Source organism: Sander vitreus, chromosome 15 (genome assembly GCF_031162955.1).
Source record: "Sander vitreus isolate 19-12246 chromosome 15, sanVit1, whole genome shotgun sequence".
Taxonomy (NCBI): domain Eukaryota; kingdom Metazoa; phylum Chordata; class Actinopteri; order Perciformes; family Percidae; genus Sander; species Sander vitreus.
The window spans coordinates 9,221,978-9,366,156 of NC_135869.1; the positions used below are offsets into that span (position 1 = coordinate 9,221,978).

General features: G+C 40.6%; 1 protein-coding gene across 2 annotated transcripts; it reads right to left on the reverse strand.

Moving 5' to 3' along the window:
• Positions 1-22,434: 22,434 nt before the first annotated feature.
• shisa6a (shisa family member 6a) lies at positions 22,435-114,350 on the reverse strand. 2 transcript variants are annotated; one of them, XM_078269417.1, is made up of 7 exons: positions 113,794-114,350; positions 108,132-108,289; positions 101,407-101,502; positions 100,930-100,998; positions 33,839-33,901; positions 31,238-31,366; positions 22,435-23,054 (listed from the first exon to the last, which is right to left on the reverse strand). In XM_078269417.1, the coding sequence occupies exons 1-7, from the start codon at positions 114,348-114,350 to the stop codon at positions 22,435-22,437; spliced, it is 1,692 nt and encodes a 563-aa protein (XP_078125543.1). The 2 variants fall into 2 exon arrangements, with proteins under 2 accessions (XP_078125543.1, XP_078125544.1); XM_078269418.1 differs by lacking the exon at positions 31,238-31,366 and adding an exon at positions 24,284-24,295 and having other exon boundaries at positions 33,830-33,901.
• Between the last annotated feature and the right edge of the window lie 29,829 nt (positions 114,351-144,179).

Consider the following 144,179-nt stretch of genomic DNA (forward strand, 5'->3'; position numbering starts at 1 on the left):
TTCCGACACGGTGTCTTGTTCAGGAGTGGCTTGACACAAGGAATGCGACAGCTGAAACCCATGTCTTGATACGTCTGTGCGTGGTGGTTCTTGAAGCACTGACTCCAGCTGCAGTCCACTCTTTGTGAATCTCCCCCACATTTTTGAATGGGTTTTGTTTCACAATCCTCTCCAGCGTGTGGTTATCCCTATTGCTTGTACACTTTTTTTCCACCACATCTTTTCCTTCGCCTCTCTATTAATGTGCTTGGACACAGAGCTCTGTGAACAGCCAGCCTCTTTAGCAATGACCTTTTGTGTCTTGCCCTCCTTGTGCAAGGTGTCAATGGTCATCTTTTGGACAGCTGTCAAGTCAGCAGTCTTCCCCATGATTGTGTAGCCTACAGAACTAGACTGAGGGACCATTTAAAGGCCTTTGCTGGTGTTTTGAGTTAATTATCTGATTAGAGTGTGGCACCAGGTGTCTTCAATATTGAACCTTGTCACAATATTCTAATTTTCTGAGATACTGAATTTGAGGTTTTCATCAGTTGTCAGTTATAATCATCAAAAGTAAAAGAAATAAACACTTGAAATATATCAGTCTGTGTGAAATGAATGTATACATTATACAAGTTTCACTTTTTGAATGGAATTACTGAAATAAATCAACTTTTTCATGATATTCTAATTATATGACCAGCACCTGTACACCATGTTCAGAAAACATATAGTTCATCTACATAATGTTTAAGTACATCATTTATTTTTGGTCTAAAACAGGAAACCAGGGCTTTGAGTCCTAGTTGTCTCTGCTGCACTTGCAGCAGTAGCTGTCAGGGAAACTCCATCCGTTTAGTGTAACACCCCACCTCTCACCACCAAGAAATAGAAATAAAAACATTTTCTGTGGATCTTTATGCTATATTATTTATTCCAAACTGCACATTTTGCTGAAAGGGGATGGGTGTGCAGGTTGCATGTGGTTTTTAGATATTTGACATGTGAAATGTAACCTAAAACATCTCACATGTAAAAACATACTATTCACATGTGCTTTCTAGTAAGTTACAAATACATAATTAATAGTAATTGCACATGTAATACATTGTACAAGTGATAACTTCAAACAAAGCTAGGCGTTATATGTGAATTCAGATTAGAAAAGTGATGAAAACTCATAACATTGATGATTTCACATTTGAAATGTCTGTAAACAGAAAGACAATTAAAGTTTGTATCGTTTCCCCTTTGTTAAAAAAAGGCCATCACTATTCCACTATTTGAAAAGACTGTGGAATAAGCTCCTATTTTCTATTAGGATCAGCTGAGAAACTCACACATGCACATTGCTTTATAAGTTTAATGCCAAACATTCCTGTGATTTACTACAGATTGCACCTCAAAGAAACCTTTGACATGGACTATGCAGCCTACGACTACAACTACAGTGATATGCACAATGCACACAGTATGAAAAACTGTGTCCTTAAAAGGAATACAAAAGCCGGGTTTAGTTTTATAAGCATCTTAGCACCCAAGATGGACATTTCCTTGGTGAAAGATAATGTTCTGATGTTGCTGTTTATCACTGAGGGTTTATCTTATACTGTACATATCAGGGATCACGTTATCCTAATTTTTCAAAGCCATGGCGTAAAATCCCCATTTGTTGGTGCGACCACAGGGACGAGCTATCACAAACACTCAGCATGACGAGCTGCTCCGGCCTCTTGTGCCTTTATGAGGCCATTTCATTACTTTCTCCCTCAGTGTGGAGATGGCACAGTGTTACATTAAGTTAAACCTCCTGTTCAACTCGGTCTGTTCATGTGTCAGTCTGAGGAATGCATGAATTGCTTTTATGCACGTTTACTGATTGTGTTGTCATCTCTGTATTGCTTGTTATGCAGGGTAACATTTGGACGAAGCAAGGAGAAATATTTGTGAGTTTGTCTAACCCTCTCTTTTCCAGAAAGATTGTAAAACAGAAAACAATCTCATTCACTATAAACTGTTAATCAGGCAGATTATCAGAATCTAATTATAATACCGGTCATGGATCATAAAGGGACGTGTTTATGAGATTTATGTGAGCAGCGGTTTGCATTCAATGTTAGTAAAGGACAAATGTATGGATACAATGTTATGATGGCTTCTGAATGTTCATTCTTGACCTTAGATATCACAGTTAAAAAAAACAACCTTTTAAAAAAAATAAACACTCAAATTCAGTTTCGCTTTAGTTTCCAACAGAATAGTGAAACATAAAACTGATTAAAGAGTAAATAATAGACTATTTAGAAAGACACATCAGCTGTTTTTATCCTGTGAAATCCAAAAGGCTTTTCAGCTTAATAGTTGTGAATGGCTTGTTACAAATGGCACAGAGGAAGAAGATATACCAGGCTGTTTGTTAGTCGGATCAACTCATTGTTGGTTTGGGATTTGTAGAAAATAATAACAATAAAGAATAGCAGTCAACTTTAACATTTGTGTCCTGATGTTTAAATTGCTTAACAAGAAACCTTCATTTGATTTTTGTCCATTTCTTAACCAACCAGAGCATGTGGTAGATCTTTGAACATGAAGTTGGAAAGTGACATCACTGTCAAGCTAATCAATGTTTGGATGATGCAATTTGTTGATGGAATTCCTCTCTGATGATAGAAATCTCACTTCCTCTTCGCTGTTTGAGCTTTAAAGATTTCATTCAGGTTTAAAGATTTCATTCAGCCCTTCTCTGACAAGCTGAGGAACACTAACTGCCTCGGATTATGTCCAAACAATTGATTTCTCCCCCTTCATTTTCATCTCTCTATCGAGACAGCTATTGATTTCTTTTACTTCATTTCAAAAGAGGAAGAGGAAAAATAATTACAGCAGCTCCTCAGTGTCTGAAGTTTCAAAACAAACCATTTTCCCCCTGAAATGGTTGCTTGTCTGAAAACTTTTATCATGCCAAGTTACTCAAAGTGTATATCCGATTGTATTTGTCACCATGTTCACGCTTGATACATTGTCAGTATCAACACGTTCATGGCAGATTTATTTACTTACAGTCATAATTCTTTTAAAGTGGTGTTTGCTGAGAGACTATATAACACTTTGAATTATTCATGAGTGTTTGTGAGTCTTTTTCTCCCGAATCTGTTTTTGTTTGCTCCAAACGGTCATGCCGCATTTTAATTATTCCGCTGCCTCCCCAGACTTATAGAGGGAACACAATGAGGTTTGACCTTAACGGGGCAATCTTTTTACCATTTCAGATCAAAACATGTATGAGTTTCTTTATTTTGTCTTTAGCAGATTACTCGCAGTGGCTGGCAGGACAGTTTAAGGCCAGATAAATGGAATTCACAAAAATCGACTGCTCAGTTTCTCACTGTTTCTTTCTCCCTACAGTTAAGGTCAACAGTTTTCAGGCTGGCCCATAAACCACTGAGAGGCACATATTTAAGAATTTCTTGATGTTATTCCTGCACTCTCGTACACTCAAATCAATACTTGTCACTGAAGGATTCTCCCAAAGCGAGAAACCAAAGACTCAAACTTGTGATAGCATCAGCTATAGTGAGCCTGGAGCCAGCCCATAGACATTGAAGACAGTGATTTAGAAAAGATGGTGGAGTTGAGTGGTGGTGGAGCTTCCAGGGTTAGTTTCTGCCGATATAAGAGTACAGCTGACAATGCAATTTAAGAATGAAGCAGAAGAAGTAAAACCTGAACACACAAAACAATGGGGTCACAATGTCTTACATTCATTTTCCATGTGGCAGCTTGAGATTTTATATGGACCTGATGCTTTAAATGTAATTAAAGGTGGGGCACATTAAATCACAATATATTGTGATAGTCTATGTTGTATTGTGCTGTTAAGCCTTCCTTTAATTGGAACTAAGGGGGCTAACCCAAACCATGGAATGTGTCCACATACTTGACCTCAGACAGTCTCAATGTATGTAGATTAAGAATGTGTAGGATTGTTGTTCTGGCCTGGATTACATGCTACAGATGTTTCTGTTATTTTGTCCACCACCTTGAAGCCAAATTATCTCAATTGAACCTCATACTACCAAAACTACTGCCTATGGGTCTCTGAAAGTCTTTGCACTCTGAACTGTATAAAGTTGAATGTCAAACAATCTTTTAAAGCCTCATGTGCTCATCGGATTTTTCTTGGATTTTAAAAAGCAAACTTTACATTCATAAAATGGACTCTTATCTCCAACTTGCTTCTTCTTAGAAAAAGCACTGGGCATTATTGGAGCATGTCAATAAACACACAGCAGTTACTTCATAGCAAGCTAAGACTTTTTCTAGGCTTTAGGTAGCTTGTGCATTGCTGGGTGAAATTAGCACTCTCTGATTTGGCAAATCACAGGAGGGAAGCCACGTTAATTAGGTTAGCGGTTAGCCTGGTTTCCACATCCAAGGAACCGAATGTGGCACTTTTCATTTAGCAATTCATGGAGTGTGGTTGTGCCCCTCTCTGAATTGATTTAACACAGTTTTTATGGCATGTGACCTCATTTTTAGGTCCCAAAATTCTGATGACCCCAGCTGGAGAGATTTATAAAGGCGCCCAGCGGCACAGCAGGGGAGTGTTGTGAAAAGCTCCACTTTATGCAAATGTCGTCCAACACAATTTGAGCAGATACAGCCTGGCCAGCTCGGGCACCATTGTTGTTTTAAAACAGTTTCAACAACGTGCACCACGTTGCAGAGAAACTATTCTGTAGCCTACATGAGAAACTAAAGCCTCTAAATAACTGGGATTACCTTGTTACTAGATCCCCTTTCTCACATGAACTGCAACCCCGAACTTATCTAGACATCACCCAGAGGAGCTGTATGTAAACGGCAAGGTTAACAATAATCAAAAGTGGCCAGTTTAACCCACCAAATTTTTTATCATAATGATGAATGTAAAATATTAACTATTATAAAAATGATGTGTGGTTGGCTTTCTTGATTCAATGTAATTGGCAAGCAAAGAAAAACATTTTTCACACAAACCCCCCCACCTCTGGGTGAGACTTGGTTGCGCCCAACCCTTCTCCGTGTTTTTCAAGCACTCAGCACAGCGGTTGAGCTTTGTGAGTTTATTCAGTATGCAGAGAAGTGTAAAAGACTAGTCCACAGTTTGAGGTACAGTGGCACCACATTGTCTTAATATGGGCCTGATCCCAGTTCCCATTCACACATAACCCCATGCAGGAGATGTTAAGACTGTATGTGTGAAAGGGGCTTTACTGTACATTACAAGACATTTACTATGTCAGAACACAACTGTTCAGTCTGCAACGTAAGCGTTTATACAGCTGAGATTCATTAGGATCCAGGCTGAACCCTTAGATCCTTCATTTAATCTTACACATACAATTAACACAGTGTTATTTCACAGAATCCAACATGTGTACTGTCAAATTCACTCCTCCGTCACCAGCCTCTTGAACTCAATCACACTGCTCAAACGCAAGGTGCAGCTTTTCCTTTAGGCTTAAGGAAATAAATCAGTGCTCTGTAGGTTTCTCTCCTGTAGAAATCAAGGTCATACATTGTCTTTTAAATCTAGGACAGTCCTCCTCATGAGAAAAGTTGTTCATCTACCTCATATTACCGGGGTGGCACAGCAACCGGCTCTATGGAGGCACACACAACTGCACCACAAGAACAGATGTCAGTGAACAGCTGGGCCGGTTTATTGAAATTTAACTGTATAACTACCCCCAAAATAAGTCGATCTAATGATATACTTGAATCCTTTGTACTCATGCAAATGCACATGTGTCTGCACTAACAGGACCTGGTGATCCATGGGCATCATGTTGTGCACTCTGCAGCGTCAGTGCTGTTGATTGATGAATTTGTGATGTGAGCAGCCAGCCTGCTAGAAGCCTCTCAGAGCTGTTTACTGCTGAGAAATGTATAAACCGTGGCAAGTATTTTCTTTTCTTCTGTGTGCTTACTCTTTGCCCCTCCAGTAAATTCCTCTGAGAGACTTCAGCCTAGTTGCCCAGATTAAATATCTCTGCCTGTAAATGGTTGGTCGGTTTGAGCCGGCATACAACTTTTAGCGAAGTAGAAAAGTGAGTTTGCCTTACTGCAACTAAAAATATTCAGGCAGTATAAACCCCTCGCTTAAAGTCTGAAAACTTGAACAATAGGAAATTAATTGTGAAAAACACACCCTGACACGCTCGTACAGCGGAATGAGCACAGCAAACACATGCGCCCAAACACACACAAACGTCTCTGTAAACCAGCGCTGGTCTTTGTTGGTGGCTCCCTCTGTCAGATAGTTCTCAGCAGGATGCAGTCTGATCAGCAGCATCTTGTTGAAGGCTTGCGAACATCCTCGTTTCATCATGTTCGAACAGTAGGAGGCCTCACGCCTCACCTCAGCCTCCTCCTCACACAGAGGAAACGGGAGGTCCCACATCATATTCCTGTGTTGCCACTAGAAACCAGACCTAGACCAGCATATGTAACATTAAGTCAATGTAAAGATATACCCCATGAAACGTGTGGTTTTACTCAAGTGTCATGAGGTTTCATTATATTCCTCACATTATATATGCTATCTAAACACAATGTCAACCCTGTCTCCTAAAATATATCTGACTGCATACCAAATGTTTTTTATAATGTAATTGCTGCCTGGATTTAGTTCACAGCCATGTTTTTTTTAGTCCTGGAAGTCTACATTCTTGCACCACACAGTTGGGTTTGGGGGAATGGTGGGTGAACCAAACCATAGGACTATTGAGGTTGTATATTTCTACCCTTTAATACGACCCATAGGAGTGGTTTATAAATTAGCGCCCCCTAGTGGTGGCAAGAAATATGACCCAAAGTAGCGTTTTCCATCCTCGTATCTAAATCAGAGAACGTAACAATCGCGGTTTTGAATCATCTCAGTCCCAGTCCACCAGATGATTGGAAGTCCAATATTCACTCTCCTTTTAGCTGCGGTTTGTACCAGCTGCTGAGAAAATATTTGTCTCTTTAGCTGCTAGCTACCACTGACTTCACCTGCTAGTGTCTAACTGTGTCTGTCTGCCGGAGCTTGTCCTGCTGTGTCTGCAAACTGGGATTTGAGTGCTGAGACTGAACCAAATATATATATATATATATATATATATATATATATATATATATATATATATATATATATATATATATTCTGCTTGCATTTGATCAAATGAACATGAGGGTCTGATCTCTTGCGTGCTGCACATTGATCGGGTCTGTACCCTGAACCCGTCTGAAGTCTGGAATCTCTGCTCGGTTTCATGACTTCCAAGTCCAGACCTGGGAGAAAAAAAACTCAGAGTGACATTGACCAGAAAAACTCAAGATGAAGAGAGGAAGGAGGCTGGGAATGACAGAGAGGAGAAAGAAACCAGTGTGTGGAGAATTTAGCTTACCGCTGCCATTGTTATCTTGGTAGCAGATGGAGACTGAATTGGGTGTATGTTCTGTGATTAATGAAGGTGCTTGTCAATAAGGCAATGCAGGCAGGATATTAATTCATCAGTCTGGCAGGAGGCTCAGCATATAATTGAAGAATGTTTTCTCTGGATGTCAAGCACATTGAAATAGGACTTTTTTTTATAGCTGGAAATATCTGAGAGTTGTGTTCAATGTCATAATGTAACACAGAACAATTTATTTGACATAAGAATCTCACCTCAAGGTCCATTTAGCAGCTTTCTGTCCTACATAGTGTTCAGCTGTAAAAGGTATCCCAGTTGACATGGAAGTGTACAGATTTTCATTTTCTGATCGTCAACCTACAAACCCCAATTCCAATGAAGTTGGGACGTTGTGTAAAAACGTGAATAAAAACAGAATACAATGATTTGCAAATTCTTTCAACATATATTCAATTGAATACGCTACAAAGACAAGATATGTAATTTTCAAACTGATAAACTTTCTTTTTTTTGTTGCAAATATTCACTCATTTTGAATTTCATGCCTGAAACACGTTCCAAAAAAGCTGGGATGGTTACGTCCCAACTTCACTGGAATTTGGGTTTGTAATCTAAAGTCGGTCCTTTTTTGTGTTAACAGCTGCCTGTGTTTAAATTGTGAAATGTGAAAAATATGAAATATAAGTCTTAGATCATTTAACGAGAATCTTGAAGTCGTTTATACATTGCATTCATTTGGCAAAATGCTTATAGCATGGCAATGTCATGGTAAGTCGGACAATCCTAGGTGTCTATACAATATCTTCATTCATCTAACATTCATAGTTCCCACACAACATATTCAACTGACGTGATACTTTGACTTTTACTCTAGCGTCAGCATGAGGTTGACATTTTTGGTTCTGAGTAAAATATTTTAAAAGTATTGGAATGATTGTCGTAACATTTGGTATAAACATTCACATTACCCACAGCAGCCCTATCTCCTAAGAATTATGTTCCCATACAACAAAACTGCATTCTCAATTACGTTTCGAGGGAAACCTGATTACGTTTGTTTTAGACGTATCACAAATACTTTTCTAATCAAAGTCCATGAAAGTTTTCATGGAAAAGTCAAACAAACGAAGGACTTTCTTCCAGGAGACCTCTGTTTGTGTCCTGTCAACATTAACTTGTTTATGTACATCACGTATGTAAGGTACTTAACATAACTGACGTACGTACATACATGAAACGCAGGCTGCTTATTGTTAACACAAACCATGATCTTTTTCTAAACCTAACCAAGTAGTTTTGTTTCAATTCACAACGTTAACCACGTTTGCAGTCCCACAATCAATAAGAGAGTCTTCATCATATCTCTAATGCAAAAAAATGGCTAGTCACAACCCAAAGATGTCCACATTGATCCAACTGATATTTTTTATTTTAATTTTATATGTCTGGTTCATATAGGCTATAGATTTATTTAACTATGTTGATGTTTTTTAAACTACAATGAAATGTGATTTTAGGTGTTGTCAAGACAAGAATGTAATGTGATTTTATCTAGTGCACATGTATTTATATATTTATTTTTAATGTTAGGGTTAGGGGTTCTCATGTTAGGATGCCTGTCATTGCTTTTTAGGGAGCATATTGTAACATATGGCCAGGGACTGCAGTTGAAAACTAGCCTTTTGGCTAATTGTGGCATAGTTACAGAAATGTTTATTAATATGCACTGTCCCATGTAAAATAAAGATTAAATTAAAGTTAAAACAGCGACCGTTTCACAATGTGCGCCGGTTGCTGGAAAATACGTTGCCCTCGAAACTTAATTGCAAATGCAGTTTTGTTGTATGGGAACGTAATTTTGTAGGAGACAAGGTTGCCCACAGAGTTAATGATTTTGGTGGAAATTCAAAACCAATAACATTCCCATCACCTCGGCTGTTCTTTGTGTTTAGTGGTAATTAGCAAATGTCAGCATGCCAATATGCTAAACTTAGATGGTATACATTGTACCTGCAAAAAATCTGCATTTTAAATTGTCATTGTGAGCATAGTCTAATATTCTTCGCGTTCCGGCATTGCTCCGGTGCTGCAGAAAATTCCGCCAGATGCATGTATTTTCCGTTTCCTTCCGCTTTCTTTGTGTTGGAATTTTAAATTCGGTGGATTTATGAGGACTATGGTTAACTGCTCCTCAGATCTCTACAGGGTAAATTGAGACAGCTAGCTAGACTATCTGTCCAATCTGAGTTTTCTCTCGCACGACTATTTTGCAGCGGCTCTGTGTGGAGTTTAACACCGCCCATGACGATTCTGATTGGTTTAAAGAAATGCCATTAAACCAGAGCACGTTTTCCTCCCATCCCCGAATGCTGTGTGTAGCCAGACCTTCCTTCAGCGCGCTTTGGAGGAGGGTCTGGCAAAGCGAGACTATTGAGCATAATAGCATACTGAAAATAGCATTTAGCTCAAAGCACTGCTGTGTCTAAGTACAGTGTGACAGACCTGCTAGCTTAGGGCGTACTCACACTTGGCCCAGCTGCCTTGAACCGTGCTCGAGCATGATTGTCCCCCCTCCCCACTCCCCCGCTGACCTGCGCTCACACTGCAAAAAACATTCAAGTCCAGAGCACGCTTACGTCATTACATTGTGGGACTCGCCGACAACAATTCCCGTAACATGCGTAACATGCCCAAGTCCAACTGAACCATTTAGCATGTGGAGCAAACACACTAGTCAAACAAACCGGACTTTGGGGTCAAACCTGCTCGGCCCCGGTTTATCTGAGCCAAGTGTTAGTACGCCCTTAATCTTGTTCCTTTTTTAACAAAATAAAACAGCTGAGGGAGTTTGTTCCCAAAATTTTAATTTGCTTTTACTTTTTTACTTATTTGTTCACATTGCAAATACATTTTTCCAAGGAATTTTTCTTTTTTTGCTTTCTTGGCTCCAGTGTAACAATTCACCTTATTCCGGACACTGAGACTAGCTCGACTGAATGCTCTTTCTGTGCTCAACTTCTTTTGAACGCAGTGTCCATAATGAGGATATGTCCATGATATTTGAGGAGGGATTTAATAATGAATCCCATAATTGTTGTGATTGCAATTATGATGGTAATCATCATCATCATTTCCTGGACAGAGTCCTCGTCCCTGATGCTTTGCATGGCTCAGCGGGCCAGTAACTCCAACGGTGGGTAAAACTGAGGTGATAGGACCGAGGTGATGAAGCCTGAGCCCATTCAGCCAATCATCTGTGGTGCTTTGCCAAGCCTCATTAAGAAATTGCTCAAATAATTTCCAAGTTATGGATTATTACATACAGGTAGCCACTTCATCAATCATTAACATCCTAATTCGTAATGGATCTGGGTTATAAAAACAGTGTTAATGTGAGGACACAGCCTCAGCAATTAGCCATTTTAAAAGGAGTATACTGTGAATAATATATGTGAAGTTTTCCCCTCTCTATCAGTGATTGCTGCCCCCAAACATCCAGCATCTGGTGGGGTATTCACTGGTTTGGAGGTGGTGAGTTTAATGTTTCCAGTTTGAATAAAGTACAGATCTGAATGGCAGCTCATCAAGACCGACAGCAAGAAAAGAAATAAAAAACAAAAAGCCATTCAGTCATTAAGATTGTCAGCGTTTGCAGAATAGAAACAGCAAATCAAGGTTTGTGGATTTTCCTCTTTAGGCTGTAGTTACACAATTTCCCTCTTTAAAAATAAAAATCTTTCCTTCCTCCCTCATTCAACAACTATCCATTCCACTGCAGACACTCAGGGCCATCTCGGAGACAGCTCTGCTATTGACTGCTCTCATTTAAGCAGTGGTGAAGCAGTAAGTCGGAGGGATCGATACCAGCAGCATATACGTATGTGTGTGTGTGTGTGTGTGTGTGTGTGTGTGTGTGTGTGTGTGGTGCAATGAGAACTGCCTCGGCCTATTAGCTAAATTCATCATCACACTCCCATGGTGGTATGTATGGTCACCGGTGAATGCAGTGGTGTTTACACACTCACACTCCTTAAGCACCCCGCTCTATTAACTCTCTGCATTTACATGATGCCTGCATCCATTCGGTTCTCCCTGGAGGTGAGGAGCTCGAGCTGTGGACCATAAATACCATGAATTGTTCAATTTCTGCTCGGGTTGGACGCCGTTGGTATAAGTTCAGCTCAGATAATGGTTTATATTTCTGTCCAAGTGGTTGGTCCGCAGTGGAAAGTAACCAAGTACATTTACTATTTGAGAATTTCCCTTTTTATGCGGAAATTGTTCTATGTTCAGTCCACTGCATTTATCTGAAAACCATAGGTAAAATGTTATGACCCAGCTTCTAGACCACAACAAATAGATGCTTCTGCACAAAATCTACGCCGTGGCTACGTACGTAGGTACGTGGAGACACAGACCTACGCCGAACCTGACCTCTCAAAATATGTAACTACACGTCGCGGCGACGCACGTCGCTCGGCCGTGGCTTGGTAGCGTTGCATTTCCCCCTACTCATTTCCTGGTTCTCCTTCTCCATAAACAACATGAAATCAAGGAGAGGGTTAACTTTTCCTGCTACAGATTTCCCACTGTGGTCAGAAAGCACAGGGGAGACACTATGCCTCTAGAGTCGGTACTAGCTCTGAAGCTAATCACCGTCACTCTCTCACTCGCTCTACCACACACTCCCCACAAACACACATATGCCAGCCCTGCTATTCTCTTAAAGAGATCGATGCACACACAAGTAAAAACTTCAGGCACTTAAGTAGGCTATGGTGAAAGCTCTGTGTGGAGCCTCCGCACAACCATAAATCACGCTTTAGTGTGCATGTGTGAGTGTAATCTGGGAACACTCAGGTGTTCCAGGTTAACCTAACGAGCACCTGCAGCGTCAGCAGAGACACAGGTGAATCAATAAATACTGCAGGGGTCATCGTTTAGAGTTTACATACAATATATGAGGTATGTTTAATATGATGCGTTGTTGTAGATTAAACTTGCAGGTGTTTAGGAACTAATTAATGGGAAAATTAAATAAAAACATGAGAAGATGGATTTAAGTTAGAGAAAACTGAATGGAAGTTTGATGATATTGAATAAAAGAATCCCTTAAATATTAAGCTATGTTGACAGATATAGAGAATAAAAGTATAGGAATATTGCATGCAAGTATGAGAATATGGGATGAATGAGTTTGTATTAACCATGTTGCAAGAAAATGGGAGAATGTACATACAGAGTCAATTTTGTCTATGTAAATGTGTGTGTATTTCAATGGCGTGTTAACCATGAAGTAAGCAATAATGAAGATAATAAATAAAGATATTGATATTTGGCTTTATAATCAATGTATTTTATTTGCATAAAGTTGTATTAGGTGTTTGTTGGCCACACAGGGGAGAAGATCAAGTTGTAAACACAACATTGAAATATTGTCTCGTCATGAATAGCTAACGTCTTATCTTGCCTAGATAGCAGCTGGTCTCCTAAAAAATATGTTCAACTAAACTGCATTCTCAATTACGTTTTGAGGGAAACCTATTTTCTCCCGGATTACATTTGTTTCAATACCTCGGTACCAGCCGCAAGTGCACCTTGCCAAATGGTTGCAGTTTTCACGGGCTTAACGTTCATTGAATAAAAACTACTTGGTAAAGTTTAGGAAAAGATCATGGTTTGAGTTTAAATTAGTATGTTTGTTACATAATAATAGTAACGTATGTACGTTACTTATGTGACACAAGTAAAATAAAGTATGTTGTACGTGACATAAGTTAAGTACCTTTCGTAAAATGACCCATCCGTCCACCCCGACCTCCTTTCGACTTAGTTTAGAAGCGTTTTTGTGATATGTCAAAAACAAACATAATCCGGTTCCCATGGAACGTATTTGAGAATGCAGTTTAGTTATATGGGAACGTTTTTAGGAGACAGGGCTGCTAGCAGACAGAGTACCATTACAGAGTGCTCTTTTTTGGTCTATACCAACTCCTGAGGGAATTATCTGTCTCTTTAGCTGGTAAATGCTCCACTATGTTTACCAGCGTGTCTCTAATGTTGTTTGCTGCTGAGCAGGTAGTGTACAGTGGGTTTCTTTTAATGAATAGCCTACTATGAGAGCGGTGAGAGTGAACCATAACTGCAAATGTGTTGGTTGTGATACCGAAATAATGAGTTGAAAGACACATAAAGCTCCTGAGGGGAACTGCATAGTTGGGTGATATTTCTCTGTGTGTTCATTAAATGGGAAGTTAGGGTTAGGGTTTATACTTGAGACCATGCAGCTACTTCCTGATGCTGGACGATGCTGCGTCGTCACGCTTTAGGTTACACACTTGTGGACTTTGCAGGTCGTGGGAGCAACTCGTGCCGGGGAGGCTTGAACCCCATCATAACTGCTTGCAGTTCTAGTTACAATTGACTCCTTTTCACATTATCACCATAGTCATTTGAGCCTTTCTTAACATGACATTATTGGTTAGTGCAGCTTTAAATGATCTCAACAACCCCTGTTGGTCAGATGTTTGTTTGGGTTGTATTGTGTACAGCTCTGTTCCCCCTGGCTTGCTTCTGTCCTGCTATCCTTTGTTAGGCACATCAATCACTCGGAGCAGAGCTTGTCCCTCATTGTGCTGATCGGATCAGGTCGGCGGTGATATATAAGGTCAACCGCAGCCTTTTGACAACCTTCACTCTGCCAGTCAACTCGGCAAACAAATTTCAAAAATAATAAAATAAAGTGAAATAAAGGCAGAAAGTTCAGACTTCATCCTAGAAGCTGGCATTTGTTTTCTTCCATACAAAATGAAAAGGTCATCCCATCAGAGCAAGAATTCAGTGATACACAATGACTGAGATTTATGGGCTAATGTGGGTATTTTACATTGTTGGCAGTGGCATTTGGTTTTAATAGACAGTAGTTTTCCTATAGGCACAGACCAACTCTACTGATGGTCGCATCACTCATAATAATCTGAATGCATGTTACAATATAAACAACATCACGTTTTTGGTAGGTGAATAGATGTCAATAGGCGTTTCTGATGATTCAGTGAACTGAATTAATTTACCTGAGAAGGACACCCAGAAAACATAATTAAATTGTTTAATGGTCAAATGTTTGACCATTGCTCCTCCATTTGGGCCACAGTTGTCCAAATAACCTTGTTGCTTTTTCCATCTAAATGCAAATAGTAGGGTATTGCTAGTGGAAGTGGTTTCCCACTTTCAAAAAGGATTCAGACAGCCCAGGAAGTGATGGGAACAGTAGGTATTAATAGAACATTACATTAACAGAAATGTAATACGAGTCTCAATACTTTTTGTTGATGGTGTCAGTGACCAGATGTACAACACACGTTTGAGTTTGTGTGGCAAAGGCAGGTTGGAACATGTTTTTGATGCAGTTTTTGTGCAGTTTTAAACATATTTTTGTATTTCTAGAAAACAAATGCATGTGGTGGTAGGAAAAAAAGAAAGAGAAAAAAAAAATATATATATATATATATATATATGTATATATATATAGTTATTTCTCACTAATTAAGGTAGGCAGCACTGAAGAAACCTGTTTTGAACTTTTTAACAAAAATATTGCTTCCAGCATCAAGAAAATGTATTGTATTTAAAATAAAAAAATATCCTATAAAAGTGAGTGCATATCTCCACCAAGTGTGTTTCCCTCTTCCCACCCAAAGATGGGGAGGTGGGTAACAAAAACTGGGATTTATTAATTTCGTATTGTGCCTACCTTTAGTGGATCATAACATATCGGGTATGGAATTAAGCTGCAGATGCTCCTGTTCAAAATGAGACCAAACTTTTCTATGTCAGTTTTTGAGCCACGAGAAGTCTTAGTTTGATGGGTCCAGTAGTATGCGAGATTAACTGTGGACAGAAAGAAACACACACACACACAAACACACACACACACACACACACACACACACACACACACACACACACACACACACACACACACACACGTCATGCTCACAGTCGGTCTAAAAACTGTTAGAAGCCTTTCTCTCCAAGGAAACTTGGGAAAGCATTCTCCACAATGTCACAAGTATTGACTTGCATTTTTGGATATAATCACAGATGGAGGTGTGTGTGTGTGTGTGTGTGTGTGTGTGTGTGTGTGTGTGTGTGTGCGCGCAAGCGCGCGCGCGCGCGTGTGTGTGTGTGTGTGTGTGTGTGTGTGTGTGTGTGTGTGTGTGTGTGGGGAACAACAACAAACCAAATGAAAATAACCACCACATCTTTTAACCTACTAGAAGATAAACTAGACTAGAGATAAAACCTTATAAAGACTGTCATTAAGTAAATGGTTGTTCAATCACAGTCTGGGATTGCTTGTCAGTCTTTTGATATTGTGAGATCTGAAAACACCACTTCTCAAGTGCCCCATTCGATTACATTTTTTCAGTTTATGGTTGCTTAAACCTGAGAGCAACGCTAAAAACTAGGCTATTCCTTCTGCTTTCTTTTTGCTCTGTGTTACTGGGCATGATTGTGAATAATTGACTGCTGTGCATCGTTACAGTAAAGTGCCTTTAAAAGGCAAATGGGTGGAACCACTGTGCCTTCTTCAGTCAAAGGCAAAAGGGAACCTGGGATGGAAGAGGCAAAGCAACAGAAATAGTTCAAAAAGACTGAGAATACAGGGAACTCAAGTCTCCTGTCCACAAGCCAAGGGAGTTAAAACCCTCATAAACTCATTTTATAGGTTCAGTACCATGAACAAATAAGAGAAGTGCAACTGGAACTTTAGGGTTCTGTTCCAGAGGTAAGAAAACCTCATTCAAGTTAAGTAGAGTGAACAGTAAAATATCATTGTGCAAGTGATTGAGTACTTCTACCCAGTTTCATCTTACTGATGAAATGTTCAAATTCAGAAAGATATGTTGCAACATTTCTATATTTCCTTCAGCACGTTGCCATTTTAACACATCAGTATTAAATGGAACAAAGATAATGAGTACATGCCAGCTGAGAAAATGAGGTCTTACCTCATGAAACTAGGTCTTTAGTCAGCTTGTTTAAAAAAAACAGAACAGGACCTCTTCTGGGTCATTAACTTTTCTGTGTTTTAAGAACAATTTTAGTCTATTGTTACTATTAATTATGCTGTTAACAGCAATTTCTGATAGCCTCTAATATAGTTTAATCTGATTTTAGCTTTCTTACGTTCAAGTGGCACTATCACATACCTTACCTAGGCTAATAGTTACCTTTTTTGTGTAGTTTTGTGAACTCATGTGAACTCCAGACAATGTGCGAACAAGTCAGGTCCGGACATTGTCTGAAGTTGCTGTTTCACACATGTAGCACACAACAGGAGATTGTGCGTGTCAGACGCGTTCTTACTCACTGAAAATACTCCCTTTGGTTTAGGCGAGGGGTGGCACCTTGGTAGTGCGTGTAGGCGACAGGACACAACGTGGTTTACACCTCGGGCCACATTGTCAGTTCGTAATTTGGTCATAAACAACAAAGTCTCTTGCGTTCCTTGAATTTTTTCGATTACAGCATCGGCCCTTAGCGACAGAAGTTCCCTAATCTCATCGCCTCTCCAGTTAGACATTTTCGTTGCCATCTTTGTGTTTTACTGACAATGAGCTGCTCTATTCACACATTGGCTCAATCGGACATTACACTGACTTTGTATGAGGGAGCTGGCAGTTTAAAGTCTGTTTACTGTCCAGTCCAACTGATTTGGACATTTGTGCTCTCACATATAGCTGAAGTTAAGGGTTGCAGTGCATGTGTGAAAGGGGCTTTAGCAAGCTAGTTATTTAGACTGACTTTTTAGGCAAACACACAGGTGTAAATGATTGTGAAAAGGTGTGTTAGCTGAGCCACAGGAATGGTAACAAATCTATGCTCAAACCCGTAAAAACCGCCTCCTTAGCTTTGCTACGAATATCACCTGCTGTTATCTTAAAGGTGCTGTAGGTAGGATTGTGAAGATCCAGGACTTTGTGCCAGGAAATTTGAACATCAACAACTTCTTAGTCCTTCCCCCTTTCTGCTAAAGCCCAAAACATTCTCCTAAGCCCCTCCCCCCACAAGGGAGAATGAATGCGCGTGTATGAGCAGTGACTGACACACAGTTAGACACCCCCCTTGCCATGATTGGTGCATTTGAACAGGGAGCTGTAGATGTTTGCAAATCATACTACAGGCTGTAGGTGGTGCCAGAGGAGCCAGGTTTTTTTTTAAATTACCTGCTTCATGTAGTTCTACTCGAACATAGGGTCAGTTATACTTAATATGACAGAAAGTTAGTTTTATAAGTCTTACCTACTGCACCTTTAGCACAAATCCCCATAATGAGTTTCACAGTCACAGTGATCACTATCATTAACAAACTGAAGTCATCACATTCAAATTTGTGTGTGAATGGCTTAAAACAACCACTCATTTCATAGATATGAAAATGATTAAATCGATGTATACAACACACATGATGTGCTTTAATAGTTTGTAAACAAACAGAAAATGCACAAGAACAGTCATATTTTGTTGTTATGAAGCCTTTAAATTAGTCTCATGTTATTTGTGCAATTACACAGACATAGTCATTCATACCACATTTAGCTGTATGATAATAAATAAAAAAAACTCCTCTTTGACTATAAAAGACATCAGCCCTAAATGAAAAGAACAACAATGCATTCATGGCAGCAAATGAACCTCACAACATTTTAAAAGTGGCTATAGAGTTATGGTGCATGAATAGGAAATATTGCACATAGATAAAAGGCTCTTGGGATGACATCATTATTAATTAAGTGAAAAGAAGTTTGTGAAGATTAGTTGAGCGTTGGGGAAGGTTACATATATCTGTCTGAAGCAGTCTACTGAACAATTAACACCCCCCCCCACCCATAGCTATCAAATTTTCTTCATTACCTGCAAGCACTCTCCAAGAAAAGGAAAAAAGAAAATCATATCATATATACAAAGACAATTTTGAAAAAACACAATCTCTAATTGACATCCTTTAATAGAGCACATACATTTTGAAATAAGTTAAATAAATTAATTTGTTGAATTAATTTGGCCAACTTTCCACATCCCTACAAGGTAATCAATCATTAAAAAAAACACGACAGTCAACTTCAGAAAAAAATGTGTTTTTCAACATAATCATGGATTTACAATGAGACATTGCTTTCCTACCATTGAAAAAAGATATATATCACAAATAACATCATATTCAAGCGTACATCTCAAATATCTGAACATAGAAACAACAATGTTCCTGACGTTTTACTTCTACAATAAGGTCAATCTGATTGTTATGTGTAAAAGATACCCACAAATGTCATAATTCCGTGCAGCATACACAAAGATTTTTATACTGCAGACACTCCAGCTGTTTGACAATAAACATACATATTGGCAAAGCCTTTGGACTCATCAGTAGAAATCTTCATGGATCAGTTTTGGACACAATTGGAAATGTGTCTATGGAAAATCTACCTAAACCAGAACACTATATATATATATATATATATATATATATATATATATATATATATATATATATATATATATATTAGGGCTGTCAATCGATTAAAAATCTAATCTAATTAATTACATACTCTGTGATTAATTAATCGAAATTAATCGCATACATAATTAACGGTGCCTGAACCGATACTTTTTAAGAAAGTAAAAAAAGAAAAGAAAAAAAAGGGTACTAAACAACAGTTGGTGACATTAAAGAATGACTTGTTTATTGCTAAGGCCATATGGTCAAAATTAAATGTTTAATAATAATGTATAACAATAACAATAACTTATTTCACTAGTAAATTGCTGTTGAACGACAAAAACAACCACCAGATGGTAAAGGACATTTACAATAACTTCAAATGCACCACGAGACTGTAGTTTACCAGCTTCATTGAACGCACCGTCTGTGTTGTTTCTCCGACGGCAGCTGCAGATTGTTACATCCCGGTGTTGAATCCTCTACAGAGAAACACAGTCACACTTTACACCGTTTAGCGTTAGCTGTCAGCATTGTAACCGTTTTTAATCCAGCTACTAGCTAGCGGTAGGCTAACGTTAGCTGCTGTTGAGTATAGTGTTAACTAGCTAGCGGTAGGCTAACGTTAGCTGCCGTCGAGTACAGTGTTAACTAGCGTCACGTGCAGCGGTGTTTGTGTTGCTGGTATCGTCTGTTTCAGAGCATCAGAGAGAAGCGCAGACATATCAGTGGCACCAGATTTAGATTTCGGTAGCCAGGGTTGGCAGGAAGAAGATTTGTATAAGTACATTTTCCAATTAATGATCCAGGCAGCACATTCTCATCTCCCTCCTTCATTTTACAGTCCAATGGTGGCTAGAACGGCTCCGGGTCAATATGGAATGGATTAATCTGCGTTATTTTTTTTAACGCGTTATTTTTTCTCAGATTAATTAATCGAAATTAACATGTTATTTTGACAGCCCTAATAAATATATATATATATATATATATATATATATATATATATATATATATATAAAATGGGTCTTCATTGTCTTAACTTGGGATATAATTGTCTGCACATGGGACTTTATTTCCATAATTTGGGACTTTGGAATATCGTCTTGATTTGGGACTTAAATCAGGACCTACCTAGCCAAGACTTGAGATTAACTTGTAACTTTCAAAACATTTGCACAATGTTTCACCAATTCACTCACAGTTGCGGTTAAGAAAGAGCAGTGATAGGCCTATGTGTCATTTTTCCTGCACTTTATAATTCACACTATCCATCTGCCTTGAAAAAAATGTGTTTTTCTCCTGCAATGAATATAAGCCACCGTTGGATCAGAGCTGAGAGAGTCCATTTGGATGCATTCCGGTGTTAGGCATTGTGACTAACAGGCCCGACGAGACCCAGCTGATTATACAAAATATAATTTCAGGACCCAGTCCAACTCTGGTCCTGTTTGTGCCTTGATCAGTAGGAACCAAGTGAACCTTAGCCTGGCATTGCCAGACTTATTTGCAAATGCGAATTAGTCTGGAACCTCTCAGTTCATTTTTCGATTTCCAAGGGGCATTCAACTGTGCAGACTAAAATGCTTCTAAAATGGACTCAATTGAATAGACCTACATCCAATTAGAGCTTAAAATGTATTAATGTAGCACTGATTAACATGCAAGTTAGGGTGGTGCGTGGTCCATTTTTAAGTAGGACAAAAATGGCGGCTGGGTTACAAACTTTTTCAAATGACAGCTAAACAGTACACTAAAATGTGTTTCTGAAAACATTAAGGTGGGGGGGGGGGGTATACAATAACAGAATCTTGATTCATATTTGATCAGCACTCCCTAGTTTGACAGTTTGATCTGAGTTTCGTGAGCCTGGTGCATTCACTGTAAGGACGGTGACTTTCCTCTGTCATCTTCTTAAACCCGCCCCATATGAGATACACGGTTCTGATTGAAATCTGTCTAAATGGGATGGGAGTCTGGCTCCCAGGCTAAGTGAACACATGAAGACCTCTACTCTCCAGTTCATCTGACTGAACAGCTGACAACAAAAGCACTGTATGCCCAACTAATTCAGTTAATGGGATTAGTGTAATACATTTTAGAAAAAACCTTCTAGTATGTACTGATTTAGGTTTGAGACTCATTTAATTGAATTTAGTCTTTTTGAGGTAACATACTGCATCATCTATTACTGTTCAAGTGTTTACTGCTGGTTCTGCTGGTAAACTATAATCAATAACATAGCACAAATGAGACGTGTGACAAAAGCATGATCGTTCAATTAAGAGCACGGGATTCCATACAATAAGGCATTGTTATAATGAAAACATCTGGACAAAACAGGTCACAGTTTTAATTAATGCTTGATTGACTAGCGACTATGACGTCCTCTTCGGTACTGATTGTTTCAGTCAAAACTATGACTTGACCTATGAGCTCCTCAGTTCCTCCACAACGAGTACCTGATATGTAGAGATGGAAGCAGCTGGCCAATCACAAACCCAGCAGAGTGGGCGGGGGAGGGTCAGCCTCATGGATGACAAAGCAAAGGAAATGATGTGTGAACAAAAATGAAGCTAATTCAAACAACCATCAGGCTCTATTGTCACCTGTGGATTCACGTCTGCAGACTGAAGCTGCTTGTCGACCGTGGTAAAAGGTTGTTTCATACACAATCATTCTATCCTACAAGCACACCTACAAAAGAAATAAATACTCCCCATGTACATATTACATCCACATATTTTGCAGACATCTGTGGAAATAATATTCATTTGGGATCTTTGCCTTATCTAAAATTAAAATTATTAATTGGGAATATAGATTCCAGGTGGGAGAAAACCAAACAATAATGCCAAAGGGCCAGCTTTTCTTGTTTTAATGCTGCTAATATAGCCTATTTACAATCATCGTATGCAACAGAAATAGCCTCTGTTTTCACTAATAAGCTGATATGTCCTGGCCGTTTACCAAAGAAGAAGAGTAAAATAAACCAAACAAAAAAAGGGAATTCATTAATTGTGCTTTTTAACCCACAAATCCACTTCGTTGAAATGGGACAATTTTAAGAGGCACCACTTGAAGTGCTTCAATCAGTCAATGAGAATCTCTAAAGCTATAACAAGGACTGAAAATACAAATAGTAAATATCAGTATATTTATATATTTAGAAAGTTAATACAATTCCCTTTCCAGTCCCATGTCCAGTTTAAAAAATATTTTCTTCAGGCTGTCAAACATCCATCTGACATGAAGGCTCCTTCTTTGTGTCAACGCGCAAAGCCCTTATGGTGCTCTGAGAGAGAGATGTCTTTGCCGGGGTTGATTCTGGATGACACAGGAGGCTTGTGCTAAAAAGCAGGAAGAGATTTTTTGTTTTTTTTTAAATGGAGGAGGTTGTTTTAATAAGAAGACAGAACACCTCTGCTGAGGAGACTTGCTGATTTTCGAGATTTCTGTCGACGTCCGTGGCGTGTCTCAGGAATCCTTCAGCTAACCGCTCTGCGGCTAAACAGTTACCTCGTTCTTACTGGCAGTGCGGTATGTGTGGTGGTGGCCCGGAATGTACTGTAGGTGGTCCACCGTGTGTGTCCGTCGGGAGGCAAACGCCTGCCTCTTAGACGTGCTCACTTGGTTGTTGACCGTCAGCGTGTTGTAGGAGTCGTTAGAGGCAGTGGGTTGAGAGTGCATCTTGGTCATCTTGTGGCGGTCCATGACGGGCGTGATGGGCATTAGCATGTCGGCGTGCGACATCGCCCGAGCCATCGCCTTCTCCCGGAACTTGTCACGCCTCATCGCCGGGGACAGCAAGGGATCCTGGGAGTGGAGGCGCTCTGCCGACAGCAGCTGCTCCTCTGAGAGGTGTCGGCTGCTGCTGTACGCGGCCGCCGCCATGACGCCGTACGAAGACAAGCCGTAGTCCCCGCGACGTGGCGTCCGGGGAGGAGACAGGACGTGGTCCTGGGACATGGCCCTCTGGACTCGGCGGGGACGCTGCCGCTGCTGGTGCTGCTGGTGCTGGTGGTGCTGCTGGGGATCTGCGTTCAGCTTCACCATGTGGGTCGGCCCCCGGCCGCCGAAGTCAGGATGATGATGCTTCCTCGCGTAGTAGTCATCTACGTCCTCACCTGAGAAGCAGAACACAAAGAGAAATAACAGTATCAAGACTACTGACCTTTGCCTTGGAAAAAGACACCCTTGGATACCTGTACTTGTACTGTAATATGGAGTTTGATTTAGCATATCAAATTTGTTATTTTGTAATGATGTTTTTAGCTGTAACAAATGTATTTTAGTACATTCTACTCTACTGTAGTTAGTGATTCCCAGATTTCCTAGAATGCCATTCAAGAACACTCACAGCGTCAGTGCATTAAAAACAAAACTATACTTACAGAATATATAGTATAGTACACACTGATTTTTTTCTCACAGTGGGGCAGCAAGACCACAACGTATTTGAACCGAACCACATTTACAACATGCAGGTTGCAATTTGCAGCATGAGATAATTTCCTGTTGTTTATTTCGACACATTTCATTAATCAAAACAAACATAATGATTGCAACCAATGCATGAGCATGCAAGAGCCCTGTATGATTTGCCAAGTTATCTGCAATTTGCAAGCACTGATAATTTGTGATGCTGCCACTATTTGAAATCTGCATGCAAGGGGTGCTCACAAATCACTTTTGTGAAATGCGGCCCTAGGACCATAAGGGACACGAGTGGTTGAAAAGTATTGACACATTAGTCTCCATTATGTTTGTCATACACCAAATCTGTTGATGAATGAATATATGTTTGTGTCTCTACAGATTTAGGGAGTCTAAGCAGCTGTATGATAAGGGAATGTTTTGTTTTTTTCCTTTTGGAGGTCGATGGAAACAGGCTAAAGGGCCTGACACACTTTAGCATACTTCCCAGAGAGAGATAGAGTCAACTAGGTTTTAGGTGAGTAACTTTTGTTTTGGCGCCATCAATATCTTGGCATAACAAACTTGACAGCTGATCGAGAGATATATGCATCTGGGGGAGACAGAGGAACCTCAGAGTTGGAGACGGCACTATGCGATAACACATCGTGGTTAAACTGTACGGTCTGCCTTAATTTCTCCTCAATCAAGTTCAATAAATGCTTCTGTATAAGTCATCAAAGTCTCCGGAACCTTCATGTATCCAGAAGTCAAGCTGCAAGTGTTTCTATACCAGAGGTGATAATGGTAATCGACAAAGTAGTTAGAGAGTCTGATTCAAACTGTTTTGAATAGTTCTGTCCTTTTTCTTAATGAAAAACAGAACAGTGGACTCATCAGTGTAGTTGTCCTTCAGCGTGGAGAGGGCTCATCAGCATACCACAATACTCAACTGATCATGAGCTGGTCGTGCCTGAGCAGGCAGCCAGTTGTTCAATTCCTCTGCCAGAAAGCAGGTCGGTCTCTCCACTGAGGGGTCCTAATGGTAAAATCATTTATGGCTGCATTAGGCTGCAATCAGCTCTCAGCAGACTTTTATCTACCTGTTTTTGGCAGCGATGGCACACAGGGGGACGCTACCACAGAAGCTCTCTGATTAACTGTAGCGGCTAGGAGTCGTTACCTCTGCAGTAGGTAATTATTGCAGAACAGAGAGGTCGAATGGCCGTTTTAGGACCGTAGCACCGAGTCATGGAGGAAAGGGATGATGGGAATTGTTTGTCTGGATGCTCGGCTGTCTGGGAGAGATGTCATGCCTGGATACAGAAGGTCACCTTATTGTCCCTCCATGAGGGGTTTCATGTCCACTGCTCTGTGCATTCCTAATGAAGGAGACTCAACTTCGGCCTGTGGCGATGTGCTGCAGCATTTTTCCCTGAAGGCTTGGTTTAGATGTGACATTATGGCAGAAAATGTCAACCAAACTCAACCAGAGGCTACACGTATACAGACAATCGAAAAGCGGTGGCCCATAGCTCCATTAATAGGTCACACTCCAGTCACTGTGAGAGATCTGTAGCGATTATACACTCACATGTTAATGTGGCAGGAATGTATTATGTCCCGCTATGACAAGAAAAAAAAGACATATATCATGAATTCTCAACTAAAAGGTGAGTCTCCGATAATAGCCAGGGGCATGGCTGACACCAACCAATGAAGACCAAGTAAAAAACAATGGCCAGGTGGGTCATGTCATACTGATTGACACTTTGACTGTCTTTTTTAAACTCAAATACTGTTTTCATTCACTAGGTATTTGCTTCGATTATATTTTCCCCAAAGATTTTAAATTACCATCAATAAAACTCCAACCTTTGTAAAAAAAAATCTAATTAAAAACTTAGATGGTGTGCACATCCACTGTAAGTTGGGTAAAGTTGCATAAAGAAAATAAGAGGCATGCTGCTTTTTGTTCACATGGGTGTTTGGCCAATGTATCTAGTAGTATGTAGTATGATGCATGTGAAAGACAATTTTTGAGAGACAACCTTTCCATTTCTTTCAAAGTAAAAGCTTACCAGGAATGGGAGGCATTATTGTTATCATATTTCTGCAAGGCTTTTAATGTCAAAATTCCACAGTCACTATGGTGAACACTGAAAACCAGTCCGTAGTGTCAGGATCAATCCCTGTGCAATAACACTCTATTACCAAGCATCCAGCTTTTCAAGTAAATTATATATTTTTTATAAATGTAATAAATGTATAAATGTGTTAAATACATAATGTAAATATCCGTCAAACATACACTGTATACTGTCATATCCTCCTACCTTCTTATTTATCATTCTATATGTATTCCAGCACTCCCCATTGCACTATTGTCTTACTGTTTATACAATCTTCATAAGGCTTTTGTTTACATTTACGTGTATGTGCATACATATTTATATATCAAATGTGTAAGTTTACCTTTGTTCAGCTTGCTGTCCTTGTTGTAGCCCTATTCTGTGCAGGTACATTGAAGCCAACATAAAACCTGAGTGCAATTCCTTGTGTGTGTACACGTACTTGGCCATTAAAGCTGATTCTAATTCCCATCTGATTTTGATTAATGGCAACTTAACAGCGGTTAAAAAGCAGAAGCAACTGTAGATAATTAGTGAATGAAAAGGTATTTCTGTTTAAAAAAGGAGCCAAAAAGGGGTGAGTAGGACATGATTGTTTTTTGTAGTGATAAAATTTGCTCTGTGGAAATATTCTGAATATACTATGACAACAAGTAAACATGGAGACAGTGTTGATTTTGCAGTAATTAACAGCAAATGAAAACAGGCAGACTAAAATATAATAAAATAAACTTAAATCCGGAGGAATCCAACCTCTCTCTACCTTTGAGGTAGATAAACAGTACACAAAACTATTTGAGAATTCACTGTAATATTAATTTCAGTAGAAGGTTTATTGGCTACCTCACACTACAAATTGCACGTCCTCTTCCTTTAAAGCTGCCTTTTTCCGCCACTTAATTTAAGATTGATTGTACACACGTTACACTGTTTACACTTTAAGTGAGTGAAATGATTTAAGAGGGTCGATGCCCATTGCTTCTTTTCATCTCTGCACTGTGGATAACATGCAGCACTTTACAATTAACACGATTGCGAGAGGCTAAAAGGGTGCCAAACATGGGGCGGAGCTGCAAACACATGGAATAGCTAACAACGGCTAATTAAAGCCCAGCTCCCACTCTGCTAGATTAGATACACTATAAGCAGTATATTTACGTTTCAGCTATTGATCACCGAAGACTGTAATTGTATAATGCACCAACACTCGTGAAACTGGTGCAACATCAATTATAAACTGATCTCTAGAGAGGTTTGGAGCAGGAGCGGTAAAATCAAAAGGAGGGAAATGCAGCAATTTCATTTCATTTTTTCTTTTTGGGAGGATCTTTTTGGGATTTTTTTGGTTTTGTTAAAATGTGTTTTAATCCATTTTAGGGTGATTAAGGTGATAAACAGAGCCAAACAAGATTTTTTTTACTCCTCTTTTCTGCAGCCCTCCTTGGAAGAGCTGATTGGGTTACTTTAGAGCAGCGTCCTCAATCTCTGCCTTGTTGACATCACTGAAGGACGGGCGGGATGGAAGACCAGTCACACACACACACACACACACACACACCATTTAAAATAGCAAATAAACCGTACTAATTTAATTTAGTCATCATCATCATCTCTCCAGATGGTTTAATTAAAATCGCAACTAATTATATTATTTTTAAGCTTGTTTCCAAAGACCTCACTCATGCTTGAACCCACAAATTAAGTGTTTCAGAGTGGAAGGGCTTTTCTTCAAGGGACGACTTTGCTTGCTCGTTTGACAAATTCCGCAGGGCTCCTGTCTCAAATTTGAAAAGCCTGTTTGTAGTTCAACGTGATTCATCTCTGTGATTTTCTGTGTGTGTACAAGGCTCCGGCGAGATAAGAACAAAGCCCACAGTTGATAAGGGAGAGAGAGAGAGAGAGAGAGAGAGAGAGAGAGAGAGAGAGAGAGAAGACAAACGTATAAAAGACAAATGTTGAATGTGTTTAAAACGAGATTGCGCGGAAGCATGTTTTCATATCACACAACCAAAGACCCATTTAAATGGCTTTCTCTCAGTGTGTAATGTCTCTTAAGATTCAAGGTTGCTTGACGAGCTGCTTGCTTGGTCTCAAACAGAGCAGCACCAGGCCAAAAATGTTATTATGCTGAATGAGACGAATAATAAGTACTCAAGCAGTAAGCTGATGAAGATCAGCCTCTTTCCTCAGCAGTGGCGATATTTGCATGGCAATCCTGCTGGGGCCACACAATATTCATACAAGAAAATTCGATTATGGAATCCAAAACATACCACAGAGATATATTGTATTATATTGAATCATATGGGCACGACCAATAAACTGTGCAAGAGTGAAACTGCGATTGCTGTAGTCTATATCCACGACGTTCCACTTCCGGGATAGCTCCGGTGCCTCCGGAAATTCTGTCGGCTGTCCTTCTTTTCGGCTGGATGTCCGTTACCTTCCACTTTCTTTGTGTTGGAATTTTAAACTATGAGTACTATGGTTAACTGCTCCTCAGATCTCTGCAGGGTAAATCCAGACAACTAGCTGAACAAGTTCCTTCCCGAGGCTATTTTACAGAGGAACCCGGGGCTCTGTCCGGCGCTTAGCGCCACCCAAGTCGACTGTGATTGGTTTAAAGAAATGCCAATAAACCAGAGCACGTTTTTCTCCCATCCTGGAATACTGTGTGGACTAGCCAGACCCTCCTCCGCAGCGCTGTGACCCATGGATCACCAATACCAGTGATGACAACATTCCAGCCGAATAATGCCATCTAAAATCACACAAACATTGAAGATCCGAGTGACGACTATCTTACCACACCAACATTAGGACTCCCAAATGACTTTTTGAGTTTTAAAGATCTCTCAACATCAAATAGCCTACTCACAACCCGGAACAACACCAGAATGAGGACAATAAAAACGCAATGCAAAACTCATGCACTGGACGCTCACTGCTAATACATGTCAGTCAATAATGTTTCAGCAGTCAATACTTGAGTATACACTAATGCGCAACAGTGACCGCTCAATGGCTCTGGTTTCCAGAAGTGATTTTCACAATTCACTATCTCCACTGACGTTTCATTAAATGATTATATAGAGAGTTGTATGCCTGGAACCAAGCCAACCAGCTACAAGATGAATCGTGTCCATAAAACATTTGATTCGGCGCAAAATAACATTTTGAAAACGCCAAAAAAAGGCAAAGTTACAACACTGTGTACAGAAACAATCATAGACTTCAATGGTAGCAGCTCGCTGTAGCTGTTCATGGGTTCGCAGGTGTGGTAAACATTTCATTGGTAACAGCAAGCTTTACAAATCAGAGACGCTGTGACGTTTAGGATTGTGGGTAGTGTACTACTTATCCATGATATCACTAATAAAACAAGATTAATATCATACGGACTTCTGGCTTCTACGGGAGCATAAATCTTCGTTTCACAATCTAATAATCAAAAGCCTTAAGTGCCTACACATGATCCGTGGTATAACTGCTCTGCTCTGGTCATTTCATTGTTTACCTATGGGAGAGAACGGTGCCACCCAACTTGGCACAGCGCTACCCTTGGCGTCCCGCAGCGCTCAGAATTGCCGCCGATCATTGCGCTCAAAGTTCAAATTATTTCAACTTTGACCTTGTTGCAGCTGACCTTTCAAGGTGCAACCAATTCCAGAATGTTCCTGCACTGCACTTTGCCTCTCTGGCAGCCGGCTTCATGAAAAACAAAGAATAGTGCATTCAAGTGTGTCTAGTACAACTGCATACGCAATTTGAATATCTGATATGCATTGAATTCATTCCTGCAAATAATGCCTTAAAGAAAAAGTAAGGCACAAGTTGTGCTCTGCAGTGTTTTCACAGACAAATCACTGTGAACACAGAATAGCTCACTAAGTCTAAAGGAAATGTTTGTAAGAAAAGATTTACTGGCAACAAATCGGTTAAATGTGATAACTCACAACATAATACACTAGCAAGCATACAGTGTGTTTTCACGGTTGTGCTTGCATCAATGGACTGACAAAAAGGAAACTTGATGGCACACTTAGAGAAGAAGCACATATTCCATGTCTGCTTACTTGAGTGTATTAAAAGAAGTCTGAAGGTAAAAGCTGTGATAAGAAAATGTGCCGTTCCATGAGTTAAATGGAGTTTTCATTCTCAGACGAGAGCAGCTGCAACCGCATCGTTCCCCCTTCGATGATCTCATCGCTCTAATTCAAAATGTTTAGCTCATCTGAAAACGGTTCATCTAAAAAACTGACGCATGGAAAAATAGATGGTCTCAAGTGGAGGATCTGAAGTAGAAGTAGTCAACTCAAAATGGTAGACTTTATAAAATATTTTTGTTCCTGGTGCTTTTCAAAGGTTCAGTTTGAACCATGTTTGCAAAATCCTCTAGAGCTCTGCATCAGTTTGAAACAGAAAAGAGATAAATGCATCCAGAATTCTGCCTTTTATGCACCTTGGTATTATCTAAACAGAACATACGGATTAAAGAAATTAGTTACACTATCTGTATAACACATTTTCACTCCACTATATTACAAACCAGGATACAACAGAACATCAGGCCCACTGCATCTGTTACCCATCTCCAAGCTGCCTTTTACAAACTTCAGTTACCAATTAAATCTAACCTTGAACACCCCCCAAAAACTAATTTACAACCAACTAAATCCCATTCTGTAGACCTGTCAAAAAACCTAATTTTTTAGTTTGATAGTTACTGTGTGGTCGCTACGCTTCACTCAATTTTTAATGAGGAACTTAACCTTAAGGCCATTATTGGCGAATCTACTTCCACAAAATGCTTTCTCCTGCTTCAAACAGCTATCAGACCAAAAGTTAGACATGAATAATCTTTAATGTCCCAGGAGTCTGTTCTGAAAACTATTAAATACCACTCTGGGTTTGGAATCATTCACAAGATAAACTTACATTGGAAACTTCCTTCCAATCAGGCATTCAAAGGCCACATTCAAAACATGTTTCATGAAGAATGACAACAGTCAAGCCTTCTTTCATTCATTATGTCCTATCTTACTGTGTTACTGTTGTGAAAAAGAAATGGGAAATTTGTTGTGCTGGCTAGGTTTGTTTGATAGAAGAGAAAATATATCTCAAGACACTCCCTGGTTTAATGAAAAGATAAGTAAAAGAAAATCGAGATCGACATAGGAAACATGTAACAAATGTAAAGAATACTGAGCATGCACTGGTCATTAGGTTGCATCCACGTAATCATTCAGCTGAAGATAAATGAACTGTAGCATTGCTGGAACATTAAAGTGCCATCTTGTTGCTGTATAGATGCCATTCAGCTAAACAGTTAAAAAAATAAAATAAACGTAATATGTCATCAAGAGACATTAGCAACATGACATAAGCTGCAGATGGAGCCAAATTACACGCCAATTAGATGTCAGTGGATGGGCTGATACATGAGTCAATGGGAATGGTTATGGAGGCTGCAGAGCAATGTCATGCATTTTATTTCCCTAAAAGGTGAAAAAGTGAGCGGATTATCTGCATGATGAGCCACCAAACATCTGGAGATACTTATCATGATGCATGTCTCTGTAATGGACATTTCAGATATTTCATCAGGCCAGACACAGTGAATGTGGCAACCCTTTAATGCACAGGGCATGAGGGTGATGTCATTCCCTGTCGTTGCTTTAGTGCATCAGGCAATAAACACGGGGATGAAGGACGAATGAAGGACCACCTACTTAATCTGTGGAGAGAGGAGGAGTATTTACTTAAGTCAGACTTGAGGACCACCTCGTAGGAGGGCGGCAGATGGCTGAGGTTCTGGAAGGATCTGGACAGGGACACGTCGTAGGGCTCCGTGGCTGAGGTCAGGATGTTGTTCATCCGCTGGGGTCTCTCTACAGGGGACACGGAAGGAAGCGGTGCGGTGCAGTCAGAGAACAGTTATTACTGTTATACACTGGGAGTCTTTACTGGAGAAGAGAAAGGGAGGCATGTGAAGGGAATTTTTGCCTCACTTTATTTGAGCACTAGAATTTCCTTGCACTTTGTGTTTATTTGGTACAAACAGCCAATGCACTGACACAACAGATGCTAGCTGTAGCTGGGAGTGACTCTGTACATTATGTGCTATGACTAATTTAAATACTTGAAAGAAATCTTGTTTTTTTCTGTTATTTTACTTCAGACACAGCCCTTTTACTATTGTTTGTACATTTATGAAATTGAGTCATCTGCAAAATGGAGCCATGTCATCAACAGCACTGGGATCCCAGCCTTACACTAGTCATATTGCCGTTCTATTGTCAAGCAAATTTTAAGCAAACTTTTGAAATGTGGTAAAAAAGAAATGCAAATTAGGTGCATTTCCATAAACTGGTTTGGAGCGAATAAAATAGGCAACAGCGTAGTTTTATCAGAAGTTGGCGCTATAGTCTATGGATGGCTTTAATCCACCAGTAAACGGAGTAGAAGAAGTAGAGGTTCCTAACTGGAAACAAAACGAGTGGCCCTGGCCATCTAACATATCTACGCTGTCTGGAGAAGAAGACACGTTACAGGAATATCCGGAAGGACGTCAACAGCGGAAACAGCTAATCACTCATGTGAGTCAAATGTTCGCTATGTCAGAACCTATGCAGCAATGGTGTTTCCATATCCCATCTAGAGCATCAACTCTTTTTCCACAAAGGCAAAAACAAAACATTTTTTCATTTTATGAAATTTTACCATTTCCATTCAGCTTTTCTAATGAAATACTTTAAAATGTGCATGAAAATATGTGAAAAGGAAACAGGGCTACTGACAGTTTTTTGGTGGGGGTACACTACTCTATGGACCATTTACTAAAATGTAGAATGCAGCAATGCATGCAGGCTCCTTGTAATGCACGAAGCTCCTGTGGCTTCGGTATTTGGGACGCCAGATCATGGGTCAGGAGGCGCAGCGCGTGGGGGGGGTGGGGTTGGTGGGGGCTGGGATACGGGCAGGGACTCTGGTGCAGGATTTAAAAATAGGACTGATTGACTACTGCAGCAAGGAGGACAGGGACGGACAATACCAAAGAACATATGGTGTAGAGGGGAGATATTCACTGAGTTGTGTGCAGACTTTTTAGTGAAGATCAAGTCGGTTAGGTGAAGTGAAAGAGCCGGTTAGGTGAAGTGAAAGAGTAAAGATAATGTGTGAAGAAGAGATTTTGAGATCCGATTAAAAGGTCATGGACTGTAATGCAGCGGCGTGAAATTTTTGTGACTGCAAAAAATACACAAGCATTTAGGAGAATAAAAAGGAGAAATGACCCCCAGTGTGCAGGTATACAAATTTTGATCTTTACGTGATAAAGAAAAGGTGAAGAAAAAATACACATAAACACCATGTGTATGTGTATTACTTACCGTGTCTCATTTGTCTGTGGGCTAACAAGTGAGAAAGAAAGCATCAATAACAATCAATGTAAAAAAAATATGTTTCAACCAAACCTCCCCAGAGGTTGCCCTTGTTCAAAGCCAGTATTGCAAGAATGTTGCCAACACAAAGAATTGGAATTATGCATAACAGCTCCCATCCCTCATCAGAAGCTAAATAGACTTCAAAAAGCACTGTTTGAAGAGTTTTATTTGGTGCTGAAAGTACTTTTGCAACCCATTCTCCCAGCAAAAAAAAGGCTGCCCTGTTCAAGAGGCAGAAAAGCACCTGCAGAATGGGGACTGCAGCGCTTCATTAATGGTGGAAAAGTTTGTATAATAACTCACCGACACTGACACAGAATGTCGGCCTCTGCAGTTTATAGAATATCATAGAGGGACATTTTTTTTAATAACTTGTAAGGCCGGATTCCCTCTTTAATTACACAGTTTCATTTCATTGCCGTTTAGATGCAGGATCATTCAGTAACTCTACACTAAAAGCTGCTCTCCTTTCACAGAAAATCACATTTAAAGAAATAGATAGGATGCAATAACAGTAATTGCATTTTCAATAACTGCAGCAACTGCACAGATGATCCTTTGATTATCAAACACTTTATGCTTCTCATTTTCTTCAGAGGACTTCTTTATCAGTTCCTCAGATTTTAATTTCCTTGTGAAAGATATACTTCTGTCCATGAAATTGAAAAATAGTCCATCAGAAGAATTGTTTGGCTTACTTTCCTTTAGAGACGGATAATAATGCATATCATTTGGGAAAGTCAAGTCGGGTCAATCACCACATTAAAAAGATACAGCATGATGAGATTTTGTGAGTGACATTTCTAGCATACATTCCAAATGGATTTTGATGGATTTTAATGATAGGTGCACACAGTGACTTTTTACAGTACATGTAATAATGTCACATCATCCAGTTACAGTAAGGACTTTTCTTACCCAGTTTAGGTGTTAGCGCAGTGAGATCCAGGTGGCTGTGCTGGTAGTCATGGTGGTGGTTTCCTATTGTGAGAAAAAGAGTTAACACTTAACTTCAACATTTTAGGTTCAATTGACAAGAAGAAAATCAAACATGTCATCAGACTTTGCCCTTAGTCCTTACTAGTGTTGTCATAAATATAAGTTTTACATATGGATTCTGAACATTTGAAATGGTTTCAATTCTCATTTTCCATACCCCCTCATCTCTCCATCGTCGAGTTGAAACACACACACACACACACACACACCCACACGCACACACACGAGCGCGCACACACACACATACACACATAGCGACTGGTTTTGGTTGGCAAAAAAACCCAGCAGGAATGCTGTTTTGAAATACTTTGAAAGGAAAGGCAAAGGATACAAGCACATATATTATCCCCGTGGTATAGATATAAATGATGAATGTATATCAATATTTTTCAAGGTAGTGTGTGGACTTTAGAAATTCCAGTATCGTAACATCACAAGTCCTTACCCTTGACATCAAAGCGTCAGTTCACTCAAATTGAAAAAATAACACATATTTCCCTCTTGACCTTTGTGGTATGTAACCATGTGTCTTTGAGATTTCTTTTGCAACCCCACTAAGAGTCTAGAGTCTACTTATTTAATACATTATGCAAACCCTTTGAATTGAACATGTGTAGGTATTGTAGTGCGCTATATAAATAACATTGTCTTGCCTTAATAATCCTCACACCTTGTGGATGATCTAGATACTGTGTCACCATGGGCAAGTGGGTGAAAATATGTTCTCGTGGTGGTGGCACTTAATGTGTTAAAAATGCCAATGGAAAGCCAATAAGGATCTTTTGTTGTGGTGTCACACATATGCCCTGGTTCAAAGTAGCCCTGTGTCAAAGTCGGGTGAGGTATAAAGAGCGACAAAGTCCGTGTTGGGAGGATGTGGGGGTGGATCCCCCAGGAGCTCGCTGATTGCTGTTCGTGTAAAACCAAAAGTGACTGACCAAAACTCAATGTTGACTTTTTTTATACATAAGTTACATACGTAAGTTAAAATACCTAACATACTTAACCCTAACCCTACTTAAATCATGTTGCCTACATAATGTACGTGGTATGTAACTTACTTATTTTTTACTTTATCGTACCGACTGGTTTTCGCTCTGCCTCGCTCTGCAAAGTACGTCACCCGGATCGTTGGGCTGATTGGTTGAAGGACTATCCAATTGCGTACAGAGTCATTTGAACTATGCCCGTTGATCACGCCTCTTGTGCAGTAGAAAATACAGAGCAGACTCCCCAGACTAATGTTCAATCTTAAAAAATTGAGCTTGGTCTGGTGATAGCCAGACTAATCCAAACCCCAATCCTTTCCTAACCTAACCAACTAGTTTTGTTGCCTAAACCTAAATTGTTTCTGCGCCACCGCCACGTAATGCGGTGTTAAGAGGTTGTGGTAATTTCACATATTTCTGTGAGATCAGGTTGTTAAAGAATGCCTCTCTCCGTGAGTTTAGCTCGACAGGCAGTCTGACAAATGTTATCCTCCTGGTTGAGAGTATCGGTGTGATCCAGTCTAGTCATATACTTTTTCCCAAGATATGAGAGCTTTGATTGGTTCAGTGTGTCTCAAGTGAGCGATAAATTGTTACGGCTCACTTATGGGAATGTCTGTGGGAGTGTTTCTTCCATTTGATGGAATCCACAGTGTACCGCTGCTTTGCCAAAATGATTGATTACAGCGTCTTTATGCGGGAACATGGAAGCAGCTACACCTCATGGTGATCCATCTTCACTGTAAGTGAATCATTTGATGTTGCACTAATATCGTTATGTGTTGTTTGAGTGGTTAAAGAACAAAGCAACATCATCTGAGACCTCCATCGTTGAGCGGCTATGGGAGTTTAAATAATTTCAGAGAGTGAAAATATTGCCTTTATTCAACAAGCTTTGTGTTTCTGAACAGCAGAACAAACAAAACATGGATATGTGATAGTTGTACCCTCTTTGCATTTAAATATGTTCATCTATCATTCTATAAGAGTGCTAAAGACAATAAAAACAACTCTGATAGCTTAAACCTACACATATGAGCTCTTTAGCAAGCTTTGAACAGAAAACAGGGGGGTGGTGTTCGGCTTTTATTAAAGATCATTGCCTGTACCTCAATGATAATGCTTTTCCCGGTGGGTGCATGTGACATTGCTGACAATTGTTATTTGGCTTTTGCTAAGATCTAAGCCAGTGTTAAGATTAATCTTTCTTGTTTGAATGTGATGTTGGAATGTCTTGCTTATCTCAACTGAAATTGATATTCAGTTCAGGAAAAGAAGGAATATAAAGACTCTGGTTAAATGGCTATTAAGCTGTATACCATAATCATAAAGCAAGTCTTTGTTCTCTTCTCCCTGCAGCTGTACTCTGCTTTTCTAATCGCACAGGTTTGATCGAGGGACCAATTATAGCGGATACAGAGAGCTCAGCTAAATTTCCCCTTTATGAACTTAAAACGAAAGCAGTTTTGCACCAAATAAATAACAACCTCCTACTATCTGAGTAATTGCAGAAACAGTTTTTTTGTCCTCACAGCAGAGAAAACCAACTGTCACATACAATTCACACATTAAAATGTACAACGAGTGTTTAACTATGGTTCAAACGTTTATCACCCAAAGGGGACAGTTTTGAGGTAATCTCTGGTTTTGCTTTATAGGAGCTATTTGACTTATTCATTTATTTATAGCTTTTGCTACTATTGTGCAACAACTCTGCTGCAAAACTGAGCACACATTGTAAAAACTATTATATAATTTGTTTATGAGGAGGGTGGATTTCACGGAGAAGTCTGGTTAGAGCACTCGATAGATGTAGCCGAGAATGAATCAGCCCTGGAGAAGTGAGCGACACGACACAAAGCAGTCAGAGAAACACATTCACGCTAAATGCAGTAATTTGTGAGACTGGAGTGTTTGATGCTTTAGTGCAGTTTGGTCAGTGGAGAACAATAGGTGCGTTTAGACACAGGTTCTGGGGTCTTTTTAAGTCCCCAGAACTATTTCGATGGAACTAGAAGGTTCTTTCAGTCCATTGCTGTGTATTTCCACAGCGGGCCAAAGACCCGTGAAGATTAGGAAAATTAGTCCGTTGACTATAACATGATAGGGATGAGGGCTGCTGGTGGTCAGCAGGGGTGAACACACTCTGCAGCCTGCAGTTCAGTGTCCCCACTGGCTTGTGCAAATCTCTTTCTTTCAATGTCTTTTTTAAAATGAGTCGGGAGGCCGACAGCAAAGCCTAACTTCTATTGCGTTTTCAAACACAGAGAAATGTTCTCCCATAATGGTCATAAATCGATATGAGAGTACTTCCTCGTTTTATGAACTAAGCGGTCGGCGAGTTAAGGCAACCGTGCTGTGTGTGTTTGACCAATTAGTGACGGTCATCCCTGCAAACCCCCACCACAAAGGTTCCTGAAAGTACTACCTTTCAATCAGGGTCTTTTTTAGGAAATAAATCCCCCCAAAAACGTAATTTTAAACTCTGGTCCCTGCGGTCGAAACACAATGAGTTGCTCAGAAGGTTCCCAGTTCCCGGGAAAGTTCCTGCGAATGACCCCCAATGCTATCTGAAAACTACAGCAAGATGCCTGAAAAAGTGAGTCCGTGTCCTCAAGTAACCTGAACAACTAAACCGTCTTCCACCAAAATGAAATTCAGTACACTGCTGTTGCAATAACCTACAGTCTGTTGCAACAGGCGCAATGGATGGTTTCTCTTTCCATTTGCACTTTCTACAAAGACTTGACACATGCAGATATTCTGATGTTTAGAGCACACAGTATGTAACTTTACTGTTTACTTAATTGAAACAGTGAAGACACGAAAGATCCATGACATGAAAAGCTGGTATAGGAACATAATTAACTATAATGTACTGTATGTAGAAAAGTATGTGGACACCGGAAGATCATATGTGGTTATTAAACATGTAGTTTGATGGGCAATAATATGCTGCTTTAACAGCCTCCATTCTATTAGTTTCATTTGTTTCACCAGATGTTTGAACCTGGCTGCAGGCATTTGCTCCCATTCAGCCACAAGAGCATGAGTGAAGTCCAGCACTGATGGTGGGTGATATCGCCTGGCTCTCAGTCGGCGTTCCAGTTCATCTCAGAGGTGTTGGATGGGGTTGAAGTGAGGGCTCTGTACAGGCCAATCATGTTCGAAGTTGGAAAACCATTTATTTTTTACTTCTTAAGAATATTTTTTTGGGACTTTTACCTTTTTTGGATAGTTGACAGTAGAGAGGCAGACAGGAACAGGGGAGGGAGGAGGGCATGACATGCAACCAGGGAAAAACACTTCTCTATGGACCTTTCTTTGTGCACAGGGGCATCACCAAAGGAAATGGTCTTCACCAAGTTTAAAGCACATTATTGTCAAAATAACATTGTATACTGTGGCATTAAAATATGCCTTAAATGGAACCAAGGGGCCTATATAGTATAGTCCAAACCATTGAAAAGAGCTACATCACTAACAATATTTCAAGACAATGTAAACATAGAATACATTACATGTTAACAGGAGGAAATAGTGCATTTGTTGGGGATGAATTCACATTTGGTGCTCCAGCAGTCTGGATCAACGGAAGTACATTTCCAGGATAATTGCTTGTAAGGTGCTGGGTGGCAAGCTACACACTGAAATGGCAAATTTTGAAGACAATTTGCATCGTGCAATAAGACAAGCCTGCTTGGTTCTTTCGGGGAATGATTGTAAAGATTTACAAATAATATGTTTACTGCATTTACTCTCTAACTGGGACGTTTAGGGACCAATTGGGGGGGATTGCTGTGGACAAAGTACACACGGCGATACACTGGTAAGAGGAAACTATGTTAAACCATGTATCAAGCTAATTTAAATAGCTCACGTTACTGTGTAGTGTGAACACTTTATTTAATATTTTATGCGGCGTTTTCTTTGCGGGGTGCAAATTTTCCACAAAAACAAGTTCCTTCCAGAGACTATTCACTATTCTGTGAATGTATGTGTGGTGTAGCCAGACCTTACTCCACAGTGCTGTGGAGATAAGTCTTACAATAAGAAAGTAGTGTTCCAGTGAGTATTTGGGGCAGCAGGACATTGTACGTGGGCTGGAGTTCTTCAAATGATCTCAATAGAAAACTGTGATGGCAATACTGAGCAGAATACTCTTACCATTGTGCAGCCTGAATATGAATGTAATGTGTTGACACATCTGGAGCCAAAGCCCCTCATTTTCTTTACAGATTATGTTTAAACTGTTGCTGCTGCAGTAATACCACAGCTGACTGAGAAAGTGGAGCAAATGTCAGGGGATTTCTTCTAAATATTGATTTTATCATTCACACTGAATCCAGCTGACAGAGCTCAGGACTATGTGAAGTGTATAGAAGAGAACATACCTGCTCAGTGTTAATACATAATGCAGCAGCTCTTGCTGCCATTTAAGTGTGTCACATGGATTGGCTGTAGTAATTCAGGTGGCTCTGTCACAAATAAATTGAATGCTTCCAGGTTCCAGAGGGTGGACAGAGGGGATCCCACTGTGACCCAGATCCATTTTAAACGGCTCGCTCTGGGGAAACTGATGGACAGACGCTGGCTGCGGAGAGAGCCCATGCTATGTCATTATGCTGGCAGAGTGTGGAGGACCATGTGGACCTGGTGGGACAGATCACCTCGTTTTGCCCTTGTGCATATGAATGTGTGTGTGTGATGGAGAGTCAGAGTGACACGAGAGAGAGAGCAAGATGGGAGCTTACATTTCAAGCGTCTTTACCTTCTACCTCCTACTCAGGACTTTAACCTGTAATGGGCCTATGATGGGCAACAAACCACAATGGAGAAATTTGAAATCTGAAGCTACAGTAGAATAAGGAAAGAATCGGCAGTTAATTCTGTCCAAATGTAGTGCTGTTGGCAACAGCTACAATTTATCATCATCACTTTGAAGTGAACCTTCAGCCAAAACCCCTTTTAGAAAGCCTACTTGAACAAATAGTCAATGAAACCGCCCCAGGGACTAACCAGTCAGGGCCTATTAGGGAAATTTAAGTTCCTTCGATGTATTTGTTTTTGAACTCCCACTGCTTCTGCACAACGGCGAATATTAGACTGATCTGAACTAATTAAAATGTACAGTATTGTTTGAGGTCTCATTATCGCATGTGACAAGACAAAACAGGCATTGTGTTGTTCTCTGATGTTGGAAAGAAGGAGGTTATAGTAGCTTGGTCCCACATTTTTATATTATTATGTATCATATTATTTATGTCTTCTAATAATTATATGACTACAGTATTACAGTGAATTACACATCTGAAAAATCAAAGTACTTCACCACATTGATATGGAAATTCTGTAAATCCAAGATCCATGTTTGTTTCATATATTCATTTGGAGCGAGGGGGATGAAGTTGTTCCCTTCCTCACAGATCTGATGTTTCCGTCTCTTCGGTGGATGGTTACGTCATGTGTATTGTGTACGTCATCATTCGTCAAGTCTGTTTTGTCGCATTTTGTTTTTATCAATACAAAAACGTTGGCCAAGTGCAAAACCTTTTTTGTGATATTTAATTTTGGAGTTTACAATCAGATGTTTTTCTGCACAAATTGTAGAATTGCAAAATGTGCATTAAGCTGGGCTGCGGAACTTTAGTCTTTGCCTTCTGGCAGTGAGAGAAACACTGTAAAAAAGTGACGTATGCCTGCAGGAGAGCCAGGAGCGCTTTTTTAAACTAAATAAACTCCAAGTTGCTCTCTGAAATGACCAAAGTCTCCCGTCACGTCTAGATTTTCTAAAGCCTCGAAACAGAGCCAAGAGGAGGTGCACACGTCTAGTTTTCTGTCAGACCACTTGAATTACAATTTGCTGAAAGATTATCATGGAACTTTTGCCCAACAATGCCAAAAATATAGTGCCTACCACAGCTTTAATCAGTATTGTGTGCGTTTGGCAAGGGCTTGAATGTAACAGACATTCATTTATATGTAAAAGCACTCCAGCTTTAAACAATATGTGTGTGGAATGGAAATGCACTTAATGATTAAAATAAAGTTGTCATCCAAAGGGCTAATATTTAATACAAGCAACAAAAAGGCATAAGTGGAATTTGTTGTGGATTTCTTTTCTTTTAGAAATCAAGTGTCTTACTGCTGAAGCAAAGTGAAGAGAAATTAATGCATGTCGTGCATGCAGCTCATGCCTTAATTTATTGGCTGTAACTCATCATTAATGACATGTTGGCATCTTGTTTACACCACATCTGCCACCTTTTAATCAACGAAACACCCCACAGCCTTTTAATTGTACATCTGAGTATACTGGGTACCGGTATATAAAATGTCCACTTTCCCACTAGCATTTTTTACTTTGTGCACTTAACTCAATTATGGAATTTTTCTCTGCGCATGAATGAATCTTAATTCTGTCTTCAAGTGAACTCCTCGATATCATGACATCTTGTAAAGACTGGGCTTTTTTTTTCCAGCAACATACTTTGCTGACAACAAATCAGTTAATTTTCCATCTCACAAGCAGCAGCTGTGAAAGAGACAGTGAGCTTATTTCACTGCTGCCAAAGCATTTTCTTCCATTAGCACAAACACAAAAGTCTCTCAGCCTTACCCACACAGCATCATGAGCTGGACCGACGGCGTCTCAGGGAGTCTGTGAATTACTAACAAGGATAAGCACAGATTTATCTGATGTCTTCTCCGATATGTCAGAAGTAACATCATACAAAGCTGCCGTTATTCTTGCCGTGGAATATAGGACTCCATGAAGTAAGAGGATGGGGAAAAAAAGAGGCAACTGCAGGATCCACGTTGACAGCTGATGCTGGAATGATGTCTGGGTCTTGAGAGAAAAACCTGCAGATTCTAAAAAACACAACACTATATGGCAAAAGTATGGGGACACTGCATTAAGGGAAATCTTTATGCTAAAACATGCAATGCTAAATGTATTTTTAACTTTTGTCATGTTGAAATGGGAAAGGGACAAACACAAAGTCCCCCGTGCACAAAGCCAGTTACAGAAATTGGTTTTCTGGTAAGAAGTGGACTGGCCTACACAGGGTCCAACAGCTTTGGGATGAACTGGAACACCGACTGTGAGCCACGCTTTTCTGGGCGCTCAGTCCAAAAGCAGCACTGCATTAAAGTCGAGGTGCTGTGCCAGGATGTTGCTTCAGGAACTGGAAATGTATTGAAATGACGTGCTCATGTCAATCTGAACCAGCCCAGTATCCCTAAATCCAACAATATTTTGCCAACCTTAACCAAGTTCTTCTTCTTTAGTTGCCTAACCCTAACAATAGTTTCCTGTCTACAATTGTAAAATTTCTTGAACTTCAACTGTCTAGTAATTGCCATGCGAATATACTGTAGAAAGAAATACAGTTTTGAATCATCCAATATTGACGCTCTGGTCTGGTGAACCAGTCGGTTGTTTCCAACTCTCCCAACACTGAATAACAAAATGTTCCACCTCATTTAAACTATAGGACATGAAAGAAATCCACTGTTTCGGGTGCTCTTTGAAGTAATTAAAGAGAACTTCTTGTTCCTTTTCTCTTTGTTGAACTAATTTGGCAAAGAGTGAAATTAGTTTTTAGCTTGCATCGGTACATAGAGAACATCTACAGAATGGAGCTCTTGTTGGAAAAAGTTTCATATTGAAACTTTGATGACTCACAGCTAAATAAGCTGAATGAAATAAGACTCATGGCGCAAAACACAAGACAATGTATTTCAGAAGTGATTAAGTGAAGACACACCGAGCATTTTCAGACTTTCTTATCAGGTTCGGTGGGAAGGAAAGGAAGCAGAGTATTCAAAAAATGAATTATCCACTAAGTTATTTTCCATAATTACGCTCCATGTTTTCCTGTAATTAGGTTGGTAGTTTGGCACAAAGCAACTGTTGATAAGCAGGATGATGAAATGATTAAATGAAGGAGGAAAGGCAGGCTTTGTGAAGACACCACAAACTGGAAAATTACAACAGAGATCTTTTAATGACTTTGCAATTATAAGCCGAGGATGGATGCTCGCTGGCAGAAGAGTGCGCGGAATCCTAAATCTAAATGTTTACATGAATTTAGGAACGTGTTTCAGTTGAGACGCGGCTAATTTGGGTTGACGTGAGTTTACCCTTCGATCAGACACGATTGCGCAGTCATGCACCATGTGAGTGATCTAGAAAGTCACCCTGAACAAATGACTGAAGTTGTTGTTTAGCTTTCGATGTGTACTTCACCTACAACACCTCAGAACTGCAGGAGAGAGGAGGCTGTTTCCATTCCATGAGTTCCTACTTGAGAGTCTGTCACCATGTCTATTCAGTCCCATCTACAGTATAATACTGACAAGTGTGTGTGTGTGTGTGTGCATGTGTGTGTTTCAGCCCTCCCTCCTCTCCAAAAAGAACAGAGACAGGAGAACCGAGGCAACCGGCTAGGCATTACACAAGACGGCTTCCTACCATGGGCCCCTGGGGCCGAGGATCTTTGTTTCTCCGTTATTGATTAGGGATTGTGTGTCGCAGCTCCTGGGTGCATCATGCGCTCCTGACATGCCTTTTCCAGTCAAGAGAAGGCTGACCTTGTGTGACTCCTTAACAGAAGTACGAAATGCCTGCATACAAACTCTTGAGCTCTCCAGAGCCTGAAGGCCACAGGATATGGATGAGCAAGAAAAGAAAGCCAGGATGTGTTTTTCAAATACACACTGTGAAAAATCTCCATCTTATCCAGAACTGTAGTTACCATAGAGGAGACAGGTCATGTTTCTTTGTATTTTGTAATGTATGGGTTTTGGTAAGTAGTTTTAGGACACGGATACTCAATTCACTTTGTTTGATAAAGAAGCTCAATTTTTATGCTTTTTTTTAATGCACTTTGGCACCATTATTTACATTTAAAGTACAAAAATAAATCCCAGTGTGAATCAATTTATTGTAATGTGAATTAGAAAATAATTGGCGGGCCACTCTCTCGCGAGGCTGTAAGTTGAGGAACACTGTTTTAGCACAACAAAATAATAGTAAAAGGTTTCAGTATCTCTCCCCGTGCATTTTATTCCTGGCAGTTTGAGAAGTTCTTACATATTGTGGTCAAGTTTTCTGAGAAGTGTCAGACACTGTTTAGAATTGAATCCTATAACTATTAATTGGGCAACAGGAAAAAAAATGCCAGCGTAGTAAGAATATGTCAAACTGTCTCCAATAGAAATCAACTTAATCCAATGTTGAAGCAGGATTGAATAAGGACCACAAAAAAACTACACTTAAGACAAGTCGAAAAAACAGGACTGCAGAAATGCTCACGTGATTATTTTCTCTGTATATTTCATTTGTCTCACATTGTTTTTGTTTTTTTTGACAAATGGAAATTCACACAAAATGTTAAAGATACTTTCAAAAAATAACAAAATAAGTCTTAATAACACCAAATGTAATGTGCGTCTGCCAACTGGTTTTAAGAAAATTGAGTCTAAAGGCCTCAAATTACAGACAAAAAGACTTGGTGGGGCGGTGTCTTTGCAGTGCATGAAGATCGGTGACATGGGTGGATGAGAAAAGAATGGAAACACGATATTAGAAGCTGCAGCCAAGTCTGTGAGTATTATGAAATCCTAGCAGGAGATTTTCTCTGCAGATGTGTTAGCTTTTTTTTTCCAAAGCAGGCTTACCTAACCTTGGTGATGCTGGTGGAAAACAAAAAAGAAATAGCATCTGTGGCTCGCTGTTTAGTGACTTCTCAGAGAATCCTTTACCGGGAGGCTTTTGAGTAAGTGGGTGTTTATTTTTTAGCCCTTTCCATCAGTGGAGCATTTCTTGGCTCGGTGCTGAATGCCTTTGAATGGCTTTGTCTCCTTCTGCCACTTTCACAGAATCTAAGCAACAAGCGCCCTTCTCTACCCTGCCTCATGAGTAATGTGTGATGATTAGAACAGATAATTACATCTATTTACATATAAATGTGATTGATACTTGTCCTACAGAGTTAAGCTTGCTTAAGCCGCTGCAGGAGCTGTTTGCCACTGATCTTGTGATAATACATCCATAATATTTGGATCCTCCATCTGAACTTCCCTAATTAAATGATCACTCGCCACGAGTAAACAATCAGGGATAATGATGCTAATTAACGATGGCTGAACACTGTGAGGCGGTACGTGTTGAGAGACACCACTAGTGCATTTTAATGGTGTTCATTATTCTTAAGACTTAAGATTAACACAATTTCATAAAGAGACGGAGTAAGGTCGTTTTTTTCCAGGAGCAGAGATGGAGCGACAGCAGCGTCGCACAGTATCTGAAGGGCCACGGGTGTAATTGATTAGCTGCTGTCATCCACAATACCCACGGCCTTCATAAGAATCTCAAATGAACACTCCAGTGATAATGCCAGCACTTAAAATGGGAGCGCAGTGGGACCTTTTTGGAAATGTCAATACAAACCCAAATGGTTTCCAAAACAAGAGGACCTTTTTAAATAGATACCACAAATTCCATTATTATAACAGCTAGCAACAAGGTCTTGATTGTGTATTCATACATTTAAGATACAATCAAGTGTCTGTTCCTTCTCCCTGCTGTGCTTTTTAATTTTTTTATTGGCCCTGCCTGCCTGAAGCCCCTTGGTGAAGGTTTTAAGAACATTTGCTCACCCTGTGTAGCCCGGTTTCAAACATGCCCTCTATTCAGGTTGCGCCTCAACAGGTACAGGCTGCTTATTAAAACGTTGGCTTCAGGCCCAAATAGCCTCTGGGTTCTTTTGAACTGGTAACGGGCCTGCAGCTTGCCGGTGGACTGTAGGTGCAAAGTGTTTGCCAAAAGGTGTCTGGCTGGAGGTTTGAGGTTTGCCCCCCTCCGGGTCACACTGAGCCTCCGTCTCCTTTGACATGCTGTAATAATCCGGACACACTTGGGGACTTTCACTCGTACTGCATGCCTCAAGTGGCACTGTGACGTTTCAAGTCATGCCACATGTCACGGTGCAAAGGCTGAGTTCCAAATCGCATACTTTTTCTTTTCTTTTTACTTTTAGTATGTACTGCAGCTGCCCTTACAAAGTACGTAATGTAGCATGCATACAATTGTGACATAATACTGCACCTTAAACTTTGACCTGTTGCTCATATATGCAAAGGATTGTGGGTCAGAGTAGCCAGAAAAGCATGCTGGCTTGCATACTGCAAAATCTGACCAGATGCAGTAGGACATCCTGGTATTTCTGCATTTTACATACTATATATTGGGAGATACTAAATATTTCTCTGGCATACTAAATAGTATGGTAGTATGGGTATTGGAACACGGACCGTCTCCTAGACATTATGGGTATATACTAAAATGTTTTCCCAAATATGATGTGTAAAGAAATGTAATCATCACCTGGATTTTGTTCAGAGACATTGTGACGCTGCTCGCCAATAAAATATATGTTTTAAGGTTTTAAACCAATGCTGTCATTTTTCTGAGGGCAAGCGAAACTTATTGGGACTAAACATCTGAAAAAAAGAACAGACGCTGTCCTAGTTTAAGCAGTAATGACCTTCTCCTCACTTGTGATGAACTGGCTTGGATGTCATCCTACAGTGGTTCCAGTAACACTGCTCTAACAGGACGTGGACACCTGCTGTCCCCCAGAGGTCAGTCCTTCGCCCCATGCTGTTTTCAGCGTTCATATGCTTTCCCCTAGTCTAATTGCATCCACAGTAGCTTCACTGCTGCGCTGGTGACACTTTCTGTGTGCAAGTCAAATCAGTCTTATAAGTAAACTGCAAGTCAAGATGCATTCCCAGTACTAGACCATACAAAACTGTTTTGTTCTGTTCAGTTATTTTCCTTTTGAAGCATAAAAAGGACTTAAACTTGCATTTTGTTGTGCACCTGTGTTGTAGAATGACAATACATGAACCTTGAAGTCTTTCAGGTCTGTAAATTTTGATCTTTGAAATGAAATGAGCAGTTTTCCTCCAAAGTGTGTTTACAGTCCTTTCAAATGCTAACTAATTAAATCATCAAGGTAGCAAAGCAATGCAAGGCCTTTTTGTCACCATGTTTAGTTGTTATTCATCTGGGATTGTAAGAGTCAAAACTTGAGACTAGTAAGTAAATCAAGTTTCGCCAAGTCACATCTCAGGTCCACATTTTCGTGAGTTGAACCCAAACAAAACTTTTCACAATTTAAATGTTTTGTGGATCAATATAACAGAAGCCTTACGGCAACACACACCGGCAGCGTATGAGTGGCGTAAACTCTCATTACGATGCCATTACCTACGTGCCTTTTTTCCACCAGTGTTTGTACACCAACACCCTTGTTATCTTCCCACTACTAAAGGTGACAGATATACAGTATACAATTAACAACAACCCTAACATTCGCAGTGAAAAGAAACGACACAGCAGTTCTTTTCAGAAGCGAGTTAATTGACTCGCTTCTCAGCGAGGTCTTTTTGCACTCGCTGTGTAGCCACAGTTTGGTTGTCTCCCCGGAGCTCCCATGGTCCTGACTGCGGACAGACCACTAATTATACAACAGCAGGGAAGAGTATTGTTAAAAGGCAACTTACCTGCTACGACATGGAGAATTTACTGTTAAAAATACTTTTTCTCCTGCACAATCTTCTGCTTGAAAAAAAAGGTTGACTTAAGGCAGGTGTGTGTTGAAGATATGAAAGAAATGAAGCCTGATCTGATGCTGTGTTGTTTCATTTAGTGAGGGGAGATCAGATTATCACGACAGGAGAAAAGGATTTATTTCGATCAAAAACAAGTGAGAAAATATTTTGGGGACATTATGTATGTGAATGTATCTATGTGTATATATATTTATGTGTGTATGTATCTGTGTGTGTATGTATCTATGTATGAATGTATGTATGTATATGTGTATGTGTATGTATGTATCTATGTGTGTATGTATCTATGTATGTATGTATGTGTGTATGTACTTATGTGTGTATGTATGTACAGTATGCATGTATGTATGTGTGTGTGTGTGTGTGTGTATGTTACTATGTGTGTATGTATGTACAGTATGTATGTATGTATGCATGTATGTTTCTATGTATGTATGTACTGTATGTACAGTATCTCACAAAAGTGAGTACACCCCTCACATTTTAGTAAATATTTCATTATATCTTTTAATGGGACAACACTGAAGAAATTACACTTTGCTACAATGTAAAGTATGAAGTGTACAGCTTGTATAACAGTGTAAATGTGCTGTCTACTCAAAATAACTCAACACACAGCCATTAATGTCTAAACCGCTGGCAACACAAGTAAGTACACCCCTATGTTAAATTCCCATAGAGGCAGGCAGATTTTTATTGTTAAAGGCCAGGTATTTCATGGATCCAGGATACTATGCATCCTGATAAAGTTCCCTTGGCCTTTGGAATTAACATAGCCCCACATCATCACATGCCCTTCACCATACCTAGAGATTGGCATGGTTTTAATGTCGGTTAGCCTAATAGCTGGTTTGATTTGCATTGAGAGATGATTTTATGGAAAGTACCCTATGATGATGATGATGATGATGATGAGAAGACTGAAAGAGAATGAATGTGTATGAAACAGTGAAGGGATTGTGGGGCGTTTGTATGGCAGCTTTTGAAGAGCTGTCTGGTTTGTACAAAAGGAAGAGGTCAGTGAACAGATAAGGGTAGAATAGGTGGTGTGTCACACGCACAGGTGAAGAAATCCCACACTGCCAAACAAAGAGAAGGAGAAACACAGGCGATAGTAGAGGATGGATGCAACCCTCCCAAGGGATGCAAGGCATTTTCCGACCTAAGCAACATCAAAGAGGGGACGATGATGAACGACAAGAAAGAGTGAAACCGTAAACCTGTTCCATAATAGAGATGTTTCGAAAAAAGCCACATCTTATATCCTAAACCTACATGTTGACACTTAAACAATAGGCGCAGTGGGATAGGAGTTAAAGCCACTACATGTAGTTGTTATCTAAATATAGTATCTTTCTGGTTATTTGGATAGAATACAATTTTTTTAACATTCAGGCTAAAGCCCATTGGTTCCTACTGAAGATGTAAATCACATGTTAAAAAAACATATATCAACACAAAAATCAAGTATTTTCCTAAAATAGCTGTTCACTGAAACATTACTCAAAAAGGAGAAAATCTTGCATTTGTTGGGGACTATTTTCCATGGTGGAATAGTCCAAGTTTGATGCTCTGGTGGGTCTTTCTGGCAGCAGGATGGTTTATGTGGGATTGAGAAAAAATAAATGACATTGTGTTTGTTCACAGACAATACTGGGATAATACTGTTTTATATTGCAGTGTTCTTTCATCATTAGGTAGCCTTTTCTTTTTCCTGGTACACACGCGTTTTTCAGAAATGCTGTACATTTCTTTAAATGTGTAAAGTCTCTTTTTAAGTATTTCCTCTCTTCCACCTCACAAAACAAACTACCTGGTGAATGGGAGCAGACTTAAAACAGGCTTTTACAGACCTCTAGCCACTGTGTCAGATAGTCAATTATATCAGTTCCACGTTGACATAGCTCAGAACCATTAAACCTCAGTCTTGGAGTTTGCACAGTTGTCTTGTAGATTGATGGAGCAGTTGAAAGCTAGTAAGTGGACCTTGAGTTGAGATTGAGTGAAACTACTATTTTCAAGATAAAAAATGAACTTTCATGCCTAATGATGTCGACAAATTATCATTGACAAATGTGTTAAGCATTATTTTTTTGGGGCTCATAGATTAGCCAAAAAAGTTGAGTCTTAGTGAAACAATGTGTCCCAGAGCACAATGTGACATTTTCAAATTGATTATCTGTCCTACCAACCGTCCAAAACTTAAAGATATTCAAATAACATGAAAAAAAGAAAAGCAGCAAATACTCAAAGCTGAGAAGCTAGAGGCAATACATGTTAAGCATTGTTTCCCGATGAATGAGATTAATTGATTATCAAACGTCCACCTTTTCACCTCAGAAGGAAGCATTACCTTAATGTAGACTGCTTTGGATTTTTCTGTCCTTAGACAAAATTGCTGAACATGAAAACAAAACTATGGTTCCCATTTCCATTTTTAGCTCCAACATTTACACCTCCTGCTGTGCTGACATTTGTAAACACCATTACTAACCCCTATTTTCCACCCGGTACGTCTGCGCTGTGTTCCGGAGGCGCCCGCGACCCCCGCAAGCAATCGCTGCCATTTAAGTCAATGCTTGATGTTCCACCAGCCGCGCCACGGCTAGTCCCAGAAGCCCTGCAGCCGGGCAGGAAGTGAAACAGCGAGAGCATCCAGTCAATTTATTTATGTGTCCTCTACGACATCACAGATCTTTTTTTATTAAGGACAACACCAGAAAAGAGAAGGCATGGAGTTTAATTGTAGGAGTAGATAATAGCTTAATAAACACGTGATTGTTCAGTAAAGTACTAGAGACAATCAAATCTGCGAGTCTGCAGACAAGGCGCTCCACTTCTGTGACGCTCCCTGTGTGGTATTGCGCGTGGCGGACAGAACAAAACCGGAACGCAGCCGGAACGCAGCACAGAAGCGCCCAGTGGAGAATTGAAGTAAGTCATGCTACCTTTACTCCTCTAGCCTTAGAAATGCTGCTTTCTTTTTCTCATTGAAGTACCCAATGTGTGTGCAGTCAACGGCAAAGTTTCAGCCTTAAAAATCCAGAGGAACACTCTTGATAGATCCTGCTATTAACGCATGGGATCAGGCATCCTGCAGGTATCGAAAAAAGCCTCACATCTTAACAAAAGAGAGAAAAAAGTGAAAAAGAAAAGAAAAGAAAACAGCTACTTGTGATTTGCATTCCTCTGTGTGTAGAGAATGTACACTGGGATACCTTAGGGTGTTAATTTACAGTTGGAGATGAAGAGGAGAAATCAAACAACAACTTGTGAGATTGATTTGTTCAGAGACGCGTTGTGCCTTCAAGTGTCTCACACGGTGGAGCAAATGAACTTCCTGCTACCTCGTGTCTTCCATCTAAAGACTCCTGCTGTCAGTGAGCCTCCACCAGTCCCATTTTGATCTTTGCTTTCATGTCTCTCACTCTTTTCTGCCCCTCTAACCAAACATCTCGCGTTTTAATTAGACCCAGGAAGAGGCTGCGTCACCTTTCATGTGCATCTTCTTTTTTAACCTATTATTCAGTGTGAAAGGAGATTGCATTAACTGAGGCACGGATTCACAGTGCTTACTGCAAATACGGGCCTGTGGCTAATACACCGTGACGTTCACACAGACAGCACTTTATATATATTGAAGTGACAAAAACAAGGAAATTGCACTTCTAAGACCTGATAGATGAAAAATAAATAAATACTGAACCTAGCCAAAAGTGAGAGATGAAAATGCTGGAGGAACCGGGGTGCAAGGGAGTTAAAAAGCACACACTTCTGCGACTACTGCAACAAAAAACATCCAGGCATTTCTCACAAGACAGAGTGATGCACTAACAAGCCCTCCAAGTGGCTCGTTTTTTCCACCTCTTGCTGTGTCTGTTCATTTTGGGTGCCAGACACATCTGTCTTTGGGTTCGCAGGGGTTATGACTGCTTGGAGATGAAATCCTAGGGGGCGTTGCATGACTGGAATACATGGAGTGATTCGGGGCTGCTGTCTGTGTCGGCTGTTGCTCCTGACCAGTGTTAGGCAAGTTACTTCCAAAATGTAATACATTATAGATTACTAGTTACTGTCATTTCAGAGTAATTAGTTATATTACAATATTACTGTCTCTGAATTGTAATGCTTTACACTACTTTTGCATTACTTTTGAGTTACTTTCACCAAAATAACAGTGGAAGTTTGACTTGGCAGGTAGCTTGTGAATTTCACCACTGGATCAATAAAGTCTCATCTTTATCCACTTTAATACATCATTGATTATTTATAATATTTTGTATAATTAATATGAATACGCAAATTAACTAAAGCTATAAAAATAGAGAAGTAAAACGTACAATAGGCAAGTAGGAGAAAATGAAAATACTCAATTAAAAGTACCTTACAGTTATATTGAAGTACGGCATAGTTACTTTCCACTTCTGATAAAATGCAATGATATTACGTGTAGCAAGCCTAAACATTAATTCCCGACATGTTTATATCTGTCAGCAGCTCGGACACAGTGCTGTCCGTGCTGACGTACCGTCAGCTGTTGAGACACAGATGTTGTCGGTACTGTCTCTGGTTCTGGCTCTGACCACGGGAACAGTGACGGGACAGCTTCCTTCAACGCAGCGTAATAACTCCTGAAAATAATATCCATCTCGCAAATGTATCCGTCTCTGCAGTCATTTCAACCATCGAATACAGCAAGAGGAAATAATACTCACGGCTTTTTTTTTCCTGTGAAGAAATGTTTCGCGGTGTTGGTGAATTCTTAAAAAAACAAAACACCACTAAATGTTGCGTTAAAATTAGGGCTGTCAAACGATTCAAATTTTTTAATCGCGATTAATCGCTGAATGTCTATAGTTAATTGCGATTAATCGCATATTTTATCACATGATTAAAATTCTATTATTTTGCATTTGTTGCAACAGTTTTTAAGTTCATATTAACAATGGAAAGCAATTTTTACCAGTGTATCTTGATTGGGAATCAAATGAATGCAAAGAAAGTTACTTTATGAACTTGATTTTAAGATTTGTAATTATTTATTTACTGTAAACAAAAGAAAAATGTGTGAATCTGTCATTATTGCAGAATTCCTCCAAGTACCTAACTAAAAAACTAAAAATCCCTATCCTTACTAGAGTCAATCTAGTGTTTAGTAACTCCTAAATAATGGTGATTACTCACTGACGTCCAGTGATCACCGGTTAATGAGACAGCGTTTGCAGCACCTTGCAGCAGTTCCAGTGTGGCTGCTTTCTCCGTGTGGTATGTGTATGGTGAAACTACTGTCTCCCTCGACGGCAATGAGACGTAGTACGTCTTAAAGACCCGAGTCCCTTACGATGCTGACAGGTCTGCAGTTAGTTGCCACCCGTTTAGCCCGCTAGCGGGTAGCATCACGTTAACTGTACTACTATGCTTAGCTCGTAGGTGGTAGCTCAAGCTTGACGTGCTTCGGTGATATTTTAATTCGGCTTTACACAATGTGCATATGGCTTTCGACTTGTCTACTGAGCTGTCTGGGAGTTTTGGAAAATAAAAAGCTCCATTCAGAGTTATTGCTGCTGTGTTTCTCCATCATGCCTGCAGCCTGCAACACAACAGCAGGATGTGTTAGGAGGAAGTGGCAGCTTGATTATAAGTAACGGTGCTGCAAAGGGTCAAAATAGTAGCCTGTGAGGCACGACGCAAAGCTGATTGAAGTGTAAAATAATGCGATTAATGCGATTAAAAAAAATGAATAGTGTCGCGTCAGCACTTAATCACATCGCGTCAGCACTTAATCGCATCGCGATTAACGCGTTAACGCTGACAGCCCTAGTTAAAATGCATTAAACTCGCGTTACTGAGATTGTAACGGGTATAATATTACCGAAATTTTATTAGTAATGCTTTATATTACTGCGTTACAACAAAAAGGAATACATTACTGTAATTGCGTTACTTTTGTAACAGGAGCTTTGGAGGATAGCAAAGAGCAGCTGAAGATAGTGTTGTGAAATTGGACAAGAGGTACCGATGTGCTGCACCAGAGAACAAAAATATATAGGCCGTAAATAAATATCAAAAATAGTAATGAATCCCTGCCAAAGTCTTGCATTTTCAACTGCTTAGCGATGATGTGCAGTGCTATGAGTGAGCAGTACGGTGCTCTATTTCAGCCATAAAGATAAACTATACAACCAAAAGTATTAATAAAAAACCCTGTCCATATACTTTTGTATACTTCTGGCCTGGAGCTGTTTTTCGCTGTTTAGGCAGATTGCAAATGGCGGAAGTGTCACGTTTCACACACGATTGTCCCTCACAAATTGCAGATACATTGGTAAATCCTGCAGCTCTCTTGCCAACCATGTCTCCTAAAAAAATACCATACACCTAAACTGCATTCTCAATTATGTTTCAAGGGAAACGTATATGTTTCAAAACATCCTCGTACCAGCGGCAGGCGCACGTTGTGAAATGGTCGCAGTGTGGTTAACATTGTGAATTGAAACAAAATTACTTGGTTTGGTTTAGCAAAAGATCATGGTTTCGGATAAAATAAGTACGTTTGATACGTAACTAAACTCGGGTATGTTACCTAACTTAGTTACGTACGTAATTCAAGACATGAGTCAATGTCAACTTTTGTGGTCTCCACCCTGACTTTGATTAGAAACACATTTTTGATACATCAAGAATAAACTTATTCCAGGACAAAATACATTTCTCTCGAAACGTAATTGAGAATGCAGTTTAGTTGTATAGAAAAGTTATTTTAAGGAGACAGGACTGCTCTTGCATGCTCATGCATGGTGTAAAAATGAGGGAATGAGCTCATGTTGCAAGTTTTCTTCTTTGTAAAATTATTTATTTTCTTCTCTTGAAATTGTTGTTGGTTAATTAACTCTTCCACACTGGTAAAATATTCATGTCAGTGGGCTCTGTCAGCGAAGTTGTAATTATTATTGCAGAGGTTGATAGTGGTCTTAGATTAACTTTAAAATAATCTGGTTGAAAAATCATCAAGATCGAAGCTCTTCAAATAATTAAAGGAGGAGGACATTTAATTACAAAAGGTCTCCACCAACATCCCAGAAATGCTGATCAGGAGTATGTTGAAGTAATGAGCCACCGTTATGAACTGGCGGGCGCCTCCTTTACTGCTGACACAGCTAGAAACCTATCATCACCTTGGCAGATTAAAACAATTGAGCGCAAACATTTCATTTCAAATTCATGATTCATCTCCAGCATGATGAATGAAGCCAGACTGGAGATCATCATTTGAAAGAAGAAGCCAGTCTAAGAAAAGGAGCGTAAGTTAACACATCAGGTCATGGAGTGGAGCACAAATAACTCAGCGCAGCGGGAAAGACGATTTCAAATCATATCCTGCTAATTAAGTTTCTGCAAAAAGTCATTTTAAAGACTCCAGTGCTGTTTGAGTAGAGCGTTATGGAAATTGCATTCATCTGAAGCACATCAAAAGATAAAAATGGTGATATGAGGAAAAACATTAACTGAGATGGTGCTGGGCCACATCATTAAATCAATGTTTCGCTGAAAGTATTGCTCTTTACATGGTGCATGGTACAAAAGTTATTGTGTGAATAGGTGCCTATTCATAAAGTCTTCAAACATAACTTTACATAATCACAAACATATAGTCCGGATAACAGAGTAAACCACATATGTAAGGCCATGAATCACAATGTCTCCCTGTACCCTTCCAGTCTACATGTTGTTCGTCATCTCCGTCTACTCTCATTCCCTGTCAGTGGTCTGCTCTCGCATTGCCAGACCTCTGGCTAGTCCAAACAGCATTCCAGGATGGGAGAAAAACATGCTCTGGTTTATTGGCATTTCTTTAAACCCAAACACAACTCTGGCGGCACCTGAACAATCCCGGAAGTGGAACGTCGTGAATATAGACTAGCGGTCCAATACTGGCATCAAATGTGCAATTAGGAGGTGGTCACCACATGCCTACGACTTTAGAGTTGTCAGTTCTCGTGTGATGTGTACAGAAGACACCATTTTGTAAACATAGCCGTACTGTGCAATACAGAGACATTTGTGTGGAGCTGATAGGCTTAACTAGCTTTGTATCAACTAATTTGGCAATGGCTTGAATGTAACGGATGTTCATTAATATAAAATAGTTGCGCACTAGCTTTAACACGAGTTCGTAAACTAAAATTATTCTCCTCCTAACTTTTGATGACAATAATTGAGTTACAGCATCACTCAGGTAAGTGTAATTAATAATAATAAAAACCACACGTAATGGCAGTGCTCACATTGGCTGTTCTGGCGCTGTTGGACAGCCTCACCAATGCAATCCAGTTCTTTGCATTAGGAAACTAGTGTTTAAACAGCCCATAGGGGCTCTAAGACATATGCTGTTACTTGTTGGATGACAGTTATCACAGTATACCAAGAAACACGTCATTAAATATTTACCACGCACCGTTTTATTCACTGCAACAAGACAACGGTGTAACAATCGTCTTGGGCTCCTCTCTCCAGTCTGACATTAAAGGATGCTTCAGGAGGAAAACAGGCTGAACTTAAGAAGGAGACGAGGGCAAATGAACCCGTGTGGGAACTCTTAAAATACCCCTTTAAGTAGGGCAGAACTCGAGGCTCGGGGTGTAGCACGCTGAACAGCGAACCTGTCCACGCAGACGGGACAGGAGTTACATAAAGCACTATCAGACAGCGCAGCTGGAGGTTCTGATTATAAAAAGGCGTGGTGAGGTCCTGCGTGTGATCAGGATTGGAATGGCATCATCTCACCTGCTACATTGCGACTCAGATGACTGAGCAGACATGGGGGATTAACTCCCAGGCTTCTACTTTGAATTTTAGCACTGCCAGCAAAGCAACTTCTACAACTGGGGTGTTTTAAAACAACCGAATGGAGCGGGCGGTGGTTAAAGATTCATGGGTTGCATATTCCCAGCCATCCGTTTCACTGATGAGGTCTATAGCGAGGGATTAAGGGGAGCCATGCATATTGTTAAAAGTAAATTGGGGCATTTCAATTCTCGCAGCATTACCCAGTCTGTCCTGCACATATAATGAATTCAAGTAATGAACTGGCCTTATACAGGAGAGCACAATATAAACTATGAAGTGTTGCACAATGCAGACCACATTTGTCACCATTAAAGTCAATATTTGGTGACTGCCACAAGACGAATGTAGCCATGGGGGAAAATGAAAGAAGCCTGTTGTAATCTAATGTGAGTCATGATAGTCTTTGTGGCTCCTGTAGGCCCAGGTAATGGTCTGCATTATACAATGCAACACCAGCTACTCTCTAGCACTTTACATTGATGCTCTACTATATGCAACACACTTAATATTACTTTGAGAAGAATAAAAATACAAGAATGAATGCAATAATACAGCAAAAAGATGATTGTGCTCAAATTGAGTTCTTACCAATAGTTTAAGTTGTTAGTTTTATATTTAGTTTTATTTTCGGAGTAGAGGCATGACTGACCCAAATATTCGAGACAAAATCACCTCCTTTTCTATTTGTGACGGTTGCCTCTGGTTACTGAGCTTAACATGGAATCAATTTAACTAATTGGAGACTTTAAATGGAATTGTTTTTGAGCAGCAACTGAATCGTTACTGCCAAAACTGCAGCCTTGTTCAGCCAATGGAAAACAAATGATAGTAAATTGTCTTTTAGCTCTGTCGTCGATTAACTTCTAAGTCTTGATTTGCTCTATAAATTTCTCCGTAAATACTTTCTTTAAATTACTATAAAGTAATAGTTGTCTGTAAATCCATGGGTACACCGCAAACAGGAAATGCTAATAGCTAAATGGCATACTCGTAATAGTGCCAGAGGAAACGGAGCCACCAACGAGTTTCAAAAGTTAAAAAGGTCCATAAGTGTCACTTTTTGGAAGTTGTTGGTTATTATCTGGGCAAGTGTTGGGATCTCTGTCTTCTAAAATTGACCTTCTAGTCTGTAATTTGTTTTGCAGCAAACACTCCCCACACTTCACGTTGACAATGCATAAATCCCAGATTACAGACACATCAGAAGCGGGGGGGGTCAATGCCACATTTGGACGTGTCATTGAGGGTGCAGACTTGGGCAAGTTTAGGCTGAAAAGCAGATCCAACAAGCAGCACTCAGGCAGGTTTGGGCCAGTTTCTGAACCCAGATTTAGATCAGATGGTCATATATCAATAGTCTTAATACCAAGTGCCAGATTCAGAGTTGTATTGAATCAAATTTGATCGGGTCTCAAAAGTCAAGATCATTTAATGCCCCTTCATCCCAGATGTTATGAGAATGTTTTTCACATATTAAATCCCTTTCAGCCAGCCCGACTATTCTCGAGGACAACCTCTTGCTCAGCAATTCTCACTGTAAGCTTTGATTCCCCCTCCCGACCAGGTAAATCCAGTCACAAACAACCTAAAACTATCTGACCGTAAAGCATTTATTTTCTCCAGCAGTGTTCAGGGAACCGTCCTCACCTCCCCACCTTTTTTTACACTCTTGAGTCCTTCGGCTTTACAAGAATCTGACAGCCACTCCTGACAGGAAGCTTGTCTCCAGCCGTCCTGACATTAGCATGCACAGGACATACAAGGCTTATGTCCACATCACACCATATGTGTGCATCGTATCAAACCTCCTTCCAGCCCTACACACTACAGGCAACTTCATTAACAAAAGCTACGTTGCCTGGCTACCACATACAAGTCAGCATGCCAACCCTTCTCAAGACGTGTAAAGATGCGTTTGATTTTCTACGATCTGCAATCCTCATCATTTTTGCAAATATAGCCTACATACAAATGTGATAGATGATTTCAACCTGCACTAATCAATATTTGTATATCAACAAATAGATCTGAAGACTGTAATGTTGAAAGAATCGCTCATGGTGAGAAACTCACAGAGAATTACCACCCGACTCTGCAGTTTCCCTCCGGTGCACAGAGCGACTTGCCCTGCAACAAACAGCACACACACACTTGTTCGACAAGGTTCGACATGGCTCTACCCGACTTGCTCTTTTTTGGTTTTCCACTAGCAAAAGTTCTGGGTAGTACCTGGTACTTTTTTTGGTACCACCTCGTCCAGGTTCCAAGCGAGCTAAGCCAATACTAGAAGGTGGCGATAAAACACTGCAGACCACTGATTGGTCAGAGAGAACCATCACTAGGGCAACATGGGACTTCCTGCACAAACCCGCCATTTTCCAGCGAGTGTCGCGATGTCTCATGATAAGCTGAGAATCTCGCCTACACTGAGGTGGTAGCCTACTATCCATAGTGGGAAATAAAATCAAGAAGAGCACCTGGTACCAAAAGTGAGTTGACTCAAACGATGCCGTAGAAATGAGGCCTTATAGAGAATAGCTGGTGAACATAACGGAGCATTTAGCCGCTTAAAAGCCAGATATTTCTTTCAGGAGTTAGTGAAGACCAAAACAGAGCTAAAAAGGAGAATTTAATGGAATATTTCTGCATGGTGTGGTAGGGGCCCACACAGCAAATGTTCGCCCCTGGGCCCCCTAACAACTAAATCTGACGCACGGCTAGATGGCAAAGGCAAGTTCAGATACTCTAAAGTCAGAATTTTGTAACATCACTATTAAATATGCAGTAGGTAAGACTTATAAAACTAACTTTCTGTCATATTTGCTGAAACTGACCCTATGTCCAAGTAGAACTACATGAAGCAGGTAATCTAAACCACCTACAGCCTGTAGTGCGATTTGCAAAAATCCACAGCTCCCTGTTGCACCAATCAGGGAACCAACATTTAAGAAATAATCTTGGAAAAGAAAACCTGTAATATAGGAGAAAGCAGAGAGTAGAGATTTAATAAGTATGTGAGTTATTAATTCAGTGTCTGATCATAACAGTGCGGATATCACAGCAGAAAGTAGGCCGTGAATCCAAACCAAGGATCATGTAATTTTCGGAAATGAACATCGTCAGATCAAAGGCCAGCGAAGCTCGCTCTCCATAATGGGGTCAAGTGTTAAATATGCCGCCTCTCGGAGTGAATTTCATTTCCTCTCTGCTCTCCATCGTACTGCCTGTCTGTGTTCTAAAGCCGTTTTTTTCTCTTCCTGTGACATTTTAATTGCCACAATAACTGCAGAGTAAAAAAGATTGCAAGTGCAACATCAGTTAGCAGATCATCACAATTCATTTTAATCATGACGCAAGAACATCAAAGTCATCTGCAAAGTAAATATGAATGAATAGTGACATTACAGCAGCAGACGTTGTCATCTTCAAACAGTAAAAGGAGTGAGAGCCAATCAAAAGCTGCACCTAGAAGACATCTTTCTTTCTGTCAACTGCACACATGTGAGTCTCTAATGCACAGTGAAGTGTTTGGCTGATCTCGTAAAACCCAGCAGAGCATGTGTTAACCTCCTCTAATCCCTTTTCAAGTATATATTTCATCACTCGGTGCCAGTGTTGTTTTGTTAAGCTGCATGTACACCAGTTGTTTGCCGAAGGGTTCCTCGGTCGTCGCACCACGTTCCCCTGAAATCTAATGAACTCATCAAAACTGGGACTTTTCATTTGAGATCCCCACTGACTGCTCGGCTAATTGCGTTTCCCTCCATGAAAACATGTCTCCTACAAAAGGACTACTGTAAATCTCTTGGAGTGACGCGTCTGTGTGGGTTATGAAATCCTCTGAAAAAGATGTATTTCTTTAATGACTTAAATGTTCACAAAGAGTGAAATCACTTTGCATTTCATTGGAATGTTCAAAATACACATCCTGCAGCAGGAAGGAGATCCAGAGAGGCTGGTGTACAGCAGAGAGCCTTAATGATAAAACATCTGATTTCATTGTAAATATAACAACATGCACCATACTGTTTAATGAAATACTCATGAACACTTTACTTATTCCTAATTGTACGTAAAGAATGAATGCTCTTTGTTAGAGTGTCTATTTATGGAGCTGTTTGTCTGGATTGTCCTGATGGGTTTACAGTATATGGAGAACACTATTCAGGAGCTTTGCTCAGTGCATCATTTTACCTTATTTTAGTAGCTCAAATTTTCGTTAAGCCAAGGAGGAGTCTACACGAGAAATCTGAAAAACATTTAGGGTAGTAATTACATGGATCACACTTGGTGGAAAGTAAGTAAAGTACATTTTATGCAAATACTGCACATACGTTCAGTTTTGAGGTACTTGTACACACATTTCCATTTTATTTTACACAAAGTGACATGTATGACAAGAGTAGTGTTCCCTCAATAAATTATGAGAAAAAGAAAGCTATGAAACAAGCAAACATAAATGCAACACTACAACTGAAGAAAAACAAATCCGATGGATTACCCAGTGCAATGTTTACAAATGCATACATTCAAATAACATATGCGATGATGGAGTGCAGCAGCGAGTGTTCCTGTTCACATGGCTGCTGGGCACACAAAACCTTTATCACATGCATTGAGCCTTTTCTAAGAAAGTAATCACATTCTAAAAGGTTGTGAGACCTTTAATAAAAAACTTAATTTTTGTGATGGCTTTTTCAACAATCTCACCTATTACATTACTAGAAAGCATCATTTCCAGAGTGTAAAGATTTCTTACTACTCCCTTGACAAATTGAGAATAATAAGGGGTGGAGAGACTCGGTCATTAGCTCATCAGGTGTAGACGTCTCACATTTAAAGGTCCTATGTTATAAAACCTGAGATGTTCATGTCTATTGATTATAAAGCAAGTCGAGGTGCTATATAAACACTTTTGAAAGTATCAAAATGCTCAATCCACAGAGAAATGCACACAGCCTGTTTGCAGAAACTGTGTCTTTAAACGAGCCGCCAGGACTTCGTTTCGGTTGTGATGTCACAATACATGTAGGTAGAAAGTACCGCCGCAGTGGCGTTACATAATTCCCCGGCTGCAATGACAGTTCAGAGATTTCGAGAGCGTTCAGAAATGCCGAGAGCGCAGATGCTGAAAACCCTGAAACCCTGACCAATCAGAGCAAACTGGGCTTTTTTGGGAGTAGGGGTTTAAAGAGACAGGCGCTAAAACGATGCGTTTCAGACAGAGGGTGAATACAGGTATATTCAGAAAGACAGTACGAGAAATAATGTGTTTTCTGAACATTAAAGCATATAAATGTGTTCTAGTAGAAACCCAAATACAAATATGTCCCTTTTAAAAGCTTTGGGCTTAAAAACATTGGGAACAAAAATGTATAGTTTGTTCCAAACACTTCCAATCTATCACTCAGTAACAACTATTTTCTTAATCCAAAAATCCCCAATACAAATTGTCCATAATTTTCCAGAATCAAGTGTGATTTCCTCGATTCTAATGGAACCTGCCTGAACCGGACCCAAACAAATCATGCTGTCTTTTAGAAAATACCTAAAGAAAGGAAATTTCCATAAGATTCGCTAGAATGATTTATTTAATTTTATTATTAATTATTATTGCAATCGTTTAGTTTTTTTAAACTTGTTTTAAAGGTCCCATGGCATGAAAATGTCACTTTGAGGTTTTTTAACATTAATATGCGTTAACCTGCCGATGGTCCCCCAGTGGCTAGAAATGGTGATAGGTGTAAACCGAGCCCTGGATATCCTGCCTGCTCTGAATGAAAGCTCAGATGGGCCGATTTGGAATCTTGCTCCTTATGAGCTCATGAGGAGCAAGATTACCTCCCCTTTCTCTGCTTTGCCCGCCCAGAGAATTTGGCCCACCCATGAGAAAGAGAGAGACATCATGGCTTTCAAACGAGCAAAGTGGCAGTTGGTCAAGGCCACACCCCCCACTCTCCACCTTGCCCCCCCCCCCTCTCTCCGCCTCAATAGCTACAGACACAGAAATGGCACATACGAAGGAAAGCTCATTGTGGGACTGGCTCTAGTCGCTGTAATTCTGCACCAAGGCTGAATTTCGGGAAAGAGACTTCAGATACAGTATTAGGGGACCACTGAGGCCTATATAAAAGCATCCAAAGAGCACCATGTCATGGGAACTTTAAGACGATATTCTTTCACAAAATCGACTTGCTAACATGGTTAATCTTTGTTCAGTGGACTGTGCTAGAAGCAACAGCAGTGTTAAAGCTCCAGTAGTTTCAACTTTCAACTGAAGTTCCCACTGCTCACCGGCAAAAATTTGGTAAAGTCCGACCGACATCACGTCATGCTTCTTTTAAAAACACTCATTACCCGGTGTGCTGCCCCTCATCAGCCCAGTATTGCCCCCCTTGTGACTGAAGAGAATTTAATGGCCGAGGTTAATAAAGGAGCCAGCGTGTTCATCTGCATTCAATGCGTCAGGCTGCAGCTGAAAGAGCAGGTGGAACTTGAATTTTCTACCATCACAAAGAACAAACCCGTTTTTCAAGCCAACAAGGATCCCTGAAGTGTCACAGAGAGGAAACACCATCTGTGCACAGCAGTCAAGCCCATCAGGACTGCTGCAGTGTTCAGGGAGATTGTCAGATCAGGACATTTAGATTCTTTAACCACAACAACAACAACAACAACAACGGATGTAACAGTGAAGGAAGAATCTGATTAACACAACGCCGTGGGGTAAACACTGTAAGATAAGCCTTTACTGGAGAAAAGTTGAAACACTCCTCTCTATATCTGCAGGTTGCTCTTTTATTTATTTTAATTTTACATTAAAGAGACATTATTGTGCTTGTGCTTTGAATGTGCTGCTCTGTAGAGAACTCAAGTGATGATAACGACACGTTTTGATGGTGGCATTGAAAGTTCCCACGGCATTTCTAGTTTTAGCAAGTATTGAATAAATACATTTCCAAAACTAAAGTAATGCAGAAAACCAAAGCCATTTAGGACCATACCTTGTTTCAACTATTCATTAAACCTTCTGAATTGTGTACCTCACAAATACACAGAAAATAGAAAAGTATTTTTCAAAAACAAATCAGATTTCATCTCACAGTTGAGATATTGAAAGATGTGATTTATGTTACGGAATAATATGAATGATTTAAGCTTTCTGCATGAATTAAAGGTTTTATAGGAAAAAGCATCACAAAGCTGTCAGAAATGGTTCACCTCTTGGTTTAGGATTGATTATGTTGTCCCCCACTAATGATGCCATTTCTTTCTCGAAGCACAGAAATACACCGGTATGAGGCATAATGACAAATTAAGCGTCATCAGTGTTTGAGCAGCTGCCTCTAGTTTTGCGGACAAAATATCTCTTTGCACTGCACAGAAATGCCAGCAAACAGCAATGACATATCACATCACTGTCTGAGTTAATGTGCTTGATTGACACATAATGCAGATTTTTTGACTTGGGGGAATGAAAACAAAGCAATGTGCTGCTTTTTCAAGAACATTGTGAAGAATTTGATTGAAGTCAAAAGGACATTACAGGACTTAACAACTACAAGTGAGCCTCTTTGCTCACCATGCAACAAAAAGCACCAAAATCACCTCCATGGATCCTGACCACCATGCTGGTGCCAAACATCCATTCTGATGCCAAACACGCTGTCACATTTTGGGCCAAACTTATCCTGGGTCAATCTCTTGGTTGATTAAAAGGACTCTGAAAACACTCAGAGTTATTTCTGCTGTGTGGAGTGAGTGGCAGCTCGCTAATGATCTCAGTGGGGAAACCTTGATGAGCTTTGAACGCGGTTGTCGACTCTGATGCTGCACCAGGTGCCACTGAGGTTATACCTCAAACTCCGCATCCTGAATGGGCAAACAGGACTGGGATGTGCCAAAAACCTGTCCAATGTGTCACGTTTCCCGCTGGTTGTCAATAAAAGCTGACATTGAAAACAGTATTGCTCTTTTAAATGTATGTTCAGTTTGAAAAAAGTAGCAGCATTTGTAAAGGAATTAAAATATTAGCTAATGGTTTAAGTGCTATTAAGATGAATGATTTTTCTCCAAATATTTTTCTGAAATATCTTAGTTTGGACTATTTGCTTTTTGACTTTTCTCTCACTTTTTGCACATACAAGTCGCTGTGCAAAATTATAAATATTCTGCATTTAGCTTATATGAAGAAGCATTACAACATACTCCGTGGCATGTTAGTTCTTAGTTGCATTAATTCATTTCTTGTGTGTATTCTTAGTACCCTGTAATTCTACATCGAGCTGCATGTCTGTTTCTCAGCATTGTAATTCTTTTACTGGTACTTCTTTCTACTCCACATTGCAAAAATCTTTGCACATTTTGCCCTGATTAACATTTGTATCAAGAGTCAAAAGGGCTAGAAGGTGTCACAATAAACTTGTCTTGACAAAAGGAGTCCTGGATCAAGTTAAACAAGCTTAATGTCAAAAACCTGTGTGGTCCTCATTGGTGAGAGTGCCTGCACATGGCATTAGTTGTCACTAACAAGTCAATAGTGTGGGAATGAAAAACGGAAACATGTTGACGAATATTTTTTGCGTAAATGTTTAATGAGTAATTTGCAGATATGTTCAGTCTGAACATTTTGTCTGTAAATTGATATAAACCATAAATCGAGCAGGTGCCATTGAATTTCCCCCAGAATATGCATTATATGGCTAATTTAACACATGCATCTAAATGCCAATTGTCAAAAGAAAATATGGGATCATCATCTGAAGAGAAGAACAGCTGCAAATCTCCAGCAATGAAATGTCTTCATTGGTTTATTTGTGTTTGACACGTGAAAGCGAGAAAACAGCTCAATGACGTCCTCATTTTAGTAGTTTTACGTGACTCATAAGCCAATCCCGGATGATTTTCTAACCCTATCTATTTTTGTTGCCTAAACATAGCTAGTTCCATTTCACAATGTTAGCTATGTGTTTAAAACAGTGCCTGTTACATTAAATAGAATGGTCACATTATTAAAATTTGCACCACGGTCACATGTTACGGTCACATGTTTGTAAAGGCCACCGTGTTGGCAGTAAATAGAACGGTCATACACACGTTGTTTTGGGAGTCATTGACAATCAACCTATTCTGTCGTTTGTGTATAAGAACGTGTTGGTGAAAGCAGTCTGGACCATCAGCATTATAATGTGTGTTGCTCTTCAATTAAACTCAAATTTAAAATCAGCACTTTTCCATGTCTGTGATAATGTTTCTGAAGGGCACTGGCAACTGGCTCTTTATGATATATAGAAGACTAGATTGAATAAAGAGATGTGTTCTTTTTCTTTTTATCCACTGTGTTCTCGGTGCTCTTCACACCCCATTCACGTTTGCTCTTCACGTTTGACATTCGGTTTGTTGGCTGGAGAAGAATTTCAAAAAACATGAATTACTTGTCTGAAAAATGTATGAAACTATATATTGTTGTCTGAAATATTGTGCTGAAAAAGGTATGCATTTCTGAAGAAAAAAAAACTATTCAAGGCTCTGCTCGGGCCAGAGAGCCTTCCAATTATCAAATAAAAACAGGGATATTGTCCTTTAACAGATGAAAGCTTGACAACAGAGAGAGATCCTGAAAGTCTAAGGAAACAATGCAGGTTGAAAGAAAGCATGTCCAAGGCCTGATCTCTATTGAACAAAGGTCATCTTTTCTTTTTCCTTTTGGCAGCTGGCTTTTGTCAAGATGGCGGATAACACGTTTTATACTTAGAGGGAGAACATGTCTTTGAAAAAGGGGACTTTTCCTACACCTTGCAGTAGACCATGGGCAGATTGTACAGATGCCACATATGGTTGGATGTGTGTTAATGCCTGGAATGACCCAGACTGGTTTCAGTTTCGCACAGTTTCTGGTTTCTCTGGCGCCGCCGTCTCCTAGTCTGCTCTCACCATTTGTTTTGTTTTTTTCTCCTCAGACCCTCTGAAGGATAAATTACAAATGATAAAAGTGTGTTTTGCATCCAATCTCTCCAAACACAATGCTGACGCCTCCAGTAATGAGGTCATTACTATGCATATCACAGATATCAAGAGGAATGAGCTTAAAAGCTTATGTGTTTAATTGATTAAGGCAAGCAGGCAGCCATGGTGCTTTGTAACAAAGGAGATTGTTTTCTCAAAGGTTGTGATATTTGAAAGGCATATTCAAAGAGTTTTAATTAAATATTACTATACTTTGGCTTCTATAAACAAATTAATGTCATGTTGAGGTTCAATCCAGCTACATGTTGTTCTATCACAGCTTAAAAATGGACAAGATCAATGTTTTTGAAATTATTCATGATGCTATCAAACAGTCCATGTTTGATTAAATGCAGCAGTTGCAATGCAGCAGTTATATTGGGATTTAAAACAGCTTTTAATAACAAACTGGTGGCTTTTAACATGAATCTCAAAACCTTTGTGAGGCGCATTAGATTCCTCACTCTTTATGCCACAAACATGTTTCGTTCCGGTAACACTTAACAATAAGGTACACAAAAAAACAGGTAGTTAATGATTAGTTACTGTTTTTGAAAGGGTAGTTACTGTTTTTCAGAAGGGTAGTTACCCTTTTTCAGAAGGGTAGTTACTGTTTTTCAGAAGGGTAGTTACCCTTTTTCAGAAGGGTAACGAATGATTAGTTACCCTTTTTCAGAAGGGTACTTACTGTTTTTCAGAAGGGTAGTTACCCTTTTTTCAGAAGGGTAGTTACCCTTTTTTCAGAAGGGAGTAGTTACCCTTTTTTCAGAAGGGTAGTTACTGTTTTTCAGAAGGGTAGTTACCCTTTTTTCAGAAGGTTAGTTACCCTTTTTCAGAAGGTAGTTACCCTTTTTCAGAAGGGTAGTTACCCTTTTTCAGAAGGGTAGTTACTGTTTTTCAGAAGGTTAGTTACCCTTTTTCAGAAGGTAGTTACCCTTTTTCAGAAGGGTAGTTACCCTTTTTCAGAAGGGTAGTTACTGTTTTTCAGAAGGGTAGTTACCCTTTTTCAGAAGGGTAGTTACTGTTTTTCAGAAGGGTAGTTACCCGTTTTTCAGAAGGGTAGTTACCCTTTTTTCAGAAGGGTAGTTACTGTTTTTCAGAAGGGTAGTTACCCTTTTTTCAGAAGGGTAGTTACTGTTTTTTCAGAAGGGTAGTTACCCTTTTTCAGAAGGGTAGTTACCCTTTTTCAGAAGGGTAGTTACTGTTTTTCAGAAGGGTAGTTACCCTTTTTTCAGAAGGGTAGTTACCCTTTTTTCAGAAGGGTAGTTACCCTTTTTTCAGAAGGGTAGTTACCCTTTTTTCAGAAGGGTAGTTACCCTTTTTCAGAAGGGTAGTTACTGTTTTTCAGAAGGGTAGTTACCCTTTTTCAGAAGGGTAGTTACTGTTTTTCAGAAGGGTAGTTACCCTTTTTCAGAAGGGTAGTTACTGTTTTTTCAGAAGGGTAGTTACCCTTTTTTCAGAAGGGTAGTTACTGTTTTTCAGAAGGGTAGTTACTCTTTTTCAGAAGGGTAGTTACTGTTTTTCAGAAGGGTAGTTACCCTTTTTCAGAAGGGTAGTTACCCGTTTTTTCAGAAGGGTAGTTACCCTTTTTCAGAAGGGTAGTTACTGTTTTTCAGAAGGGTAGTTACTGTTTTTTCAGAAGGGTAGTTACTCTTTTTTCAGAAGGGTAGTTACTGTTTTTTCAGAAGGGTAGTTACCCTTTTTCAGAAGGGTAGTTACCCTTTTTCAGAAGGGTAGTTACTGTTTTTCAGAAGGGTAGTTACCCTTTTTTCAGAAGGGTAGTTACCCTTTTTCAGAAGGGTAGTTACTGTTTTTCAGAAGGGTAGTTACCCTTTTTTCAGAAGGGTAGTTACCCTTTTTCAGAAGGGTAGTTACCCTTTTTTCAGAAGGGTAGTTACTGTTTTTTCAGAAGGGTAGTTACCCTTTTTTCAGAAGGGTAGTTACCCTTTTTTCAGAAGGGTAGTTACTGTTTTTTCAGAAGGGTAGTTACCCTTTTTCAGAAGGGTAGTTACTGTTTTTCAGAAGGGTAGTTACCCTTTTTTCAGAAGGGTAGTTACCCTTTTTTCAGAAGGGTAGTTACCCTTTTTCAGAAGGGTAGTTACTGTTTTTTCAGAAGGGTAGTTACCCTTTTTTCAGAAGGGTAGTTACTGTTTTTTCAGAAGGGTAGTTACCCTTTTTCAGAAGGGTAGTTACTGTTTTTTCAGAAGGGTAGTTACCCTTTTTTCAGAAGGGTAGTTACCCTTTTTCAGAAGGGTAGTTACTGTTTTTTCAGAAGGGTAGTTACTGTTTTTCAGAAGGGTAGTTACCCTTTTTTCAGAAGGGTAGTTACTGTTTTTCAGAAGGGTAGTTACCCTTTTTTCAGAAGGGTAGTTACTGTTTTTCAGAAGGGTAGTTACCCTTTTTTCAGAAGGGTAGTTACTGTTTTTTCAGAAGGGTAGTTACCCTTTTTTCAGAAGGGTAGTTACTGTTTTTCAGAAGGGTAGTTACCCTTTTTTCAGAAGGGTAGTTACCCTTTTTCAGAAGGGTAGTTACTGTTTTTCAGAAGGGTAGTTACCCTTTTTTCAGAAGGGTAGTTACTGTTTTTCAGAAGGGTAGTTACCCTTTTTTCAGAAGGGTAGTTACCCTTTTTTCAGAAGGGTAGTTACCCTTTTTCAGAAGGGTAGTTACCCGTTTTTCAGAAGGGTAGTTACCCTTTTTCAGAAGGGTAGTTACCCGTTTTTCAGAAGGGTAGTTACCCTTTTTTCAGAAGGGTAGTTACCCTTTTTTCAGAAGGGTAGTTACCCTTTTTTCAGAAGGGTAGTTACCCTTTTTCAGAAGGGTAGTTACCCTTTTTCAGAAGGGTAGTTACCCGTTTTTTCAGAAGGGTAGTTACCCTTTTTCAGAAGGGTAGTTACTGTTTTTTCAGAAGGGTAGTTACCCTTTTTTCAGAAGGGTAGTTACTGTTTTTCAGAAGGGTAGTTACCCTTTTTCAGAAGGGTAGTTACCCTTTTTTCAGAAGGGTAGTTACCCGTTTTTTCAGAAGGGTAGTTACCCTTTTTCAGAAGGGTAGTTACTGTTTTTTCAGAAGGGTAGTTACCCTTTTTCAGAAGGGTAGTTACTGTTTTTCAGAAGGGTAGTTACCCTTTTTCAGAAGGGTAGTTACTGTTTTTTCAGAAGGGTAGTTACCCTTTTTCAGAAGGGTAGTTACCCTTTTTCAGAAGGGTAGTTACTGTTTTTTCAGAAGGGTAGTTACCCTTTTTTCAGAAGGGTAGTTACCCTTTTTTCAGAAGGGTAGTTACCCTTTTTCAGAAGGGTAGTTACTGTTTTTTCAGAAGGGTAGTTACCCTTTTTTCAGAAGGGTAGTTACTGTTTTTCAGAAGGGTAGTTACCCTTTTTTCAGAAGGGTAGTTACTGTTTTTTCAGAAGGGTAGTTACTGTTTTTCAATGACTGTTGTCATGGCGACGGCACTGCTGTGGAGGAGCCGCCTTCCAAGAGCCGAGCATTCGAAATCGTTCCGCTCGGTGCAAATGGGATGTGACTGTCTGTAGGCGGGGCCCAAATAGTCCATCAGGAGCTATGGGGCCGTACAGAAGCTTGCATCTGATGTCAGTGGGTAGCTGTGTCATGTGGAGCCAGATGTTTCGCTGGGCCACAGTCCGACACGCCATGACTCTGGACAACGCCACCGTGGACGCCATCCCCGTGAACATCCCCGCTCAAGAGGCCGCGAGCGGGGGCTGGAAGCTCAACTGGGAGCACTATGCCTCTCTGGTCTGCCGCCTTTTTGATGATCTCCGGCAGATCAAAAAAGAGAGTCTTAGCGGTGGAGAGTGGAGCCGTCTGAGGCAGAGGGGAAGACCGCCGGAGCGGTGCCCTTGGCCATTCCGGAGATGGGGAGAGCCGCAATGGGAGGGCATCGATCCCCGTTTCGAGGTCCAGTTCTCCCAGGGGGGAGGAGGGACAGCCGGTGACGGAGCCGTTAATCGAGGGAATCGAGCCATTGGTCTCGTGCTCGTCGACAAACCCTTCCTCCGGTGGATCCAGGGTATTGACGGATTGCCATCTGTCTGCCCAGCTGCCATCCCCTTCCCCGCTAGCCTGACACTCCAGAAAAGCTTCCGCCCGCCGGTTAAGCTCTTTAGATGGCAGGCGGATGCAGAACTGGCAGGAGGTGTAAGTGGCGCCAAGGGAGGTCTCACAGCGGGGATGGAGGTCCGGCGGCAGGATGCCGGTCCGGCAGGTGGGGCAGAGGCGAACACCGCTGGAAGTCGAGCTTGTCTTCATACTGCTAGCTTGAAGAAAAAGTGGGAGCAGAGCAACGGGTCCGCTCTGTTTTATATACAGTATTTGCCGACGTAATTGAAGCCCGAGCGGTACGCAAGGGCGGGAAAGAAAATCTTCACGACTGCGCATGCGTGAAAGGATAAACCCAATAGCGTGGCTTAGAAGGCTACGCCTATACTCATAGAATCTGGAGTTACAATAACGTAACTATCGTTACCCTTTTTTAGAAGGGTATTTACTGTTTTTCAGAAGGGTAGTTACCTTTTTTCAGAAGGGTAACGGATGATTAGTTACTGTTTTTCAGAAGGGTAGTTACTGTTTTTCAAAAGGGTAGTTACCTTTTTTCAGAAAACAGTAAGTACCCTTCTGAAAAAGGGTAAAATCTTCACGACTGCACATGCGCGAAGGGATAAACCCAATAGCGTAGCTTAGAGGGCGAAGCCTATACGAAATAGAACTACCCTTCTGAAAAACAGTACCTACTCTTCTGAAAAAGGGTAACTAATCATTCGTTACCCTTCTGAAAAAGGGTAACTACCCTTCTGAAAAAGGGTAACTACCCTTCTGAAAAAGGGTAACTAATCATTTGTTACCTTCTGAAAAAGGGTAACTACCTTCTGAAAAAGGGTAACTAACCTTCTGAAAAACAGTAACTACCCTTTTAAAAACAGTAACTAATCATTAACTATCTATTTTTTGTGTACCTTATTGTAAAGTGTTACCCTATCTTTTAAATGTCTTCCTGTTTTTTTATACTAAAGACTCAAGACATGAAATTCAGTCAGGCTTAGGTGACAATGGTGAGGGCTCGGGACGTGATTGTTGTGAGCTTTGATATGAAATATCCCAAAAGAATAAATAAGACAGCATAAGTTTCTCAGAGCCTCACAGCTTGTATATTTATTTATTTATTTATTTGCTTTGAGTGGACAATAGAAGCACAGCTATACAGGCAAAATGTTCAAATGCTGTGTCATCTTAATTGTCAACATTCAGAAACTTTCCTATATCTTGACTTGGACATGAAATGACTTGTCATCAAGGACTTGGGACTTGATTCGGACTTTGCTGAACAGGACATGAGACGTGACTGGACATGATTTGAGATTTGTCTTCAAGATAGTTGAGACTTGATTTGGACTTTGTTGGACAGGACTGGATTGGACTTGAGACTTCACTGGGTATTACTTGTGACTTGTTCTCAATGACTTGACACTTGATTGGTCTTGAGACTTGATTGGAAATTACTTGTGACTTGTTCTCAATGACTTGAGACTTCATTGGGCATTACTTGTGACTTGTTCTCAATGACTTGAGACTTAACTAGACATGATTCAGGATTTGTCTTGCGACTTGAGTTGGACCTGGTTGCAAGTAACTTGTACGGTGGCCGACAGGGGCAAACGCCCTGCAACTTAAGAAAACACACCCAAATAGACAAAACACAAGCAAATTAAGAAAACAACTTCATTAATTTGACAACACATGCGCAGCATTCAGCAAACGCACTGCAAATACACACAACACAACCAAATACATAAACACGCTGCAAATATGAAACGATGCAAAAAGAAAAGCACACAAACCCAGAAAAAAAACAAAAAAAAACGCGGCATCCAAATTACACAACGGAAGTTCTCCAGACCTCTAGGGGGAGCAGCTAGTGGAACAGCTTGATTTTCGACCCCACGGGGAGAGAGCGCTCTGCCTTTTTATTAGAGTCGGGTATGGCTGCAGCCTGGAGAACTCCATAGACTGTATATTAAATTCATATTATTATTAATAACATAATATATTAATAATATAAAGTCTATGCTCCCGTCTCATGCCCTCCCGAGCTTCGGCTTTTCAAAATAAAAGCTCGCGTCTGGTCCACTATGTGTTTGTACTTTGGTGTGTTGGATGTTTGTGAACTAAACAGTACGGCAATCATGCTAATTAATACAATAACTTTTTCAGCAGATGTCTTAGTTACAACACAATGCAAAAGTTAGCAAAGCAGTTTTGTGTTTATATGTGCGAGCTGGATTTATTCAGTTTGATAAATCCCACGGTAAATTGGCTGGTTTACTAAACAGGGAGGGACTATAAATCCTGTCTGTTTTTTGTATTTCAAGAGCGAATTGCTCCACAACATGAATACAGATTGATCACTTATTTTGTTGGTAACCGTTGTTGTATAATCACAATATTACACTTGAGGAGGCCTATACTTGTGCGCTACTAATGCGCCTTTCGGACCTCGAAATTAAACCCTCTTATGTAATATGGCTTAAACAAATGTCAACGTTAAACGCAGTTTTAAATGTTTTATTACCATGAGTTTACAGACGTCTCTGCTGTTTGAGTATCACCTGTGACCTGAGCAAAGACACACCCACCAAAAGAGAGAAAACATATCTCAAACATAGACTTAATATTTACAGTCTATGCAGTTGCTCTCTCTCTCTCTCTCTTCTTCCCTCCCAGTGGGGTCGAAAATCAAGCTGTTCCACTAGCTGCTCCCTCTAGAGGTCTGGAGAACTTCCGTTGTGCAATCTGGATGCTGCGTTTTTTGTTGCATTTGTTTTCTGGTTTTGCGTGCTTTCCTTTTTGCATTGTTTCATATTTGCAGCGCGTTTATGTATTTGGTTGTGTTGTGTGTATTTGCAGCGCGTTTATGTATTTGGTTGTGTTGTGTGAATTTGCAGCGCGTTTGCTGAATGCTGTACATTTCTTGTCAAATTAATGAAGTAGTTTTCTTAATTTGCTTGTGTTTTGTCTATTTGCATGTTTTCTTAAGTTTCAGGGCGTTTGCCCCTGTTGGCCACCGTAGACTTGAGATGTGACTAGGACTTGCCTCAAAAAACGTTTTTTTTATTATTATTATTTTTAATAATATCAGATATTCAGAATCTTAAAATATGTTTCATTTCATGCGCAGGATATTAATTCTTGGCCATGACAAAGCCTCAGTGTTCAGACGGCTATCAGCGTTGTAAAAGTGAAGAAGAAGCCCCATTTTATTGCAAATTTTACAGATGCAGACAATATTTTTTGAGCAGTAATCAGGGGGAAACATTCCTCCAATCGGAGCTGGACATCATGCCAGACGTGTATATAATTTTTAATTAAAGATACATTTTTGATGGATTAAGATCCACGTGGAGGCATTGTGTAATACAGCTGACCTGAAACACTTTGACCAACAGGCTCTTTGTCACGTACACAGTATTTACTCCACCTGAGCAGCAGAGTCTTGGAAGCCCTGCTGCACTCTGTGGTGCAATGTGACCTGGATGAGAGCTGGAGGATACTTATCTAATGTGGGGCAGCGCAGATTGCATTGTATCCACAGGGCCGAGGAGCACAGAGCTGGGAAACTTCAGGGACACAATCTGTTTAAAACAGATAGAGATGGCCTACTCTCTTCACTCTGAGAGCCTCCAGTCCGTTCAGCTCTGCCTCTGGTCGGAGGCCAAAAGGAAAATGAGAGAAAAGTAATTGATTCATTTACTCCCTGCTGATTAAATTTCATCAGACAGAGACTAGATGAGACGTAGATGACAACAGTTTGGAGCATGGAGGCAGATGTTGCTTAACCTGCTTATTTTTTTAATGTTTCCATTAATTTACTTTACTCTTTTTGGCAATGATCAGGAGCTAATTCAATTAGGTTTTCAATAGTTAATCCTGACTTAAAGAGACTTTAATTGTTAATCTTAGATTTAAAAGTGGCCTTCGTATTTGTAACTTTGTAGGTGTGTTTGAAACCTTTCCCTATCATGGATATAGTGCACTGTACAATGTGTTTACCATTTTGTAGTGGTGTTCGAATACTCAGCAGTTAATTTCATTCACTATATTGACCACTATATAATACCCACAATGCACAGCTGATGTTAGTGTACATCAAATGTACCCTACATTTTACTCCCATATACCACAATGCAATGCGGTCGGGTTTACTGGAGGAGAAGAAGACTCAAAAAACTGAAAAGAAAAACGGACCAGGCTTTCGTTTATAAATGTAAGTCGTTTAAGTATGAGCATTTCCAATGTTTGACACGTTAGTGACCTAGCTTTTAAAAAAATGTTAAACTGTTGTAGGACGTATTATAAGTATTTTTGTTTTGGTTTGTTTACATGATGCTTGGCGCGGCCGCTTCGTCACACAAACATCTGGCGCATCTACTGACACAACGATGTAGCGAAATGTTTGGTGTAGTGTCTGAAATCTTGTTTGTTCATTCCCAACATAGTTCACTATTTAATAAACATAACTCTATAGCACATATCTTCAACAGGGGGTCCAGGACCCCTAGGGGGTCCTCAGAGTTACTGCAGGGGGGCCTCCAAATTATTGTTACTTTTTGAGTTTTTTCAAAAATTAAAATGTCTTAACATGAATCCAACATATTATTAGCAAATATAAATCCCCTCTGCTTACTGGCCTATAAGTAAGGTAGTCATTAAGGCAGCCATCCACTGATACAGTTAATAAGGATTCACTGTGCCACATGTATGTAAAAGATGATTTATAAAATCATGCCAACAATTATTATTTTAATAGCTTTGTATTCTATGCAAAAAAGGTACTTATAAAGGCTGTAGGCCGCCCTACAGGTAGGCTCAGTTTAAAGGTGCTGTAGGTAGGATTGCGAAGATCCAGGACAATTTGAATATCAACAACTTCTTAGTCCCTCCCCCCTTTCTGCTAAAGCCCAAACGGTCTCCTAAGCCCCTCCCCCCACAAGGGAGAATGAATGCGTGTGCATGAGCAGTGATTGACACGCAGTTAGACACCCCCCCCGGCCTGATTGGTGCATCTGAACAGGGAGCTGTGGACCTTTGCAAACTGCACTATAGGCTGTAGGTGGTGCCAGAGGAGAGAGATTTTATTTTTAAATTACCTGCTTCATATAGTTCTACTCGAACATAGGGTCAGTTTCAGCAAATATGACAGAAAGTTAGTTTTATAAGTCTTACCTACTGCACCTTTGATATGCAACTTAATGGTATACAATATATGTAGTAGGGGGTCCCTGGTACATCTCTTTCAGTTAAGGGGTCCTTGGTTTAAAATACGTTGAAGACCCCTGCTCTGTAGGGCATATTGAGTGAGTGAATGAATGAGGGTTTCAAACAGCTCTTGATTCTGGAGAGCTGACTGGAGTTTAACGAGATTCATTCCCTCCACCTGTGTTGGTCATTGTTAGGTAAAGTACATGCACCTGTGTTGTCCTCATTAGTGCGACTAGATGCACACAGCACTGGCCCACAGGCTGCTATGAGCTGGGAAAAGAAAGCACATGAAGCTTCATCATTTGGTGGAATTAGAGGAGTAAAAACAATATTATCAAAAAGCTTAACATAATTATTAAGCATCTATGCAAGTGTGTGCTCCAGGAGTAGAAATTATTATCGCCACTACATCTTTGAATGTGTGGAAACAGTCTGGTTACAGCTTTTCTGCCAGTGTACTCGTCTACCTGGTGGGTTTTTTTTAAGTCTTCATTAAAGTAATCTAAACAATCCACAAGAACTTCTTGACACATTAAGCATTAATGTTTTTTTGTTTTTTTAACCTAGACTTTAGACCTGGAATAACTCTGATCTTGATTAAGGAAAACAAATGACATAATTTAACATGAGGATGAAACCTAACCCCTTTGGTATGCTCCAGACATGTCCATCCATCCATCTCCATCCATCTTCATCCGCTTATCCGGGGTCGGGTCGCGGGGTAGCAGCTCCAGCAGGGGGACCCCAAACTTCCCTTTCCCGGGCCACATTAACCAGCTCCGACTGGGGGATCCCGAGGCGCTCCCAGGCCAGGTTAGAGATATAATCCCTCCACCTAGTCCTGGGTCTCCCCGAGGCCTCCTCCCAGCTGGACGTGCCTGAACACCTCCCTAGGGAGGCGCCCAGGGGGCATCCTTACCAGATGCCCGAACCACCTCAACTGGCTCCTTTCGACGCAGCGGAGCAGCGGCTCTACTCCGAGCTCCTCACGGATAACTGAGCTTCTCACCCCTATCTCTAAGGGAGACGCCAGCTACCCCTCCTGAGGAAACCCATTTCGGCCGCTTGTACCCTGGATCTTGTTCTTCGGTCATGACCCAGCCTTCATGACCATAGGTGAGGGTAGGAACAAAAACTGACCGGTAGATTGAGAGCTTTGCCTTCTGGCTCAGCTCTCTTTTCGCCACAACGGTGCGATAAATTGAATGTAATACCGCACCTGCTGTGCCGATTCTCCGACCAATCTCCCGCTCCATTGTCCCCTCACTCGCGAACAAGACCCCAAGGTACTTGAACTCCTTCACTTGGGGTAAGGACTCATTCCCTACCTGGAGAAGGCACTCCATCGGTTTCCTGCTGAGAACCATGGCCTCCGATTTAGAGGTGCTGATCCTCATCCCAGCCGCTTCACACTCGGCTGCGAACCGATCCAGTGAGTGCTGAAGGTCACAGGCCGATGATGCCATCAGGACCACATCATCTGCAAAAAGCAGCGATGAGATCCCCAGCCCACCGAACTGCAACCCCTCTCCACCCCGACTACGCCGATATCCTGTCCATAAATACTACAAACAGGATTGGTGACAAAGCTTTAGCCCTGGCGGAGGCCAACTCTCACCTGAAACGAGTCCGACTTACTGCCGAGAACCCGGACACAGCTTTCGCTTTGGTCGTACAGAGATTGGATGGCCCTGAGAAGGGACCCTCACCCCTGTACTCCCGCAGCACCTCCCACAGTATCTCCCGGGCACCCGGTCATACGCCTTCTCCAGATCCACAAAACACATGTAGACTGGTTAGGGCATACTCCCAGGCTCCCTCCAGGATCCTTGCGAGAGTAAAGATCTGGTCCGTTGTTCCACGACCAGGACGGAATCCGCATTGTTCCTCTTCAACCTGAGATTCGACTATCGACCGAACCCTCCTTTCCAGCACCTTGGAGTAGACTTTACCGGGAGGCTGAGAAGTGTGATACCCCTGTAATTGGCACACACCCTCTGGTCCCCCCTTTTAAAAAAGGGGAACCACCACCCCGGTCTGCCACTCCTTAGGCACCGTCCCCAGACTTCCACGCAATGTTGAAGAGGCGTGTCAACCAAGACAACCCCCTCCACACCCAGAGCTTTAAGCATTTCTGGACGGATCTCATCAATTCCTGGGGCTTTGCCACTGTGGAGTTGTTTAACTACCTCAGCAACCTCCACCAGGGAAATTGATGCCAATCCCCTCATCCTCCAGCTCTGCCTCTACCATAGAGGGCGTATTAGTCGGATTTAGGAGTTCCTCAAAGTGCTCCTTCCACCGCCCCTATTACCTCCTCAGTTGAGGTCAACAGCGTCCCCATCCTTACTGTACACAGCTTGGATGGTTCCCCGCTCCCCCTCCTGAGGTGGCGAACGGTTTTCCAGAAGTACCTTGGTGCCGACCGAAAGTCCTTCTCCATGTCTTCTCCGAACTTCTCCCACACACGCTGCTTTGCCTCTTTCACGGCAGAGGCTGCAGCCCTTCGGGCCCTTCGGTACCTTGCAACTGCCTCCGGAGTCGCTCTGGGATAACATATCCCGGAAAGACTCCTTCTTCAGTCGGACGGCTTCCCTGACCACCGGTGTCCACCACGGTGTTCGTGGGTTACCGCCCCTTGAGGCACCTAAGACCCTAAGACCACAGCTCCTCACCGCAGCTTCAGCAATGGAAACTTTGAACATTGTCCACTCAGGTTCAATGCCCCCAGCCTCCACAGGGATGCACGAAAAGCTCCGCCGGAGGTGTGAGTTGAAAGTCTGTCGGACAGGGGCCTCCTCCAGACGTTCCCAATTTACCCGCACTACCCGCTTTGGGCTTACCAGGTCTGTCCAGAGTCTTCCCCACCCCCTGACCCAACTCACCACCAGATGGTGATCGGTTGACAGCTCTGCCCCTCTCTTCACCCGAGTGTCCAAAACATATGGCCTCAGATCAGATGAAACGATTATAAAATCGATCATTGACCTTTGGCCTAGGGTGCTCTGGTACCAAGTACACTTATGAGCATCCCTATGTTCGAACATGGTGTTCGTTATAGACAATCCATGACTAGCACAGAAGTCCAACAACAAACAACCACTCTGGTTTAGATCAGGGAGGCCGTTCCTCCCAATCACGCCTCTCCATGTGTCTCCATCATTACCCACGTGCGCGTTGAAGTCCCCCAGCAGAACTATGGAGTCCCCGACTGGAGCCCCATGCAGGACTCCACTCAAGGTCTCCAAGAAGGCCGAATACTCTGAACTCTTGTTTGGTGCATATGCACAAACAACAGTCAGAGTTTTTCCCCCACAACCCGCAGGCGTAGGGAGGCGACCCTCTCGTCCCACCGGGTTAAACTCCAACGTAGCGGCGCCAGCCGGGGCTTGTGAGTATAACTCCTCCGGGAACCATCACCTTATCGTGGTGGAGAGGTTTGTGTGTCCCTATGAACCTGAGGGCTGTGTTGTCTGGAGCTTTGTGCTCCTGGTAGGGTCTCCCAAGGCAAAGTGGTCTCAGGTGAGGGGCCAGACAAAGAATGGTTCAAAAATCCTATGAAAAATCGAGGAAGGGATGAAGTGACCCTGCCCGGAGGAAGCCCGGGGCCCCCGTCTGGAGCCAGGCCCAGATGGAGGGCTCGTCAGCGCAGCCGTCTGGTGGCCGGGTTTGCCACGGAGTCTGGTCGGGCACAGCCCGAAAAAGCTACGTGGCGGACATCCCTCCATCCCATGGGCCCACCACCTGTGGGAGGAACCGCTGGGGTCGGGTGCGCTGCCACATGGGTGGCAGTGAAGGTCAGGGGGCCTCGACGGACCAGACCCGGGCAGCAGAGGCTGGCTCTGGGGGACGTGGAATGTCACCTCTCTGTGGGGGAAGGAGCCGGAACTTGTGCGGGAGGTGGAGCGCTACCGGTTAGATCTGGTGGGGCTTACCTCTACGCACAGTCTTGGTTCTGGAACCATACTCCTGGATAGGGGTTGGACTCTTTTCTTCTCCGGAGTTGCCCAGGGTGTGAGGCGCCGGGCGGGTGTGGGGGCTCCAGACATGTGTAAAGGCAAATATGTTTATTGCAGTTGTGACAGTCTGGTCTTTAAGGTGATCATGGTGTAGTACTCAAATAAAGTGACACAAGTATACTTGTGTGAAGAATTACAAAAGAGAGCTTTTGAGGGAAGTTAAAACCGTCCCAATTTACACACCTCAGCATACTTTGCCAGTTGCAGTCGGTGTGATGATGGCATTGTCTGTTTAATACATAAGTTAATAATAATAAGCCTCTCTAAATCCAAAGTTCTAGCTGCTGTAAGAAGATCCAACAATCACTTTGTTTTGAAGCATTTTGCTGTTAAAAGAGTTCACCAAACCACTTGTGAGGAAGCAGATTTAAGTTTCTGTTTTAAAAGCCAAATCTTTTAATTAAAACATTTTGTAGTTTATAAAAAAGGCAGATAGTTCAGTATCCAGAATATCTAAACTGTGTTTTGGAAGTAAAACAGAAAGTAAGCAACAAAAATTGCACACAACTACGCCACATATGGTAGGTTAAAGGGGTGGTTCAGAATTTTGGACATAGGACCACATTTCCAAGTTAGCCAGTGTGTTATTTATCAGTGGAGACGGTTTTCAACACTTTTCATCCAGTCCTTCCAGTTGCAGAGTTCGTGTGTGCCCATCTGTTTGGTTTATTTTTACAATTTCTAAATGCACACTGAAACACCATGTTGCCTAATCCTTAGTTTCCAATCCAATGCTTCAATACCAATGTACTAGGCTACTAGGTGTCCCGACTGTAGTACGCTTCTCTGTTTACTTTTCGGCGCAGTACTACTAACCGGAGCAAAGTAAAATTCCGCCGCTGCAGAGAATCTAGTCCCTCAAAATGTAATGCGATCATTGAGATGCAAGGGTAGTTTTATTTCTATCAACACAGACATTTACATCGATAATCTGGCATTATAATTTATTTGCCTCGGGTGTACTGTGGAGTGGGTAAGACTGTTTTTAGTGGCAGGGCTAGCAGATACTGTTGACTTGCGCTAGCCTAGCACCAGTGAACTCTGCAACTGGAAGGACTGGATGAAAAGTGTTGAAAACCGTCTCCACTGATAAATAACACACTGGCTAACTTGGAAATGAGGTCCTATGTCCAAAATTCTGAACCACCCCTTTAAAGCAGGAAACAACAGATAGGTTGGGTGATAAATTTGCCTTTTGTTTTTTCTCTTCCAAATAAGCTTGGTTAACCTGGAGGTTGGTGTAAGACTTGTCCGATTGATCCCGTTTCTTGCCATCTTTGACTTCTGTTTGGCAATGTCATTGCATTGCAATTTTATCATTACAGATAGAAATGGTGGCCACAACTACTTTCAAAAAATCATTACCAAATTGTAGTAAACTGGATAATCCCTTAAAACCCACTCTTGAGCTTGGCTAGCAAGGCTTAATCCCTGGCCAGAAAACCTGTCCTGAACACTGAATCGTTATCACTAGAACAATCATCAGCTTGACACGATGGATCTGTGAAAAAATCTAATTTCTCTGCAAAATAATGCCTCTAACGAGAGCCAACAGCATGACAGCATGTCTCACACACTCTGCTGCAATGTCACGTAAGTCAAGTGAAGCTCAGCCACGTCTGGAGACATCTTGTAGAGGAAACTGACCATGGATCCAGTCAGCGCCTCTGGGCTTGGCTGTTCCTTTTGTCATGAGCTAATGTAAGCGTGGATGCACACTCGCCTCCGCGGGCCGGATGCTGGTCTCTACCCCTCAGATCACAAGTTCAATTAATTTCACAGTTGGCGGCACCCACAGTCATTTCGCCAGGGCCTGTTGTCTAGAACTGGAGAGAAATGAGGAAAAAAATGATGCACTCCGAGCCGCAGCCGCTCCTTTTCCTCCTCGTCTCCATCCTCTTCACCCATGAAGGCTCCACTCGCCCGGAGCCACATCTGATCTGATAGGGCCACAGCTCTGCAGCATATTAAAGCTCACATCATGACGATAAGGGAGAGATGAGTCGGCAGCATGCATCATTACTGAACCATAAAGACCTCTCTCTTCCATCCCATTCAACCGAACATTTTAGAATTGATTTAAATTCATGAAAGATTTGAATTAATTGACAGTCTGCAGATCAATCACATCACTTAAATGTTGTCTCGAATGCAAATGCAAATGACGGTTTTTCAGACGTGACCTAAAGTTCAGCTCCACATAAAATAGTAGTCTAATACCGATGTTATAAACTTGTGGTATGAACATTTCAAACATTTTCAAACATATAAACTGGAATGGCAGCACTCCAAAAGCCCAGAACAACTCAATATTCTGGGCTCCGTTACCATTTTATTTTTATAGGCTGATGTATTTTCTCCGAAAAGACACCACAGGAGTGGTATCGCCCTCTGATTAAGCAATCATCCGCAGGTGTGTGGGTGAGGTGCTGACTTCCAATGAAGGAAATTCACTCGACTCTCAGTAAAAGTGCATTTTTGGTGGAACTAAAAATTGCAAAATAAAAACCTATGCATGCAACTTCAAATATATGCACTTAAAACACAATTTAAAGCACCACTTTACTACAATCTTGAATGAATGAATCATGAATTCAAGCATTTCTGGATGTGATGTGAATATACTGTATATACATATTTCAGAAGTGAAGCTTCATTGTATTCAGTATCTGTCAGATTATTTTACCTGATGGGAATTTTAGCAATTTTGCCACTGCAAAAATGTTATGGTTAAATTAGCCTATTTTTACAGATGTCAACCCATTTTTGGTTGACCTTTTGGTATTAAACTTCTTAAAATTGAGGCTGTTTTCACTCCTTCTCAGACAGGTCAGGCTATTTAGACAGACTGGGCATGTGAGGAGGGCTGTACGTGTTCTCGGAAACATTTCATAACTCAATTGCATCCAGTTAGTCAAAGGGGTTTGATAAGGTGTGTTTTGTATTTTGATGGCTTTGATAGCAGCAGCTAATGGCTAGTATTCCATGCAATAGGTCTTTTGTATGGCACTAACACCTCAACTCAATATCTATCAACCCATCATTCTTTGTTTCAATATCGAGTGTCATCAAATCTAACAAGCCACAACACCAGAATTGTCTTAGGCTGTATGTCGTTTACAAAACTATTATTAAAAGTGCAACAAATTACATCTTTGAACAAGAAGATTAGAGTTGTCTAAATACTCTTTAGAAATGCATTTGGACTTCACTGTCTACAGTGTACCAGCACATACAGAGGATATTAAAATATAAAGTGAGACCACCAAAGTGAGTTGGCATGCCCAGATTTTGTAGAAATAACTAATGAAAAAATATTTGCATGAGATAAATGTTCAGTCATTGACCTTCTTCTTAGACGACCTTCTTCTTGACACTGACTTAAGCCCTATTCGCACGGGATAAGTATCATCTGGGGATCTCGTGTGATTTAGAAATGACCCCCCCACATCTGAGTTCCGTGTGGCGCATTTGCACGGTATAGGCCAGGAAGAGAGGCCGCCACACCGCACTTGGGTCAGGGTTCCATATCTTTTTGGGCCAGGCCCGGTAGAGGCTACCAGAGGCTCACACCCTATCATCCCCACCACGGTGGCACCCACACAGCATCACCGTCAGCCCTCGGACAAAGCCGCAGAGAGCGCGTCAACTCGGGGACTTAGGTCTCCGGTCGGGCAGTGGTCCAGACTAGGATGATCATGAAAGGCGGCGTCCAAACCCCAAAGTACAAGGTAATACTAATGCTGTGTGAATAGGGCTTTATTTTCAAGATTCCACTTCTGATCTGCATTCCTTTTTTATTGCTGGCTAGTAAAGAAATACAGACACTGCCTCTAAACGTCTGCTGTCTGCAGTCATCCACCTATTCATTTTCTATACTGATTATCCTATTTGATGTCTTTGGAGCCTACCTTACCTGCTTTTGGGCTATGGAGGGAAACTACAGCACCCAGAGGAAGCCCAGAAAGAACCCAGCTCGCAGTCCAAAACCTTTATACTGTGAGGCAAAAGAGCTGCTGTGGGCTGCACACCCTGCTCAGTGGTATGTACTTACAATAATACCTAATGCTGATGGCGTGCTGCAAACCACATTATACCAAGTGATGAATGAGAGCAAAATGGGTAAATAGTATAATGAACCATTGTGCATTCCTGCAGGCACTCAGCTGGTGTTGACTGTTAATGAGCGATAAAGAAAAGTGGCCACACTGCTTGTTGAAACATCTCTGATAGATGTTTCACATTATGTGCGAAAAAGGCCCCCATTAGATTATCCAAACCTCACAATTCAACCAGCTCCCCTTTGCTATGCTTTGCTATCCTCTCCTTTCTTTTCCCCATCTTGTCTTTGCCACTGTGTCAGGCCTGACAGTGTGCTGGTTGCTTTTCCCTGACAACACACAAGGGAAGGTTCTAATCAGTGCCACCCACTCTTACACAGCTCTAACACCTACAGTGGTGTGAAAAAGTGTTTGCCCCCCTTCCTCATTTCCTGTTCCTTTGCATGTTTGTCACACTTAAGTGTTTCGAACATCAAACCAATTTAAACAATAGTCAAGGACAACACAAGTAAACACAAAATGCAATTTGTAAATGAAGGTGTTAATTATTAAAGGTGAAAAAAAAATCCAAACCATCATGGCCCTGTGTGAAAAAAGTGATTGCCCCCCTAAACCTAATAACTGGTTGGGCCACCCTTAGCAGCAACAACTGCAACCAAGCGTTTGCGATAACGTGCAATGAGGCTTTTACAGCGTCCCTGGAGGAATTTTGGCCCACTCATCTTTGCAGAATTGTCCTAATTCAGTTACATTAGAGGGTTTTCGAGCATGAACGGCCTTTTTAAGGTCATACCACAACATCTCAATAGGATTCAGGTCAGGACTTTGGCTAGGCCACTCCAAAGTCTTCATTTAGTTTTTTCTTCAGCCATTCGGTGGTGGACTTGCTGGTGTGTTTAGGATCATTGTCCTGCTGCAGAACCCAAGTTCGTTTCAGCTTGAGTACACGAACAGATGGTCGGACATTCTCCTTCAGGATCTCTTGGTAGACAGCAGAATTCATAGTTCCTTTTATCACGGCAAGTCTTCCAGGTCCTGAAGCAGCAAAACAGCCCCAGACCATCACACTACCACCACCATATTTTACAGTTGGTATAATGTTCTTTTTATGAAATGCAGTGTTCCTTCTACGCCAGATATACTTGGACACACACCTTCCAAAGAGTTCCACTTTTGTCTCATCGGTCCACAGAATGTTGTCCCAAAAGTCTTGGGGATCATCAAGATGTGTTCTGGAGAAATTGAGACAAGCTTTGATGTTCTTTTTGCTCAGCAGTGGTTTTCTCCTTGGAACTCTGCCATGCAGGCCATTTTTTGCCCAGTCTTTTCCTGATGGTGGAGGCATGAACGCTGACCTTAACTGAGGCAAGTGAGGCCTGCAGTTCTTTGGACGTTGTTGTGGGGTCTTTGTGACCTCTTGGATGAGTCGTCGCTGCGCTCTTGGGGTAATTTTGGGCGGCCGGCCACTCCTGGGAAGGTTCACCACTGTTCCATGTCTTCGCCATTTGTGGATAATGGCTCTCACTGTGGTTCGCTGGATTCCCAAAGCTTTGGAAATGGCTTTATAACCCTTTCCAGACTGATAGATCTCAATTACTTTCTTTCTCAATTGTTCCTGAATTTCTTTGGGTCTCGGCATGATGTGTAGCTTTTAAGGATCTTCTGGTGGACCTTACTGTGTCAAGCAGCTCCTATTTAAGTGATGCCTTGATTGTGAACAGGTGTGGCAATAATCAGGCCTGGGTGTGGCTAGAGAAATTGAACTCAGGTGTGGACAACCACAGTTATAGTATGTTTTAACAAGGGGGGCAATCACTTTTTCACACAGGGCCATGATGGTTTGGATTTTTTTTCTCCTTTAATAATAAACACCTTCATTTACAAATTGCATTTTGTGTTTACTTGTGTTGTCCTTGACTTTTGTTTAAATTGGTTTGATGTTCCGAAACACTTAAGTGTGACAAACATGCAAAGGAACAGGAAATGAGGAAGGGGGGCAAACACTTTTTTCACACCACTGTATGTCTTATTTCACAGATGTGCACAGTAGTGAGCCTGCAATCCCTGATCTTACAGCCGCAGCGTGCTACTGTATGGATGCTGAATATTTCATATTGATACAAGCGAGGCCTCCTTCATCTGTGCTTTTTTTTTTTGAAGAGCTAGATTTATGAATGAAGCCTGGTGTGTGTAGGATGCATCACTCAAACAATTGCAGGTCTGCCCGAAGGGTCAGCGGAAACTGGTGGGTGGAGGAGCACTCGGCTTCTCCCGTTCACAGAAAAACATTCGGAGGCAGTGACTAACGAAGCATTTAGAGGAGAAGACTCCACTGGTGTTGTCAACCTGCAGATGAGTTGCAATCGTAATTTCTGATGCCATTTTACATACAATTACCAGCCATTTGTGCCTGGAGCGAGAGCTCGCCGCAGCTCGCAATTTGACACTCGAGCAGCAGCAGCAGCAGCCGTACTGTGTGGAGAGGAGTGGGAGGTTTGATGTGGAACAAAAATCACATCTCTACCCAACTGGGCGCTGATTTGTTTGTATGGCAGTTTCCTGTCTCTGTGATGAGCTCATTGTGCCAAGTCCTGTGTGTGTGTGTGTGTGTGTGTGTGTGTGTGTGTGTGTATTCTGACTGTAGCTGTCAAGCTTTGCGGTGACGACCACATCGAAAATGATAAGAGTATACTAAAGGAAAAACTTCTGTAACTATGGGGAATGAAACCTCAAAACCATGCGAAGCATCTGGACCCATAATGGGTGAGATGGTTAGAAAATATGGACCGGATTGCATGAGATGTCTGCCATATTGGTCAAAAATATTTGGCTTTCCACAAAATGGATCATTGAGTCCAGGAAAGTTAAGATTGAATTTATGATTACGAGTGACATTCTCTTGCAGAAAAGGACATATCTCTGATTATTTCTCTGATGCAGGCATGACAATAGTTGACAGAAGAGACAGACGTTGGGCTGGTCAAAAAGTTAGTCGAAGTAACTAACTAATTTAGGCAGAAGGCCTAAAAAGAAAAAAATAGTCTATAAACACTCTGAGCGAGTTCTTGACTATTTAGAGACAGACTGCAGAAGAAATAAAATAGTTTAAGAACACGTTCTGGACTATTAAGAGATTTTTGTCTGCAGGGCTGTACCGGGTTTTGCAAGGTTTGCCAAAGAAAAGAACTAAGCTTTGCGGTGACGACCACATCGAAAATGATAAGAGTATACTAAAGGAAAAGCTTCTGTAACTATGGGGAATGAAACCTCAAAGCCGTGCGACGCATCTGGACCCATAGTGGATGAGATGGTTAGAAAGTATGGACCGGACTGCTTGATATATCTGTCATATTGGTCAAAAAGCTTTGGCTTTCCAAAAACTGGATCACTGAGTCCAGGAAAGTTATTTTATCTGCTTTTATATATTTAACTGTTTTAACTGCTCTTCAATGTTTAATTTCTTATACTGCACTGTAACTTCTTTTTTTTTCTCGTATTTTATCTGTTTTTTTTTAATCTGTTTTCATGTAAATCTGTTTTTAATTTTTTTTATCTGTTTTCATGTAAAGCACTTTGAATTGCCCTGTTGCTGAAATGTGCTATACAAATAAAGCTGCCTTGCCTTGCCTTGTAGATGTGTGAGCACTCCAGATTAGATCACTGTCTATGTACACGCTACAGTCAACAAAAGATACATTTTGCTAAATTGGGAGATATAGTTTTTATCGGACGGCCATAATTTACAACCTATAGAGTAACTCAACACTAAATCCACTTTTTTTGAGTTATTACATTACATGTATTATCACTTTCTAACATTATGTTTTGAGCCTGGACTCATTTTATAGTGTTACGACCGAAGTTAAATCCTTTTATGAGAGAAATCATTAATCATTTTGTCCACTTGACGCCCAAAAATTTGAAAAATCTAGAATGTATCCCAGGACACTTCACCCTGAAACTACGAGGCAACGCAACATATACTGTAAATGGAACTAAAGCTGTTCTATGCTCTCCTCAAAGCCACCAGACTCCTTTGACAAAAACAGTAATTTTACCTCACAGAACACAGAAATTGCTGATCTACTGCTGCCTCTATCAGTTAGTTTGTTTGGTGTGTTGAAGGGATAGGAACTAACAAAATTACCAAACTAACTAACCGATTGAGGCAGCAGTAGACCAGAAATTACTGCTTTTGTCGGTGTTGCCTAGTGGCTTTACCGAGAGCATAGATAATGGCTTCAGTTCCCCTCGCGTAAACTTAAACTGGGCTTTCTGGCGGCAAGGTAAAGCGGGGAAATATTTGAAATATAGCATAAACTTAAACTGACATTAACCCTAACCCTAACCCTAACCCGGAGGTTGGGTTTAGGAAAAACACTACAGGGAAAAGACGCCTCACACGCCGGGAGACGGCTGCTGGGGACGCGCGAGAATAACGGTTGTGATTAGGAAGACTATGGGAAACAAAACGCCACACGCGGGATGTGATTCCCGCTCGCCTGGGTGAAAGTCCTGTGTTGTTTGACCCATCCAGCACACTGCAGATTTTCAGCTTTTTATACTACTCCCTACTATTTTCGTGCTGTGACCACGAAATATGCTTCCCATTGAAATACATTACTTCACATTTTCGTGCTGGCCATCACGTAAAAAGCGAGAAAAACGTCCCAGTGAACATGTATCAATAGATTAAAAATAACGTGACATTTACACGAACTGCCGTGAGACCGGGCTGTGTAGGTAATACACTGACTATGGATAAGTACCTCCTACAACCCCTCTTCAAAATATCCGAACTATCCCTTTAAGCTAGGAGATGTTTGATTTTAATGCATTTTTTAATTTGTGAAGGGGGCGTGTTTAAGCTAAAACAGGGTGTTAAGTTGCTCTTTTAAAATGTTCTGTTTTCTTTTCTCGGGTAGTAATCTTGCTCATCAGTGTGTATGTGTGAGTGTACTGCGTTTAAGCGTGTTCTGAAAAAGAGCCCTCTTTGTTTTCCAAATGAGGACATTGTCCTTCACAACACAGCCATTAACACTCAGCCTCTTCTCGCCACTCGAAGGCTTTTTCTCGTCCTTGGTTGTCAGCTTTTTTCTTGAATTATTCTGTCCTTCTGGCAGCTTTCTGGTTTGAATGCACTCACTCGTTATTGTAAAGGGAGAATACTTCCCCTAAGATAAAACAACGCTGCCTTGGGCAGGCCTGCCTACTGTATCACAGCTAATTCTTTGCATACCAAGACAAGCTGTCCTTTTTTAGGTATTGGTATTTGGTCGTGGCCACTGTGCTGACAGAAGCATTTCCATGTCCAGATCTGCCCTGTCCTTGCCCTCCACTCATAATAGATATTGACAGGTGCAGTGCAGATAATGCCAATCTGCATCCTAACAGGATTTCACGTGTCATTTAATGCTTTCTCATCGCTGCCGCATTCAATTCACAACTTTGTTATGCTGCTAATAGCATTTCAGCGTGGCACAGCCCACGGCCTTCAGAGTGAAGGATGTGAAAGTGGAGCCTGACTCGTTCACAGGTTTGTTGTCTGGCCTGAGCATGTGAACTGATGCTTATTGGACTCTTGGCATGATGAAAATTATATATCACTAAACTGCAGCAGTTTAGATTCAGTCAACAAACAAGGGGTTAAAAAATTCTATTGGACTTTAATTTAGATTTTACACATTAAGATCAATTTACAGTTTGGAGACTACAGCTTTGTTACGATAAGTCTCTCTTACAAACTGGACGTGAAGTTTAAAAAACATGGGCATTTAACAGGCAGCAAGGCTCTAACAATAAGACCCAGATTATTGGGTGCATTATGGGAAATTTAGGTTCTAGGAGATTGACGCATACAAGGGACTAAAAGTCAGGATATCTTCGATCATTTTTTCTCTAATCTGTCTTTTGTGAGTACCCCATATTTATAGAATTTACATCGACAGAATGCCTTTTTTGCACTGTTGCCAGTTCCTAATATCTCCTGCCATTTCAGAATTAGTTATCCTCAGTGTTTCCTAACCTGACCTCCACACCTACCTGCACACCTGCTTGTGCAATAGGAAATACATATGCATTGCTTTGTCTGTTATGTTTTAGGTTTTTTTTTCACTGCGTCAGAGAGATGTTAGTTCACTGAAGAATAAAAAGCAATTTATTGCAACAACACAACAAAAATAACAGCTTCAAAAACTGAAGATGAAGATGCTATAGAACTGTCCAGACAGAAATGATCTCCTCAATAAATATATAATCAGTAAAAATACACACAAGGATCCTGCAGATCAACGCCTATGTTAAACAAATACATCATACTCACCACCACAACCTGATATATGAATTCACAGGAATAGTCAGGAATATGTTCTGAAATGACTGTCACAAATATGCGTATATATATCTATTAGGGCTGTCAAAATAACGCGTCCTTTTTTTTTTCTTTTCTTTTTTTACTTTCTTAAAAAGTATCGGTTCAGGCACCATTAATTATGTATGCGATTAATTTCGATTAATTATTCACAGAGTATGTAATTAATTAGATTACATTTTTTAATCGATTGACAGCCCAAATATATATATATACACACACACACAGATACTATATGTGGTAGCCTCTGTATTAAAATGGAAGGACGATATATATTTCCAATTTGAGATAAAGAATGTTCGGAGAAAGTATGTGGTGCCTTAATAGATGAGATAGCGCATGTTGACATTCCATCCGGTCAGCTCTTTAGATGTGACTTCAGTGCACAGACACTACATAATGCATGAGGAGAGGCTGGATCCAGTGTTAAGAAGCTATCTGTTTGTGTGTGTGTGTGTGTGTGTGTGTGTGTGTGTGTGTGTGTGTGTGTCAGGACATGATGTATGAATCACAGTATTCACTCTTTGCCATGCGGTAGTATGGCTTGTGGGATTCTGAGTGTGAGTTTGATCTAACCAACCCAATCAGGTTCATCAGCCTCCTATTTAATGGACAGGTAAGATAAGGAGAGGAATCAATTCATATGGTGCATTTGGCGTTTTGCAGATCTGTGCGCCGTGACAGGATGGTCTCCTCACTGCTTCGAATCGCACTCATTGAGAAAGAAGCGGAAACGACCACTCCAGGTTAATGCTGCGTTGACTTAAAATGACCTGATAAAGACCAATCAGAGTCTTAGTTCTGCCTGAAAACTGCCCGGCAACAGAATGAAGGTTTGGGGTTTTCATGGAGTTTCACACAGCAAAAGGTTAAACTTCTTATTCACCCGCGACTCAAAACAAATATTGTAACCTCGATGTACACAGTGATTGACGGTGAGTAGCAAAGTCTGTGACTCCAACGGAGGAGCTAATACAGAACACCAGCTTAAAAAATAAATAAAGATTACGATTTGTGCCTCTGAATGGAATGAAGACTTAATCCATAGTGAATGTGTGTTGGACCTATTTGCATCCTGTTTGTCTCAGTTCTTGTATCACTCTCCTCTAAACACAACTTCCAGTGGAATTCTGACGTAATTACCGGTGTATGTTCATATAGTGTTTTTCTTCTACAAACCTTTGTAGGACATGTGTCCTACACACCCAAAGTTCACACTAAGAGCTGTTTTCACTATTTGCCACCTAGACTGAGGTCGCTAATCTACTTGGTAGCATTTAAGTAAGCCCATTGACAGAACAAAAGGAAACCCCATGAAGGTTCTGATGTGCGCACGTTTTTACACCACCTCATTTAGGACTATGTTCTCCACAGCTACAAAGAAAATGTGTTTAGTCATTGTTTGAATTGCGAGAAAAGTGTAAAAATATAAACATTGTTAAAGATGTGCTAAGTTAAGTGTCTCCTGATGACATAGAAGAGAGTAGGCCTATGTGCCAAGCCGACATAATAATTAGCCATGGCCAAATTTATCCCATAGACAAATGTTTTTAATGGTTTCTTCTTTCAAAGCTGGATAAAGAAAATTAGGTTATATGTCCTACATTTGCCCAACAACTACATGAAAATACACCAATTAGTGTTTGAAATAAATATACATTGATGATTGTGCAGTGGCACAAAATGCAAAAAGTGTCTCATGTTAACCTTGTTACCACCTGTTCCTTCAATCTTAGTGAACAAATGCCTCCTCTGCTATATTCTGACTACTTGATACATATTTCAGTCTCCCCTACTTGTTTTTAACCTTTTTGGAGAAAATAACTTCTACTGTAGTTATTTCTGAGAGTTATGTCGTTTGGTCAAAATGCCCAGCTTTACATGATTTGTTTGCGTCTGGGTTCATATCTGGCCCAGCGTGGGCCGCGACAAGCTTCCACCTGTCACACATATCACCAGGATGAAAAGTTCACAGCTCGGTGACAGAAAGCTGAGGGGGTAAAGCTTTCACTGCTATTTCACTCTGTGTGATGCCTTGTCTTTAAGTCTCAGCTCTGTGAATGCTTTGATCGTTTCAAGACGTAAAGCTGCTCTTTGGTATTTTATGTAGTGCTGTATGGATGTGGCCAGCTCTGAGAAGAGCTGTGTTCGTCAGCATTAAAGGTTCAGCACAGCTTATAGTGTGGAAGATGAGACCTGTTCAAATCAAAATATCACCAGCGTCGTTGTTCTTCTACTTTCTGATCACCACAGGGAACACTACTGTACTACCTTCATGGGCAATGGACAGAAAGCTTGAGTTTTGCTAAATGGATGTAGATTCTGGGCTGTTATACAGGACACAGCTCTTGACTACAATCTTAACTTCATTGGCAGTCAGTTTTGTCTTGGCTTTACTTTGAGTCCATCTACATTAATGTTTCAGCCAACCAATCAACAGTACCCACTGAAAAATACGTAATACGTGTGTAAATGTGTGGGCCTTAGTTTAGAGGATAAAGGTGGGTCGGTTTTTTCTATTATTTGCTACAGTTAGAGTCCAGCTCAGCCCTCTGTGCTCAACAGCTTTCAATCATGCAAAAAAAAGCAAACATGTCACAGCTGTAAACAACATAAGACAATGCACTTCACAATTGGCCTGTCATTCATCCATACTTAGGTTCCAGTGTATTGCCCAAGGAGTCAGCCATGTGGACCGGAGGAGCCTGGGATCAAACCTCCAGCCTGCTCTACCTCCTGCGTCACAGCCATCCCTTTTTATTCATAACACAAAGACTAAAACACCAACTGGAATTTGAGCAAGACAAAGAAGGCGGCATGAAGCTGTACAAAAACCAGATATTAAAAATAATTACAGTACACCTTATCAGCTCAAATTGTAAAGAGGCACTGCAAACGGAAAGAGCATCCACTCCACCCAGAACTGAGACTATTTGCAACAAATAAAATCTTGTTGCGTCTGCGTCCACACGCAGTGAGACACTGACACTTTAGAGTGGACTTTAACAATCAGCAGTGGGCGAGCACTAGATCCAGACAAAGCTGGACTCACCACTGTTCGATCTTTTTGAATCAATATAAAGCATCATAGTAAGAATCAATATAAAGAATCTTTGTCAGGTTGGAAAACATGAGTGTCCAGTGTTACATTACATGATTTATTGATCTACGATTCTCAAGTTTTCAGTTACTGCCTGCTCGAGTTCAGAGCCACTAACAGCTTTGAGACGTCTGAGGATTCGGTAATGGAGGCAAACCGGGCAAGTGATACCTACTTGGCACACTCTAACTCCCCGCCATTTGCACTCAGCTACGCAGCCATGCACAGACACGCTGTAGGCCTGGAGGGACTATAGCGCAGGGAGGTGGGAGGACTGCAGCAGTGTGTCCCAATAAGACAAGGTCACCTTAAGTGGATTGGGATGAGGGGGGAAAAGCAATTCCCTCAGGACGAAAACAGGGAGCAACTCATGAAAAAGTAATTAAGCAGGATGCACATCAGTGGATGCCACAGGCAGAGAAGGCAAGGAGAGAGATGAACAAGCCTAGAGGACGAAGGGGAATGTTTGTACACAACATATCTGGGAGATGTCCGCTAAATGCACACAATGGGATCATTTAACCTCGCACTTACTTTGGGTATACGGTGTGTTTATTTCAAAAAATGTGAAATTGATTAGTCACACTAAATATTTCAAGCTAAAATTAAAACGTTAAACATCATCTGCTCACATGTGACGATTTGCTTTTCTGCGCTTTACTTATTATTATTTATTTAACTTTTTATTTAACCAGGAAATAATCCCACTGAGATTCAGAATCTCTTTTACAAGGGCGTCCTGGCCAAGGCAGCAGCATCAAAGTCTCAACATCCAGTAACAAACAGCAAACAACAGACTTGATACAAAACAGAAAAATTACATTAAACACTAAGAAAATCAGAATTCTGTAACAGGACATGTGCATTCAGTGGTCAGGAAGTCCTTTATCCTATTTTTAAAATCGTCCATGCTGATAAAATAATCTAGATTAAGGTGATTTTGTAGCGCACACCAAGATGATGGAGCAACAACTTTAAAAGCACTTTCACCAAACACAGTACAGGTTCGAGGAATGACGTACATCATTTGCCTGTGTGACCGAAGGGTGCAGGTACTGATCAGTATATCAGTAGAGAACATAAATAAGAAGGTATCTTGTGCAACATGGCCTTATTTCTCATACAACTTGCAATGATGTGTGCGGAAACCCGAGTCAGAGACAAAACGTAACACAGCATGGTACACGGAATCTAACATTTTCAGCGATGCCGAATTTACATGCATATATAAAATATCACCGTAATCAAGTGCTGATAAAAATGTTGCTTGAATTAATTTCTTCCTTGCAGTTTATGTGATTATAAACTAAATATCTGTTTGGGTTTTAGACTGTTGGTTAGGAAACAATTTCTCATTAAGAATACATATACACACACACACTCTGTGACAAACTTGTGATTTTGGGTTAACCCTAACCCCCTAACCGTAACCTGTGACCTAAATTTACCTGGGGGTTAGGGTAAGGGTTAGGATTGTTTGGATCCCGGTGACTTCCCCATGCGTCCAACGACTACACAGTCTAAATGGAAGCCAAAGGCAATGCACGGGCCAGTGCAGGGTTAGAGTTATGATAGGGATAGGAGAAAAGAATTCGAGGAGGCACATATGAATCTCAAAGATAAAGCACCCCAACCACTTTTAATCAATGCACAGTTTCTCATTCAGGTTCAGGAATCTCATTCATGTACTGTGAGACAGCCGCTTGCCTTCCATCAGAATAAAATCGCTGTTGTCCAGAGCTGTTAAATGGCCACATCGCGACAGACAACCCATCACATGGAATAGAGATGGACCATGTGAAGGAGCCAGTAAACACACCATTCACCAACACTCACTGACATCAGACATAAATCCATCCTTCACAGCCTTGGCAGCAGCCCTCACACACGCCAACAGGTAGACCAGCGGTGTGTCTGTGTGGATCCACACAAAGCTCAGAGTGCCGTGTTACAACATGGATGCATGAATATTAATGACAGCATTACTTGGAGCTTTGTTAAGCAGCTTGTTAGCTCTGACGTTTGTACTCTTTCACCATGACGCTCCCACGCAAACAATGAAAACACACAGTTGAGTTTGAGGTCATAGCCATTCATGCTCCAACGTGCTTTGTCTTGGAAAACAGTGGATTTCGAAGAAATAATTGTAATTGTTTTGTTTGAAATGCAAATACGAGAACAGGCTGCTGTTCAAAGCCTTTAATGTAAGTACGTATGAACCACAATATGAAAATACCCTTTTACAAATTCATGTCATGTATTCAAATATTTATTCAACAAATAGCAGTCAGCAAATCAGCAGTAAAAGGCACTGGTTTACTGTTGGCTGGGAAAAACCCCTCATATTTGTTGTTTTGTTTCTGAGCAGTTAAAGAAAAAAAGAAAGGGAAAGAACGACAATAAAGAGAGCAGGGGGACAGGAGCAAGAGAAAGGGATAAAGGATGAAAAGAAGGGAAGATAGAAGAGAGGAAGAAGGAACGCAAAGGGGTAAGAATGCATAGACAAAATAAGTATGTAAGGAAGGGAAAAAAAAGGAGGGTAAAAAGAAGTAAAGAAGGGTGAATGCAGAGCAGTGAAGGAAGGGGGGGGGGGTGAAGCCAAGAAAGGAAGGAAATGAAGGCAGGGAGGAAAGAAAGGAAGGATTGAAGCAAAAAAGGTAGGAAAAAAAGAAAGAAGGAACAGTACAAGATGCAGGTCAGCCATTAGATAAATGTAGTGGAGAGAAAAGTACAAAGATTTAAAAGGAATGAATGATAAAAGAACAGAAGAAAATAAATTAAGAAAGAAGAAGAAATAGCAAAGAACAAGTACCTCAACACGGTGCTGAAATGCATTTAGTCAAGTACTTTACTGCAGTTAACCATTTTCCACCTCTTCACGTAAAAGCCGAGTGATGAACCCCGGGGGCAGGTGAGTCAGATGACCTGCGCAGATATGTTAGCTGTAGTATGTATATGTTATCTGCCAGAGAAATGAGCTATGAGCCGTGTATACAGCAAGGTTATAATCGTTAACGAAAACGAACGAAATAACGAAAACTAGATGGGAAAAAACATTGTCGTTAACTGAAATGAAAATAAAAACGAGGCATTACAACAAAAAAAACAATAACTAAACTAAAACTGTAATGTATGTTTGCAAAACTAACTAAAATAAAATTATCGAGTAAATGTCCTTAGTTTTCGTCTTTGTCGATGTCTTTCATAGAGCAAATAACGTTATATCTTTCCAACCATGACATTTCCCTTAGACATGTATAGTTTCCGACTGGGAACCCAGAAATCCCGACATTCCACGTCAAATTGAACACAACATAGTCCATGCCCCTCGCCTCGTCGCCTGGCATCATAGCGGTACCGAAAGTCAGATGAAAGCGGCACCTATTTAGTTATGACTGTGTCAGATAAAAGCAATTTCCTGTCAGTGGAATGTGGTAAAAATATGTGGACAATTTATTACAGGGAAAAATCCCACGAATTTGAAAGTACATTTGAGAAGCGCACACAAGCTAGGAGGCTAACCTAGCTTAACAAGGTAAAGGAGAAAGCAAAGCCCCCTTTCCCTGAAACAGAAGCTAACCCCGGTAACGTTACGGGCATGGATGTATGGATACAGGGCCAGGTAGCATGACGGAGACAACAGCAGGACAGAGAACACTACAGGAGGGCTTTCACCAGCGACCCGATAGCTGCTGGTTAGTACATACGCAGGAACACCAAAAGCGGGAGGAAGCGTGGGTTAATATGTGGATTGATACTGGGATGTCTACACAACTGTGTGAGTCGATTGACTTCAAAAAGTTCGCCACTTTACTCGAACCAAAGTTCAAAACACCTGTTCATGTCTTCTTTAGTCTGTTGGCTATTTAGGTTTTTTCCTGGAACACGTCACTTACACATTTTGCACTTACTGCAGCATCTTGTGTAGACTGTTTACATATTTATGACCATATGTAGGCTACATTTTATGTACTGGTGTTATTGTTGAATACATGTGAATACATATTTCTAAAATTGTATGATGAGTTATTGAGTTATTATTACACAATACTTTTTCTGACCTTTTTGAATATTGCCCTCTGACAAATAACCTATATTACAAAAAAAGACTAAGACTAAAACTAATCTAAACTAAAACTAAGCATTTTCAAAAAATAAAAAATAAACTAAACTAACAAACCCCCTTTAAAAACTAATTAAAACTAAACTGAATTTGAAAACAAAAAGTCAAAACGAAATAAAAATAAAACCTAATGGAAAAATGCTAAACTATAATAACCTTGGTGTACAGCAGCGTTGGAGCAGGGGCAGAATGCAGTCAGCGGTGACGGGCAGCTATTAAACTGAGACATTTAAGACGGAGGCTGACAGGACTTCCGCTTTTAATCAATCAATCCATTTTTATTCACATGAAATCGTAATGTATTTCTATCAGCTCCTTCAGCTTCTGCATGATTCATCATGAAGCAGAATGTGGCCATGAGATCAGCACACAGAAAAAGAGTCACCGGCACCGGCACTCCAGGATCGACACCACAGCTTCCGCCATCCCACTGGAAACCGACACCGGCACATAGGAACGGTTGGCCTGCCAGCTCATCATCCGGCGCCTGCACACTGGCTAGCAGGTTGCCCAGCACACAAGGGGTAGTCTTTGTTCAATTTGTTGACGCTATGCTCGGTGGCCCCTCTGATGTAGGGATGGAGATGGACGCAGAAATGGTAGCGCTTGTCCACGTAGTCGTGATCGTAGCCATAGGTCGTAGCTGATAGCCATCTTCACCTTTTCCTCTGTGTTTACTCTAATGTTAACATTTGAAAACCTTGACCGGCCAGGCCAGCAGGGCCTATCATAGCCATCCCTAATCCCCCACTCATGTTGAGTGACATGGTGCCACATGCGATCCCCGTCCAAAGTCAACCACATGAGCTGTGGTAGCTACTGCTAGCTTGAGCTCATGTTCTCCACCTATTCTGCCTTTGTTTACTCTGATATTTACATTTATAAACTTGACCGACCAGCTGGCCATCTAGCCCAGGGAAGCAGAGATAGCAGAAGGCTAGCAGAGTCTGCAGGAGTCTGGCAAGGTGATTTCCCAATCCTGATGAGCGACTCAAAGCTACATGCCATCGTCGTCCAACATCAACCACATAGAGCACAGCTAATATTTCTGAAATAGACAATTCAGCATAAATTTAGCGAAGTTGATGGAGAGGCAACTGGAGAGGTCAATGCCTTCTGGAAGATCAAGCTAGTTTAAAGACTGCTGCTGCTATCAGGCCGCTAAAGCGTATCAGCTAATACGTGCAGCGAGAGGGTGAGGGTTACAGTCAGGAATACTTTTTAAAATATTAGTCTTTAAACACCCACTTGCTGCCTTTTCCAAATGTTGTCTGTTTAATTCTTGGGGTTAGTCTGGCAAGTACAAAACGTTTCTATGTTTTAAATGTTCTGCAAAGGGGAATAAAACACACAGCAGTTCAGATATGCCTTCTGCAGTGTGTGATAGTCATTTGGCTTCAGGGTTGAGTCATTTTAACATGTCACCCACATTGAATGTCAGCCAATTCATCACCAGCAGCAGAGCAGGTATTTTTAGGAAGATGTCGTCAGATTTGCCTCACTAAAAGTCTTCAAGGACCACTTAACAACTTGAATTTTTGACAATTATATAGGATATACAGTATTCTACATTTGTTAATGTTACTTATGCATTCTACATTTTTTTCATCCAAATTTAACCAGATTTTTAACCAAAACGTCTTCTCACCTGCAAATAATCAATGGAGATTACACTTATTTGCTGTCCTGAGATCGTATTTGTGCGTCAGTGGGTTACAGCGTAGTAGTCTATATCCTTGACGTTCCACTTCCGGGATTGCTCCGGTGCCGCAGGAAATTCCGCCAGATGCATGTATTTTCAGTTTCCTTCCGCTTTCTTTGTGTTGGAATTTTTTTGGAGGACTATGGTTAACTGCTCCTCAGATCTCTGCAGGGCAAATCCAGACAGCTATCTAGACTATCTGTCCAATATAAGTTTTCTCGCGCAAAACTATTTTGCAGCGGCTCTTAGCGCCACCAATGACGATTGTGATTGGTTTAAAGAAATGCCAATAAACCAGAGCACGTTTTTCTCCCATCCCAGAATGCTGTGTGGACTAGCCAGACACTCCTCCGCTTCGCAGTGTGTGGATGGTCTGGCAAAACGAGACTACAGCGTAGTAACAAAGCCGACACATGTAAATGCAACTATAGGTTGGGGGGCAGAGCCTTCAGAGATACTACACAGAGGCTGCACAAACTGGTCACTTTGAGCTGCTTGTGTTAACTACAAGTTATGTGTGCTGATAGACATTGTTGATAGTTAAAGCGACATGGAGCAAGTTTAAGACAGGCTTTTCCTTTTCAGTAACAGAAGACATTTTGTGATCTAGCAAACCCAGTTCTGCACTGCAAAACTTCTACTTGCTGCAGTCGTCGCTGTACAGTATATCACAAAAACTCTAAAGTAAAACTGTCAGGTTGCAATCATCGGTTCAATAAAATACACCTTAAGGAGAACACCTTTTGACAAAGCATTCTCTGGGCATTTATGTCACTTACAGCAGCAACCGTACATTAACTTGTGTGCTGAAAACTAGAGGTCTAAAATAATGGACCTGATTTGAAACCGACCCATAAAAAAAAGCTACACAAAACTGACAAGCCTTTATATATTTTTTAAAGAGACCTGAGGGAAGTCAGGACCAGTCAGAAATATTTTATACTTTTTCTCTTCAATTGCAAGTGGATTGTATTTGTAAAAGAACCACAGTGATTAATCTTCTCGAGAGAATTGTGTCCTGATAATTTCAGTCATTGAAAACATTAATTAATATTATGTCAAGAATTTAAGATGACCATTATATTAGTTGTGAATCATGGACTGCCAGTATTTGGATCAAGCGGCTCGTGGACTCAGACTCAATTAAAATGCTTTCTAACTCAAATACCTCTAAAACAGACCGAACAACTTAGTGGTAAGCATAAGACGCACTGTCACACATGGCTGAGCAGAAACTATTTAAGTTCAAATTTCATTAAGGAAAAATATATCAAACTTATACTGTGATTGATGATTTCTGCAAAATACAGAGCAAAACCACCAAATAAATAAATATAGGGATGGTCACTCTCAATCAGAAAAAATGCTTAGTGTTGTAAAATCAAACTTTCACTTACCTTGCAGACACCTAAGAAGTGTTTATCTGCTGTCAAGACTCACATGGTTAATGACAGCAGCCATGTACAAGTCTGACACCCTCACCTGTCCATAAAAGCCATATCAATAAACTCTGTGACTGTACGGCCATGGCTTTCATTCAGACCTGCTGTTAAACAACCACCAGTGGAAATATTGTGGCTCACAAAACCACCAACAGGAAAAAAAAAGTAATAAAATCGTACGACTCTGGCACTCTGCACCCAATGACTGCGCTGTGATTATCGGCCAAGGGCACTCGAATGGTCCATGTGTGTGTGTGTGTGTGTGTGTGTGTGTGTGTGTGTGTGTGTGTGTGTGTGTGTGTGTGTGTGTGTGTGTGTGTATGTATGTGTGTGTTTGTGTGTGTGAAGTGTGAGGGGCTTTTCTTATCAGGTGCGAGCAGAAAGCAGGTTGTGTGGCTTTTTCTCCGGAAGAAAACAGAACATTCGGAGAACGTACCGTAGGAGAGGGGGATGTCCAGATCGCCCTGCCAGGACATCTGCCCCGATTCGTCTATGGAGTGCTGCGCTGTAAAAACACAACAACAGGCCTCTTGTTTACAGCTCATTCTCACTCCAACACTGCTTCAGACTCATTAAAACTCCAAAGGAAGACAATAGTCAGGAAATTTACTACTGTGCCATGCTGCATTCACACTGGCCAAAATGTTACTTTGTCATTGGAAGTGTGGATTTAATCACAGATATGTGTCTGTGTGTGTGTGTGTGTGTGTGTGTGTGTGTGTGTGTGGCCATTATGTGTTATAATGTCCAACTTCCGTTGAGCTGAAACAAAAGTCACAGTCATACTTCTGCTACATTCATTTGGCAGAAAGAGAACGACAGCATGACACAGTAGCTTTTTGAGTGAGATGATTATTTTTCTGGTTTTCAGGGTACTGTGAAGTGAAAAACAGGTAATGAGGATGGACTTTACCTTTCAAGTGGCCACGTCCAAGTGTCACAAACCCAGAAGATATGAAGTTGTGCATGTCTTGGCCCCCGCCGCGCATGTTTTCTTTCCCATAGTGTCCTAGTGATACAAAAAAGTGTGGAAAATTATTATTTCAGCAAAAATATCTGAGGCCAGTAGGGCTTCGTTGTTCTCTGGTACCACCAGAAAGTGGTGCAGCCAAATTCATATGTCCTTGCTAAATAAGTGGCGCTAGAGGCCTGGGGACATAGACTACAGCAGGTCTAGTTAGTGAACTACTACGGTAAGAATAAACAACATATATCAACGCATAATTTGGAGGACTTGTTGTGCTAGTCAGTCATAACAGTCTTGAAATTCCTTTTAATTTCGCTGTACTGGGCCGTTACAGAAATGAACTATGACTCCCAAGGCGTATTTCAACCACATCAAACAGATCCAGTTACTTAGTTAAACGTGATGGTGGCTGGGTATTGTAGTATTTAGACCAGTTTGTCATGTCAAAATGAATGACGAAACATTATTTCTCAGGAACAATGTTGAGATATTTAAAACAGATGGCCATAACATAAGCCAATGTGATCGAAACCTACATCAATCTAGGAGTGTCCCTTGCTTCTATGTGAGTTAACATTGAGAATATGGTTTAAAGAAAAATCTGAAATGGTATCACAGAATGGGGAAAACACTTTAAGCCAACAACTCAGACAGTTTGCTAATGGTCAACAGTACAAAGTTAACCCAATGCAAAGATGGATTCACTTCGCCCCTACGAGCGCATCCACTAATCCATGGAATTGCATTTACAGCAATATTTTCAAATTCTGGTGTGACTGGGCCTTAATACTGAGGAGTATCTGTACTCAAATCCCCAGTCATATCTGCCATTTTATAAAGCAGTAGCCACAGATGACAAGAATACTAAACAGGTCTAAAATGGCACAACTGACAAAACCGACTCTCATGTGGGATCATCAGCTCGTCAATATGTATCGCCCTAAGCATGGCAGAGATGCAACCTGCAGGTTTCAGAGCTTTCATATCTCCCATATATTAAACACTCCTCTTTCTCCACAGTAAGTGAACTAATATATTTAATTTGAAGAATATAAATGCAGCTTTTGGCTCCTCAGAGGCAAGATGATTGGGGTTGGATACACTTGACTTTAGAAGGGATTTAAGCCCCCTTCTTTGAGGATGCCAGCACACTTTTGGATTTCCCCCGTGTTAAAAGAACATGCCGTAATGCAATTTGTACCACATTGCTGTTAACACCACTCCGAACCAGTGCTGTAATTGAGATTGCAGGGCCTCAACACAAAGGAGCAAGACAAGGTGCCTGCCAGCACCCTGACAACTTTCAATTGTCCTGTCAATCACACACAAGTCTTAAGAAGAAATAAAAGAATGCAGTGTCGATGAAAACAGCAAAAAGAACAAATAAAAACTAAAGTAAGTTGGTTTGTCAAACCTCTCCTCTCTTTCTCTCTGTTAGTCCCTGTCTACTGTACATTAACCAGCGAACAGTTAAATGCCTCTTTCTCCAAGGGAACCACTTCAAAGTCAAAAACATCACTCAGGCCTTTGGGCCTCGGGAAGTGGATATCGAACAGCATTTCAAATTATCATAATGAGAAGAAACACCTGGGACCATTCGGCCTGGTATTCATCAGACTGAAGTTTGGCACTCAAGCCTGAGCACCACAGCTCGTTTGTTTATTTTTATCAAACCCAGAGGATGACTATAAACTGATTACTGACGCACTCTGACCAGCTCTGTTATTGTGGGACCTTTGGGAAAAATCTGTAAATATCCCAAAAAAAACAAACATATTTCCCTGAATCTAGTGATTTTAAATAGCACTGTGTTGTGTCTATGTAGATGATACAGTAGAGTATATGTGTACAATGTCTCCCAGGGTGAAATGCTGGTGATTCATAACCTCGGCATGCTCCAAGGACAGCACCGTGGAGCTGAAAGCAGGTAGCTGGAGACGCTGACTGTGATATAAATTGCTCCCAAGTGGCAGTATAAACCTATAGCCCCTTATCATCTCTGGAAGTGTTCCTGAAAATTGCCTGCATAATGAAAAAGATCTAACCATTTCTTTTAGAGAATAACCAGACTATAAAAGTTTTTCATCATACATTCATGAATGAGCGGCAGGGTGTTTTATTTCAGAGATAAAAACTCAAATCTCCCAATGAAAGCGAAATTTGCAAAGTTATATTTGAATTGGTCATTCAAGTAAACATCATCAAATTAGTGACGACAGTCATCACATTTCTGCACTTTGACATAAACCCATTACCCCATCAAACACAAAAGGTTGATCTTAAATGATTGTTGCTGTTAAATATTAACTCAAGGTCTACTAAATATGCTATTTCAAGGCTGTTTTTCATGGCTGGGGCCCCTTAGTTCCAATAAAAGACATTTTGGGAAATGAAATGCTTATTAACTTTCTTGCTGAGTTAGATGAGATGATCGATACCACTCTCATGTCCTTTAAGTAAATATGAAGCTATAACCAACAACTGACTTAGCTTAGCTTAGCATAAAGACTTAAAAACAGGGAAATTAACTAGCCTGTCTCTGACCAGCTGTAACAAAATGCACCTAGCAGCACCTCAAATCTTGAACTATTCCTTTTTATTACTGGATGTAATTATTTTAGACAATAGTGTTCTTCTAGCTCTGTGGCAACTTTGAATGCATATACTGTCAATGCATCCATGTACAAAGCCAGGGCCATAAATAAATGGTTTTCCCAGTTCTTTCAAAATGACTTGACTGGCCTGTAAAAAACCCTGACCTCATCCCCGTCCGAGACCTTTGGGATGAACTGGAACTCCGACTGTGAGCCAGACCTGATTACCCAACATCAGGGTTGGACCTCGCTAATGCTTTTATGGCTGAAAGGGAGCAAATCTCTGCAGCCAATTACCAAATCTAATGGAAGTTTTTTGTTTTTGTTTTACAACACTCAGATATGGGTAAGTGTAAATATAAAATAGAGTGTAAATGGTTTCAGGTTTCCGATGAATAAAACTAGACACAGTCTAATTGTGACTCTGCAGGCAGACGGAGACATCCAGACCCACTATCGTCAGCAACGTGACATCGTTCTTTGAAAATAGCATTCCAAAGTTGGTCTCATGTCAATTTATAGTCAACTATCTGCAGGGCTTTAAAACTAAAATGAACCCAGTTGCTGTGAGTGTCCTTTGGAGATGATTCCATTCTCTGCACATTCTATGTGTGGAAGACATTTGTCGCCTATTTTTCACAGCAACATAGAAACTTTAGAGTACAAAAATGAGAGAACAGAACGGAACTCTGGGAAATTGAAGTGATAATGCACACTCAGGACGGTTCAGGAAAAGTACTATCCACATCCCAAAGACACACTTTATCAGTATCTCACTGAGGTATAATATCCTTTCCGGAACATCGAGTGGGATGACTTCACATCTCATACTGCTGATGTTTTCAGTTCAATGCTCGAAATCCACCATTGCTGAATGTCATCAGCCTCTTTTTAATGTTTTCCTCCTTGGGTTAATACTTTACCTTTTGTTAGAAATGCTATACAATTGCTTTCTTTTGCTTAATAGCAATTACTATATAATACTTAATAATATTACTTTTTATCACTTATAGCTTATATATGGGCACTAATAAAAATGGAAGGAGGTACTCAATAGTACACCATCAATGGAGTGTGGCTTCTGACAGCACCAATATATAATATACTCCTTTATGCTGCTACATCAAAAAATCTATTCAAATCTATCTTTATTCTCTGACCCATTAAATCTGTCTTTCTGTGAACAGGGAGATGTTTTTTAGACCAAAGAATCACTGTAGCTGCTGGCTTCCCTTATAAAGGCCATCTTATAAACCAGTTGTTGATCATTGACCATTTTTATTTTCCAAACCACTTATCCTCCACCTCCAACATCATCAATAGAGAATTTGTAAAGAAAACATAACCACTGCTCCCAGTGAGGTGAACTGCACCTTTCACAAAGAGAAGTAAACATAAATATAAAACCTTTTATTAACTAACCTCAAAGTCAAAAATAAATACTGAAAGCGTGAAACCTTGTATTCTCTCTTCAATAACGTAGGGTCATACTAAGAATTTTCTAGGTGCCAAATTGCCAGCTATGTATCATTTATGTAGCTGACACCAAATAAAATATATATAAATAAGCTGTGATAACATACGAAGTAGAAAAAGTAAGCACTTAAACGAAAAAGTCAAAAGTGTGCTATTCATCTATTTTGCTTTTACAATAACTTTTTATAAAAACAGTAGTCTCGCATTGCCAGACCTATCTCCAGTATGGTCTGGCTACACTGCTTATCTATTCTGGCACAGGGTGGAAAACAAATGCTCTGGCCTTTTCATCTATTTTGCTTTTACAATATAACTTTTTATAAAAACAGTAGTCTCACATTGCCAGACCTATCTCCAGTATGTTCTGGCTACACCGCTTATCTATTCTGGGATAGGGTGGAAAACAAATGCTCTGGCCTTTTCATCTATTTTGCTTTTACAATATAACTTTTTATAAAAAAAGTAGTCTCGCGTTGCTAGACCTATCTCCAGGATGGTCTGGCTACACCGCTTATCTATTCTGGGATAGGGTGGGAAAAAAATTCTCTGGTTTGTTTGTATTTATTTAAACCAGTCACAACTGTGTTTGACGGCTCCAAGCCCTGATAACGGAGAAAGCGGATGTCAGGCTTTATCACAGCAATGTATATCAAGCCAGACAATACAAACAGAGAAATCATCTGCATATTGTAACTTCCTGTAATCATTTTAAAAATTTGAGGTTAACTCTTTAGCTTTGAGTATGGAAAACGTTTCCAAAATAACTACTTTAACTTTTTCTTTTGTCACCAGTCCTTAATTTAACCTCAATCTCAGAACCCATCGGCTATCAGTCTGATGATGATTTAGCCTCTGGGGACAACGGCCAATATTTCTGACATTTCGGTGTAGCCCGTGGATATCCGGATAACTGATAACAGACATCCGGACCAAGACATCTTCTTTCTCTTCCGTGCGATTTGATACACAACAATATAACTCGACTTCAGAGACGACATCTTTATTAACAGATATCTGCATATGAATGCAGATAAGTAAACCCAATCAAAACCAGAATACCAAAATATTGTCCCATTGCCTACAGAATATGCATTTAGTAGTATGTTCCAATGCGAAGTGAAGTGAAGCCCAATAACGGCTTGAGCAAAAGGTATATAATATCCAGAAGATTCATTATAAATACATTGAGCTTTGACTTTCCAAATTGAAAAAAGAACAAAGACATATTTTTCCTTAAAGTCACATCACCGTCATGAATTTGTCATAAAATCAGTCACGTCTTGCCTGAAACGCCTCCATCCCTGTTTAGACACCCTCCACCCTTCTCTCTGATGCCTTCTCCAGCATGTCTGACGTACTGCTACTGTTCAAGCACCAAACAATAGCAAGCGGATATGACACAGGTTGGACAACTAAGACATCTTTTCTGTGGGCGCTACATATTATGAACAAAATAACAATGTGTGGCTTTGTGAATCACACTGAAGATAATTACTACAGCCATGAGTGGTTGTTGCTTAAAAAGAAACCTAATTGTCGGCCGTTATGAGCTGCATGCATAATCGACTTATACGGTTGTTTTCTGGGTGAGGATGGGTTGGATTGACACACTAAGCAGGAGTGATGTGGGTTACCATTAGAACGAAAAAAATGTAATTACAATATATACTTAATATAATATATATATATATATAACTTAAATTGATTCTTCAAACTCAAACTTAGGGTCTCTCTAGCCTACACAATTGTGTCTTAACAACAAGTAATAATGTACTATAATGCAGACGTGACGAAAAGAAGATTATTTAAGACCGGATTGGTGATCAAGCATTAAATAAACTCCACTTATTGGGTAGAACAAGAAAACAGGGAAAAGCAGCTTCTCCTTATGGCTGGGCAGCATGTTTACACAAGTTTAAAAAGTAATTCTGCTGCAGAAAAGTTGCTCACATCCTGCAGTACAGTCTGTTCAGCTCTCCTCCGACACATTCACTCCATGTTGGGTGGTGTTGGTGGTGGTAGCAGAGAGAAAGGTGGGGGCAGGGTGACTCAAGTGTGAAACACAACACTGTTGAATCTGGGACAAAATACTAGGGCACTTAGCAAACGAGCTGATCCCTGGAGCAGGGATCTGGAGACCGACTGGATAAAAGTAGGAGGAACAGCGTTGCACGACAGAATTATCTCTGGACAAAAAGCGTGCGTCTCCCGCAGAAGATGATAATTTGCATCTCAATTTTGAGCCAATGCTGAGTAGGCTTATGGGACGTGAGCGTGAGGGAGACAAGAATTCAGCCAAGGCCTTGCATTTAATTCCCTATATATTTCCTTATGTGGTTCCTCTTAAGAAAGATTGAGGGGGAAAGCTTTAGATCTCACAGTCCATCCATCTATTTCAGTGGATGTCAATCAAAGAATTTTTTGGCAGATTAAGGAAAGCGAAGGGTGTCTTTTTTTACAAGGCTTAAGCTTTACCATCGTAATAACATAAAGTTGGATTTTTTCAAATTAACATGCAGAGACAGCTACACATACACTTCTTCAAACATGCTCAATTTTACACTCAGCGCTATATATCTGTATATGAGCTGTGTCACCTACCGTGGTTTGATGCCTTGGCGTGAACAGGTGTGTAGTGACTCTTCGAGGATCTGACCGGCGTCTCGTCTTTGGGTGAGCCATCAATCGCTGCAAGGTTTTCGTGTTCATACTGAGATATTGGAACTGGTCCTTGTTGCTTCAGAATGTCAGCCAGGGCTCTGGAATGAAATCACACAACTGAAATGTTTCCCTTTCCCAATTACAAACATTTTTTCTCTTGTCGCAATCTACCTAAAGGTCTTCCTAATTTATTTAGATACAGCTCCAATTTAAATCATAGAGGTATGGTGCAAGGAGAGAGGAAATCCTAATTACACGCAGTCACAAAGGAGTTTGATTTTTAATAGCACGGCACACAAGGTACAGACAAGTCCTATTATGTGTGCCGGACCAGAGTTCAAGGCACATTTATTAAAAGTTAAGTCAGTGCCTCTTCTTTGAAGCCACAAAGTAAAAGCAATACTTTACCAACACCATTTCCAACATTTGGAGGCACAGTGTCAGCCTGTGAGATGGAGTGCAGGCTCTGCGTTTTCTTAAAGAAAATGAAAGGGCAATTTAACTGTGTCAATGTCAACCTAAAGCAACCACACATTCCACTCTCCCATAACTTTGTGACTTTGGAAGACATACCATATATTAATAGCATTTCCCTTCCAGGAGAAGCACACTTTAGCAGGTTTCTTTTTCGCAGACAGAGGCGACCTGATTTTGCATTGTCCCAGTTGGCTGCTATGTCGTGTGCAGCAGGAGCTACAGTAGTTTGTAGGAACAGGGCCGACTTCTAACATATCTTTTGATAGGAAAGAATAACATTTGGCCTCGGAAACAAAACCACAGAAGTAAAAAAGACTTTTGATTGTTATATCAATTCACATGAAAGTTGCAAGAGCATTTGTCAGAAATGCTGCGACTGTTTAAGAGCGCGATCAGAACTGCATTTCTGGGATTGATACTAATATTTGAGAGTTTAAAACATCTGTTAACAATATATTGGCCAATTCAAATTATTCTTTTTACACACTATACATCCTAAAACCCTTTTGATGAAAAGCGTGTAAACTAAAACCAACAGTGGGCCAAGAATGGACCCTTGGAGGATGCCATAATTGAACTGATTTACAGAGTCTGCTTTTTCTAACATCTTCAGTTAGAACCAATGGGTTTGGGCCTGATGGCTGCAGACAGGGTGGGGTAATGTTGGGGATATATTGACAGAACCAAAAATATAGAATACAACCAGCCTTATCATTTTAACATAAGGCCAACAGAGTGATCAATCTAATCAAAAAAAAATAAAATCATAAAACTAAAGCTCTCATCGTTTGTCATCATTCTCTTGTAAACAAACTATATTTATACGTTGATGACCTAGAACATATCTTTGGGGTCTTTGCAATCTGTTGTGTTTTATTGTCCAACATATTTGCTGATACCAGTACTTCTGTGATAATCTTAAATCAACTGACAATAAATCCTAATAGCAGACTTTTTATACAAACTTTGGGCTTTTTTCTGTTCCTTTTGCATTGAATTTAAAGTTATTCTGCTGCGATTTAAGCTCATTCAGTCGTCTTGCCTTTTAACTCAGATTCTCAGTCCTGCAATCAAAGAACAGAGCATTATTCTCACCACCTAAACGACAAAAATTGCATCATGGTTTACCCTGAAGAATGTGATCAATACAGTCTGTTTAAACCACTCCCTCTGCATTTCTTGTGTTTCGGTGAAGGTCACAGACCAAACAGCAAAGGTCTGCCAACAGCTCAGTATTCTGCTCACAGTCCTCCCTCAGTCGCAGAAGTAAGAGCCTAAATTACATCAGAGAAGCACCCACTTTTTAGGAGCAGACCCTTGCCAAATATAAAGCTAATCCCATGTTCTACTACTTCTATTTGGTCACGGCTGTCAGCATGAATGTCTGCTGCTAGCCTTTGAGGTCTATTCCAGCAGAAATCATTACGACAGTTCTATGTGCCAAATGGTCGGCGAAAAAAAACAAATCATAAAAAGATAAAAGAAAACACTATTGAGCACCCAGCAAGCCATGCCTCCTTATTTAATCGACCTCTCTCTAAACCCTCATGGCTCCTGCTCATATTAAATTGGTGGCATTTTAAGCAGATCCACTTGAAAGTACGCCCCATGGCTGGGATACAAGTGCAGTTAGAAGACATAAACTTCATCATCTCTTCATTTCTCAGAGCAGAGATGGAAAAAAGTGCTGCGTCATGAGCTTTGTTGTTCTTTTTGTTGTTTCAAATGAAATACTCTTAATATAAAATCTCATGAGTCCATATGGATATTACAAGATGACTGTGCCAGCTTTTGAAAAGACTCTTACAGTGATCACTGGAGCTTAAATTTAATCTACTGATCTACTGAAAGAGCTCCTTTGTGTTGTTGTCAGTGCTAGAATTTGGACACTTTTAATCACCCAAGAAATTGTCATTGTATTTCTAAGAAAGCTGAGTAATCCTCTTTGACATTTTCAATGCAGCAGGAGCTGCCATGGCCAAGGCATAACAATGATCAGTTACCTTCATGTCGTTAAGGGACTGCTCGTTATTTATTTAAGGGGCCACTGGAGGAGTTTTGGGACCTTTAGCCAAAAAAGACTCCCCTTGCCAGTAAAAAAATGTCTATGATCCTCCAAATCAAGTTGGAAAAAAGGCATGACCCTCCCCCAGCAATTTATCGATACCTTCTGTACTGGTTTGCACTTGACAAATATACAGATCCCCATTGTTTTTTAACAGCCATGACATAAGTGATTAAACCTCTGCATTCTCATCTGACACATCACACTCCTCTGTTATGGTGTGGTGGCCATTTCAGTAGATTTACTCACTAACATTGTTGTGGAAACACAATAAGCATGGAAACTAAATGCACACTAATTACTGCATTACTTCAAATACTAAGTTACTCCTCTAGTAAACTAGTATTCACTTTACAATAAAATATTGAGACCATTCAGCAAGGCACTCTGGGTAACATTCAACACACAAACTGGTTGCTATGGACTCGTCACTAGGCTTCATCCACTTCGCCGTTTAAACAAAGTGGAATAAACGTATAAAAGTCAAAATCTACACAAAACCCGCAATTAGTTAGTAAGCTGACATCAAATGTGGCATTTAGGAAACCTTTATTGCAACCTTGGCACAGTAAGATGTCCAGACTAGTGCAACAGTCATTTTCATTTTTTACGTCCTGCTGCTGCCACCATCAGCCAGGAAATACTTTTTTTTACTAAAGCAGTATATGAAATCTGATGTATTACCTACCACCATTTAGTTGTTTTGTGTTATTTAAGATATTTATAAAATATCTGATCATGTCAGACGTAATTATTCCACTCATTTTTTTAAACAATGCAATTATCCGTTTCAGCCACCAGGGGGCAGCTCCCCCTGCCCCCCCAGCAAACTCATGGGTCAGACCCATCTGGTAGCGAAGGAGGGCCGAGACTAAGAGCTACATGGAAAAATATGCACCAAACAAGCCACTTTGAAATGTTGCTGTTTCATGAATACAAAAGTTGGGTGACCCCCCGGACTAATAAAATGTTGGATGACCTTCCCCTCAGCAAAGAATAAAAAGACATGACCCTCCCCTATTTTCCTCCGGTGGTCCATTCCATAAATACCGAACGGTCCCTAAATCAACATAATTACGTCCTCCTCTGCTCTGTCTAGAATGGACTCTGGCTAAAGGCAGGTGACTCCAGTGACTCTTGGATAAGGGCAATGACTAAGTGACTACAAGTGTGTGGAAAACATGCAGTTTTAGTCGGACCTAACCCCAATTAAAACCCCATTTGTACTTGTTATACTAATACTTGTTTCAGTGGGGATGGAGAGTACCCCAGCATGCACCACCACAAGACAACCTGGACAGTTATAAACCAGTATTGTATACCATAGAGAGAGAGCTGCAGGTCTTTGAACTGTGGGTGGAAACCCAAGTGAACAGGACGAAAACATGCATACTGACCACTGAGCCAGTTAAGACCACCAAATGTTTGGGGAAAAAAATGCTGTGGATAAATTAATCGTTGAATCATTTCAGCTCTTACATGATTCATCATCTTTTAGGCCCTAAAGACATATTTAAAATATTTTTTGTGTTTTTCACTGGTTTGAAGTGGGTGGGGCTCAGTTGGAAAAGTGTGATGTCACATTCTTCTGTGTGCCAATCAATTCAGCACCATTTGCATCAAAATCTATTGACAGCTATGGGGTTGTTTGCTTATGTTGTAGTCATGAATATTTAACGGTATCAAAAAAAATTACGATTTGAAAACAAGTTTTTGGAAAGCTGTCTGAATGTAAATGGACTGCATTTAAATAGTGTGTTTCTCATCTACTGACCCCTCAAAGCGTTTTACAACACCTGCCAACATTCACCCATTCACACACACATTCATACACTCATGGCAGAGGCTGCCATTCAAGGTGCCAAGCTGCTCATCAGGAGCAGTGAGGGGTTCAGTGTTTTGCTCAATGACACGTCAACACTCTCTCTGGAGGAGCCGGGAATTAAACCAGGAAACGTCCGATTGCTCTACCTCCATTTTGGACCATTTGTAGCATATAACATACTCAACATGACCATGTAGCTTATGAAAACAGCAGGAGTCTTTCAAATGGCAAATTCTGCCCATAATTTGGTCATGTGAGTTGTTTTTGGAGCAACAAGCAAGATTCAATGTAAATCTGACAACTGATCCCTGGTAGGTGTGTTTCAGAACACAAGTGCAAATAACAGCAGTTCCTTGTGTGAAACAATATATATTGAATTGCCAACATTAAGAAAGCATTTGCTGCTCTGATCAAAGTTGTAAAAATGTTGCCTTACATCTGCTCCCGAAAAAAAACATACATCGATTTGTCCATCTGGTGACGAAATGGCCACAGGGTGAGTTTTCATGTTGCTTTAACACTCATTGAGCAATTCAGTGACTACTGGTGCCTTGAGGATTTAAAAATGTAGTCACTGTAGAAGGGACTACTCCCATCAGGATGAATGTGATCACTCATGATGGCTTTCAGTGGCATTTACTTACGGATAGAGAATATCACATGCTCCCCTCCTGGGATTGGCACAGAATGGGATGTGTACAATGAAAAGGTATACAATCTTGACATTTTTTGATGGGAAAGCTCTGGGGAGGAGAGTAATGGCACATGCTGAAGGTCATGAGCTTAATTTGAACCCATGATGTTGAGGCTGTAACTTATGTAGGCTGCTGTAAGTCAGTTAAGTCACCAGAATATATTTTCCCGTTAAGGCTATTGGAGGGAAATGACGGTCATGCTTTTACACTTTACTGAGAAAAATGTGTTCAACTCAATGTTCAAATGTGTGCCAGACAGTAGATGTGTTGTCTTATGTTAGAGTATTTTTCTACAATGTATACCAGTGTGACTATGGGCAAACTGAAGATGATTTCGACCTGTTTTGGTTTTTTTTACAAAAATGATACATGCACTTGACACAGCTTCAGGAATATATGGGTAGGTTTAACCCCAAAACCTGTTTGCCCACTTAAGGCTGATATGATGTTAACTTTTAAGGTGTGAAATTACATGCTCTTTACACATTTTATAATGTTTTTTCAGCTTTTTCATCATCTATGAAACAAGCACAGTCTTACCTGTGCACATTCATTTCCTGAGGGGGCTTGGTGGCTTTATCATAGGCAACTTTAACACATATCCCAATGGCAATGACGAGCGCTATGACCCCGCAGGTGATGTACACCGTGGTGTTGGTCTGGTCCAGCTCCGGGTCATAGGTATCACCTGTGGGCCCCGGTGAAGGGGACTGGGTTTTGATCCAGTCCGGTGTGTTGTAGTTGGTGCAGCTCTTCTGCTCCAGGCGCTTCCCCCGGTCCGCGCAGCAGAAGCGCAGGAAGCAGCTGCCGCAACAGAAGCGGTGATCGGTGTTGTTGCAGCTGAACTCTTTGTCGTACGTCCCGCTCACGTCGTAGTAGCCCAGACAGGTGTCGTGCTGCACCCTGGGAGCCTGGACCTGCGTGATCTTCCCCGGGATGGCCACGGACAGCGGGACCGCTGTGGTGCTGCCGTTGACCTCCTTCACCTTTGGGTTCCTCCTCAGTGGGATTTTGTTCTTTTTGTTGGTGGTGGCGGCGCACAGGACATTCAGCGGGTCTAAGTAAATCAAAAGAAGCAGAAGGTGCTTAATCCCCATCATTTGAGGACGCGCTGGTGTTTGTTCTTTGGCCTCCACACTCTTCTGTCTGGTCTTTCTCTCTGAATATCACTCTTCCACTTCTTACCGCGTGGAGCTTCTTGCGGGTTTCTTCATCGCAGGTACTCCTTTATGTGCCAAGCTTTGATTCGCGGACTTTGACTGGCAGATTTTGCGCTCACCAGACACACAAAGCATCTTCTGACTTTGCTGTCGTCCAGTATAAATGTCTGTTTTCTTATCAAAGTTCGCTTTGGCCAAATGTCCTGTTATGATTTCGGCTGCAGAGACGCGATAAAGACGCGATGTTCTCCGGGGAAATCTTTAGCTGTGGATCTGGAGTACGATCGAAGCTCGTAGTTACACTGTGGAGAAGAGAGGCATGTACAGAGGGATTTAGTCGGTAAAATAGGACTTTATGTTAGGCCAAATATCCACGGGAAACTTTGTTAATAAGCAGGTATCATAGAAAGAAGAATTTGGATCGATAATTGGCAAGAACTGGACTGATTGTAAACCTGCGATCACTTTCAGCACCACGGACAGCGCCCAAGTTTCCATCTGGGTGTTTGGAGCGCTTCAGCATCAAAAAGTACAAATATTTGATCTTTTATTCTTTCAATTTCACTTCAAACATAAAACGTTTTTTTTTTTTTTTAACTAGAGAATAGATACAATCCGTGTTCCTGTATTGCGCATGGATTATAAATATGCCGCCGGGGAACGTTTTATTTTGCCTCATTCGCCTTTATTTTACGCATGAACTTTCTTTTATCGGACTTCCTAAGAGGAAACGGAGCATTGCCTTCTATTTTTTCTAATGAGAGATACAGAATTGAAGATACAATTTAAAAAAAGAAAGCGAGAGGGAGAAGATGAGGAGGACTTACCGGGTTTACGGTGGCCGGTAACGGGGTTGTCTCAGTCACTGCCACTGAATCAAAGAGCTTCAGCAAGACAAGAGGCAAGACCTCTCTCTCCTCTCCGGCCCGCGCCCCACCACTTCTCTCTCTCTCTCTCTCTCTCTCTCTCTCTCTCTCTCTCTCTCTCTCTCTCTCTCTCTCTCTCTCTCTCTCTCTCTCTCTCGTCACCCCCTACCCTCCACCTACGTCACCGATTCAGGTACCTCAGTTAATTATCAATCGACATCTCCCCCCTGTGCTTTGGTCATATGCCTCCAGACTTCAGTCGATAACTCGCAGAGGTGGAAAAAGAGAAACAGAAAGATAACAGTGTATTAAAAGTTGTATGTAAGAGGCGAGGCAAGGCGCTGCTGTTGGTGTTCAGGCATCAGTGCACATGCAAGCTGCGTCCACTCACAAGTCACCAATCATGTCCTGTGTGTGTGTGTGTGTGTGTGTGTGTGTGTGTGTGTGTGTGTGTGTGTGTGTGTGTGTGTGTGTGTGTGTGTTCAGGCAAATGCGAATACATGCCTGAGCAGGATTACTTTAGAATTATAAATCAAATGCCATGCAGATGGGGAGGTGGAGAGGATTTGGATGCTTAAAAAATGTCTGGTGCCAATTTAGATTTGTTTTTTATTTTGACTTTCAAAGTAAAAGTAGTTAGTACTGGATGTTTGTAAAGGGCTATATGGGTGGAAAGTGATATTAACTGATATTAAGCACTAGCACAACATTCTGACTTTTACTATCTGAAATTTGACTTTAATATTGAATTTCTTTCTCTGAGTTTATGTTCTTAGAAACATTTATATAGAAATGTCCACTTTATTTCAAGCATCTACTTCACTCTCAGCATTACTATTCTTAAAAGTCGTACTTAAATGTCAGACTTTTGAGTCTTTTAGGGAAATTTGGCATATATAGAAATATGACTATTCTGACATTTTCTAATATCACGTTTTTCTAGGGCGGGGCGGTGTGCGGTCATGGAAGGCTTGTATCATGTGGACGCGCCGACTTTTTGGGGACGGCAGAAACGCACTATAGCTTTAACATCCTGAGTTTGATTCTGACTATCTGACAGAAAAATTCCAATTTCCATTTTTCCTACACAGACTGAAAGGCACATTAAACATGTCTTCGTGTTTCATCCAACTTTAACATTCAGCTCAAATAGATCAATTAAGTTATTATTTTCTTCCATAATGCAACAGTCTATCTCCAAAAAGGCATTACAATCAGAAAATAGGGATTGGAAGACAGTTATTAATAAGGTACAGTCTTTTTCATTTGGATGGAAGTTTAATCGTATTCACAAATGTGTTTGAATCTGGTAAATCAGGTTGTACCAGATGGTGAAAATGAGCACATTAAAACATCCCAGACAGGTAATTTGACAGCGAAAGGAAACCATATCATATTGACTTTCAAATACTTTGCTGTCATTACCTCAACTCCACTGTCCTCATTTACTCGGTTATTATCCGGCGTGTCAAAGCTCATCCATCTGGTGTACAGACTAAAACTACTGCCAAGATTTGTTGGTCTTAGCCGACTTGAGTGCTATTTGATCAAGGTGAATGCTGTTTGACCAAGGTCTGCTTTTATCACTTGTAGAACAGAGAGGTGTCATGTAGCCCCCAGTGGGGCGAGGTGAAATATGTTTTATTCTCCGCGACATTTAACTACATTGAATTTATAACACTGATAGTCTAACTAGCCAATTTATTGGAATATTGCTTCACTTGTCATGAGTGGAAACTGCCCAAATGCTACAAAGAGTAGCCCAAATTATCAAACTAGACCAAAACAATTTTTACTTACTTCATTCTAGCCCTCATGTTTCTGTTCTACACTTTTTTTGTTGAACATTCTATAAAAATAAAAGATATACACTTTTTTTTTATTAATTTACTTGCCACATTTGATAAAAAGTAGCCCAACAATTAGATCTGGTAGCAGCTGTTGAGCTTGCTTGCTTAAGAGGAAGGGGGCATGTGATTGGCTGAATGGTGAGAAGTTTTATCACTATACTTGACATCTTAACATATACTGTACATACAGTTTCCCCTTTAGTACCTTAACAGTTGTTAAAAAACATCTTATTCTCAATTCCACACTATCTCAGAGTGTCGTATACTCCTATACTTTCAGCTCCTGGCTACATGATGTTTACACTGACATATTCAACCCAAGACCTCATGATTTCTTTGGCTGCACCATTAACCATAACATAAGACATTTCTAGACGTCTTGTGCATCATTTTAGGCACATTTCTTCAAAAATCGAGGCTGCCATTTTTGGTATCTTTGGAAGCTTTAGCATCTGCACCAATGTTAGGATGAACAACACAAGTTTATCCTAGTTTGTCCTCGAGCCAGTTCCATCTGCTGATGAGATGTGGTTAAAAGCTCAGAAAAAAGGAAGATGAAGTGGGACATTGATTTAAGATTAATTTGTCACAAACCTATAATTCTGCATGTTAATATTGATGATGACGATGACATTGATGATGACCATGACATCAATGATGACGTCAATGGGTGACAATGAGGACGATTATGATGATAATGACAATATGACGATAGCAATGACAACAATTATACATTATGTAAAGATGATAAAAGTAAGAGTGAAAAACAGCAGGATGGGATAGGGGGAACGCACACCAGTGTTGGAAACCTGATTAATATGCCATTTAAAAAAACCACATTGGAAAAGTAGTTTGATCGACATACCACATAACATTTTAATGCAAATATCTAAATATAGCTAAACATTGGGAAGGCACAATACATTTCATGAAAGGTTATACAATGTAGAAAAAAAATTGATTGGTTACATTATTGGTAGTCTCGCATTGCTAGGCCTATCTCCATAGCATTGTGAAGTAAATTCAGGTTACACAACACTTACATTCTGGGATAGGAGAAAAAAAAGCTCTGGGTTGTTTGCATTTCTTTAAACCAATCACAATCATCATGGGTGGCTCGGGAAGGTGTTTTGCTACAGACCACTGCAGATTTGTCTTGGCATCCCCCTGTGGCCTCCACTGCTGCAGCCTAAATGCACTACCCCCTTTCAAAAACAATGGAAAGACTTGCGTTTTCGCCGTGCCACCTGAGGACAGCTGCAGTCTATGTGAACGTGGCCTAAGAAATAAAGTGTGATCAACTTCCCGGAGCCCCTGACAGCGCAGCAGATAATATGACACGGATACATGAAAAAAGGACATGGAGCTTTTGATGAATGTCTTTCCACACTGGATGCTCTGGAAGTCAGCGTTAGCAAATTGGGCCTCCATTCCTCTGTCAGTCAAATTGGCACATCAGATGGCATGTTGAGCACAAAGGGAAGAGCAATTGTCCATTAGTGTTTAACAGCTCTGAGTGCACAAAGCTGGCCTCAGCAAAAAGCTCTGACAGGTAACGGCGGGGTCGACATTGGCTGAAGATTAATGAGACCATATTTCCACAGAAAAATGAAATAATGAATGGCACAGAGAGACATCGAGCTTCCGAGGCGGCTTTTGGAGGCAAGAGCACAAAACAATCACACAGGGAAATGAATACAGCTCTTTACGCCACTGTTGGAAGGCTCTTGAAAACACTCGCCTTGATAATTATCACGTTGATTAGTATCACGGATATTCGCCCCACATTCTCTCTCTAGTATCTAGTTGGTCTATATTTTGTCTTTCAATCAGGGGTTTTATGTGGGTCTTGATTTGGCTTAGCTCAGAGCACCAACCAAAATGTCTGCCCCAGTTCTGGTGCAGAGGGGAATAGCTCTCCTCTGACACCGGCCCTGTTCAAGGGTCCGTTCCGTCGCCTTTGTTAATGAGCCAGGCAGTCTCGACATGTTTCAAAAGCTCAACACTCGATGCAAAGTGAATCTTAACACCATTTTGGTATGGCTGTGCATCATTAAAGGGGCCACGCTGCTCACATCCTGTCAACCTTGCAGGTGTCTGATACTCCATCCAGTGCCTCTTCACCTAAAGTGGTTCCATAATAATAATATATACTACATCAAGCACATATAGGCCTGCAGAAATAACCCTTTTTGCATACAAAGCATACTATGCATACCAACAGACAAAGTGGATGATAAGTGAAGAGGTACATTTGGGGACATAAAAGTTGAGCCCAACGTGATAAATATGAAGAAGAAAAAAACGTATGATAATAAAACGAATAAAACAAATAAAAATAAACAATAACTTGTCAAATTATTTAAGATCTTATTAAAAGTCAACTCATTTATATCAAATGTAATTCTATTATTTTAAAGGAGTTAAAAAACATTTTCCTGTCAGTGATGGCTTCTTCCATGAAATATGCACACATATTCCAGAGTTACTACAGATTCTTTCTCAGTGGTGAAAAAAAAGAGGTTTTGATTGACAAATTTACTTATTTATTAATTACAGGACTCTCTTGAGGCAGAACCAAACATTGCAGTTAATAGATAATAATATTCAAAGTGATGACAGGGTGCCTGTGCACTCTGACTGAGCTTGTTCAACTCTACCAGCTCACCTGTCACAGAGACTTTTATTCCCATGTGGAAGAGATCCTGATGATCTGATGAATTATTTACCAAATATTATGTAAATGAGAAAAAAAATCTCATGTTTATTGCCCTTATTTTCATAGAGACTGCTCCTCTCATCCTCGACGGTATACTTTAAGTCAATTTGAGAAAAGTAATGTGGAAGTTTTCTTGCTGTAGTTAATGCAGCTGCTAGATGAACATATAAATTAACCATTTATCTTTGTTTCCAAAGATGATTATTTGATTTAGCATACTAGTTATGCGACACAAACATTGCTGTATTAAAACAGTTTCAACAACATTCAAGGCAGCAGGCAAAGATATTCTGTAATTGGAAACAGAAAATGAATTACGTACGTAATACTACATCAGAAAAGAACAGTCCAGTCAGAGTGCAGTACTCTATGTAAATTACATACTCCATTCAAAATACCCACAGAGCTACAGATTCATGAGAGGCCAGAGACTGTCTACGACTTCTGTATGTGTGAACCTGCCAGACCTTCCTCCACAGCGCTGCGGAGGAGGGTCTGGCTAGTCCACACAGCCTTCCGGGGTGGAAGAAAAACCTCCTCTTGTTTACTGGCATTTCTTTTAACCAATCACAATCGTCTTGGGCGGCGCTAGGCGCGACACGGAGCAACGGTGCGACACAGAGCAACGGCGCCTCTGCAAAACAGCCTAGGGAAGGAACTTGTTTTGGTGGAACACGTGTACGTTCAAAAGTTGTTTTAGTTGTCCAACAGAAAACTCTCATTGGACAGCTGTCTGGATTTACCCTGCAGAGATCTGAGGAGCAGTCAACCACAGTCCTCATAAAGCCACCGGAGTTTAAAATTCCAAAACAAAGAAAGCGGAAGGTAACGGACATCCGGCCGAAATGAAAGACATCCAGCGGAATTTCCGGCGTCACCTGAACAATCCCGGAAGTGGAACGTCGTGGATATAGACTAGTGTGAACCCAACAAAGATAGGGGGACTGTGAAGGAGAGCGAGAGCAAAAAAAAAAACTATGACAGAATAAGACGTTGAGACAGTCATCTTATTATTTGTAAGCATAAGATCCTGTCCTTCCTCAGGTTAAAGAGATGCAAGTAAAGGCGAAGAAAGTCTGAAGGAACCATTGGTAACGGAGTCATGCTGCCAGTAAATTCCATCTCCTCATCAGATGGTCATATAGTTTCGGAAAACCGACAATTACCGACAAGCCTAGTCGCTACACTTTGCATCAGCCTACATCTTGGACTAAACACCTGCTCATTGCACATACTATATATTTTTTGCACATTCTGCACTCAATCCATTCAGTCTCTTTTTTCTTTTTTCTTATGTTAAACAGCTATTTTGTAAATATTTGTTTCTGTATTCATTTGTTACTTCATATTAGTGTTCAATATTTTTGTTTGTTTATGTATGCACCAACCACCAAGGCAAATTCCTTGTAAGTGTTACTTACTTGGCAATAAACTGTTATTTTATTCACACCCACTTCACACTGTGATTGATCAGCTGTGTGGAGGTGAGAAAGGAGCCAAGGTTAGATCTCCCCTCATTAGTTAGACTACTATTTCTGTCACTTTGTGTGAACAACTGAGTGCAACGCCATGATTGTCTTTCTGTAGAGCTTTCTAAAAATGTGTGCCAAACTTAAAAAAAAAAAAACACACCACTTTTCAAAAAGCTTTACACATTATCATTGCCATCAGAAGCGATAAAATCAAAGGTCAGATAATTAGAAAAAATAAAGATAATACTTTAATAAATAAAATGAAAAAATAATGATCAAACCCTAAAATATGTTGTAAATTGCAGTAATGTAGTAAAGTAGTTTACCCCGGTGAGATGCAGCTGAGACGCAATCCCGCACAGAGCCGGTGCAGAAAGCCGCAGAGATTAAAATGAGAGCGTATCTGTTGCGTGAGATGTGCAAGGAAAACCCCCGTCTGACACGCTTGCGATCTAGATTAGGGGTTAATCAAAACAAATACACTGCTGTTCTTTAAAGAGGCAGACAAGAAGCATTTCATTAGTGTCAATTTATACACCCATCCCAGTTTTGGAGGTGTTCCATAAACATATGGAATGTTTTTTATCATTAGATCAATGTAATCAATTTGGATGTTGTTAGGGACTTATTACAATGTTGGATGTCCACATTGCTTTGAAGATACAGAGACACCATCTTAAGGTTTTAGTTGTATACCTTGCAGTGCATTGTATCTGTTCTTTTTTTGAGAAGGCATTCTTTTTAAAAATGACCACATTGACCAAAATGACGGGAAGGACTAATCTTTTAACACATGTATTACCTGTTGATTATCAAAGTACTTGTCATACTGCTTGCATACTTACCACTGCAGTGTGTGGTTACATGGTTGTGTTATGATGTGGACAAACTGAGTTAAAGAAATAAAAGCTCTACGTTTTGAATATTTGTCTGTAAAGATGTTCAGTCTGAGGGGATCAGGAGCATCCATCAGACCGGATAAATAAAACAAAAGTTCCAGAAGCCCATCTCTGTCTTTTATCAAACTCAGTAAAGCTGAGCAGCAAGAGATACCCGGTTGGTGCATTGATTTCTGTAATCTGTCTCTATTTGACACGCCTCACTGCTCTGTGATGCATAGAAGGGGATTATAAAATACACGTAAACTTCTAATTTGCACCTGAGTGACCGGATGAGCTGCACCTTAAAGAATACATAATGCATTCTTAAAGAATGTAAAGGAGGGTCAAGGGAAATTAAAACTTTTAGCTTGTTTGTTTGTTTAAATGTCTGTTTTTGAGATTGTTTGCATAAACTGTGCAGGAGGGAAGGAGTGAAAAATGCAGAGATTTTCTCAAAGGAGCTCAATGATGGCAAAGTAAATATGAAAACAGAAGTCGAAAAGCAGATTGTGTGTGTGTGTGTGTGTGTGTGTGTGTGTGTGTGTGTGCGCGAGCGCACGTGTGTGTGTGTGTGTGTGTGTGTTCAACTGTTTGAGTGTATCACACCATCGCAGGTGTTTGTGACGAACAAACACAAATTTATGAGAAGACATCTGGCTGTCAGAGTTGATGGGCAAATAAAGTGCAGCTTAAAGAGCGTACACTCCAGTCTATAAGAGGGAATTTGCAGCAAACTGATATATTTCGTCTCCACATGTCAAATCAAATAACATGAAAAAAATGTATTATTGTAGTAAAGGAGAAACCGCATTCTTATCATGCTGGTGTGCATGATTTGGAGAGAAGAGTGTAATAAAAGTTGCCAGAGGAAACAGCGGCCGCAGAACTGAAAGATACAATGATTTCCTCCTTTTCATCACTTGTGCAACACTACTGATCCGGGGGGGGGGGGACTAGAATAAAGGGTTTAAACTTTAGAAAACAGTGCATTTGTCTTGTTTAGCTAAGATTGTGCTGCTAAACTCATTGCACCTCTGCTCCAGCCCAACTTCACATTGAATGCCGGGGCTATAGTTTGTTTTCAAGAGAAGCCTTGGATTGCTGTAATGAACTGAATAATCCTTGGGCCACAGCGATTGCTCTTTTTCTGCCTGGGTTTTTGGTGTGTTTTCTTAATAACGCCTTTCATCGAGAGCGATTACCTTTATCTGTGTTAGCAGCTGTTGACGGAAAACGCACTGTAAGGACGCACAATGAACCCTGATGAGCTTGAGGTCACATTATATGGCCAATCATCACTTCGTTTGTTCTCCTTAAGTGTGTCATAATTTTAACGGTCCGTGGCCGGTGCTCACCAGCACTTATCATGAGTGACAACTCTGGCAATTTTTTGCGGCGCCTGCATGCAGTCAGAACGCTAGATGTGATGCTATTATTTCTGTTCAGCAGGCCTGACAGTATCTGGGGAGGATTACTGCTGCTTGTCTGTCTCTCCCTCATGTTGTTGTTGTTGTTCGTTGTGGTGTTGGTGCCTCGATTTCGTAGGTACTGTAAGACGCACCAGTAAACACAGCCTGCAGCCTGCAGCCTGAGTGGATAGTGCTGCCCGTGACAAAGTCCATTCTAGCAGTGGCACCCAATCAATAATGGCCTCAGCAGTATCCTACTGCACAAGCTGTGTGTGTGTGTGTGTGTGTGTGTGTGTGTGTGTGTGTGTGTGTGTGTGTGTGTGTGTGTGTTTGTGTGTGTCGAGCCAGGAAGCAAAACATGGAAAACAAGCCACCTCTTTTTTTTCTAATCTTTTCTCCCATCTCAAAGGCTACCTAAAATACAGAAAACAACAACAGCACACACACAAAAAAAATTATGTCTCTCCTTTCCAGGGCTTGATCCTTCCCCCTCCCCCAAGGGGAGAGTTGTTAAATTGTAGCTGCATACTAACAGCTTCCTCTGAATCAATTACCATTTGGAAAGAAATGTCACAGCTTTGGAAACTGTCACTGGGCACAGAGACTGAGAGGAACCCATGGTTTATCAAGCATGGAATAGATGCTGAGGGCTTTGTAAACACACACATTCTTGCTGCTATTTAAAAAAAAAGAAGAAAAAAAGACAGATTTCCAATTAAACTATCTTCACTCTCAGAGGTGGAAAAAGATAGGAAATGGAAAATCCACTGCCCACATTGTGAAGGTTTCCACATGGTATATGTCCCCAGAGACTTTAAAGTGTGAGTTCTATAAGTTATCATGATACCTAATTAAGCTGAGTAAAGCTACTCACTCCGAGACTCTATTGATACCTTTGCTCTGGCAAGATAAGCTTTGCATGTAACTGCAACAGAAGTCCAAAGAAATTGTCGTCAGATACAAGCGTTCGCTGTGAGTGAGAAAGCAATAAGGCCGAGTGATTGAAATGTCAATATAACATTTACTTTTAATAACCGAGAGGCAAGAAGGACTTGACGTGTATTATGAGGAGAGGAATCTCTTAAGCCTTCTTCTTCCTCACATGGTTAGTGGACAGTGTTTGTTAAAAAGAGAAGAAGGGCTGATGCTCAGTCTAAACACGATTGGAGTCATTAGTCTGGTTTCATTCAGACATATTGTATCCAGGCTGCAAAACAGTGAAGCTTTGTAACCTGTTTTTTTTGTGCTATAGTCTCACTAGATTCAGGCAAGTGTAGACGGCAGGCCTGATGGATGGTGTGGGAGACCTGGGTTCGATTCCCACTGCGATACATCAACCAATGTGTCCTTGAGCAAGACACTTAACCCATGGTTGCGCCAGAGGCGTGCGACCTCTGACATATATAGCAATTGTAAGTCACTTTTGTGAGAAAACGTCCTCATACGCATTCCCTCAGATCACAAGGTGTTTTTTTTAAATACAGAACGTTTAAAGACTAAATGTGCAGGGAGTTTCTTTCTTTTTTTTCTATGCTGAGTTTACTTGCCCAAGTGAGAAAAAAGGCATTAAGACTTAAACTGTGTAAAACTGTGTCTCAGTCCTCGTCCAGGTTTGGATGGTAATGTTATTTACTAAAATTCCAATACATGTATTTTATTTAACTTTATTACTGACTCTGATAACAGCCAGTGTTGCTTATTAGAACAGGATATTTCAAAAAGATAATGATAAAAATGATTATATTATTCAGAGTGATAAACAGCCAGTGTTGCTTATTAGAACAGGATATTTTAAAAAGATAATGATAAAAATGATTATATTATTCAGAGTGTAAAGTACATTTACTCAAATACTGTACTTAAGTACAAATTCGAAAGAAACTTCTAAATATTTTCTAAGTATTTTCTTTTTATGCAACTTTATACTTCCACTCCACTACATCTCAGAGGTAAATATTGTTCTTTTTACTCCACTACAGTTATTTGACAGCTTTAGTTCCTTTCAGTTGTTTTTCATGCCCTTCCTGTCCAGTGAAATCCACGTATCTCCAGATGTGTTGATGTTGAATGTTTGTGATAAACTGAAGGATGAAGTGTTCCTCTCCTACGTCTTAAGCTAAATAAAGTCTTTAAAAAAAGCTTCTTGGGTCAGCTGGAAAATGCATCGTCACAAAGCTGGAAACAGGGCTGTTTTTCTGACACCATGAACAGTTGACTTTTTAGAGATACGTGGTTCTCACAGGACAGCCACGATGAAGACAAATGATGATCTCATAGAATATGATGCACTGCTGTAGATTAAACCAGTGGTTCTCAACCTTTTTGAGTCGTGACCCCCAGAATAATGAGGCTGGTGTTCGTGACCCCCCCCAAACCCATCTGCAACGAGAAAGGGAGCTGCAAACTGGTGTAAACAGCTGTTGTTTTGTGAATGCTCTGATTAATAAATGTAAACAAATAATGCTTTGCTTTAATGACAGTTTAGTTTAGTTTTAGCAGCTAGCACCGAGCCTTGTCCAATGTGCTCCAGGCTTTGTGGATTTTTGATGCGTTTGGGACTTTTCAGACTTCAGACCCCTTTCTGTGTTCCAGGAACTCTTGATTTACACATGAAGCTCTGAATATAACACATGAAATGTAATGTAAAAACCATTCCTCACTCTAGAATATGTTATTTAATTTTTTTTCTCCCCAACAATCTGGCCACCCCCAGAAATGATCTCCCGACCCCCACGTTGAGAACCACTGGATTAAACTACCCAACAGTATATAAAGGAGTTAAAATTAGCACAACCTTCAACATCTACAGCAGTAAAATACAACATACACATTAATGCAGCAGTAATATTAATCCAGAAACATCAGATATAATAGGAAAACACTGACAGGGAACATTTTTCCTGCACAATAACTACTTTTCATACTTTAAGTACATGTTGCTGTGAATACTTACATACGTTTACAGTACTAAAAGGTTTGAATTCAGGACAGGACACTTTTACCTCAGTAAAGAATCTGAATGCTTCTTCCAGCAGTGAGTCTATGTGACCAACCCGCTCTCACTCCCAACTCATATTGGCCACTGATGCTTGGTCAGTGGCTCTCAGCGTCAGATACCGAAGCAAAAATCACCCTTTAGTGTCTGTATGGGAAGCACCAGGCAGAGCAGCAGCTTGACCGCGGCACTGTAAGATGACGTAGTATTAAGAGCCACAACGGTAGCGAGTAGTGTGAAAGACGGAAAATCCGCGTAAGGAGGTTGGTTGGGGGTGTGGATGGGTCAAACACCACAGGACTTTCACTCAGGAGACCGGGGTTTCGTGTCCCGTTCTTGTCCCGTGTGTCATTAAAATGTACATTTTGTAACCCCGCCCACGATCTTTATCTAAACTTAACTCTCTCGTTCTTTTGCCGCATGTCAGTTAAACTTACTCCCGACACAGGGCGTCAAAAGTGACGCCAAGAGTCCCGACCAAGCGCGTCTAAATATGACACCAAAGGAGACTTTTTGCACCAATAACAAGCGCCAAAGGCACCTGACCAAGCGTCACTTTTTGACACGATGGGAGTGAGAATGTGTTCTGTGACGGTCAACGCTCTGCTCAATGATTTGCCTTCTTTCGCTGCTGTTCCACTTCTTTATCGCTCGCTCTGCCGTAACACTACTGCAAACACTTGCTGCTCACACCGCCGCTGCTCATGTAGCTTTTCTTAAGCCCCACCCCCACACCCACATGTTTCCATTGGGGGGGTTAGTTGTCACCCCGCTTGTCCAGCCTCTGCTCTGCTGAGCTTGGTGCATGCTTGCTGGGAGGGACGAGATCTACGGTGGCCGACAGGGGCAAACGCCCTGCAACTTACACACATACAAATAGACAAAACACAATCAAATTAAGAAAACAACTTCATTAATTTGACAACACATGCGCAGCATTGAGCAAACGCGCTGCAAATACATACAACACAACCAAATACATAAACACGCTGCAAATAAAAAACGATGCAAAAAGAAAAGCACGCAAACCCAGAAAAAAGCGATGCAAAAAGAAAAACAATTTCATTAATTTGACAACACATGCGCAGCATTCAGCTATCAAATCAACCAAATACACAAACGCGCTGCAAATAAAAAACGATGCAAAAAGAAAAGCACACAAACCCCGAAAACAAATGCAACAAAAAAACGATGCATCCAGATTACACAATGGAAGTTCTCCAGACCTCTAGGGGGAGCAGCTAATGGAACAGCTTGATTTTCGACCCCACTGGGAGGGAAGGAGAGAGAGAGAGAGAGAGAGAGAGACGGGACACTCCAACGTGTTGTAACTAAGACATCTGCTGAAAAAGTTATTGTATTCATTAGCATGATTGCCGTACTGTTAAGTTCACAAACATCCAACACACCAATGTATGAAGCCATAGCGGACCAGACGCAAGTTTTTGTTTTGAAAAGTCGAAGCTCGGGGACGGCACCAGCCGGAAGACCATGAGACGGGAGCATAGACTGTATATTAATAATATATTATATTAGGCTATGTTATTATTAATAATAATAATATGAATTTAATATACAGTCTGTGGACGGGAGGGCATGGGACGGGAGTTCTCTTTTTACTATGCAGCCATACCCATATCTTTTTTCGGGGTTTGTGTACTTTTCTTTTTGCATCGTTTTTTATTTGCAGCGTGTTTATGTATTTGATTGTGTTGTGTGTATTTGCAGCACGTTTATGCATTTGGTTGTGTTGTGTGTATTTGCAGCGCGTTTGCTGAATGCTGCGCATGTGTTGTCAAATTAATGAAGTTGTTTTCTTAATTTGCTTGTGTTTTGTCTATTTGCGTGTGTTTTCTTAAGTTGCAGGGCGTTTGCCCCTGTCAGCCACCATAGAGATCAGAGCCCAGACATCTACAAAGTAATATCAAATGTTTGTTGTCACATAATAAACATGAGTTTGCTGACTAAACTTTATGTTCATCCAATGAGTTAAAAATCATGAACAAAAAATACAAAAGAGACAGTTCTGATGAGATCACATCCTTTATCTTTGTGGAATTTTATAGGATGTTCACTTTTGAATCAGCTGCTGAAGCATGTCATTTCCACGTGTCCATACCAATGAATCCAGTTTGCAGTTAGGCGTAAGAATTTGCATTACGTTATCTCTGCGCTTATAATATTCTCTTTTCCACGTGTACGATGTCGCCTCCTTACCCAGAGCAAATGACCTAATTACTTATCGAGCCCTGTGTCCCAAAATGACACTGCACAGCTGACAGTGCTCAGGCAAATATGTCCCTGTGTTTTACAATGTGCATATCTTCTTTTTATTTTTCACACTAGTGTTGAGACTTGTAAAGTGTGTTCTTTAAAGACGCCAGAGTGAACTTTGAACACACTTCTGTCAAAGCTAAAGAACACAAAACAGCCATACGTTACGAGAATAGGAAGAAAAAAGCTGCTTCTTTTCTGTAGTTTGTAAACTCAGTTATAGCACACGCCCTGCAGAGCTACAAGGGTGTCTTTGCTTTCTCCTTTCCCCAGTTATTGTTTTTAAACTGAATTTTAACTTGTTGGTGTGAAATCTAATCTCTTTATATATATATATATATATATATGGCCTACAGTAAGTACAAATATTGAATTGTGCATATTGCAGAAGGTGCGAGGAAAGCGTTTTGGGTCCAGCAGCATAAACACAAGAGAATGAAAAAAAATGAGGTGATTAAATGTCGGCTGAGGAGAAAAATGTGAAACTCTTGAGGCAGAAATGTTCCTGCCTCTGCCCTTGCTTTTGTTCACACTTTGAGCATGTGTCAGTCTATGAATGGCTGGCGCAGGAAGATGCATGCAGCCGACGCTGGCATGAGATGATGACTGATATGGTCCCATCTCACTGCTCACGGAGGATGAAATATAAGACAGGCTCTCCATACAGCCTGGAGTGAACTTTGCTTCATTTTGCCCACTTAATGGTCCAGCGCCACATGCCAGTCGGCCTTTATCACCTCCATCACTCCGCTTAATCAGAAGTGCTGGCTTAGGACTCCCTCTAATCAGACCAATTAGACTTTAAGGCCTTGTCTTTCTGGCGAATGCCCTCTTAAGTCAGGAAACTCTTTGGCTTCCTCCTGCCTGGTTGGCACAGGCCCAGCCAAGCTTTTAGAGAACAACCTTGAGCTTTTTTTTCTTCTTATTTTTATTTTCAACATAACCTTAATTTAACAAGGGAGGTTGATTTAGAACAAATTGTTACTCACGATGACAGTGAAGATTAATGTCCCTCGAGGGTTTAAAGGGACTTCTGTATATGGTATATGCCAACAAGACAATTAAATAACTAAAAGGGCTTTCAGCAATACTTTCTCCATTTTGTGTCCTCCGCAGACACTGACAGAAGACTCGCTGGCTTTGTCACGATTCTATAAAGCATCCGTCGCCATTCTGGCAGGCTTCAGTCAGTCAGTCAGTCAGGCCTGTGAAACCTGTCCGACTAAACATCAAATGAGTGTTTTTTTCACACTCTGCGGTGCGACAGCCATGCTGAGAGATTTAATCATCATAAACAAGGCCCACATGGCATAAAAGGTACAAACTGCCAGATTGCATGGCACGTGGAGCTGTTCACAAACATCAGATCAAGATTCTAAATAGTTTTGAACGTAAAAAAGAAATTCATATACTCCACGGTTAGCACTGCTGTCATATCTTTTCCAATAAATTATAATCTAAAGAACTGGGTAACCAACTCCTCCTGTGACCTTATAATAGTTTTTGACATTTGGGATTTCTGAAACATGTTTAATCTCAGGATAATCATGGTAAATCAGACAGCACTATCCATCATAGCCATTTGTTATTACCTGCATATAGATCACTGTCACATGAAAAGGGCCATTAAAAGGAGCTCTGTGTGTGAATAGAAAACATTCAATCAAAATGCCACTGGCAATACGAGCAGCAGCCAAGAGCAGTGATTGAACAAGTATCCTAACCGGGACATCCCACGCTGATGGCATGGCTCCCAGGTGGGCTGGCTACATGTGACAATCACAAAAAAACGGTCGATTAGAGTAGGGGGGGCTTTTCTCTCTGTGTTTGACCAGCTTGGTTCAGCTGAGCTAACAATCCTGGTTGAATATCACCAGACCAAAAAAAAAACTCACACAGGGTTAGCAGTTTTCAGGGTTATTTAAAGGAAGATTCAGATTTTTCTTTTCTTTTTGTTCAACCTGGACCTTATTTTCTTTATGATGACATTGTAGTTTTGCGCTGATATCTAATCAGATTTATGAAAGAGTTTAGCAGTGATAATTAGAAAGGGTTTAAAACAAACCCCCAGTATATTCACCACTTATCTTGAGAAGCCAACATTTTGGTTCAATGGTCTTTTGAATTGTAGTCTATATCAACAACGTTTCATTTCCGGGTTGTTCAGGTGCCGCCGGAAATTCTTCAATTTCTTTATTTCAGCGGGATGTCCGTCTACTTCCACACTTTTGTTGGACTTTTAAACTCCGGTCGTTTCATGAGGACTATGGTTAACTGCTCCTCAGATCTCTGCAGGGTAAATCCAGACAGCTAGCTAGACTATCTGTCCAATCTGAGTTTTCTGTTGCACGACTAAAACAACTTTTGAACGTACACACGTTCCACCAAAACAAGTTCCTTCCCGAGGCTATTTTGCAGCGTCTCCGTTGCTCCGTCCGGCGCTTACCGTCACCCAAGACGATTGTGATTGGTTTAAAGAAATGCCAATAAACCAGAGCACTTTTTTTTTCCCATCCTGGAATGTTGTGTGGACTAACCAGTCCCTCCTCTGCAGCGCTGTGGAGGAAGGTCTGGCAATGCAAGATTAGTTGAATTGTAAAACTACTGTCAGTTCAAAGTTGAACCAGACAGTAGCTCTGTGGAATCTAATGAACACTTTAACAATGGAGACATTTGCATTTTTTTACCCCCATAAAGGGTTTTAGATTAGTGGTTTCCACCCACAGGATAAATCTGACGGGGCCTTCACACCAAACCTGATTAATTTGGTTCAAATGAACTCTGGTGTGTTTGCCTGCTTAGTGCTGTTCTTTGAGGCTGGTGTGAAAGATGTCAATCATATTCTGCCATAGACTAAACCACTGGACAGAGACTGCATAAAAGAATAGACTGGTGCAGTTTGATAGCGGTCTGAAAGCATAAGGGCCGACCACAGTATTTTATTATAGTAGATATGTGATTTTAGCATGAATTCAAAGGCTAAACTACTATTAAATCCATCTACTGATCATGAACTATCCAGGAAGCAAACCATATAAGCAATGTATTTACATATTAATGCAAAGAATTTTGGTAAACATGGTAACGTATGCACTTCGGGGATTTGTTCTGATGTATCAGAATGTGACAAAGAATTAAAACAGAGGTCTGTTAAGTGTGTGTCCTACTATATAACTGCCTATATATTTCAGAGAAAAAGTGAGCACACAGGAAATTCTGATATTAGAATTTTAGAATATTAAGGTACAAAATGCCTCTTTTTTGTACTTTGTCTACCTATTTGTCACTATTCAACTACTGTATATGAGTCCAGCACTGATGATGATGATGCAGAAACACACCAAAACTGTCCAATAAATGAGTTACCTGTCAGCCCATATAGCGATTTAATACTTCCACTTCTTGGGTCATGTGTTAAAAGGCAAGTTTTTTGTCCGGACTAAATGACCCAAACTACACTCTTGGGGCCCTATCTTGCACCTGGCACAGCGCAAAGCCCGACGCAAGTGTCTTTGCTAGTTTAAGACCGATGCAGTTGTCAATTTCCTGTCCAGCACCCACGTCCTTTAAATAGCAAATGCTCCCGCTCCCCTCTCTGTGCCAATGGGCGTGCTGGTCTTACAGGGAGGTGTGTTCAGGTGCATTATTGGCGTATTGCTATTTTGAGGAAGCGGAAAGTGATTGCGCCATTGACCAACAAAAACCTGGTCTAAAGTCAATAACGCAGCATTTTATCGTTATTTTAAAAGCGCTATAAGTAAAATGTGCCTATACTTGTGTACAGCGTGCACACACAGTGCTTGTTACACACACACAGGGACGTGCAGCAACACAAAACATGCAAAAGATTAAAAATAAAAATATTACAATGTGAAATAGTATTATGATATGATCTGCTTGCGCGCTTTCACTTCACGCACGAGCAGATCAGTTTCTTCTCCTGAAAATCTCTCCTTCCTGCTTAGCAAATCCTCCATCATAATAGCAATGCGCCAAGGTACAAACGTGCCTGGCTTTTAAAGGGAATGGGAGATGACAGTCTGATTTGTTTATTGCATGTTACGCCCAAAACACACCTATGATTAATTAAGACACTAAGTACAACTTCTGCCGTTAATCTAACAAAAGTGGATTCGCACATGCCATAAACGCACGCCAAGCGCTTCACGCCGTACTTTTAAATTGTTAAAATAGGGCCATAGGTGTCAAAACAAGCCAAGAGGTCACCAGATTTATTAATGGAAACGAAGAGCAGAAAAGTCAAGGAAAAGCTGCTCAAATTTAGACTATTTTTTTCTTTTCTTTTCTCGTATTTTAGTTTTTTGTCTTGTAAAAGGATCGTGAGGATACACATCTTCATGGATCTAACACTAGAACAAATGACACAATCTGAGAGGTTAGAAGAGAAAATCTCTCTTTGGATGAACCGCTCACAATTTATTTTCAACCTGTGATGATGGATCACAAGCAAACATTGCTCAATTTTGGTTGGAAACCACTGCTTTAGACAATTAAACTTGATAACTGATAAAACTTGTCTCACTGCGTGTGTTGCTTACTGGATCCAGGTGATGGCACTCAGTAAAGATAGAAGGTTATTGTGCAGGTTGAATAGATATAATAAAAAACATTTCACAGCTATTTTCAGAGACTCTAATCCTGCAGATCATAGCCATCCGTATGCCTAAAGAGAGAAAAAGGGAGGGAGTGAAATAGTAAAAAGACCCACTGCTTTGCAAAGGAATACAGGTTGGTTCATTTCAAACTAATGGATTCAGATCATATGATAGTAAAGGATTATGCCGCTGTCAAACCTAAAGTATTTAAAAATGTTTGGTAAAGTTAAAAATGGGTAGAAAAAGCTTTGGCAGAACATAATTTTCTCTTTTTCCAGAGTACATCAATGTAATAACCATGAAAACAGAAATGGATATTGTTTCATACATGTGTGTTTATTCCAGGCTTATTAGGTTTCTTTGAAGAGACACCTGTCACTCTGCAGCTAATTGCTGCCTCTTTAATACATTTACATGCAATTTAAGTGATATTGTGCCAGACAAGAATATAAATGGCATGCATACACAGATTATATTGTGCATAAATATGGCAAGTTTGACGGTAGAGGCGAGACAGATATATATTTACAATATCTGAAAGCAGATGCACACACCTTTTCCTTCTTTAAGTGCCTGACAGGCAAATAAGTGGTGTAAACTCAAACTGTATTGATTATGAGTTTGTTATTGCCTGTAGCTAAAATAGCCAGGAGGATGTTCTTCCCCAGCATGGGATTATGGCTATGAAGTTGGAGCAGCACCAAAGCACCCATAAACATCGAGAACATCCTGAAGGTTATTGCAGCTTTATATTGCACTCTGAAAAGTTTTCTCCAGAAACATAAAAAATAAAAATGTAGAGTAAATGTCATATAAATATCGGTAAGCTAGCGAGGAGCCAGAGAGCACATCCAAAAGTAAACCAGATCCTCTGACTGTGTTGATTTTGAAATATGGAATGTTTAGAAGTTTTGAATCTAAATCTGATCAGCATCAAAATATGCATTGTAACAATCATGCGGCTTTTTCGACAATACATATAAGGATGAACAGCACAACATTTCAAGCAAGTTCATATTTAAATCTATTATATTGGCCTACGTATAAGTATTTTTTGAGGCATCCAAACAGCAAATTTGATGAAGAGTGGATGAAGTGCAAAACAATTCCTACTATATATGGAGAGATAAGTGTCTTTGACTAAGTAATCCAGCAAAGAAAAGACATTTGCTTTTACGCCCACTAGTTTAGGAGATCTGATCAAAAACAAAGCTCCTTCTAAATCACCACACGGTGGCACTACCTGCCATCACGTTACATCATGTGTTGTTAAGTTACATTGAGTTACGTCCCGTCACACCCTGTCTTGTCACGTAACGTTACGTCATCATTTTAGTAGTTTTACGTGACTCATTTTAGGCCAGGAGAGGGAGAACACTGCAAGACTCGTGTTTGTAGAGCACAAGACGAGTGTGGTTGTTCCAACTTAACATCAGAACTCTGGTACAAAGGTGAAGTACATCAGGTTCAATGCCAATCAGTAGCATTTTCCAACTTTACAGTAGGAGGTCTGGAAACATTGATATACTATATGAGTTTTAAAACAACAGAAGATGACCAACTGAGCTCGATGCAAGTTGAAGCTGTGCTAGAACTGTAGAAACAGTGGAAACAATGGAGTATATTTAGTAGTATGGCAATGGGAAAATACAGACACACTGAATGGACAAACAGGATCAGTGGTCACAAGTTGAAACTTGTCAAAATCCCTCTAGGCTAGGTTGCTTGCTGGGGCACTGAATGGCGCAGTCTATGGAAATGTAGGATATCAAGTTGTTTTTTGCCCGGGGCAAACATTTTACCATTCTGGGCAGACAGATAGATCAGTCAGATCTTGGGATGTGTTTTGAAGATGCAACCTGCTGCTGGATAACAGAGAAAATAATTATTGATTCTGAAGTTTGTGTTGGAAACATAACATCTCCAAATCATGGAGCAACATGTGGGTCACAAAGGGGGCTAGTAATTGCCATGCAACCTTAAATGACCCAACTTGCACATCATTACAGTGTATTTGCTTTTCATGCAGATGTTCACATCTACCCGATGTGAGCATCTGCATGCTGTGGCGTATATACGTGGCAGACAGATATAGAGAGGAGCAGGACTGAGGTTTTGGAGCAGTGTGCAGTACGATCTGTGCCCGTCAGGTTAGGTTTTCTTGCTGGATCTCTCTGCTCCCCGCTGAGGCTGTTGTGGTGAAAAAGTCTCTGAACTGGGTCACAGCTGTGCTGCACACAGTGGCACCATGGCACATTTCTCTGTGAGTGAGGACTATCTGAAGGCCGGGGGAGAAAATGAGCATGCTTGTTAAACTGCCCCCCCTCCAAGTAAGATGAGAAGAGCGAGAAGCCAAAGCAATAAATCATTAATCCACCATAAAGGGGCTGGGGTAGGAAAGGCAACATCTCTCTGTCTTTTAATATGAGGCGGATGTATGGCACCGCAGTTTGTACCTCTGCCACCTTGGTTTGGCCCTCCAGAGATACTGAGAAACTGGAGAGAAATTTCTATACACAGTCTAGAGACAGGGAATAACAACGAAACAAAAAGAGTCGTTGAAATGTCCTAGATGCTTATCGAGGAGAGGGCAACGGCAAAGCTCAGCTGGGTGTTAATGGGTCCTAACCCTGCTTTGTCTCTTCATTCATCAACTGGAAGCAGCAGACAAAACTTCTGCTCCACATCAACTCAATTCTATAATTTTTAACTGAGCTGTATTTGCTGTACAATGAGAAAAACATTAAAAAAAAAACATGCTGCAAACTAAAACATTGCAAAGTGAACTTAACCCTTTTAATAATTTATGTATGCAAAGCTAATAGATTTAATTCCCTTCCAAGCTTGACTCTGGTGAGTTGGAGGTCTGGCATTAAATGACTTTTTCTTGCCCTCAATTACCGCTGAGAATAAAGATCACAGAATTAGAGCTGAAGTGACGCAGGTGCCCAGGTTATAAATTTGTATAATCTATAACTCTGTTGGCCCAGATTGTCATTAAGACACACTCTTATGCACTCAATGTATTAATGGCTAAATCGTAAGTGCGACCACATACCTGCCAACGTTTTTAAACAATCTTCATGATCAGCAATAATGTGGGGGTCTATAGAGGTCAGGTCCAAAAGGTCTTAAAAGCCAAGGTAAAGATTTGAGAAGAAGGAAATCAATTTCCCTCCCTGCTGACAGGATGTAGCAGCCTGCTGCAACATTGTTTCACCAACTTACAGAAAGGAAGGAAAATGCTACCAAAACAGATGCATTCTTATTTCTTTTTGCTCATGTTTTATCTTTTAACCAAGTCTATGCTTTTCCCCCGGTTACTCTTTTTTTATTCAATACGTGTGGAACCCAGGTACTACAGGCTGAGTAGCCACTGGGGTTCCTAATAAACAAATAACAAACAAGCTCACATGAGCCTGGAGACTTAAAGACAAAAGAAAACCAAATTTTCATCATCATGAAGTATTGTTAATGGTGGTGAGAAGGAGAAATGTGTGCATGCTGATGTGCATTCACAGGTACAGTATGAGTAATTGGAAAAAGTAGTTACTGCTGTGAAACATGAACTTAACATCACGAATAACCACATCCTTTCAGACAAGACTGAGCTAAATGCTAAAGTCAACAACAATGCTTACATGCTGAGGTTTACCATGTATAATGATACATAATATTTGACACGTTCACCATCTTAGTTTAGCTTGTTGTTGAAATGTGATAATAAGCACTGAACATTCAGCTTTTCAGGTATGCAGGTATTTGGTCATAAACAAAGTATTGGACCAATTGATATTTGACTCGATGATAGGTGTCAATGTGTCAGGATACTGTCCTATTTCCCAGAATTGATTAATGTTTTTGCCTAAAAAAAACTACATTTTTATCAAATATACTTCATTCAACTTGGCACTGGATTGCCATTAAATGTTTCATCTATGTCATCCTCAGTTAGACTTAGCGGCACAGTTGCGCTTTTGCTTAGGAATACGGAGGTTCTACGGTTGAGAAAACCCAAATTTAAAAAATGTAAATTTAAATTAAATATCCCTTTTAGGACGACACACTGGGGTCAAAACACCCGTATATATCAGTGGTTCTGTGACAGTACTCCAGTCTGTTTCTCTGTGTACTGACCACCATCTACTGTAGGTAATACACTGACTATGAATAAGTACCGCAATACACAAAACTAAACAAACTTGAGATCATAGTGCACTCTGGGTACAGTCTTTGTTGACTGGTTGTTCACTGTAGGAATGACTATCTTGTTGCTAGCCATGACAGAGTTGTTGATGAATCCAGATATCAGAGCTCACAGGTGTACTATTTGCAAATTTTTACCTTGGGATGCATGTTGCTTACAAATTGGGGAAAGCATTAGATTTGAAACAAAACAATGGTTTCTCATTACGGTCTCTTGATCCTTCTCCAAAGAAACACAGCGCCTCAGCCGTTGCCTGCAATTGCCAGTTAATTGTAGCACAACCTCGCCACTGCTAGCCCTCCTTGGCCAAGCTTGCCATTAGCTGATTACTGCACACCCACTATCTTATTAATGTAAATCCCTAAAAGAAAATATGGCTGAGGCACAATATTTATTTTGCAGGCTATTCACATGGTACACAGTCTCAGTTGGCTCCAATGCTTTATAGAGATTTTTAATGAGTCTTAACCAACCACCAAAGAGGACGATTTATTATTCCATCCTGCTGCCTTTCCCAAATGAAAATAAGAGGTAGAGGTAATCCATCTATGTTTGTATCTCAACAGTATATAATTTAGACCCTGTACTTATCTTGTCTGCACCAGGTGATATACAATGCTCTCTCCGTTGTTGACTCCTTTGTTATAAATTAATCTGTGAGCTTGTCCCATCACTTATTATGTGGCTGAGGCGGTGTTGTTTGACTGCAGTTATACTGCATCCTTAGCAAAAAGAATTATAATTGATAACAGGCCAACTTTATTGATTCACAGAAAGAATGTCCTGTTATCATATTCAAACAGACAGACAATGACATATTTCTCCATGACAGTCCTTGTTTATCATTTGTGTTTCTACAGCGTGTGTTTCTCAGGGTCTCATTTTTGTATCTCATTAAAATGCATTCAGCGTGCAGTGCTGCTACAATGCAGTGAATGCCATTTTCTTCAAACATACCTTTACTGACTTCATGTTTATAGCCACAAATTCTGCACTTCTTATCCCCATTAAAACCAGAGAAGATGTCCGCTATCACCTCAGCAGCACTCTTGGCTGCAGCCGTCGTAAAGCCCTCATCCTGTCTCATGCTGCTTGGGCACCTGCCAATATGTCCTCATTTAAGAAAGCGCCTGGGCTGATAAATGGGCGCACTCTCTCTCCCCATAACTAACAGAGTGCCCGCCGCCCATAGGGTTGACAGATAGGTGCTCAATCTGCTGTGACAAAATTACATCTTGTATCGGCCAGTGGGATAGGAGCAGGGGCCTGCAGATTAGAGCCAAATCACAGCATCACCAGTGCAAAATCCCTTCCTACTACATCCTAACTGGGCTCTGTCTCACTCTCTAACAATGTTACCTGATTTGCTGCAATGCTCTCCCCAAAAACAGCATGGAGCTAAGGGCGAAGATCTTTTTATGTCTTGAACCTTGAATCGATAGGCTACCAAATCAATAGAGCAAGCTCCATTGTCTCCCTGTGTGAAAAGATGTCTTCTGCAAAGGTGTCTGGGCCTTATCTGCCTGCAGCAATCAGCCAGTCAAACAGAGCTATAATACATTAATGTCAATGTTTAATTAGCTTTTTGTAATAAATTAATTTGACCTCCCTAAAATTGTGCATGCTCAGCAATATCTTTTATGTTTAACATAGTCTAAACAATTCTAGTGTCAATTCATTTTCATCAGTGAAGGATTTCTTCAGGCAGAGCCAGAGAGGGATATTTGGGCCAGGTTATTCCTGCGGAGGGGGGTAGTAACCTCTCTGTCGTCAAAATGGGCTAAATTTGGTGACATGTTAATTTTGGACTCTCCCCTTGTCTACTGGATGGGGTTGATTAATGTGGCTCCTGTCACAGTGAGCTGGCAGAACAGGCACAGAGTTCCAAACTGCCCTCCATTCTCCACGGACAGCAAGTTTATGGCTCTGCAGTCTCCGTGACAACACAAAGAAAACTATGAATGACATAAAGACATCTGGGCTGTGGGATCGGCTGTAGAGAAACACTAAATAATCCACCAATGAAAGAGCTGAAGAAGGTGACATTTTGTTTATTATTGTTGCTGAATACATTGTAATCATGTGAAAACCATACATACATGCATACATTTGCAGACAAAATGTATGTAACAACAAAGGTTGTTGGTTCACGTACACTCTTATTGTAAACACAACCCTTTTTGAAGGCAGCTACACACTGCACAACTGCAGCCATCTTAAATGTGCTGTGCAGGACTCAAGAACTTGAAAGTATCCATGGAATTAGTTTTTCTAACCATACATCCATACGTTGATGAAACAAAATACTAGCCTGACAAGCCAGACCCACATCAAGATGTTGGGTCTGGGAACTCACCATTGGCAGGGCTCAATCCGAGGGGCGGGATAAACGGTTGTCTTTCCAATTCCCTCTGCACTCATAGCCAACCAGAGCAACGCTAGTTGATAGATTAAACTTTTGCACCCTAGTGGCAGCAAATGTAGCGTCTAGAGTTCTAGGCTAACAAAATACTAGATGTGGGAAAATTTGCTGTTAACTTTTATTTTCAAACGAGACTCAAACCCCAATCTCCCGGGTGAAAATCCTCTTTTGCACTCTTATATTTCTTCACCTTACTTCCTGCTTTGCTCTTTTCATAATTACTATGGCCACTAGAGGGCACCGCCACTATAAACGTAAATATAGATTGTATTTTGCTGCTTGAAAAAATGACGTCTGGGATCGTTTGTCAGGCTAGTAAGGTTATATGTACAAAGGTCTTTTTCACAGCAAATGTAACTTCTGACCCCGTAGGTTTAACTGGAGCTTCTCTGCACTTAAATATAATTGAATACAGGTGCATGTAATACTGTATGCATGCCTGCACCGGAGACAAAAAGTAGCAACATCTTTCTGTTACCTTTTCTTTTCTGACGCAAATATCGGTCTGTAATTGTGTTGCTCCACACTGCCACAGTGCAGCTTACACAGTGTATTATGTGAGGAGAATAAACAGTGCTGCCCCAAGACAGCAGTTGGATGACTAGCACAATGCTAACAAACTGAAAGTAAACACAGGCCTGCCTGTGTGAGCACCTGCTCATAGTGATTAATGTGGGCACTGGGGCTAGTAAAAACATCATTACCAGTCTTATTTAGTTGCCTCTGCAATACAAGGTCAGGCCAGATGTTCTGTGGACACAAAGCAGCTTATCAATACTGTTGCATTCTCATTATTAGGCAGGGATGTGTTGTATACACATATACAGCTGTTATTAAAGTATTGTTGATCCGTTTGCATTTTCTAGAAAACAATGGAATCATATCCAGCATTTGTACAATATTAACAAAAACAGCTTGATTAATCATGTAAATCTAATTAGCAAACTTTCCTCATTTTAGAGGAAACAGCTGCTCAGGTCATTGTGGGTGATTGCTTTTGTCACAACAAAGTGAGATGAATAATTTTACCAATTTGGTCATTTAAAAAACACATTTTGGGCAGTCCTGTTGGCCCAAAATGTATACCATGTAACAGTAACAATTGCTAGTTTAAGTCCAGTTATGCAAGCACGTAATCAAGATGTAACAGTTCTTCATTATCAATGCTGACGTGCCCCTGAGCAAAGCATTTAACCTATTTACACCAGTGGAGCTCCAGTATCCAACAGATCAGACCAGTTATGCGGTAGCTTCCAAATGTTCAAGTGTGTACATGTTCTGGAAAGAGATTTGGGCTGCTTATAAAGGTTAAATACAATAAAATATCTTGTGATTTTTTCCTGTTTCTCCTATAAAAGATAAAAAGCCATAATAAGTATGTTCTAAAATTGTTTGATGGTCTCTATCTGAACAAATTTCAGCTCCCTCAGTGGCTACTTCTGGCTAGTTCTTCTGGGCCTTCGGTGCTTTGAGTTAAAAATTGTTTGATGTACTATATAATTCAGCCTCATGCTGTTCATTTTTATAAAAAAGAACAGCATGAAAATAAAGTAATTGGGATTTTACAAGAGTTTATATTACAGATGTGACTGTGATGAAGTGGGAAATTACTGCCAGTTGTACACCTCAGTTAATCAACCCACTGACTAACAATTACATTGAGAAGTTAATGAAGAGTCATGTGTGTTTGCTGTGTGGAATGAAAAAAAAGTGCCACATATATCAGTTATAGCAGGTTTAAAACGTCAAAGGCATCCAGAAAACAAATGAATAAAAGAGTATTGTTATGAAAGATGTTGCTTGAGTTCGGTTGAGCTTTTTAAGTGTCACTCTTTCCATGCATTGATCACCACAAATGGAATTCTATATTTACCTCTGTTATACTGAGGTGGAGCCAGAAGTCTCACTGGAAGATGAAACCTAGACAAATAATAATGAAACCATCTGCGTGGCTCCCCGATATGCTGTTCTTGATGTGAAATTTACACTATCAGCACCCAGAAATGCAGTTAAAAGTTTCGATCTGCAGTACATACAAAAAATATTTTCGAACATATTAGCAGACATGACATTCATTGTGATGGATTACCGAATTTACCTGAACGTTTTGTTTCTGCAACGTACCGAAGAGGATTTGGGCCACATGTGACAAATCTATTTCAGTTCTTGGTTTAAAGTCCAAATTCTGACTATATTTCTGACAGAACAATGACAAAAAATTCTCAGGATTCTGACTTTAAACTCAAATACATTTTTCACATGTGGCCCTAATCCTTTATATCGTAGGAAAATGAATGGAAACCAATGGCTGTCATTTGGCATTTAAAAGAAAATCTAAACCTCTATGTTATGTTGAAGAAAATAGTGTGGTCAATTACAGGTGCAATAGGCAAGACGTTTATGTGACATTACACCTCAAATTGCAGCAGAGAGGTGCATCTTATTTCTCGTGTTGAGAACATACAGATGAGCCTTTGGCGCCTCTTTAAAACAGGACAACTCTAAATAACTAACATTCTCACTGTGTATGGAGCACACCCAACATTAAGACTATTTGCATCAAAGAGCTGCTGCAAACAAAGTAGTGATGTCAGATCCATATGGAGAACAGGGGGAGTAAACACACCTGTATGAGACAGACAGAACTCCTATCTTCTGCAACAAGCTCTCAATCAGCGTCGCTCTGACTTGTGATTTGGCTGGCTGGGATCTTGCATGGCAACCTCATCCATCTTGATCGCTGCTCCAGAAAGCGTGCGTTGATGGGCATCGGATGACAGGCACAATAGAGCTGCCGGTTTTATCTATCGGCACATCTTCTCAGCTTCACCCCTTGAGAGCTTTGAAGGGCAACTTTCTCCGACTGATAGCAGAGAAATGAATTCCAGGATGAGGCCCGGAGGCTGTTCCTCCTACAATATTACTCCATTCCCAACTTCATCTATAGTATTCATGTACAGCGCCAGTGTGGCCTCGATGCGTCTTGAGCTGCTAGGCTGAGGAAGAGCCTGTTTAATGTGGCTTTGCAGGTAGATGCACAAACAAGGATACATTTTTAATCACTGAAAAACAAAGGGGGAGGCTGCAAACCAAATCTACTAATTACAATGGAGCTTTTGTGAGCACCAGGGAGAAAAACACACTGATTTATTTAACAGCATCAACCGACAGAAGAACGATTTTATACAACCATTTATTTTGAATAACTACAGCAATTTATTTGTCATGTTTTAGCATTCACATTTTCATTTCAGTTCATCAGCCTTTGTTTTTGACATTTTGTTAACAACTTACTTTTTTAACCATGATCAAGCTACTAGAAGTCATCAAATGTGCAAATATTAATGAAACACAAAAGAAGACCCACTCAACCTCCACCCCCACTCCCAAAAAAAAAACAACACAGTAAAGTGAGTCAATTCAACTGGAGCTATTAAGATATGCAGCTTAATTATGAATGAGCTATGTGTGGGCGTAATAAGCATGGGTAATACAATGGCTCTCACAATATGTGCCTCAGTGTATAAATTAAAATCCAGTTTAAAAAGAAAAGGGGAAAACACACCACATTACACTTTAATTATGAAGCAATAATTACATTATATTGATGCAGGTCACAGGTTGGTCTTTCTTTGGTTTAAGCAATGAAAACAAACGTGGAGTTCAAAAGTACAGGCAACAGCAGCTCCTGAAGGTTTGGAGTTCATCTAATCTAAATCCAGTCAAATTAGTTTGTTGATTAACAGCATTACAAATAATTGCATATATATGAACTAAAACTCTCAGATTGACATTTAAAAAAAAAACAAAGAAATTAAAGATTCAATAAGCGGTTTGTTTGACTTGGAGTTTTGACTATTTTAGGAACCTGTAACTGAATCAGTAGCAGATATGAGAACACATCTCTGAAGAAACTCCAAACAAAAATCAAAATCATGGTGATTGATGGATGGATGAATGGATGGATGGATAGATAGAATTACTGTAATATATGTAAGCAAAGAGTTTCTTTTAAACAAAGACTGAATTAGCAATTAAAAACACATTCTCACTGT

Excerpts from the sequence above, each read along its gene's own strand:
- shisa6a (XM_078269417.1), bottom strand. The coding sequence starts at position 114,350 with ATGGGGATTAAGCACCTTCTGCTTCTTTTGATTTACTTAGACCCGCTG. Across the intron at positions 100,999-101,406 it reads TGGACGTGGCCACTTGAAAG|CGCAGCACTCCATAGACGAA; the intron begins GTAAAGTCCATC and ends GTGTTTTTACAG. Across the intron at positions 23,055-31,237 it reads GGTCCTCAAGTCTGACTTAA|GTGAGGACGTAGATGACTAC; the intron begins GTAAATACTCCT and ends TCTGCTTCTCAG.